Source organism: Pelophylax lessonae (genome assembly GCF_965119305.1).
Source record: "Pelophylax lessonae genome assembly, chromosome: 4".
NCBI lineage: Eukaryota > Metazoa > Chordata > Amphibia > Anura > Ranidae > Pelophylax > Pelophylax lessonae.
In genome coordinates, this window is record NC_138771.1 from 21,720,422 (window position 1) to 21,864,600 (window position 144,179).

The following is a 144,179-nucleotide window of genomic DNA, read 5'->3' on the forward strand; positions in this document are numbered from 1 at the left end:
CCTTTCCAAGTTTTTGGGGTTCATCTCATACTTCTGAAGATTTGAGGGTGCTTCCTGTTCCAAACTCCTCCTACTCCTCATCCAGCCTTTTAGGGGTACAAACAATAGTAATTGGGGCCTAGTGTGGTTTTGTACGTGTAAGATACATCCACTTTTTTTGATCATATTTCCTATTCCGCTATTCAATAAAAACTTTTGGGGATCAATTAAATTGCGGGATAGTTTGTGTTGGTACGTGTGAGATCCACCTTTCCAAGTTTTTGGGGTTCATCTCATACTTCTGAAGATTTGAGGGTGCTGCCTGTTCCATACTCCTCCTACTCCTCATTCAGCCTTTTAGGGGTACAAACAATAGTAATTGGGGCCTAGTGTGGTTTTGTACGTGTGAGATACATACACTTTTTTTGATCATATTTCCTATTCCGCTATTCAATAGAAACTTTTGGGGATCAATTAAATTGCGGGATAGTTTGTGTTGGTACGTGTAAGATCCACCTTTCCAAGTTTTTGGGGTTCATCTCATACTTCTGAAGATTTGAGGGTGCTGCCTGTTCCATACTCCTCCTACTCCTCATTCAGCCTTTTAGGGGTACAAACAATAGTAATTGGGGCCTAGTGTGCTTCTGTACGTGTGAGATACACCGTTTTGTAAAATTTGTCCTATTCCGCTATTCAATATACACCCTGTTTGAGTGTAAAAAATTAAATTGTGGGCTAGTCTGTATCGGTACATGTGAGATACACCTTTTTAAATTTGTTTGGCGCATCTCCTTCTACCGCCGAGGATTGCAGGGCGCTTCAGTTTGCCTCCTGTTCCCAACTCCTCCTACTCCTCTTCCTCATCCTGCCTTTAGGGTACCAAAAATTGTAATCGGGGCCTAGTTGGTGTTTGTACGTGTGAGATACACCGTTTTGTAAAATTTGTCCTATTCCGCTATTCAATATACACCCTGTTTGAGTGTAAAAAATTAAATTGCGGGATAGTCTGTATCGGTACATGTGAGATACACCTTTTTAAATTTGTTTGGCGCATCTCCTTCTACCGCCGAGGATTGCAGGGCACTTCAGTTTGCCTCCTGTTCCCAACTCCTCCTACTCCTCTTCCTCATCCTGCCTTTAGGGTACAAAAAATTGTAATCGGGGCCTAGTTGGTGTTTGTACGTGTGAGATACACCGTATTATAACATTTTTCCTATTCCGCTATTCAATATACACCCTTTTGGAGTGTAAGAAAATTAAATTACGGCATAGTCTGTATCGGTACGTGTGAGATACACCTTTTAAATTTGTTTGGCGCATCTCCTTCCACCGCCAAGGATTGCAGGGCGCTTCAGTTTGCCTCCTGTTCCCAACTCCTCCTACTCCTCTTCCTCATCCTCCCTTTAGGGTACAAAAAATTTTAATCGGGGCCTAGTCTGTGTTTGTACGTGTGAGATACACCGTTTTTTTTTATCCTTTTTCCTATTCCGCTATTCAATATACACCCTTTTGGGGTAAAAAACATTAAATTGCGGCATAGTTTGCATATTTGACTGTCAGATACACCCGTGCGATACTGTTGTTGTTTTGTTCCGCTATTCAATAAACACCTTTCTAGGGCAAGATCATAAATTACAGAAATATGAGGAGACCGTCAAATAGGGGCCGTGGCCTGGGTCGTGGTGCTGCTGGTAGAGCTCCTGTTGCAAGGAGAGGACGTGGTCGATCTCTGCCAGCTACACGCACAAGTGAAACACCTTCCTCAAGTGTTAGTAGGCGACAGAACCTGCATCAGTATTTGGTAGGGCATCATACGCCTCTAGAAGTGATGAGGCCAGAACACAGAGAGGCGATAGTAGATTGGTTTGCTGCTGACAGTGCCTCCAGTTCCTTCACATTGTCTCCCACCCAGTCTACTGCAGAAAGGTCAGAGTTGGCACCTGCAGCCGATGTCCAACCGTCTTTCACCTCACCCCCTTGCAAATCAGGCAAGCAGTCTGAGCCCCAAGCCATACAGCAGTCTCTTCTTCTTTTTGAGGACTCTGTCAGCAGGGTTTCCCAGGGCCATCCACCTAGCCCTGCCCCCGAAGTGGAAGAGATTGAGTGCAGCGATGCCCAACCACTCATTTCTCAAGATGAGTACATGCAAGGACCATCGCAGCACGTCTCCGATGATGACGAAACGCAGGTGCCAACTGCTGCGGCGTTCAGCATTGTGGAGACCGACAAGGAGGGCAGGGGTGAAGACTGGGTGGAAGATGATGTGGAGGACGATGAGGTCCTCGACCCCACATGGAATGAACATCATGCAGGTGACTGGAGTAGTTTGGAGGAAGAGGCGGTGGTCGCACAGAGCCACCAGCACAGCAGAAGAGGGAGCAGGGTGCAGAAGCGGAGCGCCCGTGCCCTAGACACTACGCCCGCTACTGCCCAACGCAGCAAGGGAACGAGCGCACCAAAGTCAGCTCAAAGGAGTTCTCTAGCGTGGAAGTTCTTTAGAAAATGTGCTGATGACAGGACACGAGTGGTTTGCACCCTGTGCAATCAGAGCCTGAAGCGAGGCATAAACCTTCTCAACCTGAGCACAACCTGCATGATCAGGCATCTAAGTGCAAAGCACGAGCTGCAGTGGAGTACACACCTTCAAAACCAAGAAACGTCTCTGGCTCATCCTGCTTCCTCTTCTGCTGCAGTCTCGGCCGCTCCAGCCACATCTGTAGTGTACCTGCCACCCCGCAAACAGAGGATCTGTCAGCAACACCACCACCTGGGTCACCAACCATCTCCACAATGTCCCGTGGAAGCGTTCAGCTTTCCATCTCCCAAACACTTGAGAGGAAGAGGAAGTACCCCCCTACCCACCCACGATCCCTGGCCCTGAATGCCAGCATTTCAAAATTCTTGGCCTTTGAAATGCTGTCATTCCGTCTGGTGGAGACGCACAGTTTTAAAAACCTTATGTCGGTGGCTGTCCCACAGTACGTCGTGCCCAGCCGCCACTACTTTTCCAGGCAAGCAATCCCTTCCCTGCACAACCAAGTGGGGGAAAAAAATCAGGTGTGCACTGCGCAACGCCATCTCTGGCAAGGTCCACCTAACTACCGATACGTGGACCAGTAAGCACGGTCAGGGGCATTATATATCTCCCTAACGGCACACTGGGTAAATGCAGTGGGGGATGGGCCTGAGGCGGATAGCAATTTGGCGCATGTCCTTCCACCACCAAGGATTGCAGGGCGCTTCAGTTTGCCTCCTGTTCCTAACTCCTCCTACTCCGCTTCCTCATCCTCTACCGCCTTCTCATCCGGACAACGTAACACCTTCACCACCAACTTCAGCACGGCCAGGGGTAAACGACAGCAGGCAGTTTTAAAACTTGCCTGTTTGGGGGACAAACCACACACCGCGCAGGAGTTGTGGAGGAGCATGGAACAGCAGACAAATGAGTGGTTGCTGCCAGCGAGCCTCAAGCCCGGCCTGGTGGTGTGCGATAACGGGCGAAATCTCATAGCAGCTCTGGGCCTAGCCGGTTTGACGCACATCCCTTGCCTGGCGCATGTGCTGAATTTGGTGGTGCAGAGGTTCCTTAAAAACTACCCCGATATGTCAGAGCTGCTGCAGAAAGTGCAGGCCGTCTGTGCGCACTTTCGGCGTTCTCACCCTGCTGCTCGCCTGTCAGCGCTGCAGCGTAACTTCGGCCTTCCCGCTCACCGCCTCATATGTGACGTGCCCACAAGGTGGAACTCCACCTTGCACATGCTGGAAAGACTATGCGAGCAGCAGCAGGCCATAGTGGAGTTTCAGCTGCAGCACGCACGCGTGAGTCGCTCTGCGGAACAGCACCACTTCACCACCAATAACTGGGCCTCCATGCGAGACCTGTGTGCCTTGTTGCGCTGTTTTGAGTACTCCACCAACATGGCCAGTGCCGATGACGCCGTTCTCAGCTTAACTATCCCACTTCTATGCCTCCTTGAAAAAAAAATTCATGCGATGATGGAAGAGGATGTGGCACAGGATGAGGAGGATGAAGAGGTAACATTTCCAAGGTTTTCAGGGCAGTCATTCGCAAGGGGCTCCGAGGGTGGGTTCCTGCACACACAAACGCCAGGGACACAATTGTCCAGCAGGGGCACAGTTCTGGAGGATGAGGAGGATGAGGAGGAGGAGCTGGAGGAGGAGATGGAACCATGTTCACAGCAGGGTGGCACCCAGGCCAGCTCATGGCCATCACTGGTGCGTGGCTGGGGGGATACAGAGGACACGGACGATACACCTCCCACAGTGGACAGCCTTTCGTTGCCTCTGGGCAGCCTGGCACACATGAGCGATTACATGCTGCAGTGTCTTCACAACAACCGCCGAGTTGCCCACATTCTAACTTGTGCTGATTACTGGGTGGCCACGCTGCTGGATCCCCGTTACAAGGACAACGTACCGTCCTTAATTCACTCACTGGAGCGCGATCGCAAGATGCACGAGTACAAGCGCACGCTGGTAGACGCCATGCTGCTGGCATTCCCACCTGACAGCGGGGCCACAGTGGAAGCACAAGGCAGAGGAGGAGGAGGAGGAAGAGGTCGCCAACGCAACCAGGGCACCGCCAGCACCTCAGAAGGCAGGGTAAGCATGGCCGAAATGTGGAAAAGCTTTGTCAGCACGCCACAACAAACAGCAGCACCAGCAGCTCATATGGAACGTCTTAGCAGGAGGCAGCATTTCACCAACATAGTGGAGCAGTATGTGTGCACACGCCTAGACGTACTGAATGAGGGGTCTGCCCCCTTCAACTTCTGGGTCTCCAAGTTGGGCACATGGCCTGAGCTTGCTCTTTACGCCTTGGAGGTGCTGGCGTGCCCTGCAGCCAGTGTATTATCTGAACGGGTATTTAGCACGGCTGGGGGCGTTATCACAGACAAGCGCAGCCGCCTGTCCAGAGACAATGTGGACAAGCTCACGTTCATTAAAATGAACCAGGCATGGATCCCACGGGACTTTTCCGTACCTTGTGCAGAATAGCGATGGATACCGACCTTACCCAGCCATTGTTCCATTTTTGCTCTTTCTCACTCTTTTGGGGTGTACCCTCATTTAAAATTTGTGAAAAGAAGCAGTGTTGGCTACCTCGTCCTCCTCCACCGCCGCTTCCACCTACACCGCCCATAGGTGTGCGCAGCCTATTGCATTAGGGTGTTCACCCCAAAGTTTAAATACACATGCATGTGTTTGCCTACATGTACATGGCCCCGATACATTACTCTCCCTGCTGGCAAAGTGAAATAGAGCAGAGCAGGTCCGAGGGAGATCTTTCCCATCTCCTCACTGGCAAACAGAGAGATAATGCTAATGCGCCCTAGGTGATTAGGGTGTGCCCAGGTACACCCGGCACACCCTGTGCGCACGCCTATGACACCGCCACATCCACCACCACCTCAACCTCCCTCCTACTCCATATGGGCCTCCTCCTTCAGAGATGAAGAACATTGTTTTATTTTTCTGTTTTTTTTTTTTTGTTGTTTTAAGTTATTTCCCTATCCACATTTGTTTGCAGAGCACTTGCCATGCTCTTAACAACGTTTTGCTGCCATTTGCAGCACTCTAGCCCTTTCCATTGGTGTTTAAGAGCCATTTTAGTGCCTGAAAGTTCGGGTCCCCATTGACTTCAATGGGGTTCGGTGTCCGGGAAAAGTTCGGCAAAAGTCCGAGACACGGACCCGGACTTTTTTTTAAAGTTCGGCCGAACCCGCCGAACACGGACATCCAGGTGTCCGCTCAACTCTAATCGCATGTAAATTTAGGAGCAGTGCGCTCCGAATTACATGCGATCTCTGTGATCGCACAAATGTGAACCGGCACTTACTCTTTAACTTCATCAGGTTATAGACTTAATTTTTTTAAGCAGAAAAAAGTTTCTGCAGAATAAAACACTTTCAAAGCCATTTGGGCTTCCCCTAATTGTCACTAATGGCTTTTATTTTGCAGATATTTGAACAAAGGAAGAATGCTGTTCCGTTTAATAATAATATGAGAACCGAATGTATCGGATAAAGATGAAGTGTCGGATTATTAAAACTGAAACACGAAAACACTTTTCTTGCACATTGTAATCTTAAAAAATAAAATGACCTTCCCTGACTGCTTTCTTCCTGTTAGATGAATATCTGGATTATTAGGTTATGTACACTATACATGTCTAGAGGACATATAATATTGTGAAAGAGTACAGAATGTCAGAATTTAGTATTTAATCTACGAATAATGTGTGATATTAGCAAGCCTTTTTAGGTTTCTCAGAGCCAGTGGGCAAAGTTCATCAGAGTAATTTATGATGATGATCACAAAGGAGATGGTGGTGCTAAGAATGAAGATGATTCCACTTGACAGTGCTAGACAAAATTATATTAAAGCTGAACTTTAATATAACAGCTAAACAAACTGTTGAAAAAAAAAGAAAAAAATATATAATATTATTAATAAAAATTAAACATACACTATATTACCAAAAGTATTGGGACGCCTGCCTTTACAGCCACGTGAACGTTAATTGCATCCCAGGCTTTTTTATTTTTTATTTTAAGATATATTTATTGAATTTTCTTTATTTGTTATACAAATAAAGTAGTGATCGATCGATATCGGTTTTTTATTGCCGATACCGATATTTTGGTCATCATGTATCGGTATCTGCCGATATTTTCGGATATTTAAAAAACATTTTTTTTTTTACACAGGTACTCTTGTGGAGGGATCTGGGGGTCTTAATGACTCCAAACCTCTTCTCTGCACTTAAAAGCATTCATGGAGACCCGATCAGAGCCGAATGCGGCTTTGATCGGGTCTCCGGCGGCTGTGCAGGCTGGTTCCTAGGTCTCCTGGTGGGACGGGAGACCCGGGCGAGCCGCGGAAGGCGGCGGGAGGGGGGGGGGGGCGTCCCCTTCCGCTCCTTGTAATGACAGCCGAGTGGCTTCTCAGCCGCATCGGTTGTCATTACAAGACAACCGACCGTCGGCTATGGACGCCGGTACCGGGGTGATGCCTCTAGCTGCAGGCATCACTCCGGTACAAGCACTTTCCCGAAATATCGGCAATATCGGTAACCTCAGGGGCCGATTCCGATATATCGGGGAAAGTGCATATCGGCCTTCCATATATATCGGCTTTGCCGATAATCGGTCAATCCCTAAAATAAACAGTAACAGCCTGATACAACATTTATTTTATTTATTTCAGGTTCTTATATAGCGCTGTCAATTTACACAGTGCTTTTACATATACATTGTACATTCACATCAGTCCCTGCCCCCAAGGAGCTTACAATCTAAGGTCCCTAACTCACATACATACACAGTAGGGCCATTTTTTTTTTATACAGGATCCAATTAACCTACCAGCATGTCTTTGGAGTGTGGGAGGAAACCGGAGTACCTGGAGGAAACCTACACAGGCACAGGGAGAACATGCAAACTCCAGGCAGGTAGTGTCATGGTTGGGATTTGAACCAGCGACCCTCTTGCTTGCTGCTAGGTGAAAGTGCTAACCACTACACCACTGTGCTGCCATAACCCAACTATGCCTCCCGTGTCTCAACAAAAAACATTAATAGCATAGAGAATGGTAGTGAATGTAAAACTACATTATACTGTATGTAGCAGAAGGCACCCCAGTCTATATTACCAAAAGTATTGGGACACCTGCCTTTACACCCACATGAACATTAATGGCACCCCAGTCTTTTTTTTTGAACCACTTGCCGTATCGGTACGTCACTCGCCTGTGAGCCAATAGGGGGCAAGCGCGTGCCGCTGGAGGCGCGCTCCTGCCCCCGCTCGTTCACTGCCATCCCCGCGTGAGTGACCGGCGGCTCCGATGTCCGCCGGCCACCTGCGATCTCCCGCTGGAGAGGGAGAAAGGCAGGCGGCTGATGTAAACACAGCCACCTGTCATTCTCCCTGGTGTAACTGCAGAGATCATACGATCCTGCTATGTAGGATCGTATGTCTCTGTGGTTGCATCAAAAGCCACGCCCCTTTACAGTTAGAAGCATGCCCCTAGGGACACACTTAACCCCTGGATGTCTAATAAAGTTAACCCCTTCCCTGCCAGTGTCATTTTTACAGTAACAGTGCATATGATTAATGTCACTGGTACCCCCAAAAGTGTCAAAAAATGTCAGTCAAGGGTCCGATCTGTCCGCCGCAAAGTCGTAGTCCCGCAAAAAAAATCGCAGATCGCCGCCATTACTAGTTAAAAAAAATAAAACAATTAAAATGATATAAATCTTTCCCGTAGTTAGTAAACGCAATAACTTTTGCGCAAATTAATCAAAATACACCTATTGTGATTTTTTTCACCAAAAATATGTAGCAGGAAAAAAATTGGCCTAAAATGTTAAAAAAATTTGATTTTTACATTTTGGGGGGGGGGGGGGGGGGGGATTTCATATAAAAAAATGTGAAAAACATTGTTATTTTTTCAAAATTGTGGCCATTTTTTTTTGTTTATAGCGCAAAATATAAAAATCGCACAGGTGATCAAATACCACCAAAAGAAAGCTCTGTTTGTGGGGAAAAAAGGACGTCAATTTTATTTGGGTACAGCATCGCACGACCGGGCAATTGTCAGTTAAAGTCACGCAGTGCCCAATCGCAAAATAGGGCCTGGTCCTTGAGCAGCCAAATCCTCCGGGGCTTAAGTGGTTAAAGATATATTTATTGACGTTTTTCATTTGATATACAAGTAAACAATACCAACCTGGATACAATATAACCCAACTATTCCTCCCGTTTCTCAATAAAAAACATTAATAGCATTGAGAATGGTAGTGAATGCAAAACTATGTTATATGTAGCAATAAGCATCTCAGTCTATATTACCAAAAGTATTGGGACACTCTTCTATTGTCCAATTTTGGTGAGCTTGTACGAATTGTAGCCTCAGTTTCCTGTTCTTAGCTGACAGGAGTGGCACCCGGTGTGGTCCTCTACTGCTGTAGTCCATCTGCTTCAAGATTCAATGTATTGTGCATTCAGAGATGGTATTCTGAATACCTTGGATGTAACGAGTGGTTATTTGAGTTACTGCTGCTTTTCTATCATCTGGAACCAATCTGCCCATTCTCCTCTGACCTCTGACATCAACAAGGCCTTTTCCTTCACACAACTGCCGCTCACTGGATATTTTCTCTTTTTCGCACCATTCTCTGTAAACCTGAGAGATGGTTGTGTGTGAAAATCCCAGAAATACTCAGACCAGCCCGTCTAGCAGCAACAACCATGCCACGTTCAAAGTCACTTAAAATCCCCTTTCTTTCCCATTCTGATGCTCAATTTGAACTCCAGCAAGTCGTCTTCACCACGTTTAGATGCCTAAATGAATTGAGTTGCTGCCATGTGATTGGCTGATTAGCAATTTGTGTTACGGAGCAATTAAATGGGTGTACCTAATAAAGTGGCCGGTGAGTGTACGTTCTCTGTACTTTTCTCTGTTTTATGTGTCTTTTTGTTTTCAAAAAACAAAGGAAAAAAATGTAATAAAAAATATCTAATTTAAAAAAAAAAAAAGAAATGTATAAACTAGATGGACGCTGGTTACATTTACTCACAAACACCCGAGCCCTCTCTAAAGAAAGTAGAATGATAGATGGGAAAATGTTTGAAAAGAACTAAGTAAAACTTTATTACTAAATGTGTTTTAATGAATAATATATCAGCAGCCAATCTGGCTCCCCCGGAGTGAACTCCATTATCAGTGCATGTTGTTTCTGTACAACAACATTAAAGGAAACCCTCCGGAGAGAAATAGAGGAGCTGCTATTGCTGACTTGTTTTTTTTTTTTTTTTTGAAGGTGCGGGCTTAGGGGCATATGTGGCCTTTCTGCACTCATTTGTGGGTCATTGACCTGGAACAAGTATATGCATATAAAGTGTTGGGACAACTGATATACATATGTTTGTTCCAGGTCAGTGACCCACTAAGTAATGAAGATTAAAGTGGTTGTAAAGGCTAAAGGTTTTTTTTTTCTTTTACCTATGTGTAGCACTGCCCCCTTGAGGACTGCTTGATATTACACTTTCGGGTCCCCCTGGGTTACCGTTAGCAACAATGGCATTCAAAATGTAACACTTTACTTCTTGGCTCAGTCAATGATTAGTCCAGGGGTTTGTAGTTGTTTTTTGTGTTTTATTTTAAATTATGGATGGGAGAAGGGAATAGTGGAATACTCCAGATTAACTATGCACAAGGTTTGGAGGACATCTATCTGTTGATACAGCCAGGCTGTTGATCCATCTTGCTAATTAGGTGGATTTAGAGTTAAGTCTCTTTCCAGATGACTTGATGAACTAAAGTTATCTTCAGGACACTCTCCTAGTATCCTCTTTCTTGACCACTGACATCCGTCCACTGACTGTCCTACTCCGGGGGTTGCCCCCCTCAGGTCAGGCCCCTAGACACGATCCTCTGTACTCACGATAATCTTTTTCTAGGGTCTTTAGTGTCTCCCCCTCAGTCAGCTTTCCTGAACCTCTGGGTTCAGCTCCGTTCCTCTGGCCCTCAGGACGACCTCCTGATGCCAATGCCACGTGCCACTGCTACAGAGGAGGAGGCAGCTCTTCTCCTCTGTAGCAGTGGCACGTGGCATCAGGAGGGATTAGGGATGGCAGAAGGGAATAGTGGAATACTCCAGATTAACTATGCACAAGGTTTGGAGGACATCTATCTGTTGGTACAGCCAGGCTGTTGATCCATCTTGCTAATTAGGTGGATTTAGAGTTAAGTTTCTTTCCAGATGACTTGATGAACTAAAGTTATCTTCAGGACACTCTCCTAGTATCCTCTTTCTTGACCACTGACACCCGTCCACTGACTGTCCTACTCCGGGTGGCCCCCCTCAGGTCAGGCCCCTAGACATGATCCCCTGTACTCACAATAATATTTTTCTAGGGTCTTTCGTGTCTCCCCCTCAGTCAGCTTTCCTGAACCTCTGGGTTCAGCTCCGTTCCTCTGGCCCTAAGGACGACCTCCTGATGCCACGTGCCACTGCTACAGAGGAGGAGGCAGCCGCCACCCTCCCTCCGGGACTCTGCTCACCAGCCAAAGACCCCGAAGCACATGTGCTCCTTGCTTTTATACAGTATCCCAAAATGCATTGAGACAGCGTTTCTCTACTAATCACCAGGACTGTATCAAGTATGTATCCATTGGTCAGGTTTCCTCCCACTGTCCAACATGCCTCCTTATTGGACCAGTATAAAACACTCCTCTAGACTCAATGAAGTGCATACTGAGCACACTGAGCAGACCTCACTCACAGATCCTGCTCTCTGCTAGACAGAAAGCAATATAGATTTGCCTGCTGCTCCTCTGATAGGCAGACAGAGCCAAAAACTATAGCACCTACCTAGGAGGGTTTTTCCTTATATAATGGCCCACCATAGGGAACAAAAACAATATATTTAGTGCTCTCTGTAAAAACTTATCACACAAAAAAAAGAACTCACTTACATAATCACTAAGCCGTGCCAGCTGTAATATGCTCCTAGTATACATCCACTGGCTTTCAGCCGTAAAAATTGGTAATAGTCGTGGGTATAGCCAAAATGTCAGCTCCTGCTTTCAGACGCGTTGCGTTCTCAAACAAACTTCTTCAGTAACTTCTTGGTACTGACCTTTGGCTTGTTTACTGGCTATGCTTCTGCTTGATCCCAACCTACTATATGTGCTACTGGATGCCGGCTTGCTCACCTCCTGGTGGGGCGATCCTGAGGACAGTGACCTGGTATCAACACACAGCAAACCCATCTCCACCATCAGGAGCTCTTGTGATAACCGGTTAGTGCTTAGACCCTGCACCTTGGGTGAGCCATCCTCCAGGATGACCTGCTTGTATGTTTCTCCTGCTGGCCGGTGGGAGCCTCTCTACTGCCTGACCCCTGACGGTGACAGAGTGTTTAGGCGAGAAAGCCCCCTCCTACCTTCTTCCTATGAAGACTCCATGGATATATAACTTTGTTTTGGCCTACGCCAGATACCAGAAAGCAATTGAAGAAACGTGAAAAAAGTATAAAACAGGTATAATATAATACATTCCTATCTATTATTTAATGCTCGGACCAGAAAGATTAAAAATAGTTTATGTTGATTGATAGAGTTTAGTTTTGCTTTAACCACTTAAGCCCCGGAAGATTTTACCCCCTTCCTGACCAGGGCCTATTTGCGATTCGGCACTGCGTGACTTTAACGGACAATTGCACGGTCATGCGACACTGTACCCAAATGAAATTGACGTCTTTTTTTTCCCCACAAACAGAGCTTTCTTTTGGTGGTATTTAATCACCTGTGCGATTTTTGATCATGCGCTATAAACAAAAAAAGAGCGACAATTTTGCAAAAATAACAATATTTTTCAAATTTTTTATATGAAATTCCCCCCCAAAAAAATGTAAAAATCTAAATTTTTTAACATTTTAGGCCAATTTGTTTTCTGCTACATATGTTTGGTGAAAAAAATCGCAAAAAGCGTATTTTGATTGGTTTGCGCAAAAGTTATTGCGTTTACTAACTACGGGAAAGATTTTTGTCATTTTTATTGTTTTTTTTTAACGAGTAATGGCGGCGATCTGCGATTTTTTTTGCGGTACTGCGACATTGCGGCGGACAGATCGGACCCTTGACTGACATTTTCGACACTTTTGGGGTTACCAGTGACATTACTACAGTAATCAGTGCTATACATATGCACTGTTACTGTAAAAATGACACTGGCAGGGAAGGGGTTAACTTTATTGGAGAGGGAGAGGTTAAGTGTGTCCCTAGGGGCGTGATTCTAACTGTGATTGGATGTGGCTGTGTGTGTAACAGCACAGATCTACGGTCCTACATAGCAGGATCGTATGATCTCTGCACTTACACAGGGGAGAATGACAGGCGGCTTTGTTTACATTAGCTGCCTGCCTTTCTCCCTCTGTAACCGACGATCGCGAGTGACCGGCGGACATTGGGTCCGCCGGTCACTCGCGCGCGGGGGGGGGGTTTTGTGAGCGAGCGGGAGCGCTCCTCCAGCGGCGCACGCTCACTCCCTAGACCCTCACAGGCTAGCGACGTAGTACTACATCGCTTTGCCTGTGAGGGGCTGACTGCCAACGTAAATCGTCGTTAGGCAGTTGGCAAGTGGTTAAGTTCCATTACGGCTGCTGTTTACAGACTGGTGCCAGGGCCCTTGCAGTGCTGTGGGAGGCTTGCAGATGCCTTGTTGCATATTGGCTCAGCATGTGTATTAATTATGTGTGCGAAGATTGGAGACTGGCCAGTGATATGAAACCTCCGACCATGGCGGTTAGAAGACAGCTGTCAAATAAAAGAAGAATGTGCTGAGATATGAAGGGGAAAGTAAAAAAACATTGCCTTCCTAGGAAAGAATACTTTCAGTCTTTAGCAATGCACATAATTAAATGATAACTTAACCCAAGAATAAAAATGTAATATTTTGCAGCTTACAGTCCTTAAATGTGCTGGCTGTGCTAGTTTTCTTTATTTTTCAAGAGCCAATACAGAAACTACCTGTTGGTCCTTCTAGACATGCTGTGTCCTACTCACTTCCCGTGAGCTGCATCAAAGAATATCTTCCTTCTTAGCTATCTTCTGTATACTACCAATTGCCCTGCCCTCCAGGTAATGTAGATAAAGAGATACGAACATGTAGGCAGGTGCCTACAAGGGGTAATATGTTTTCTGTGTAAGCACTTGTTTTCCCTGGCTGCATTAATTTCCTCATGTTAGTTGAGTCAGCCAGGTGCCAAAAGTTAAAATGTTTTGATATTTTCCTGTGTCCTCAGGTTGACCTTAGAGCTGGGGGTAACAAGGCTGTAAGGGTTAACATTTTTCCTGCCATTTTCGGCAAGGTTATTGCACCTCTGGGGGCCTCTGGGTCCAGCCTTGGGGAAATTCTGCCAAAATGTAGCTGGTCACTCTGCTGGATGGATCACCTCCTTTGGGGGGACATAGGAGCCTAGTCCAGGTTCCTGGAGGGGGTTTCAAGTTTGGGGACCCTATGGGCCTATAGATGCCAATAATGTACTTACTGCTTTTTTGGGATGCTGCCAATCAAGGAACTTATAGTGCCTCCTGTGGACTATTACCTAAATTTACTCTTGCCTTAAAAGGGATTGATTTATGGACTTGCCTTCTGTGCAAGGTATGTACACTTTGTGGGATGTTAGAAGAGCTTTGTACAGTAATTGTGTTGAAATTTCTTTTTGAGAACTGTACTGTATGTAGTAACTACCTCAGTAAAGGATCTTGTTTGTTGACTTGCTTTGCCTGGTCTGAAGTCTCCTAAAGGGGTGTGTGACAGACCCAACTGGGACAGGGGCTTTTGGAGGAGACTAGGGGCTAGCCTTCTACCCACTGATTATGGCCCATGAAGGAGACTGGGGATTTTGTTTGCTTCTCCCGGTGAGAGCATGGTAAAGAGCTCAGATCAGCCTATGATCCCACGGAGAGAGCAGATCATTCTCTAATGATGGACAACAACGCAATGAACGCTGAGAGAGAGGCTTGGATTAATTCTCTGTATAAAGACAATAAAGCTTCCCTTCTGGAGCGGAGGGAAAGGTATAATAATAATCTTGTACAGGTTAATGGTCAGAAGAAAATATGGTGGGCCTCCTGCAGACTGGGTTAGAGAAGCTCCTCCACTTGGGACAGATCTCCCTCAAGAAATCTATGAAGATAAATTAAATTTCACTTTTTCTTATGATGACTTTTCTAGTGGACAGGTTAAACAAGTACCTGTAATTTATTTTGTGTTCAGGGGTGGGCTTGTTACCTACTGTTAGGTAACAAGGAATGTATTATATTAGATCGCTGGTAGCTGTTCATTAGCTGTTCTGATTATATTACTGTTTACAGTTTGCAATGTTTAAGATAATGTGATCAAGTTCTTACCTCATTTCGTGTGGTATATATTCCGTATATATTCTGTGTGAACGTTAGTTCCAGTTTGCACCTAAGCTAGTGTCATCTAGTTCTTGAGTTCAATTCTTGGCTATACAGTAATACCTGGTTTCTGGTTCCAGAGTGGAGGAAGCTGTATCTTGGCAGAGGCACCCAGGCAGGGTGCTAGGCGGTCCGTCACATTTGGTGGCAGTGGTGGGATTTGCTTCCTGCCTTCACAGCAATTCAAACTACCACTGGGACTATTGATTAAAAAGGACAGGAAATGGCAGATTAATTTCAGTAGAGACTGCAAGAAGTTTGGTCCCTATTTGATGGCCCTGTTTTCACAGAAAGTGAGCTGGACTGGAAGGATGTGATTAGAAGAAAACCGTGGAATAAGGCCCTCCAGGAGGTTCAGGTTCTCCGGAGGGAATAATTTACAACCACATAACAGTGATTTTGTAATCAGCTTGCATTGCAGATACAATTGGAATGGCTGAAGGAGCTGGATAGGTTGGTCCAGACAGAAATGGTGCTGGACGATGGGTATCGGGTGCTGCAATGGTAAGCTACCCAAGTGTGTCTATGGCTGAAGAACAGCTATTAAATAGAAGGCTATGACTTTGGCTGCCTGGGATTGATATTTGAGATGCTTCTTTTGGTAGTGCAGAGGAGATGGGAGGACATCTGAGATTTTAGGGAGTTGGAACTTTCCAGTAAGCTCAGATTGAGTTGTGGCCTGTACTTTTTAGTTACACAAGAATGGGAGCTGGAGCAAGCATATAAAAGACTGTTCGATTAAGTTCAACATGCCCCAGGAGGAGGCTATGATTGCAAGTGGCACTGTAATATAAAGAGGACTCCACTGTAAAGGGGCACTGTAATAATTTCAGTGCCCCTTTACAGTACAGTCCCCTTTATATCACAGTGCCCCCTTTAGGCCCCTTTCACACCAGCGGACTGATCGGGTCCATCTGTCCTTTTTTCAGGCAGACCTTATCAGTCTAACCATTGTTCTCTATGGGTGCAGCAGATGTCAGAGGACATGTGTCCACTAACACCTGCCGCCATCTGATCTGGTCCCTAAAAACAGATGGATGGGGATACGTTCACCATCTGTCGGGCGGACAGATGGGATGACAATCAGATGTAAATGGATATGCAGTCTGTTTCCATCTGAACGCCCCATAGGGGAGAGCTAGCTGCGCCCAAGTCCCCTCTGCATAGCGGAACGGACACATACTTGTCATCCGCCAGAGAGATCCCCCGCTGAGCAGGCAGATCTGCTTGGACGGATCCGCTCCTTCTGAAAGGGGCCTTACAGTGCAGTGTAATTTACACTCACAGCCCCCCTTTACATTACAGTGTCCCCTTTACAGAGCTGTCCCTGGTACATGTAATGTAAAGGGGCACTGTGATGTAAAGGGGACTGCAGTGGAAAGGGGCGCTGTAATGTAAAAGGGGGGCTGTGATGTGAAGGGGAACTGAGGACACTGATTTAAAGGGGGGGCTGTGGGCTGGGCACAGAGTATGTGAATATCCCCTCCCCCAAACCCTCCCCCCCCCCTCCGGTCCCTGGAAAAATTGTCTGCCGTGAAACTGGTCCCTGGTGCCAAAAATGTTGGGAACGCTGGTTTACAAGGCAAGATAAAGTGGCAGACAAGGAAGAAATTTTACATTTAACAAAGAGTAGGCTTACTAATTTCACTCTCACATGGTCTTGCTGGTTACAGTGCACTATAGAATGACTATAGAATACAAAAATATAATGTCTATGTCCACTTAAGGAAGCTAAGCCCTTCCCACCAATGCCTCCAAGCTCTTTAAAAGAATATAAATGCGGGCATTCAGACCATGTGAACACTGTGTTTGGTTGTCACAGCAGTCACATGATCGAAAGCTCCCAATCACAAGCATGCATTAGGGGCTTTCCGTGACATTTTACTTACTCTGCTGTGAGCACACAATGAGCCTAAATGGGCACTCTGGACTGGAAGAGGAGGACATAAGTGGGCGTTCTGAAACAGGAAGACATAATGGGGCACACTGAAAGAGGAGGACTTAAGGGAGCACTAAGGGAGGCTCTCTCAATGAGGAGGACCTAAGGGGGCATTGTGGAAGAGCAGGACATAGGGGTGCACTCTGAGAGAGAAGAGGGCACTAAAAGGGCACCTTGGCAGTTCCCTAATAAGTTGTCTCGGGTACTGACATGCACAGTAAATGAAGCCAACAAGGATTTTTTTTAATAGTGTTTTACTGCCAACGCTGTCCGCCAGCCAGTTGTGAGTCAAGTGCCAGGCCAGGAAGGAACTTTCTATGTGAAAGGGGTCACTCTGAAAGAGAAGGACATAAGGGGGCACCCTGGACTGGAAGAAGAGGACATAAGGGGGCACTCTGAAAGAGAAGGACATAAGGGGGCACCCTGGACTGGAAGAAGAGGACATAAGGGGGCACTCTGGAAGAGAAGGACATAAGGGGGCACCCTGGACTGGAAGAAGAGGACATAAGGGGGCACTCTGGAAGAGAAGGACATAAGAGGGCACCCTGGATTGGAAGAAGAGGACATAAGGGGGCACTCTGGCAGAGGAGGACATAAGGGGGCACTCTTGAAGAGGAGGATAAAAGGGGGCACTCTGAAAGAGGGGGATGTCAGGGGGCACCCTGGACTGGAAGAGGAGGACATAAGGGGTACTAATTGGGGCACTTTGAAAGAGGAGGACATAAGGGGGCACTATGAAGAGAAGGATTTAAGGGGGCACTAAAGGAGCACTCTGAAAGAGGACATAAGGGGGCACTCTGGAAGAGGAGGATGTGAGGGGGCACCCTGGACTGGAAAAGGAGGACATAAGTGGGCACTAAGGGGGACACTTTGAAAGAGAAGGACATAAGGGGGCACCCTGGACTGGAAGAAGAGGACATAAGGGGGCACTCTGGAAGAGGAGGGCATAAGGGGGACCCTGGATTGGAAGAAGAGGACATAAGGAGGGACTATGGAAGAGGAGGACATAAGGGGGCACTCTAGAAGAGGAGGATATAAGGGGGCACTCTGAAAGAGGGGGACGTCAGGGGGCACCCTGGACTGGAAGAGGAGGACATAAGGGGGTACTAAGGGGGGCACTTTGAACGAGGAGGACATAAGGGGGCACTATGAAAAGAAGGATTTAAGGGGGAACTAAAGGAGCACTCTGGAAGAGGACATAGGGCGGCCAATTAAAATGGCCAAAGATAGGGACCTGGATGTCAGCAGCCAGCAGGGGGTTCTGGGACGCTGCACTGCTGGAGTAAAGGTAAGTTTAGTCCCACTGTAATATGCCTACAGATACAGTGAAGTATAAAGAAGTACATCCGCAAATACAAATAGTTTTGGTGATAAAAAGAAAATATTTATTCCGAAGTCTTTTTTTTTTTTCCTGCATAATATCTGTCAGTGATTCTATTACAGCCAATAAACAATAAAAAAGTAATTGCAATATATTGATACATCTTATGCAAAGTACATTAAAAACAGAATCTGATAAACCAAAGACATACACAGTATATAGCAAGAAGTGACACATATCTTACACCCCCTGAACGTGAGATGTAAGGAAAGCGTTTTGTAAACCTCTGATTGTGCTCAAACTTTTTAGCTTCTTAAAAAATAAGGCAAATAAATAAAGCAGCTTGAAAAAAAACATTTAATTGAAAAATTTAAATTTGTCACATCGTGAAAGCTCTAAAAATCAGTGACACCTTTAAATATAACCTAATTTATTGTGCAAGATAGTGTTGGGCTTGACATGGACCTTGTAATACTTAACGGTCCATGTATAAAATATTCATTGTGCGAATGTGACAAACATCTGCACATTTAGAACGAAAATCATCATATTTTCTTGAATATTTGTAGCTCTTAAATTGTCAGCGCCACCTAATGACCATAATGTGTTATTTTTTTGATTAAGGTATTAATGGGAAATAATACGCATTATGGTCACTTGGTGGCGCTGATGATATAGGAACTACATATATTTGAGGAAACACTTTGATTTGTGTTCTCAATGTGTGGATGTTTGTTATATTCACACAACGAACATTTTATACATAGACCCCTTCAACTCTATTTACCCCCCCCCCCCCCCCATTTTAGGATCAGTGTGCCTTTGGTGCAGCACTTTAGGAAAGTTTTCCATACTGTGGGAACCCTTAAAGTCCACCTATCTAACTATGTTTTTTGTTACACTCATGTTAATGGTGTGATATGCAACATGTTTACAGTCCTCCACCCTTACCCCTTACTGAATCCAGAGGTTCCCATCCCCGCAAGCTCCTGGTATTTTTTTTTTTTTAACTCATCATGGCTGCATGTGAGTTCATATGCACAACTGTATCATCCATTCATAGAAATCTGGGAATGGAATGGCAACAAGTCCCATTTTCCACCGTGGTAGTTCTCAATGGAGCACAGGTTCAGTACCGTCACCACACTTGTTTTCCATTCATCTTGTAGTCCATTCATTCATACTTGTAGTCTATTCATCTTGTGTTCCATTCATACTGTAGCCAATTAATTCATACTTCAATCCATTCATTCTGTAGTCAATCCAAACACTTGTAGTCCATGCATACTGTAGTCCATGCATTCATACTTGTAGTCCATTCAACTTGTAGTCCATTCATACTGTAGCCAATTAATTCATACTTTAGTCTATTCATACTGTAGTCATTTCAAACACTTGTAGTCCATGCATACTGTAGTTTATTCATTCATACTTGTAGTCTATTCATATTGTAGTTCATTCATTCATATGGTAGTCAACTCATACTATAGTTCAGGGGTCTTCAAACTATGGCCCTCCAGTTGTTCAGGAACTACAATTCCCATCATGCATTGTCATGTCAGTGAATGTCAGAGTTTTACAATGTCTCATGGGAAGTGTAGTTCTGCAACAGCTGGAGGGCCATAGTTTGAGGATCCCTGCTATAGTTTATTCATTCATACTTGTAGTCCATTTATACTGTAGTCCATTCTTTCATGTTTGTAGTCCATTTTTTTGGCACAATTTGGCACGATTGGGCTCCACCAGCACAACTTTATCATCTATTCACAAAGATCCGTGAATGGAATGACTACAAGTCCCATTTACTGCCATGGCAGAGGGATTCCAATCTCTCAATGAAGCACAAGTTAATTGACGTTGTCACACTTGTAGTCCATTCATACTGTAAACCATTTATACATACTTATAGTCCATTCATACTGTAATCTATTCATTCATACTTGTAGCCCATTCTTTCATACAGTAGTTAATTCATTTATACTTGTAATCTATTCATATTGTAGTCCATTCATTCATATTGTAGTCAATTCATTCATACTTGTAGTACATTTATACTGTAAATCATTCATACTTGTAGTCCATTCATACTGCAATAAATGCATTTATACTTGTAGTCCGTTCATTCATACTTGTAATCTATTCATATTGTAGTTAATTTGTACGTATTGTAGTCCATTCATACTGTAGTCAATTCATTTATACAGTAATCCATTCATTAATACTTGTAGTCCATTCATATTGTAGTTCATTCATATATATTGTAGTCCATTCATACTGTAGTCAACACATTCATACTGTAATCAAATCATTAATGCTTGTAGCCCATTCATACTTCCTCCAGTACAAACCTCGGGATGAATCTGCTCCTGGAAGAGTTCTGATCAGAGTTGCAATGCTTTGCAAGCTCAAATGCAAAAAGCAAATCAATGCACTTTTTTTTTTTTGTTTTAATTTGGCACGATTGGAGCGTAGCTCCACCAGCACAGCTGTATCATCTATTCACAGAGATCTGTGAATGGAAAGACTACAACCCTCATTTACTACCATGGCAGAGGGAATACTAGCTCTAAGTGATGTCACCACACTTGTAGTCCATTCATACTGTAGTCAATTCATTCCCACTGTAATCCATTCATTCATACTTGTAGTCCATTCATACTGTAATCAGATCATTCATTTGTTTTATTTTAGGTACTTATATAGCGCTGTCAATTTACATATAGATTGTACATTCACATCAGTCCCTGCCCTCAAGGAGCTTACAATCTAAGGTTCCTAACTCACATTCTGTGATTCACTGTCACTGGGAGTGAAAGACAGATACTTAATGGTTTGGATTGCTTCAAGTGGGACAGTAATATTTCTCAGCAATATCTCTCAAAAAATATGAAGAGTTAATCCCACCACTGCCACCAATGTAATGGAACCGCCAACCCACACTGTGTTTGTGGTCTTCTGTCAGTATACGGCTTCCTTGCAGTCATGAACACACATATATATATATATATATATATATATATATATATATATATATATATATACCAGATTTTCCCAACTGCCCTCATACAAAGCTAGCCAATGACTTAGCTTGTACTGGAATCACTCTTTATTGACAGTCACACAGAATTTATATACAGCATGGACCTCCCCCTCCTGATCATATTACCACACACAGGTACGGGTTTGCCTGATTACATTATCATATGCAAATAAAATTGTATACAGAAACAGAATTAACCTGAACTAATTAGCTAGCCATCTGGACAGAACAATGTGGGCTCATTAACATTTAACAATGGGACAGGCAGACTTAACACAATCCACATTCCACCTCAATAGATAGACAATAGGACAAGACTGCCAATGACAGTCTGTCCGTCTCCTACATTGAAGTACATGGAATACACATCTACGTATTGCTATGATTATTTAGGAGTCAGACTTCATGGCAACAGGCTATAGGTCTCACAGTGTAAAGTGGGATTAACTCTTCATATTTCTTGAGAGATATTGCTGACAAATATTACTCTCCCACTTGAAGCAATCCAAACCATTTAGTATCTGTCTTTCACTGCCAGTGATGGTGAGTATACTTCGGGATGAATCTGCACCTGGAGGAATTGTCTGATCAGAGTTGCAATGCTTTGCAAGCTCAAATACAAAAAAATAAATCAATTCACTTTTTCTTATTTTTTTTTATTAAATTGTTGCATTTGTGATTGGCTCCGCCAGCACAGCTTTATCATCTATTCACAGAGATCTGTGAATGGAAAGACTACAACCCTCATTTACTACCATGGCAGAGGGATTCGTAGCTCTCAATGGACCACAAGTTCAGTGACATCACCACACTTGTAGTCCATTCATACTGTAATCCATTCATATTGTAGTTTATTCATTAATTCTGTGGTCCATTCACACTGCCATATATACATTAAAACTTGGAGGAATTGTCTGATCACTGTTGCGAGCTACAAACCCAATTCCAGAAAAGTTGGGACACTACAAATTGTGAGTAAAAAAGGAATGGACTAATTTACAAATCTCATAAACGTATATTTTAGCCACAATATAATATAGATAAGTTACATATCAAATGTTGAAAGTGAGACATTTTGAAATGTCATGCCAAATATTGGTTCATTTTGGATTTCATGAGAGCTACACATTCCAAAAAAGTTGGGACAGTAAGCAATAAGAGGATGGAAAAGTTAAATGTACATATAAGGATTCGGAACAGCTGGAGGACCAATTTGCAACTTATTAGGTCAATTGGTAACATGATTGGGTATAAAAAGAGCCTCTCAGAGTGAAAGTCCTTCAGAAGTCAAGATGGGCAGAGGATCACCAACTCCCCCAATGCTGCGGCGAAAAATAGTGGCGCAATATCAGAAAGGAGTTTCTCAGAGAAAAACTGCAAAGAGTTTGAAGTTCTCATCATCTACAGTGCATAATATCATCCAAAGATTCAGAGAATCTGGAACAATCTCTGTGCGTAAGGGTCAAGGCTGGAAAACCATACTGGATGGCGGTGATCTTCGTACCCTTAGACGGCACTGCATCACATACAGGAATGCTACTGTAATGAAAATCACAACATGGGCTCAGGAATACTTCCAGAAAACATTGTTGGTGAACACAATCCACCGTGCCATTCACCGTTGCCGGCTAAAACTCTATAGGCCAAAAAAGAAGCCAAATCTAAACATGATCCAGAAGCGCAGGCGTTTTCTCTGGGCCGAGGCTCATTTAGAATGGACTGTGGCAAAGTGGAAAACTGTTCTGTGGTCAGACGAATCAAAATTTGAAGTTCTTTTTGGAAAAACTGGGACGCCATGTCATCCGGACTAAAGAGGAGAAGGAAAACCCAAGTTGTTCTCAGCGCTCAGTTCAGAAGCCTGCATCTCTGATGGTATGGGGTTGCATGAGTGCGTGTGGCATGGGCAGCTTACACATCTGGAAAGGCACCATCAATGCTGAAAGGTAAATCCAAGATCTAGAACAACATATGCTCCAATCCAGACGTCGTCACTTTCAGGGAAGACCTTGCATTTTCCAACATGACAATGCCAGACCACATACTGCATCAATTACAACATCATGGCTGCATAGAAGAAGGATCCGGGGACTGAAATGGCCAGCCTGCAGTACAGACCTTTCACCCATAGAAAACATTTGGTGCATCATAAAGAGGAAGATGCGACAAAGAAGACCTAAGACAGTTGAGCAACTAGAAGCCTGTATTAGACAAGAATGGGACAACATTCCTATTCTTAAACTTCAGCAACTTCTCCTCAGTCCCCAGACGTTTCCAGACTGTTATAAAAAGAAGAGGGGAGGCCACACAGTGGTAAACATGGATTTGTCACAACTTTTTTGAGATGTGTTGATGCCATGAAATTTAAAATCAACTTATTTTTCCCTTAAATTATACATTTTCTCAGTTTAAACATTTGATGTCATCTATGTTGTATTCTGAATAAAATATTGAAATTTGAAACTTCCACATCATTGCATTCTGTTTTTATTCACAATTTGTACAGTGTCCCAACTTTTTTGGAATCAGGTTTGTACTTTGCAAGCTGAAATGCGGGAAAAAAAAAAGGAATTAGTGCACATATTTTTTCAATGTGGGTGCATTTATTATTTATTTATTTTCAAAAGGTGAAATATGCCTGCCGGTTCACACTAGTGCGGTGCCAGACATCGCATGTGATTCGCACCGCATTACTGTGCAGATCACATGCGATGTCTGTGCGATGCGATTTCAGCCATACAAAATGTATGGCTGAAATCTCATCGCATTTACACCATAATGGTGCAGGATCCTTTTTTTTTTTTTTTTTTCGCACTGGAATTGTATTGCATGGGTGTTCACAGCTATGCGATCCGATTCCTGCACCATTTCAGTTTGCACGGCAATCTGCGAACCAATCTGGGGGTGTCATTAACTTTACATTTACACCCCCAGCGATTAACAGATCTCAGTATGAACCACTGTGCAATTCTGGTGCGATGCGGGAACCGGCACTGATTCGCAGGGCTTCCTGCATCGCACCAGTGTGAACCGGGACGTAAAGATGCAGCAAGTCTGAGTTTTTTCAACACACTGTACCTCCACCACACCAGAATGCATGGGTGACCATGTGACCAGAGCCTTATCTATAGTCCCAGAGATGGCTACAATCACCTAAATTTATCCAGCAGGTCAATGTTCGGCACACATACATTTTGAAGGACAGAGTATTATAAGAATATGACTTATTTCACACTGTGAAATCAAATAAGGATTGCTGAGATTGGGGAGCAAGCAACTACTAACTTTTTTTTTTCTCACAGAAGAGCACAAGTTGAAAACATCAGCAGGGCCATCTTTAATATTAATTGGACCCTGGGCAAATATTTCTTTGGGCCTGACCCCCTGAGAGAGAGGGGGGGGGTAAGAGAGAATGGGAGTGAGAGAGATTGGGGGTGAGAGAGAGAGTGGTGTGAGAGAGAAGAGTAAGAGAGGGGCAAGAGGGGATGAGAGAGAGGTGTGAGAGAGGGGTGGGTGAAAGAGAGAGGGGATAAGAGAGAGGGTAAGAGGGGGGTGGGTGAAAGAGAAGGGAGTGAGAGAGAGGGGGGTGGGTGAAAGAGAAGGGGTGAGAGTGTGGTGTGAGAGAGGGAGGTGAGATAGATAGAGAGGGGTGGAAGAGAGGAAGAGAGAGGGGGTGGGTGAAAGAGAGAGAGGGTAAGAGAGGGGGGGGGGTGAGAGGGAGTGAGAGAGAGGGGGTGGTTGAAAGAGAAGGGGTGAAAGTGTGGTGTGAGAGAGAGGGGTGAGAGAGATAGAGAGGGGTGGAAGAGAGAGGGGTGGGTGAAAGAGAGAGAGGGTGAGAGAGAGGGTAAGAGAGGGGGGGTGAGAGGGAGTGAGAGAGAGGGGGGTGGGTGAAAGAGAAGGGGTGAGAGTGTGGTGTGAGAGAGGGGGTGAGAGAGATAGAGAGGGGTGGAGGAGAGAGGGGGTGGGTGAAAGAGAGAGAGAGGGGTGAGAGGGAGGGGGGGGACTAGGGAAGAGAGAGAGAGAGGGTGGGATTGGAAATGAGAGACAGAGGGGGAATTGGGGGATGAGAGAGATATGGGAGATTGGTAATGAGAGAGAGAGAGAGAAGGGGGATTTGAGATGGGAGAATGGGGGGGGGGTGAGAGAGAGGGGGGATTGGGGAAGAGAGAGAGAGATGATGATTGGAGATGAGAGAGAGAGGGGGGTTTGGGGATGAGAGAGTGAGGAGATTGGGGATGAGAGAGAGGGGGGGATTGGGGATAAGAGAGGGGATGATAGATGAGAGAGGGGGATGAGAGAAAACACGGGATGAAAGGGGGGATTGGAGATGAGAGAGAGGAGGGGGGAGAGAGAAGAATTGGGGATGAGAGAGAAGGGATTGGGGATGAGAGAGAGAGCGGGGGGTGAGAGAGAGGGGGTTGGGGATGAGAGATAAAGGGAGGATTGGGGGATGAGAAAGGGGGTGATGATAGGGGATTGGGGATGAGAGAGAGGGGTTGGGGATGTGAGAGAGAGGGGGGGATTGGAGATGAGAGAGAGGGGGGGATTGAGGATGAGAGAGGGGTGATAGATGAGAGAGGGGGGGGATGAGAGAGAGCGGGGGTGAGAGGGGGAATTGGGGATGAGAGAGGGGGAGTGAGAGAGAGGAATTGGGGAGATAAAATAAAAATCTTTCCCCTAGTTTGTAGACACGATAACTTTTGCACAAACCAATCAAAATACGCTTAGGCCTCTTGCACTTGATACTCCTGTTTGAGCATCTCGCGGCTTGAAAAATGCTCAGTACAGCTTTTTGAGCTAAAATACAGCCCATTAATTGTAATCTACCTGTGCACACAGGCGCGTAAACAAGCGCTGTGCATTCTTCAGTAAGAACAAAATAGAAAAATCAGCATTTTTGGCCAGTAATTTAAGCCTCAATGCACGCGAATACTTACAAAAAAAAGGTCTGGAAAAAGTAGATGCTCAAACAGGAGTATCGTGTGCAAGAGGCCTTATTGTGATTTTTTTTTTACCAAAAATATGTAGTAGAAAACAAATTGGCCTGAAAGGATGAAAAATATTGATGTTTAAAGGTTGTTTTGGGAATGTTATATAGCAGAATGTGAGAAATATTGTTTTTTTTTTTTCAGCATTGTCGCTCTTTTTTTGTTTATAGTGCAAAAAATAAAAATCGCACAGGTGATCAAATACCACCAAAAGAAAGCTCTATTTGTGGGAAAAAGGACATTAATTTTATTTGGTTACAGCGTCGCACGACCGTGCAATTTTCCATCTAAAGACTAAAATATAACTAACACTAAAATGCCATTTTAATCAAACGACTATGACTACAACTAAATCGAAATTTGCTGCCAAAATTAACACTGCCTTTGAGACCAGGTCAAGTGGTTAATACATCATTGAATGTATTACTTAAATTCAAGCAGCGTAAGTACCTAAATTTGACCTGGTCTCAGCTTCTTGTAGTCCTTGTACCCAACGACTGGGGTGTGGGAGGAGGAAGCGGCACATCAATTTAATCAGTTCATGTATTGACAAGAAGCATGCTGATAGGAGGAGAAAGCAGAGAGACAGGGTGATGAGATCATCACCATGCTGCTTCTCCTTTCACTTTTCAGTCACAGGCCTGGGGCGACCTGGGCACAGAGGAAGTCAGTTGAATGATGCTGACCATCAGAATGAGGACATCTAGAGACAGGATAAAAGTACTGCAGGGTAAAACTCCTAAAGGTGAATATTGCAGCAAATGCTGTTTTTTTTTTTTTTCCAATAGTTTTTCATTTTACCCTTTCGCTTCCTCTTATCCATGGCTGGAGGGGGATGGAGGTTGGTCAAACACACTCACACTCACACACACTCACACTCACACACACTCACAGGGATTGGGTTACTAAAGCCCCGCACACACGAGTAGAAATTCGGCAGGGAATTTTCGTCCGACGACCGATCTGTCGATTTTCGGCTTGTTAGTATGATGCTTCCGACAACCGACTCCGACTTTTCGGCCGAAAAAATTCCTGGTGTGCAGGCTATAAAATTTTTGTCCGCCGTCAAAACACGTCCGATTTTCGTGCAGTCAGTACAGATTTCGACAGGGAAAAATCTAATGAGCAAGACTGGGCATGCTCAGAGAAGAAAGAACACAAAGAAAGCAAACCAACACATGACATCACTTCTGAAGTAGAATTTTGTTGGGCGAGAAAATTCGTGTGCAGTCTAGGCACATTCTAACCAACAAAACACCACTCTGGACAAAAGATGGACGATGTACTAGGCTTAAAACTGAAGAGTGCAAAATCTGGTGCAGCTGTGCACGGCAGCCAATCAGCAGCCAATCAGCTTCTAACTTCAGCTTGTTCAGTTAAGTTAAGCTTTGACAACAAAACCTGGAAGCTGATTGGTTTCTATGAGGAGCCGCACCAGATTTTGCACTCTCCAGTTTTAGTAATTCAACCCCAATGACTGCTACAGCAGTTTTTATTGCACATAAATCTGACAAGTTGGCTGTCAGGTAGAAGCAATCCATTGACTGTAAAGCCGACGGATCGCTTCTATGTACCCCTCCCCACTATACATTTGCACCCCCCCCCTTTCCCACCCCAATCCGTGTTCTGTTAGCTACAAAGGAGGGAAAATAACCTGTCACAACAAAGTTTATTGTGATATAAATAAAGTTTTAGTGAAAAAAATAGTATAAAAAAAAAAAGTTACACCCACAAAAAAGTTCAGCCTGCCCCGCCCCCATGTACACGCCCACACATTTGTAAACACAGGTGCGTAAGGTGCAACAATGTACAAAAACGCTGATTGTGCTACACAAATTACACGGCCCTGTGCATGCCAGGATGGTATTAATAATTTTAGGGCCAATATTTATAGTTAATTCTAAACTTATGATCTGTAGGGGGCTTTTTAGAGCCCATTCACACAGGGGCAACACGACTTGACCTGTGAAATAATTGAAGTCAATGCAAGTCGCCTCCAGGTCGCCCCAAAGTAGTACAGGACCCTTTTTCTAAGTCGGAGCGACTTGTGTCGCTCCTATTAGAACCGGTCCTCGCGCTAGTGTGAATGGACCCTTAAAGTTTGTTTTAAAGGGTAACTGCACTTTCGTGGGAAAAAAAATAGCAAATAAAAAAAAAAACAAAAAAAACTAAAATTTTGCATATATAATTGTGACACGAGTCATATTGTAATTAAATGTTATTGAAAAGTTTCCTTTAATTTTCAGCGTACAGCTGTTGTATTTTTCGGTAAGATGCAATATGGCGACCTGGAGGCGTTCTGTACACAGATGGTATACAGAGCGCCGCCCCCCAGAAAAGTAATTTACTGCTTCTGTGATTGGCTCACTGATTTTCTCAGAAGTCTGCACTAAGATACAAAAAAACCCTAGAAACTAAAGTGAAGGACTTTAACCACTTTAGGACCGGAAGGATTTGCAGCCCTAATGACCAGGCCCTATTTTGCAATTCAGCACTGCGTTACTTTAATGGACAATTGCGCAGTCGTGCGATGCTGTACCCAAAAAAAATTGACGTCCTTTTTTTCCCGCAAATAGAGCTTTCTTTTGGTGGTATTTGATCACCTGTGCGATTTTGATTTTTTGCGCTATAAACAAAAAAAGAGCAACAATTTTGAAAAAAAAAAAAAAAAAAAAACAATATTTTTCACATTCTGCTATATAACATTCCCCAAAAAAAATTTAAAATCTAAATTTTTTAACATTTTAGGCCAATTTGTTTTCTGCTACATATTTTTGGTAAATAAAAAATCGCAATAAGCGTATTTTGATTGGTTTGCGCAAAAGTTATCGCATCTACTAACTACGTTAAAGATTTGTCACTTTTATTGTTTTTTTTTTTACTATTAATGACGGCAATCTGCGATTTTTTTGCGGGACTGCGACATTGCGGTGGACAGATCGGACCCCTAACTGACATTTCTGACACTTTTGGGGGTATCAGTGACATAACTACAGTAATCAGTGCTAAAAATATGCACTGTTACTGTAATAATGACACTGGCAGGGAAGGGGTTAACACTGTGGGTAAACAAAGGGTTAAATGTAAGCCTAGGGGAGTGATTCTAACTGTCGGGGGCGTGGCTGTCAAAATGACCATAGAGACCTGTGATCCTATATAGAAGGATCACAGGAGCTCTGTGATCATCCCAGGGAGAAGAACGGTCAGCTGTGTTTACAACATCATACCGTCCTTCTCTCCCAGCGGGGAGCGATCGCGGGTGTCAGGCGGCAATCTGAACCACCTGCCCCGTGCATCGGAGTCCCCGCTGCTCGCCCCCTAGGTTCCTGCGTGCGACCGACGTAGGCCTACGTCGGTTTGCGCAGGAGAGCCACCCTGCCACAGTAAAAAGGCGGCGGGTGGTCGGGAAGTGGTTAAAGGTACCAGTTATATAAAATGCTGAAAGTTTATTAAAAGTTTAAGACTTTTCTATAATAAAGTTTTGCCATTTTTTATAATTGGTACCTTAAAAGTTCTTCATTGTAGTTTTTAGGGGATTTTTTTTTGTGGCAATTTCTATCAGAGGATGTGGTATCGGACAACAACTGTCCAAATTTAGAGGGTCCTTCATAGTGGCCCCTCCTCCCATCTATTGCTTTTTTCAAGTCAGATTTTGGGCATCCCCAGCAACAAAAATATAATTTTTGGTGAGACACTCCCAATAGGAACATGTCTAAAGGGATGCAGGCGCTGTCACTTTCCTCATTACAGCCCTGCAGATGCAGCAGCTGATTGATAATTATAAAATCACTCCCATTCACATTCGCTCAACACACGGACATAGACAAACAAACAATAATTTCTTCAGAGTAACAAAAGGAAGGAATCTGCAATAAAGTTTGTTAAAATCCTTGCAATGTACAGAGATCATCCAGAGGGGAATGTTTTTTTTCCCCAACAAAGGTGGAGTTACTCTTTAAGGCTTGATATGATTGATATCCGTTTACTCGACAAAACCTCATCTTTTTTATTTTACCAAAAATTCTGTAATATATTTTGTGTGCCCTAATATAAACTTTAGTGTATTTTTTGCTAAACATTTGTGCTTGAGATTAGTGAAAACATCCCTGACAAATGAACATCTCTCATTACCACTTACAAATGTAGCCTTGGGTCTTACTCCTTCCCGTCAAAAAAATAGGTATTTACCCCCCCCCCCATTTTTTTTCCTCCATTACCACCCCCCCCTCCCCAATATCTATTATTTTTAGTCTCTTTTTCTCCATCTCTTTTCCATCTTCTCTATCATTTCTCCATGTTTAGACATAGTCATGAGCATACGCAAAGATATCTCCTTATTCCACCTGGTAGCCAACCTTATCAACATGGAATCTGTTGTTAACAATGTTGAATACTCATGGATCTCTGCAGTCTCCTCCTATCTCCGCCCACATCCAGCCCCCTCCCACTCTGCAGCTTTCCTTGGCTCTCCTATAACTCCTCCCTCCTCACTTTGCATATTATGTTATACATACTGTGATTCTGTACTTGACAAATATGCTGCAGAAATCTCCAAATATGCTACAGAAATCTATATAGATATACATATATATTACATACACACACACACACACACACATATATATATATATATATATATATATATATATATATATAGATATATACACTGTATATATCTATATAGATACATACCTACCTACCTATCTACATGAGTGGCTAACAGCTGTTTGCACTTTCACCTAGCAGTAAAAGGGTCGCTGGTTCAAATCCCAACCATGACACTACCTGCCTGGAGTTTGCATGTTCTCCCTGTGCCTGTGTGGGTTTCCTCCGTGTACTCTGGTTTCCTCCCACACTCCAAAAATATGCTGGTTGGTTAATTAGATCCTGTATAAATCAGCCTTACTATGTGTATGTAAGAATGTGATTGAAGGATATTACTTATATAATATTACTTATTGAAGGATTATATACTATATAAGTAGCTAAAATAAATAAATATATATATTACATACAAACACACATTTATACTGTGTGTATATATATATATATATATAGATATACTGTATATCTATCTATATATATCGATTTCGATATCGATATATATATATATATATATATATATATATATATATACACAGACACACACACTGACATCACTGCTTGCCTGCACATTTCTCCTCTCTTGATGAATACTCATGGATCTCTACAGTCTCCTTCTATCTCTACCCTCATCCAGCCCCCTCCCACTCTGCAGCTCCTCTATGACTCATCCCTTCTCCCTTGCTGGCAAACTGTCACGAGAGTTAGAGAGAGAGCTATGCATGACGTCATTCACCTGGGGGCCCAGTGATGGCAAACCTTGGCACCCCAGATGTTTTGGAACTACATTTCCTATAATGCTCAACCCCACTGCAGAGTGCAAGAGCATTATGGGAAATGTAGTTCCAAAACATCTGGGGTGCCAAGGTTCGCCATCACTGGCGCCCTAGACCAGTGTTTCTCAACTCCGGTCACAGGACTCACTAACAGGCCAGATTTTAAGTATCACCTTGGGGAGATGCAGACTAGTATACTGCAATCACTGAGCAGCAAATGATATCACCTGGGATGTATTTCAGTTATCTTGCAAACCTGGCCTGTTAGTGGGCCCTGAGGACCGGAGTTGAGAAACACTGCCCTAGACTAATTACCAGACAAGAAAGAGGAAGTGGGCTGTATAAGGTATTTACTGGCAGAAAAAAAAAAAAATGTTTTACTATCCAAAGTTAAAACAACAAGGGCAGAGGATTTAATAGATGGAAATCTTTAATCCCTTTAACAAAAACGTTTGAAAAAAAAAAAATAGTTTTTCCCCCCACAGCCATGTTCTGAATACCTTCTCAAATTCTTAATATCTCAGAATGTCATATTAATAATTCTACCTTTTTCTTTTGTTCCTTCCTTTTGTGCAAACTTCACTATATACAGTATAACATTTATAATACTTCTGTAACAATAACAGTATTTCTACTTCTTTTTTTGTTTTGTAACTTGCTTTATGGCTGTTTTATAAAACTCAATAAAAGTATTGAACGAGAAAAAAAAATTGTGCTTGATAAGCTGTTGCTCTAATATTGTGTGACATAAAAAGAACTACCACCATTTTATTCTACAGGGTGTCTGCATTCAGAAAACATATTTTGATTGGGGGGTTTACCTAATCTTCAGGTCTAAAATAATTCTAAAACATAAGCAAAAAAGAAAATAATAAAATGCAGCTAAAAGGTTAATTGGCTGTTTATTTTCATCTAGTTTTATTTTGACTGAAGTTCCAATTTAAGAGGGTTGTCTGGGTCAGGATTGTTCCCATTAAGTGCTTCCTACCCATTACTGTAAATAATTTTCTGACATAAGTACCATAATTGTCACATTATTCTGTTGTGCACATCATCCAAGAAAACACTAGATTTAAGGTGGTTTAGTGAATACAAATATACTTTGCTTGTGTCAATTAGACCTCAGGGGTTTCTGAAATATGACGAAGTGACTTAAAATTGAATTTCATGCACCAAAGAGATAAAAAAAAGAAAATAAAAAAAACAATCATTCGTACATGCACAAATGTAATACACGTAATTCACAGAGAAGGCCAGAAAGGAAGGTCCTGGGTGTGTATATATAGAACAGTATCTAGAAAATGTTCTGTGGAGAACTGTGGTAAGGTTCCGGTAATTACTCTAATTGGACTCTCAGAGAAAAGTACGCATTTCCAGAGCCAGGCTCACCTATGAGAGCTACATAGAAAAGTAAAAAGCTTCTTTCCGGGTATCTTGTTATTATTAGTAGATTTTCCTCCTTTTACCTACATTAAGCCAGTACATATGTTTTCTTGCTCATGAAACGGCCAACTTACTTTATAAAAACAAACTAAATAAAATAAAAAACAAAGTAATAATTTTAGCTTTTATATTTGCCTGCTTATACCCCAATATACAGTAGGTAGACATGTGCAGTTTGTTTAGTTCCGAATAAATATTCGGACACATTTTTTGGTTATTCGGAGATTCAGATATTCTCGAATTACAGTACAAACTCATTTTACAGAATTCTCTGATTACTGAAACCAGATTTGTTCAATTTTTCGAAATTCAAATTTAAATTTGACTCAAATTGTACATCGAATTCCATTCGAATTCGAACTGTAAACATTTGTTGAAATCCAGGACTGTGTGTGTTATTAGAGTACCATTTGGAAATAATGCTGTTTTTGTTAAGCCAAAGGTGATTTAAAGAGTCATTGTAATCATTTGATGAAGATTTTTCTTTTGTTCGTTCACCTTGCAATTGTAAAATTGATAAAAAGAAACCAGTAAAATATAAATATTTAAAAGCATTTGTACCTGAATGTTTTCTTTTTTCTCTTAGCTGGCTAAAACTTCTGCACAGTATTGTACTGTACATAGTAAAGTGTTGAAAGTAAGGTACTACTACTTTTATTAATTAGAACACTTTTCATATTTTGAATAAACGTATTATTAAGACAAACAAGATCAATGTGTATAAATACCAATCAGATGTTTGGTTATTCAGCTGCCGCATTTGAACAGAAAAAATATCTAAAAGTTTAGATTCGAAAAGAGAAAAAAAATCAGTAAATTTGAAGAGAATTAGAAAAATACATAGAACAAATTCCGAACGCGAATTGAACAAATCAACCGAATTTAATAAAATATTAACGAATCTAAACTAAACTAAATAATTTTTTTTGCGTCATGCACATGTCTAACAGTAGGTGGGTTGTTTATGGTTGTTTAAGCTTTCTGGGCAGGGATTATCAATTTAAAGAAGTCTCACCAGAAGTTATCAAGGCTTGTTAAATACCCTAGGGGGCCTTGTCCATATAGCACTTGCCTCTGTTCAAATCAGTGCTGTGGTTTTAAAGCAGCATTGTTGGGTAGCTAGCCCCACCCACTTTTATCCATCAATGATGGACCTGACTGCACACGGAGGAGGAGAAGGAGGAGGAGGAGGAATGAATGCTAAAAAAAGAAATTCCCAGCTCAACTTACCGACCAGCCTGCAATTATCCTGTCTAACAGTATGCATTAAAAACTGGGGTTTTGTTTGCACACATTTGCAGGTACAGTGAGTGAAAAAGTATTTGATCCCCTGCTGATTTTGTATGTTTGTCCACTGACAAAGAAATGATCAGTCTATAATTTTAATGGTCGGTTTATTTTAACAGTGACAGACAGAATAACAACAAACATATCCAGAAAATGCATTTCAAAAGAGTTATAAATTGATTTGCATTTTAATAAGTGAAATAAGTATTTGATCCCTATTAATCAGCAATATTCAGGTGTCTCTTAAAGGGAGTACTCCTAATCTCAGCTTGTTACCTGTATAAAAGACACCTGTGCACAGAAGCAATCAATGAATAGGATGCCAATCTGTTCACCATGGCCAAGACCAAAAAGCTGTCCAAGGGTGTCAGGGACAAGATTGCAGACCTTCAAAAGGCTATAGTCCTACAGAGCTAACTCTATACATTTTGAACCGCCTTCAGAAGGAGGAAGATCGCACGGCCCGTGCCCATGCAGCTGCGCAATCCTGGTGTGCCTGTATCCCCCAGACACAGCGCAACACCGCTCGGCAGGAGGGCTCTGTGATTCACCTGCCTGATCACATGACATCTGTGTCCATTTCCAGCCATCATGTAATGTAAACACAGCCATTGTAATGGCAATCGGCTCGGATTCTCCTCACACAGAGCCTGTCAGTGAGGAGAAGGAGAGCAGATCTGTGCTGCCAGCCAGGGATCAGTGAGTTTACAGAACTTTTACTGCTTTTTACTCACTGATCACCCAGCTAGTGTCCCCAAAACAGTGTCCCCAACACAGTAAAAACTCCTGTCACACATCTGTCCCAGTAAAATAATCTGTCCCAGTAAACATCTGCCACATCTGTCTGTGATCATCTGCCACATCTATCCGTGATCATCTGCCACATCTGTCCATGATCATTTGCCACATCTGCCCATGATCATCTGGCACACATCATCTGCCATGCCTTTCTGTGATCGTCTGCCACATCTGTCAGTGATCATCTGGCACAACTGTCTGTGATCAACTGGCGCACATCATCTGCCACGTCTTTTTGTGATCATCTGGCACATCTGTCCATGATCATCTGGCACATCTGTCTGTGATCATCTGGCACATCTGTTCATGATCATCTGGTGAACATTTGGCGCATATTATTTTCCATGTCTGTCTGTGATCATCTGGCACATCTGTCCGTGATCATCTGGCACATCTGTTCGTGTTTATCTGGCACACATCATCTGCCACAACTGTCTGTAATCATCTGGTGCACATCATCTGCCACATCTGTAAGTAATCATCTGCCACATCTGTCTGTAATCATCTGCCATGTCTGTAATCATCTGCCACATCTTTCTGTAATTATCTGCCACATCTGTACGTGATCTGCCACATCTGTCCGTGATCAGCCACATCTGTCCCAGTGAACATCTGCCACATCTGTCCCAGTGAACATCTTCCCCAGTGAACATCTGTCACATCCCAGTGATCAACATCTGCCACACATCTATCCCAGGAATCATCTGTGCACATCTGACTGCATGGCTCAAGAAATCATCTAGAGCATTCAAAAATGTGATAGGTACTCAGGAAACGAAATGTGTAATTTATGCTGCTAGAACGCCTGAAAGTGCTACTTGCATGTTGGGCCTCTGTATGTGGCCAGGCTGTGGAAAAGTCTCACATATGTGGTATTGCCATACTCAGGAGGAGTGGCAGAATGTATTTTGGGGTGTCATTTATGCTATGTACATGCTATGTGTTAGAAATATCTTATAAATTGACAACTTTGTGTAAAAAAATAAGTTTTAATTTTCTTTCCACATTTTCCAGAAACTTGTGGAAAAAAAATGACATGTTCAAAAGACTCATTATGAGTCTTAGAATATACTTTGGGGTGTTTTCTTTCCAAAATGGGGTCATTTTGTGGGTAATTCTATTGTCCTAGTGCTCCAGGGCCTTCCAAAATGTGATCGGTACTCAGGAAATGAAATGTGTAATTTATGCCTTCAGAACGCCTGATGGTGCTACTTGGATGTTGGGCCTCTGTATGAGGCCAGGCTGTGGAAAAGTCTCACACATGTGGTATCGCCATACTCAAGAGAAGTAGCAGAATATATTTAGGGGTGTAATTGCGAGTTTATCTATGCCATGTGTAAGAAATACCTTGTTAACATGACAATTTTGTGTAAAAAAAAAAGAAAAATGTCTTATTACCCAAACTATTGTGGACTAAAATTGCAACTTCAAAAAACTCGCTATGCCTCTTACTAAATACATTGGACTGACATATTTACAAATGGGGTCATTTGGGGGGTATTTGTACTGTCCTAACATTTTAGGGCCTCAAGAAATGAGATAGGTAGTCAGTACATAAGGATTGATCAATTTTCAGTGATACGTAGCCTAGCTTGTAGACTCTATAACTTTCATATTAACCTATTATCATACACTTATCAGAATTTTTTTTTTTTTTACCAAAGACATTGCAGAATACATGATGGCCTAAATTGATGACAAAATTTGATTTTATTGGATTTCTTTTAAAACAGAAAGTAGAAAATATTGTTTTTTTTTTTTTTTTCAAAATGTTTGCTATTTTTTTCCCTTATATCGCAAAAAAATTAAAAAACAGTGATGAATAAATACCACCAAAAGAAAGCTCTATTTGTGTGAACAAAAGGATATAAATTTCATTTGGGTACAGTGTAGCATGACTGAGTAATTGCCATTCAAAGTGCGAGAGCACTGAAAGATGAAAATTGATCTGTGAAAGAAGGGGGTGAAAGTGCCCAGTATTGAGGTGGTTAAGGAGGGGTGGGCTCCCTCCAGGCTCATCTGCCTTCTGCCTATCTATTATAATGCATATGCTTCTACTATGTAGGCTCTCATAATTTATAGAGCTAGGAGTGCAGATACTACTGGGGTGCTGTGAAGTGGCTCTGCAGTTTACACATGTATTTGCAAATGTGTGCAACTAAACCCCTGTTTTTAACCCATACTGGATAATTTGGTTGGTTGCAGGCTTGTCGGTAAGTTAAGCTTGGTTTCTAAGTTCCTCTCTGGTTTCCGCCGTCACTGGGGCAGCCCTCTGGTTGGATGCTGATGGCCCATGTGACCACAGCAGCCATCTCAGATCAGAAAGGCTTTATTTAAGACCCTGGTTCCTGGGTTTGGCGTGCATTGAGCATGTGAATTGTGTAGGGACAGGTCACCCTTCTGTCAGGGACAATATTAGGGAAAGGTTCCAGAAGAGTAGGGAAAGCATAGGCATCCCCCACTCTTCCTGGAAACCTCTCTAATTGGGCTCAAACTGGCCAGGCCCCATTCCACCCCTCAAGTATTTGGTTTTGTTTGACATATGTCGCCTTTCCATGTTCTCCTTGCTACAAAGACCAGTTATAGGTGGGGGCAGTGGCCATTTGTTTGTTCAATTCAAACTAGTACCGTGCTAAGATATGGAAAGTGATTGAACAATAACCATTTCTTTTTTTTAATTAATAAACCACAGTGCTCAATACACGAAAATCAACATGGATTAAATCCAATAACAGTGCAACAAATGTAATTTAAATCTGTAAAAAGCAATAGTCCGTGCAATAAAAACAATAGGTAAAGTGATAATAGGCAGATGTAAATACAATTTCCCATTACCAGCTGCTGTATCCAACCAGTGCTTCTTGCTCCCAACTGGTGCTCAAAACGAGTGCTTCACTTTTCATTAGTGCCCAAAATCAATCACCATGTCCCCGCCAAGTGCTCTCCCTTCTAGGACTAATCTCACCTGTGGGAGTGCGATCTCTACACTTAAGGGAGATCAATGCACGCCTTTTAGCCTTCACCGGCTTAGAAATCCCTTGCTGCTGCTTCCTCACACATGGTGATCCATGATATCAATGCTTAGGTGCTTCCATGATAGGTCCCCTGGGCACTGGGTATTGGTAATAGGGGGCATGCATATTTTTCAACGGCAGGAAATGGTGACAAAGTGGGTGGTGCCTCAGCTTACCAAGGTAAGACATATGTGCTGACCGCTACCTAGGCCTGCTTTTACTTTAAGATTTTTCTTTCTCCCACAGGTTTCCTATATAGCAAGTTGAAGACATCTTCTGGCTCCCTCTCATTTCAACCTAACCTGGAGACCCAGAGCAGGCACTCTATAATTTTTAATTTTACCTTTGGGTATGGATTCAGGCATACTGTCCAATGTTGAACCTATCCTGAGATATGGTGTCCACTTTCTAGTGTCTTCTTTCCCTGTTGTGCTACAAATTACCAATAAATGAATAACTTGACTTGGCTTACCCCAATTACAAACAACTCATGCACTCCTTTAGATCCTTTTTTAAAGAGATACAGATAGGGGAATAGCTACGCCTTCCAAGATCGGCAGGTAGATTTAAGATGACCATACACAGCTCAACAATAGTCAATTTCAAATTCGAAGGAGCCAAGTGGAATATTGTTGGCCGAACAATGACTGCATCCAATCAGATGCAGTTGCTGCTTGGCTATTCAAGCATGTAGGCAGGTGAAGTCTACTTTCTCCACTGCAGGTGGCACTTAACCGCAGCGCCAGTGCAGAGGAAGAGAAAGTCAAGAGGTACAATGTTCCTCTATGGTTTCCTGGGTCACTGGGGGAGCCCCCTTGGTTGTATGCTGATGGCCCATGTGACCATAGCAGCCATCTCAGATCAGGAAGAGTCTATTTAAGTTAAGACCCTGGTTCTTGGGTTTGGTGTGCATTTACTGTAGCATGTGGATTGTGTAGGGACAGGTCACCCTTCTGTCAGGGACAATATTAGCAGCAGCAGGGGAGGACTGGGCCAGGGGGGCAATTGCCCCCTGGGCCACTCTGATGCCCTGTAAAGAGGCTGCACCACTTCTGCCACAGATGTGCCTAAAGGATTCTTGGTGAAGAGAAGTAAAAAGTCCCTGCCACTGACCTACTGAGTGAGGGATGAAGACAAGTACTTTCCCCACTGCAGGTGGCACTTAACCGCAGCGCCAGTGCAGAGGAAGAGAAAGTCAAGAGGAACAATGTTCCTCTAAGATTTCCTGGGTCACTGGGGCAGCCCCCTTGGTTGTATGCTGATGGCCCATGTGACCACAGCAGCTATCTCAGATCAGGAAGAGTCTATTTAAGTTAAGACCCTGGTTCTTGGGTTTGATGTGCATTTAGCATGTGGATTGTGTAGGGACAGGTCACCCTTCTGTCAGGGACAATATTAGCGGCAGCAGGGGAGGACTGGGCCAGGGGGCAATTGCTCTGATGCCCTGTAAAAAAGGCTGCACCACTTCTGCCAGACGTGCCTATAGGATTCCTGGTGAAGAGAAGTAAAAAGTCCCTGCCGCTGACCTACTGAGTGCGGTATGAAGACAAGGACAGAGCACAGACCCCCCCCCCCCCAGCATGGATGGTGTAAACTGTGTCAGAGCAGAAGCCAAGAAGAGGGAGAGTGGAAGGGGGGCTGAGTCGCTGCATCATGAGCCTCTGGTTTGTACTTGCTCCCTGGGCCGAAAGTTGCCAGTCATCCCCTGAGCGGCAGGGAAAGGTTCCAGAAGAGTAGGGAAAGCATAGACATCCACCACTCTTCCTGGAAACCTCCTCAATTGGGCTCAGACCGGCCATGCCCCATTCCACCCCCCAAGACAGATGTTGTGAACTCAGATGAGATCTGCTATGCTATATGCTGCTGTCATCCATGAGTGTTCCTAATCGGGCTGCCTTCCACCGGCTTGTTGTGAACAATTATACTTTGACTTCAATACAAGTTCTTTCTATTGCATCTGGACTGATTGTGCGTTACTGCTGCTGTACCACGCTGCACCCACCCACAAGCAGCTATGGGTGCTGCAGCTGTCTGAATGCAATGCCAGCAGTGTAAATTCCTGATGCTATTTAGCATGGATGGGGGAATTTGACTAATTTGTCTCTATGAGCATGTGGGGCAAAATATGAGAAATCCAAGCGTGTATGGCTAGCCTTAGATGCCAACAGTTTGAGACTGGAGAATTACGGAGATTAGCAACCTGAGAACTTTTCTTACCCAATAAAGGATGTAACAAGTCCTAATAAAATATATCTCAAAGACAGCCGCACAGTGAAAATGTAAAGTGGCCAAAACTGGTTTCAAAAGACAGACTGTACTGTGGTGCCCGTAGTTGTTGGCCCATCCATGGAGGTAAAGTCTTTGATGTTCATCTCAGAGTCTGCAAGTGGCTTGCTGTTCTTGGCTTTCCTTGTCAGCAGACCCCCGAGTCTCCTGAGCCATGTGCGTAAATCCTCTTTAAATGAAGGGGTGTATAATCCATAAACGAGAGGGTCAGTGCAGGTGTGAAGGAGGCCAAAGAGAAACAGGCTGTGGTGGACATACTCAGGAGTCAGGTGGATCATCTCTGGCTGGAACCAGTACCATATTCCCAACAGGTAATAAGGGGTCCAGCAAACCATGAAGGATACCACAATAACCAACGTCATCTTCAGTGTTTTTAGCCGTGCTTTGGAGATGAGGTCATTCTTACTCCTTGCAAGCTCTGGAAAATTTTAAAAAGACACATCAATTATAAAGTGTTTGCAGGTCACTGCCTAAATCATCCAGGGGGGACTAAGCTGCAGACAAATACATTCACCATTGCTCCAAACTGATAAAATCCCACCACGTGTTTAATATTTTACAGAACAGGAACTTTGCAACGTGATTGAAGACTACACTATAAAATGCTGGTATTCTCCTCTTGTTTAAAATGTATCTCAACCAGGGCTTTTTTTCTGCAAGAATAGGTGCAGGTACTCCCCTCTTCTGAGTCACCCCTTGAGTCCACCCCCTACCCACCTCCGAGCGCTGTCCTTTGGTTCCACCCTCTACCCACCTCCCAGTACCCCCATTTTAGAGAATACAGAACCAAGTATCATGTTGTGGTTCTAGGCAATTTGTATAGAATTTGTTGATGATAACTAGAAAAGCAGTAAAATAGATCCCCTGAAATCAGCAGCAATAGACCCCCCAACAATAGATCCCCCCAGCAACAATAAATCTTCCCCTGCAACAATAGAAAAAACAGTAAAATCGATCCCCTGCAATCAGCAACAATAGCCCCCCAACAACAGTAGCCCCCCAGCAAAAATAGACCCCCCCCAACAACAATAGCCACTTAGCAATAAAAGTTCCCCCAAGCAACAATACAACCTCCACTGCAACAGTAGCCTCTCCCCCCCCCCCCCAAAACAAAATGCCCTCCAGCAACAATAGATTCACCCCAGCAACAATAGATTCCCCAGCAGCCAGCATCAATAGACCATTTTTAGCTCACCCCACTGACCCCAGCACCCCTTTGCCATTGCATACATTCAGACTGGAGGTGCCGGAACTGCGTTCCCCCGCGTTCCCGCTGAAAAAAAGCCCTGATCTCAACCCAAGAATAAAAATGTAATAAACTGATGCCTACCCATCCTTGGATATTGTGGCTGCATTCGTTTTCTTTATTTAGTCTTTTTATCCTTCCACTGGCCGATTCTGCCAGTAAAGCATTTCCTGTCCAAGGGTGACAACGCTTACTTACCGTACTCCACCTATAGAGGTAGAATGTTATCATAGGACAAGACTAGAGAACACCTCCGGCAGGGAAGAAAAACAACAAACACAAATTCCCAGCTCACTTACTGGCCAGCCTGCAACAAACTGAATTGTCCTGTCTAACAGTTCATGTTAAAACCAAGGAGTTTAGTTAGCACACATTTGCAAATACATGCATAAGCTGCAGCAGCCACGTCACTGCACCCAAGTGTACTACAGTTCTAACTCTATAATTTTGAGAGTCTCCTGGGTTGGTGCATCTTAAAAAATTAGAATATCGTCAAAAAGTTAATTTATTTCAGTAATAAAATTCCAAAAGTGAAACTCATATATTTTATATAGATGTGTTACACACAGAGTGATATATTTCAAGCATTTTTTTCTTTTAATTTGGCTGATTATGGTTTATAGCTAGTGACAACCCAAAATTCAGTATCTCAGAAAAAAGACCAATAAAACTGATTTTTAATACAGAAATGTTGTGAAAAGTCTATCCATGTACAGTATAGTATGCACTCAGTACTTGGTCGGGGCTCCTTTTGAATGAATTATTGCATCAATGTGGCGAGGCATGGAGGCGATCAGCCTGTGGCACTGCTGAGATGTTATGGAAGCTCAGATTGCTTTGATAGCAGCTTTCAGCTCATCTGCATTGTTGGGTCTGGTGTCTCTCATCTTCCTCTTGACAATACCCCACAGATTCTGTATGGGGTTTAGGTCAGGCGAGTTTGCTGGCCATTGCCAATCAAGCACAGTGATGCCATTATCATGTGACCAGGTATTGGTAGTTTTGGCAGTGTGGGCAGGTGCCAAGTCCTGCTGGAAAATGAACTTGTAATGGAACCGCAACCCACACTGTACTTGTGGACTTCCCTTCCGTCAGTATATGGCTTCCTCCCAGTTGTGAACATAGATAGATATCAAATCCTAGCCGCCCCCATACAAAGCTAGCCGATAACTTAGCTTGTACAAGTTAAGGAACCTTCTCTTATATTGAACAGTTTCACACTCAATTTATACGCCCATGAGCACATCCCCCTTCTGATCAAATTACCCCATCAGGTCAGGGGTTGCCTGATTACATTATCATATGCAGATAAAATTGTATACAGAAATAGAATTAACATATCTAAAGAACAACAAACACAAACAGTATACTATTTCCACTCAGCAACTAACAGATGACAGTGATTCAATCAACATGAGCTAATTAACTAGCAGATGGCCTTGCTTGAGCTCTTGAAATACAATACGCAAACAATAGGGAGAGCCCGTCTCTGCCATTGAAGTTCATAACACATTATCATAAGTGTAAACAGAACCCATTTGAAGCAATCCAAACCATTAAGTATCTGTCTTTCACTCCCAGTGACGGTGAGTACCGTCACAGAACTCAACATCTCCATAAAGCTGGTCATCAGAGGGAAGCATGAAGTACTCTAGAATTTCCTGCTAGAGGGCTGCACTGACTTTGGACTTGATAAAACACAGAGGACCAACACCAGGAGATGACATGGCTCCCCAAATCATCACTGACTGGGGAAACTTCACACTGGACCTCATGAAACTTGGATTCTGTGCCTCTCCACTCTTCCTCCAGACTCTGAGACCTTGATTTCCAAAATGAAATGAAACATTTTCCACAGTCCGTGATGGTTTGTGGAGCCATGTTATCTGCTGGTGTTGGTCTACTGTGTTTTATCAAGTCCAAAGTCAGCGCAGCCCTCTAGAAGGAAATTCTAGAGCACTTCATGCTTCCCTCTGCTGACCAGCTTTATGGAAATGCTGATTTCATTTTCCAGCAGGACTTGGCACTGCCCACACTGCCAAAACTACCAATACCTGGTCACATGATCATGGTATCACTGTGCTTGATTGGCCAGCAAACGCGCCTGACCTAAACCCCATAGAGAATCTGTGGGGTATTGTCAAGAGGAAGATGAGAGACACCAGACCCAACAATGCAGATGAGCTGAAAGCCATTATCAAAGCAACCTGGGCTTCCATAACACTTCAGCAGTGCCACAGGCTGATCGCCTCCATGTCATGCTGCATCGATGCAGTAATTCATGCAAAAGGAGCCCCAATCAACTATTGAGTGCATACTATACATGGACTAAGCCAACATATTAAAAAATGCTTTTTTTTATTGGTCTTATGTAATATTCTAATTTCCTCAGATACTGATACTAGCTATAAGCCATAATCATCAAAATTAAAAGATAGAAATGCTGTGTGTAACATATCTATATAAAATATAGGAGTTTCACTTTTTGAATTTAATTACTGAAATAAAATAACTTTTTGATGATATTCAATTTTTTTCAGATGCACCTGTATATAATAATAGATAAATTAAGGGGAGATATGCTTGGAGGGAGCCCACCCTTCTTTAAAGGTATAGGGACCTACTAGACACCCCACAATAGCACAATGGCAGCGAAGGTATCCAGTGTGTCCCCTCCCCAATTCACCAACTATACAAATAAATGGCAACCACCCCAACTTATAACTGATTAGGTGAGGAGAGGAGAGGCACTGGATACCTTCATTGCCATTGTGCTATTGCTGAGTGTCTAATGGGTCCCTATACCTTTAAGGAGGGGTGGGCTGCCTCCAGGCATACCTGCCCTTAATCTATCCTTTATTATTAATGTGCTCCAACTCAGGAGACTGTGGGTTTTTTTTGTTGATTTTTTTTTTTTTTTTAGATATTCTTCACACTGCTTATTTTAACCCCTTGAACTCGGGAAGGTTTTACCCCCCTTCATGACCAGAGCATCTTTATTCAGCACTACTTTACCTGGCAGATGCTCTGCCATGCAACACTGTACCCAAATAAAATGTATATAATTTTTTTACACAAATAAAAAAAAAATTCTTGATGTTTGATCACTATTGGGTTTTTTATTTTTTGCTATATAACTAAAAAAAATGTCAAAATAAATATACAAACATGCTTTTCTTTGTTTCTGTTATCATATTTTTCAAATAAATAATGTTTCTTTATCAATTTAGGCCAAATTGTTTTCTGCTACATGTCTTTGGTAAAAAAGAAAAAAAAAACAAAAAAAAATCAGTGTATAATTTTTAGTCTGTGTGAAAGTCTGCAAACTATGGGATATATTTGAGAAGATTGATCAGTCGTGATGTAATGACGGTCTATCTAATTTCATGAGGCCCAAAAATGCCGGGACAGCACAAATATCCCCCAAAATGACCCATTTTTGGAAAGCGGGCAGTCCAAGGTATTTAGTAAGAGGCATTGCGGGTTTTTTTGAAGTTGTAATTTATTGTCATAATTTTTTTGGAAATTAAGATATTTGATCAATCCTGATGTACTGACGGCCTATCTCATTTCATGAGGCCCAAAAATGCCGGGACAGCACAAATATCCCCCCAAATTACCCTTTTTTGGAAAGTGGGCAATCCAAGGTATTTATTAAGAGGCATGGCGCGTTTTTTTTTAAGTTGTAATTTTTTTGTCATAATTTTTTTAGAAAATTAAGAAATTTGTTTTATTTTTCATAATTTTTTAAAATAATATCACCAGTGCAGTACACGTGTCATAGAGTAGTTCGGTGTCACCATCAAAACACTGTACTACTCTGTGGGGGGAGAATGTTTTTTTTTTTTTCTTACAATGTTACAGTGATGATCACTGTAACAGCAATTGTCTGTGCTGTCATGAATTGCTTTCATTCATGACTCATTGTTTACTATTGTGATGCTGTGATTGGCCTCAGCTGGTACAGGGTGCTGTGATTGGCCCAGGTACCATGTGATCACTAGTGACCAATCGCAGATCACACTCAATAGTAAACATGACATATATTTTTTATAGCAGAGAGTAAAAAATATGGTTTTTGTTTATAGTTTAAAAAATAAAAAACTCAGTTGTGATCAAATACCACCAAAAGAAAGCTCTATTTGTGGGAAAATATTTGTACAAATATTTGTGTACAGCGTTGCATGACAGCGTAATTGTCAGTTAAAGTAACTGGATGGACTGTTGTCTTTATTCAACCTCAACCACTATAACTACTATGTAAGTGCCGTATTGCAAAAAAAATGTCCTGGTCATGAAGGGGGGTAAATCTTCCAGAAGTCAAAGCAATGAGCTGGCAAACAAAGCCACCTGTATGTAAAGTAGACATGTGTGGTTTGTTTCATTCCGAATAAATATTCAAGAGCAAATTTTTCTATATGTGGAGATTTTGATATATCCGAATCAGGGCCGGTGCTACCTTTAAGGCGACCTAGGCAGGATGAGTCAGGATGAGGACCTCCAGCGTCACTGAAATCCCCATAGAAAAGCATTGAAAAATGCTTTCCTATGGGGAGGTCTAATGCGCGTGCGCGACCATTGCCGCGCATGCGCATTAGGTCTCCCCCCCCCGGCTGACGTTGGCGGGGGAGGCGAGTAAGCGGAGCCTGATTCAGCGCCGAGGTAAGTCACTGAAGGGGTTTTAACCCCTTCAGCAACTTGGGATGGGGGGTGGGAGGGAGAGGGGCACTACAGGGTCCTGCAGTGCCAGGAAAACTAAGATGTTTTCCAGGGGGCGGCAATTTTTATTTTGCATAGGTTGGCAAAAATCCTTGCACCGGCCCTGATCCGAATACCCAAATTACAGTATAAACGAAGTTTACCAAATGCTCCGAATAACTAAATGAAATTCGTCCTCCTTGTGGAAATTCTAATTAAAATTCTAATCGAATTTTACATCGAATATCAGTCGAATTCGAACTGTAAACATATTTCTGAAATAAAAGACGGTGTGTGTTATTAGTCTACCATTTCAAAATAATGCTGTTTTTGTTAAAGTGGAGTTCCACCCATTTTTGGAACTTTAGATCTATGTAATCCCCTTTAAAACGGCTTTTACCAATGGAAACTTTTTTTTTTTTTGCTAGTAAATACCTTAATTTCTGCTTTATTCCTCCTCTCCTCACTTCCGGGTCCGATCGGCGATGACGTCATTCGGCGATTTGCAGTGTGTGCTGGGATGTATTCCATTCCAGAAATCTCGCAGGAGCTGAGCTGTACTGAGCCGTGCCTGCCCCGCCTCCGCCCCGCCTCCTCTCATTGAGTTGTATTGTATGCAATGTATTCAGGCCGTTCTCTGCCCCGCCTCCGCCCCGCCTCCTCTCATTGAGTTGTATTGTATGCAATGTATTCAGGCCGTTCTCTGCCCCGCCTCCGCCCCACCTCCTCTCATTGAGTTGTATTGTATGCAATGTATTCAGGCCGTTCTCTGCCCCGCCTCCGCCCCGCCTCCTCTCATTGAGTTGTATTGTATGCAATGTATTCAGGCCGTTCTCTGCCCCGCCTCCGCCCCACCTCCTCTCATTGAGTTGTATTGTATGCAATGTATTCAGGCCGTTCTCTGCCCCGCCTCCGCCCGCCTCTTCTCATTGAGTTGTATTGTATGCAATGTATTCAGGCCGTTCTCTGTCCCGCCTCCGCCCCGCCTCCTTAATGACTGAAATCATTATATCCTTACTGAGCTCACTGAGAGGGGGCGGGGCGGAGGCGGGGCAGAGAACGGCCTGAATACAATGCATACAATACAACTCAATGAGAGGAGGCGGGGCGGAGGCGGGGCAGAGAACGGCCTGAATACATTGCATACAATACAACTCACAGAGGAGGCGGGGCGGAGGCGGGGCAGAGAACGGCCTGAATACATTACATACAATACAACTCAATGAGAGGAGGCGGGGCGGAGGCGGGGCAGAGAACGGCCTGAATACATTGCATACAATACAACTCAATGAGAGGAGGCGGGGCGGAGGCGGGGCAGGCACGGCTCAGTACAGCTCAGCTCCTGCGAGATTTCTGGAATGGAATACATCCCAGCACACACTGCGAATCGCCGAATGACGTCATCGCCGATCGGACCCGGGAGTGAGGAGAGGAGGAATAAAGCAGAAATTAAGGTATTTACTAGCAAAAAAAAAAAGTTTCCATTGGTAAAAGCCGTTTTAAAGGGGATTACATAGATCTATGTATTCCAACCTATTAAAAATGGGTGGAACTCCGCTTTAAGCTAAAGGTGATTTCGTGATCATTTGAGTAATAATCATTTGATGAAGATTTTTCTTTCGCTTGTTCACTTTGCCACATTCGAATCGAAAAATAAAATCTAAAATGTATCAATTCGAATGTCCTGAATAGAAAAATAAATTGGTAAATTTGAAGAATATTTGAAAAAGACATACAGTAAACCCCCCTCCATTGCGGGGGTTACGTTTCGGACCCACCCGCGAAAAGTGAAAATCTGCGAAATAGAAAAACCCTATTAAAATAAACTGTAGGCATGGTTTTTTTTTTTTTTTTTACTGTCACTGTACTTTTAAAAGCATTTTAAGGTCTTTAAACACACTTTTTTAAAACAATAGAAACTCATTTAAACACATAAAAGATACTGAGAGACAGAGCAAGAGCTATGGAAAACACAAAAATATTTCATTTTTCAATGATTTAATTAGTAAAATAACATTAAAGAAAAAAACGCAATATACCGGGACCGCAAAAACGGAACCGCGATGGAGCGGGGGTTTACTGTATAACGAATTCCGAATACGAATTGAACGAATCCACCGAATTTAACAAAACGAAATAACTAGATTAACGAATCTAAACAAAAACTAAACAAAACAATTTTTTTTACGTCATGCGCATGTCTAACGCAAAGTTTATTTTCAGCTTTATTAGAGTTTATATTTAGGTGGAGTAGATGCTGAGCAATGACTGATCCTCTTTTATATCCTCCAGAATATGTTGCAATTAGATTTGTAGCTCTTCATCAGATGGAGAGCCACAGTTTGCCTGAATCTGCTTTAAGGCATTTTAAAAGCTTTTTTTGCTGCACCTCCCGAGGAAAGACTCTCAGCAATAAGCCATTATCTCTTGTGTCGTTTGCTATAAAATAAATGAGATGTGCAAGCTTCCACTGAGAATGGCATTAAAGGGCTGTCATAAGCCCAATTAACAGACTTTCTTTACATGGAAAAGCCGCTGGGAGCGCGTGGACATTGGATGGCAGCAGGGAAGACCTAACAAGCCATACATTGTGCGGGATAATACGAGAAGATTTTCACATCCCCACTCCCAGACATTCACCTTTCATTCTTTTTTTTTAATTCTGTTTATTGAGTTTATATTAGACATTACAAACAAAGTTGCGACATACGACCATGAAAATGGCCACGCAGGTCTGTTAACATCCTAGAAAAAACAAAGACCTGCTATTCTAACAGTACTACAAGTAAAATCCTTCCTCCCCATCCCCAGAACTTGTCTCACTTCCAACTTCGAAGCCCCTAAGGCAGTGATGGCGAACCTATGGCACGCGAGCCACAGCTGGCACATAGAGCGTTCCTCCTTATGTATCAGTGCATAATGTCACACGATTTTCCCCTACACAGGGCCGTGGTTATTTTGCCTTTGCTTGGCTGGTTACCTGAGGATCAGGGAATGTCTCTGCTGTAGGTCCGGATTATCTCCACCCGGTGCACGGGGGGGCATGATTGACTCATGTGGGGCCCATCAGATGGCGTCATTGGTGCCGGATACAGCCTCCCTTCTGGGGAGTTCTGCTCATGGACTGGTGGAGCAATGCGCGTGCGTCGGTGGACTTGGAACGCATGGCGCCACCCTGCACTCCAGGCTTGGTTGGTCCCAGAGCTGCTTCCCCGCATGCGTAGTATTACCCCAAGCCACACACGTGCGCGGGCGTTCAACACCATATTTAGGTCCCCAGGCAGGCTGTATTCACAGGGCTTTGCCTTGGGGGACACCATTGTGACACCAGTAGAAACCAGTTCTATTTGCCAACAGGTAATTACCATCTCAATCTTGGAATTAGGGCCCCATGGTCCACAAACATAGTATATTGATTGCGTGATTCATGAAACGCAATGACGCTCATGATGAAGAACCCCATTACTGCAGACGCTGAGCAGTTGGCAAGGTGAATGACTCTGGCAGCAGAATTCAAGACAGACTGAGGGGGGGATAGCCTATATAACCACTTGCCACCAGTTGCCACTGCTACAGGGCAGTCATGCTGCGCAGGATCACGTATATATACTCCATCCTGCACTTCTGGGTATCTTTCCGGAGGACAAGTGGATAAAGGTAATCCAATGGAGGGAGTTCTAATCCGAGGGAGTTACAGTAGGGGAAGTGAGAGATGACCAGGGCGTGAACTAGAAGCTTAGTGGTATCATTGGTTAGGAGGGGCTGTATTTTGAAGATGTTGTGGAGGTTGAGGTGGCAAGCTTTGGACAGCGATTGGATGGGGGGCTGGAAGCATAGTTCGGAGTACAGGGTTACGCCTAGCAACCTGGCATGCCAGGACGGGCCAGGGGAAGGGGCACGTTGTTCTATTAACTTTCACATGTTGGTAAAGTAACTCTTCTTCTATAGCAGTGGTTCTCAACTCCGGTCCTCGGGACCCACCAACAGGTCAGGTTTGCAAGATAACTAAATTACATCACAGGTGATATAATTTGCTGCTCAGTGATTGCAGTATTCTAGTCTGCATCTCCCCAAGATAATACTTAAAATCTGGCCTGTTAGTGGGTCCCCAGGACCGGAGTTGAGAACCACTGCTCTATAGTAACTCTTCTTCATCTTCTTTTTCATTAAAGGTAAATAATGGATTCCAAGAACAATCAACGTGCCCTCGTTGAGGTCCTTGATTTCTTCTTGATGAAGTAAGGTTGCAGGCCATCCAACATCCACAGAAGGCTACAGAAAGTCTACAGAGATGACACCATCGACAAGACATTGCTCTTGTCTATGGTGTCATCACCGTAAACATTTTGTAGTCTTCTGTGAATGTTGGACAACTTGCACCCCCTCCTTCATTAAGAACTTAATGACAGCACGTTACCTCAGATTGGAATTCATTATTTACCTGCAGTGAAAAAGAAGAAGAGTTACTATAGAGAAGAAGAGTTACTCTACCAACATTTGGTAGAAATTTGAACAACTTTGCATTACTTTCAGTACAACCGGCATTCAATTAACCCGAAACAGGCAACCCCATCTGGTGAGATCTCATCTCTTTTAGGCCTTGTATAATATGCAGTATTTCCAAGAGATGGAGATCTCTCCCTGGAATTAGCAAAATTGAAGGATTTAGATTCCCATACATCTTGTTGAAAATTGGGGGATTTATGCAAAATGATACCATTTTGGTGAAATGCATTGAAGTCAATTAGGAAGGCAAACTTGAGGTGGTTTTGGTGGTTATAGAAAGATGCAGTTGGCTTTACTTGGCTCCTGGGGGTTATAGAAGCTTCTTTCAACTATCCTGAACTTGTTCTGTTGCCCAAACAGCTCCTGCTAAGCCTCATTATTTTCATTTACTTTGAAAAAAAAAAAGTAGAATAAAACTAAAGTGAAAGTACACAAATAACAAAAATAACGATTAAATATAATAAAAATGGAAAAAAATATAGATACAAAGAATACTAAATGAAACCTGTCTTCTTCATACTTTAGCCTCCTTTCATCACATGTACTGTATTCAGTTAGAGCTAGACAAACTACAATTATTTTTTACCTATCTTATGGTCATCTGCTGTGATCTGCACAAGTTTTTGGATTAAAGCTTTCTACAATCTGCAAAATGTCATTTGGATCGATTCACAATCTGCCAAGCTTCTGAGATTGTAAGTCAAGTTATTTTAATCAGTTATAGAGATCACACTTTCAATGCTTATATTCCAGAAGTAGAACAAGTAGGAAAACGACCTGTACATTCACACATTGCATTGTTGGTATTGTCCATCATTATGGTAATTTGCTGGCTGTTGTACACTTCTGTTTTTGTTTTGTTTATTTTAACTAAAGGAAAAAAAGGAGCAATTGTACAACATTTCTATGATCAGTTTAAATATAATTACAATTATAATTAGGATTTTTCTATGCAATGGGCAGAGTATCAGGAAAAAGCATTTTAGGCCATAGCCAGGTTAATCCAGTCCTAAACATTTTCATCATAACACACTGATGTTTGGGTCTGTGTACTTTGTGAAAAGCTGCAGAATATGTTGGCACTATATAAATTGAATCCAAACTAGAGAACAAGATACCGCTCAGGTGTAGTATGTAAAGTAAGGTGACCAGATTTTTAAAATGAAATCCGGGGACATATTTGTTATTTTTTTATTGGCAAATGGCACGGGACTGCATTATACACAGAGCGCTGGGCACAGGACTGCATTATACACAGAGTAAAGTGAATAACTGCCCTCACCTGTGGTTAGGGGGGTTGTGTATCCCCACTGCTATGGTGATCTACTACAATTTATGTTTTACCGTATGAATTATCTTATCTATTTAGCACCTATAAAGTGCATGTAGTGCTCAAAATATGTTACATGTAACCAACTGTTACCATAAATACTGTAAAAACTACTATATAAATAATACCATAAAATTTATACTGTGTGAAAAACCTTATACCAATATATTAAAAATGATTATAGTCCATACAGAGATACGATGGTTATATAAAGTTCATGATGATACTGTGCTGGAAGGAAGAAAGTGCAATAGTGCAAAAAAAGTCCTCTCAGTGCAATGTCGTGCTGAAGTAGTAGTGGTGTGACCCTCCACTATTCACCTCGAGTGCCGTATGGTAAGATGGCTCACTTACCAGATGTCGTGGATTCCTGTTGGCGTACGCCAGCAAGAATCAATCTACGCTTGATCTTTTATACTCCAGGTTCCTGTAGATATGTCAAGGATCCTCTGGATATGGCTTGTAGCCCACGGTATAAAAAGACGGGGAGCTCCTCCTCTGGATATGGCTTATAGCTCAGGATATAAAAAGCAGAGAGCTCCTCATCGTGCAGAGTGTTAAAAACTCCTTTATTTTAAAAATATTATCACACGAACATCAATAACGTCTGAAAGCACTCTAAATGATTGTTAAAACACTCCAAAAAACTCCAAGAAATGTGCACTCTTGTGTTTAAAAAGTCATTCCAATGTGTAGGCAAGCTAAAACTATATAAAAATAACCGCTCATGCCCTTTGTTGGACACCTACCAGCCTTGCGGCTACTATACCGTGTCCGTATGTGAAGTGTTCGCCGTACCCGGAAGTGGGATCTTGGCGTGCGGTTCACCCGCGGGCTCAGAGTGAGGCAGCGTGCGTACCAACTTGATGCGTTTCGTCAGAGATATGACGTCTTCGGAAGTTGTACGTGCGCTGCGTAAGTCGGGTTAAATAGGGACTGCGGAAGTCATATCCGCTGTTCGATCCTCCCCCTTGTTTACAATTGTTTTACCAAAACCGGATACATCTCACGATGTTCATTATCCTAATATGGTGTAGTTTGGTAATATTTTTATTATATAAGTATCAAATATCCAGGGTAATTTATTTTGGAACATTATGTTGGATATCACGGATATTTTAAATCACATTGCTTTTTATCCCCAAAAATACTTTATGAAGGCTGTGTCAATTAAAGAAACCAATTATTTATGTAGTAATTGTGCTCCAATGTGTATGGCGGTGTGCACCAATATATATTGTGATACCATAAAGTGCATAGTGCAAGAATTGTTCCACATGTGCTATGTGCAGTTATGTGCAAATATATTACATGAATATATTCATCTGAAAAAAATATTGAATAGTGATATTACAATAAAATATTAAAATATTGAATAGTGATATTACAATAAATATATATAGTGAAACATCCCTAAATTTGATTAATAAACTATAAAGTGATGTGATTTGTACAGGAATAAATCCAGTGTTTGTATAAATAAATATAAAATTATTATAATATACAATGTCAAATATATATATAGTGTGTTGCATAATGCTGTCTGTGACATACCTAAGTTGATTAGTGTGGGATGGGATCATCGTGAGATGTGTCCGTTCACAATATTATCAACAATAGCCAGTAACATCCTATCGATATTATATTAAAAATTCTAAAAATATAGATTAACAATTCCAATCTGTTTTATACTTTAAAAGTTAGAAATAAAACAATTTAGATCCAGGTCTATGTTCATACCCCCAGGCTGCAGAGTTCCTAGTTCATAGATCCAATATGTCTCATTTTTTGATACTGCTGTCCGCATGTCTCTACCTCGCCAGTGGGTGTCTATTTGGTCTATCCCACTGAATGTAAGCAATGTGGGGTCTCTGTTATGATGTATTCTAAAGTGCATAGAGACACTATGCTTTTTATATCCTTTCCTTATATTATTTAGGTGTTCCCCTACTCTTGTGGACAGTTTTCTTGTAGTCCGGCCTACATACTGTAGGCCGCACGGACAGGATAATAAATACATAACGTGCGTACTAGAACATGTTATCAGCTTTCTAATCTGGTATTCCTTACTGGTATTATTAGATTTGAATGTGGTCAACTTTCTCGTTCTATGTTTTACTGTTTTACAAGGTTTACATCTGCCACATGAGTAAAAACCTTTAAAATCTAGAAAGGAAGTCATCTTTTTGGGAGGGTCTGGAACATTATGTGCCAATCTGCCAACAGGAATCCACGACATCTGGTATGTGAGCCATCTTACCATTCGGCACTCGAGGTGAATAGTGGAGGGTCACACCACTACTACTTCAGCACGACATTGCACTGAGTGGACTTTTTTTGCACTATTGCACTTTCTTCCTTCCAGCACAGTATCATCATGAACTTTATATAACCATCGTATCTCTGTATGGACTATAATAATTTTTAATATATTGGTATAAGGTTTTTCACACAGTATGAATTTTATGGTATTATTTATATAGTAGTTTTTACAGTATTTATGGTAACAGTTGGTTACATGTAACATATTTTGAGCACTACATGCACTTTATAGGTGCTAAATAGATAAGATAATTCATGCAGTAAAACATAAATTGTAGTAGATCACCATAGCAGTGGGGATACACAACCCCCACTAACCACAGGTGAGGGCAGTTATTCACTTTACTCTTATGCACATAACTAAACCCACAGTTATTTAAACTTGCAGCTTACCAAATTAAGATAATTTATTCTAGTGGCGCCAGTGAATATCCATACACATTATTATACACAGAGCACTGGGCACAGGACTGCATAATACACAGAGCCCTGGGCACAGGACTAGATAATACACAGAGCTCTGGGCACACGACTGCATAATACACAGAGCGCTGGGCACAGGACTGCATAATACACAGAGCGCTGGGCACACGACTGCATAATACACAGAGCGCTGGACACAGGACAACATTATACACAGAGCGCTGGGCACAGGACTGCATAATACACAGAGCTCTGGGCACAGGACTACATAATACACAGAGCGTTGGGCACAGGACTGTATGATACACAGAGTGCTGGGCACAGGACTGCATAATACACAGTGCGCTCTGCACAGGACTGCATAATACACAGAGCTCTGGGCTCAGGACTACATAATACACAGAGCGCTGGGCACAGGACTGCATAATACACAGAGCGCTGGGCACAGGACTGCATAATACACAGAGCGCTGGGCACAGGACAACATAATACACAGAGCGCTGGGCACAGGGCTGCATAATACACAGAGCCCTGGGCACAGGACTACATAATATACAGGAGGGTGTTCGGCATAGAGTACAGGATTCAGACGTTTGCTATGCACAGAGGACACTTCCGCCCCCACATCCATAGCTCATCTCTGAACCCTTCTCTCACAGATTATCTCTGCAGTCACCTCTTAGCCCTTTCTCCACAACAGCTAAACTCTCCATCTGTCCATGCAGCTGTATCAGCTCTGACCCCTCCTCCCCCACTGCCCTCACCTGTGTACAAACAGACCCCCCCCCCCTATCTGCTCACCTCCCATTCTCAGCCCTCCACACAAGCAAATTTTTGGCTCTGCCTCTCCTCCACTGAACAGCAACAGGAGCGGCAGTGATATCGTTCAGCAGGGGGCGTCTGCATCTGAGCCACCAGGCTGTTTCCCAGCCAGCCTGGGATGCCCTGTCTACAGTAATCCGGCCCTTATACCTGGGGACAAAACTGGGGACAGACTTGGACCAGGGACAGTGGCCTCAATCCGGGGACTGTCCCTGGAAACTGGGGATGTCTGGTCACCCTAATGTAAAGGCTTACTCACAGGTGCTTGCGCCGGCTCGCTACCGCAGTGACATGCAAATGAGAAGAAATCTGGTCGCACACTGCAATTGTAATCCAATAAACTGTCCTTTACTCTTCAAGCATGGGACAACAGCGCAGGATAGGTTACAGTTGACATATTTCACATGTAGAAGTGCTTAGTCATATGACTAAGCACTTCTACATGTTAAACATGTCGACTGTAACCTATCCTGCTCTATTGTCCCATGCAGGGCTGCTGTTAGAAATCACAGGGCCCCATACAGCCTATCTGACAGGGCCCCCCCCTCCCCGGCCTGAGACTGAGGATATCGAAGCATAGTCAAAGGCCTTTGACAATGTCCTTATTGTGACGAAACGTGTCAGCCACGCCCGTACGTCGACACGCTTACTTTGGCTACCTTAACAATCCATGTACTGTCACATGGTTGGATATGTGGGTTGCCATTTTTTATCTACTTTTTATATTTATTAAAGAAGTTATACTATGCTATTGGAGTCTCCTCTTTGTTTTTGGAGGTTTATGGTGCACTTAAGGCTGATTACCTAGTGGAGTTCTGGAAACGCTACCTGCATTGATTTAAGTGATCGTTTTCTGGAGATTTGCCTGTTTCTGGGGGAAGTACTTGGATCCATGCTTATTTTGACCTACCCTAACCGGTGGTCAATTTTTTCCGGTAAGCGGACATCCTCCTTTTTTGATGCACGTGGTGATCTTCTTCTCCCACCTTAATCCCATCTCCTGGTGTTGGACTTCTTGGTTCCCTGCCTTTTTTTGGGGTGTATCTTCATCATCTGTGGGACTTTACATTGAATTGGATAATTCTCACCATTTGTGTTTGATACATGTTGGCGCTGTACTATTATTAACCAAGCTGACCTCAATGCACTGTTTCATTGGGCAACTATGTGGCAAATGAGGTTTAATGTTGATAAATGTAAAGTTATGCACTTGGGGGCTAATAATATGCATGCATCATACATACTAGATGGAGTAGAACTGGGGCAATCCATAGCAGAGAAGTATCTGGGAGTTCTGGTAGATCATAAGCTTAATAATAGCATGCAATGCCAAGCTGTTGTTTCCAAGGCAAACAAAGTCCTTTCTTGTATTAACAGAGGCATGGACTCCAGATAGAGAGATATAATTTTGCCCCTGTACAAATCATTAGTAAGACCTCATCTGGAATATGCAGTTCAGTTTTGGGCACCAGTTCTTAAAAAGGATATCGGGGAACTGGAGAAAGTGCAGAGAAGGGCAACCAAACTGATAAGAGGCATGGAGGACCTCAGCTATGAGAAAAGATTAGAGGAACTGAATTTATTCTCTCTTGAGAAGAGGAGATTAAGGGGGGATATGATCTCCATGTGTAATACATAAGGGGTCCATATAGTGAACTTGGTGTTGAGTTATTCATTTTAAGGTCAACACAGAGGACAAAGGGGCACTCTTTACATCTAGAGGAAAACAGATTTAGTTTCCAAATACGGAAAGGTTTCTTCACCGTAAGAGCTGGGAAAATGTGGAATAGACTCCCTCCAGAGGTGGTTCTGGCTAGCTCAGTAGATTGCTTTAAAAAAGGCCTGGATTCTTTCCTAGGTGTACATAATATAAATGGGTACTAACATTTTTTTTAGGTAAAGTTGATCCAGGGAATATCGGATTGCCTCTCAGGCCATCAGGAAGGAATTTTTTTCCCCTGCTGTAGCAAATTGGATCATGCTTTGCTGGGGTTTATTTTCGCCTTCCTCTGGATCAACAGCGGTTATAGGATTGTGTATATGGTATTGTATGGTTGGGTTTTCAATACTTTTTTTTTTTTTTTTTGGTTGAACCGGATGGACTTGTGTCTTTTTTCAACCTGACTAGCTATGTAACTATGTAACTCAACCACATGGTTTTATCCCCTCCTGGCTGCTAGGGTGAATGAGCCCTAAAAGCATTGAACAATTTTAAGACTTGGCTTGTTTGGTGTCTACTTACTCGATGAAACCCCATCTTGTAGTTCGCTAAATTCACTCAATGCTCTGAAAACAGAATAAAGATGCTCAGGGGTTGTTTGTTAGTCTCCAGAGTCTACCTTACATTATTGTCCCCATCAGAGCCCCTTCTTACATCAGGGTTCCCATCAGAGCCCCTCCTTACATCAGGGTTCCCATCAGAGCCCCCCTTACATCAGGGTTCCCATCGGACCCCCTCCTTACATCAGGGTTCCCATCAGAGCCCCCCTTACATCAGAGTTCCCATCAGAGCCACTCCTTACATCAGGGTTCCCATCAGAGGTCCTCCTTACATCAGGGTTCCCATCAGAGCCCCCCTTACATCAGGGTTCCCATCAGAGCCCCCCTTACATCAGGGTTCCCATCAGAGCCCCCCTTACATCAGGGTTCCCATCAGAGCCACTCCTTACATCAGGGTTCCCATCAGAGCCCCTCCTTACATCAGGGTTCCCATCAGAGCTCCTCCTTACATCAGGGTTCCCATCAGAGCCCCCCTTACATCAGGGTTCCCATCAGAGCCCCCCTTACATCAGGGTTCCCATCAGAGCCACTCCTTAAATCACGGTCCCCAATACCTGATAAAATCTCATCTTTTTTTTTTACCCATGTTGCTTAGAAGTTTAAATCAGTATTTTTTGCTAGAAAATTACTTAGAAACCCCAAACATTATAAATATTTTTTAGCAAAGACTCTGGAGAAAAAAATGGTGGTCATTGCAATATTTTATGTCACACTGTATTTGCGCAGCAGTCTTTCAAATGCAATTAAAAAAAAAAAAAAAAAAACGACACTTTACTGAATTAAAAAAAAACAAAACAGTAAAGTTAGCCCAATTTTTTTGTATATTGCGAAAGATGAGCTAATGCAGAGTAAATAAATACCTAACATGTTACAGTTTAAAATTGCGCACACACTTGTGGAATAGCGACAAATTACGGCACCTAAAAATCTCCATAGCCGAGACTTTAAAAAATTTGTAGCGGTTACCAGTTTAGAGTTACAGAGGAGGTCCTTTGTGAGAATTATTGCTCTTGCTCTGACAATCAAGGCAATACCTCACATGAGTGATTTTAACACTGTTTCCTTTTTCGGGTGGAACATACGTATGTGTTTTTGTGGTGCTCAAGCACACAGGGACAGGGGCACTTTAAAATTATTTTTTTTTTTCTTATTTATTTTATTTTTTATTTATTTTTTTACACTGTTCCTTTAAAAGAAAAAAAATAAATCTCATCACTTTAAGTGCCGGTTCACATATATACGATGCGGGAACCTTGCGAATCCACTGCGGGTTTCCGCATTGCACTCAACTCACAGGCAGTTTACACTGCCATATGCTAATCGCTGAGGGTGTCAATACAAAGGTGACGACACCCCCAGATCAGTTCGCATATCGCAGTGCCAACTGTCAGTTCGGACATGTATCAGATAGGTGTGATCCGATTCTGGTGCGGACCAAAAAAAGGGTCCTGTGCAACTTTGGTCTGAATGTGATGCAAATTCAGCCATACAATCTGTATGGCTGAATTTGCAACGCACAGACATCCCATGTGATTTGCAGAGCAGTGCGCTCTGAATCACATGCGATGTCTGATATCGTAAATGTGTGAACCGGCTCTTATTGCTGTCACAATTAATGTAAACATCCCTTGTGACAATAATATGCAGTGACAGGTACTCTTTATGGAGGGATCGGGGGTCTAAAAGACCGCAAACCCCTTCACTGCACTTCAATGTATTCAAAATGCCAAAATCTGCAGAGTAAACCGGAAGTGATGTTGTGACATTGCTTCCGGGTTACTACATTGGAGACCCAATTGAAGCCGATTCCGGCTTTGTACAGGATTTTGACCAGCCGACAGCCGTGCCGGCTGGTCGCTTGGGTCTCCTTGTGGGATGGGAGACCTGGATGGAGCGGCAGAAGGCAGTGTAAGGGGGGGGAGTGCCCTTCCGCTCCTTGTAATAATGACTGTGCCGGCTGGTCGCTCGGGTCTCCCAGGTGGGATGGGAGACCTGGGCGGAGCGGCCAAAGGCGGTGGGAGGGGGGGAATCCTCTTCCACTCCTTGTGATAATGGCCATGACGGCTGGTCGTTTGGGTCTCCTGGTGGGATGGGAGACCTGGGTGGAGCAGCAGAAGGCAGTGGAAAGGGGGGGGGAGTGCCCTTCCGCTCCTTGTAATAATGACTGTGCCGGCTGGTCGCTCGGGTCTCCCAGGTGGGATGGGAGACCTGGGCGGAGCTGCCAAAAGCGGTGGGAGGGGGGGAATCCTCTTCCACTCCTTGTGATAATGGCCATGACGGCTGGTCGTTTGGGTCTCCTGGTGGGATGGGAGACCTGGGTGGAGCAGCAGAAGGCAGTGGAAAGGGGGGGGGAGTGCCCTTCCGCTCCTTGTAATAATGACTGTGCCGGCTGGTCGCTCGGGTCTCCCAGGTGGGATGGGAGACCTGGGCGGAGCTGCCAAAAGCGGTGGGAGGGGGGGGAATCCTCTTCCGCTCCTTGTGATAATGGCCATGACGGCTGGTCGCTTAGGTCTCCCAGTGGGATGGGAGACCTGGGAGGAGCGGCAGAAGGCGGTGGGAGGGAGTGCCCTTCCGCTCCTTGTGATAATGGCCATGCCAGCTGGTCGCTTGGGTCTCCCGGTGGGATGGGAGAACCGGGCGGAGCGGCCGAATGCGGTGTGGGGGGGGGGTACCCTTCTGATCCTTGTGATAATGGCCATGCCGGCTGGTCACTTGGGTCTCCTGGTGGGATGGGAGTGGGCGGAGCGGCCGAAGGCAGTGGAAGGGGGAGGGGAGGATGTCCCCTTCCGCTCCTTGTGATAACGGCCAAGTGGCTGCTTAGCACCTGAAAGCCGACTGTCCGCTGTAAAAAAGGGTACGAGGTGAAGCCTGGAGCTGCATATCAATCCCATACAAGCACTTCAACAAAATGACGTACATGTACGCCGTTTTGTGGGAAGTGGTTAATGAAACATTTGGCAATATATTGTTTGCGTGCATTAAAAATTCATTTTAGTGTATTATTTTCCTGAAAACATCGATTTGAAATATAATTGTACAAATATTGCACGGCATAAAGAAAAACTTCAAACGCCACCATTTTATTCCACAGGGCCTCCTCTGCTTTCAGAAAATAAAATGCAGGTTTTTGACGTGTGCGAAAAATTAAAAAAAATTGCGCTGGGCGCAAAGTAGTTAAATAATTATTGACTAAAAGTTCATTGTAACACAATTCAAGACAAAGATTTTCAATGGAAAACGAAGAGCCGTGAGTGTTGGGTTAACGATGCTTCATAAAAGAACCAGCAGCAGAGCCAGCTGGGAAACCAGATGGTACAGCAGAAGCTTCAATGTCTATGGTTTATGGTTGGAAACATTTCTCACCATTCTTGTGCTTCATCTGCTTGCCGATTTCCCAGAGTATTCGTGTGTAGCACACAATCATGACGCCTAGCGGAGTGACAAACAGAGTGCAAAACGTGAACATGTTGTAGGTCGTCTCCTGCCAGCGCTCGGGAAAGCTCCCATGGGTTGCACACTGTGTGAAATTGGCTTCAGAGACCGTCCGCAAACGGAACAGGAAGAGCTAAAATAGAGAAAAATAATAATAAAGTATCAGAAAACTTGTACATGTAATGTCACTATATCAGATAAAACCCACATAGCTGTTTCCCAGGTTTAGCCCCGGTTCACACTGCTGCATGCACGACATCGCTGTGCTGTTACACCAATATGTAAGCTATAATATAATGCATAGTTATGGTGATGATTGTCTATATAATTGGTCATTATACTGCCATCTTGTGGTTATTTCGGTTGTTACACTTGCCTTCTCTTCTATGTTCCTTCCTGTCCCCTCCCATTTATATATTTCCTGTTCCTGCTCCTTTATGCTTGTGGGGATAGAGATGGCAAAGAAAAGAAATGGCCGCACTTCACGATACATCAAAATTCTGGTTTAATGGGCGAACATCCCAAGTGTTACAAACAGTGTACAGGTAGACGCGTTTCACACACTAACAGGTGCGCTTATTCATTAATAGATAGAGATAGAGATGGCCACATCTGTCTAGGCCTTTATACAATCTGCTCGCATCCGGGAACACATTACCATGTTTTGACCTGCAGATACCATCCTTCAATCATCTGCCACATTTTTTTGTCTGCTATACCTACTGCTTGCAATAACCTACGTGGATGGAAAGAAACGGTGTCTGGTGAGTTCAGCTATCTGATAACGATTGTCCTTGGCTATTGCACCTGCTTACACTTAGGGCTCTTTCACACGGGCGATCCGATCAGATCTGCCTGTCAGTTTTTTAGGCGGATCTGATCGGATCCTCCATGCAGCTCTATGGGGCAGCGGGTGTCAGCGGAGACACCTCCGCTGACACCCGCTGCCATCCGCATCCGATCCTGTGCGTGAAATCTGGACGGATGGAAACCCTATTTTTCCATCCGTTCAGTAATCGGATCGGGTGAGAGCGGACAGGCGGTCCGCTCTCATCCGATCCCCCATAGAGGGCAGCGGGGGCTGAGACACCTCCCTCTCCGCTCTGCAAGCGGAGACGGAGCTGTCATCCGCCGGCTCAGCGGGGATCGCGGATCGATCCCCGCTGAGCAACACGGATCTGCCTACGGAGGCGGACCGTGTGAAAGAGCCCTTACACAGGCCAGGACAAAGTCTCAGCAAGGGATAAGTCACTATTACAACAATTGGAGTCAGAATAATCAGCATGACTTGCATGCGACTTCTTTAACAGAAGTCAATGTAAGTCGTGCCAAAGTCAGACCAAAAAGTAGTGCAGGAACCTTTTTCTAAGCCGCAGCGACTCAAGTCACTCCTATTAGAATGATCCCATTGCACTAAATGGAGTGCGACCTCTGATGCGACATGTGCTTTCAAAGTCCACTCGCATGTCGCATCAGTGTGAACCGGGCCTTAAAGTGATTGTAATTCCTTCCATATACCCAGTGAAGTGACAGGCCTCAGGCGATACACAGAGATTAAACAAATCCCCCTACCTGTTTATCTGCAGCCCTCTCTCCTCTATAACCATTCAACGTTTGGATTTTTACAGCATTTCTGAGCTTCAGAAGGCAGGGGGCAGGCATCTGATGTCACACACTGCACAGCATACAGCAGGGAGCTGAGTGTAATCTGAGACCCGAGTGGAGGGAATGGACACACCCATCTCTAAACTCATAGGAAAACATGCACAGCTGAGGCTCAATCACCTGCTGTGTGCTGTGGGGGGCTGTCTCCCGGGATTGTCTGGTGTCAGCATAGACTGTTAAAAAGTGCAGATAGCCGAGGAAGGAGACAGCAGACAGAAATCACACTAGGTGCTTTGTATGGAGGCAAGTACACACTATAAAAGGATATGCTTTGTTCATTTGAGGTTTACAACCACTTGAATCAGTTTATGAAAGCAGTGGGATAACTGTTCACTAAAGAAGTCTTACCTTTTAACCATATGTGTACCTAGGACTGCCGATGGATGGTGGAGGCGGCCCAACTGTACCAGGCCCATCAGTTCGGCAGGGGGCATGACGATAGAACAGGGGACTCTTGAAATACCTTAGTGTGCATGCCGTGGTTTCCAGCAATTAAAGTAAAGTTCTCTGGGCCTAACAGTCCATGTCTTTTTATACTTTATTGAACTTGCAGATTAATCACACCTACCGCAGGCCCTAGCAATTAATTAAAACTTACTCGGGCCCCAGTGGTGGCTGGTGCTCGGTAATTTTGGGGGGATGGGGGGGTGGCATCACCACCCCCCCTCCCCTTCCCTTCCCCTTCCCCTGACGGATGGAATGACGGCAGGCAGGCAAAACAACACACCATATCCCCCCCCCCCCCCGCCCCAAACGGCCGGCCTCCTTACCTCCTCCTTCCTCCTGTCTGAGCCTGGGAGTGCTGGATGGCTAAGCCACTGTGTTTCTCCTCCAGCCGTGTGTCTCCTCCCTCTTCCTGGGCAGTGGGCAGTAATATCGCTTCTCCTTTTGGCCAATCCGGAAAGGGGTCTCACAACCCTCTTCCTGATTGGCTGGGAGGAGAATCAGTGTGACAATAGCAAATATCTATTCGCTATTGCCATACAACTGGGTGGGCTCAGGGCGCAGTGCTCTGTGCCCTGAGCCCACCCTTTTTTTGAAGCCTATTAGAGCCTCTGGCTCTAACTACGTGCTTAAAAAAAAAAATCCCCTATTGGAATTCATGCGTCCGGTGCTCTGCATGTAGATTAGGGGGCCGGATGCATGGATGAGGCGGTGGCTCCCCTGGGCCTCTGATGGACGGGCCGCCACTGCCAGGCCTCATCAATTCAACAGGGGCCAGGGATAGGAGCAGGGGTGGTCTTTACTGGCAAGGTATCCCTCCATGCTGAGGGCTTGTGGACTGGTATGGTTCAGGAGGACAAGCGCATATTTGTCTTTCCTCCTTTCCTGGCCAGCCAGGCTGCATGCTTAAATAACTAACGCAGTCCCCTGTATATGTCACTGATCACCGCCATTAGTAGTATAAAAAAATAAAGAAAAATTCCAATATATTTACCATAGTTTGTAGATGCTATAACTTTCACACAAACCAATCAATAAACATTTATTGGGATTTTCTTTTTACCAAAGAAATGTAGCAAAATATATTTTGGCAAACATTTATGAAGAATTATTTTTTTTTATTTCGATATGTTTAATACAGAATTTAAAAAAGGTTAATTTTTTTTTTTTTTTTTTTTAATTTTCAGTCTTTTTTTTGTTTATATTGCAAAAAAAAAAAAAAAAAAAAACAGTGGTGATCAAATACCATCAAAAGAGAGGAAGAAATAAAAGAAACCCCTAAGGGTAATAGGACTTTGAAGACAGTCACTGGTAATCTCATAAAGAAATATTCGATACTCAGATGTAAAAAAACATAAAAAATTTATTTAGACAGCATACTAGAAAAATTCATAAAAACCATAACATGGATACATGTACACAAAAGTGCTATACAGCATGCTCCTAAAGCAAGAGAACCCGTGAATTGCCCAACATGTGCCAGGGTCTGGTGTCTGTGAGTCACAAAGACGAACGACCTCCTGTGTTCGGGCCAATGGGGTTCTAATGTGGAGATACCAATGGATCACTACACGTTTCACTATGCAGCTTCCTCAGGAGATCCTATTGATGTTTGGATGATAGACACAGGGCGCCCAATATCCTCTCAGTTTTAATATATAAGGTGATAATGATAGCAGGATTGTTGCTGATTGGAAATATCCACTATTATAACTATAATAATAATATAACTATAATATTAAAACTGATTGGAAATATCCATTATAAAGATGTATCCTTCCTGTTTAGGAGCAGCAGCTCCTCCAACAAGGCAGACGGCTGTTCTGCCAGACAGGAACGGAGAGATCGTGTGTTCCTAGTAATCAGGAACACCAATCTCTCTCTTACTGCAGTCAGTCCATCCCCCACACAGTTAGAAAGCACTCCCTAGGAGAACATTTAACCCCTTGATAGCCCCTGATGGTAATTCCTTCACTGAGAAAAAGACAAAAGAAAAGGGGCGCACCGACCTAGTGCATTACCACTAAAACCATTTATTAAAATTTTAAAAAGTATGCAATATACTCACAAAGCAGGTGTGAAAGTACACACATCAACATTGTACATAAAATCTCCAAGGTAGCCAAGGTCCCACACGAAGCTGAATGGCATGCAGTGTGCCGTATGGGGCTGCTGTGGCTGGGCTGACGCGTTTCAGGGGCGAACCCCCTTCCTCAGAGCCAGAAAAGTTCTTCTTTACTTACCTTGTTAATGAAGAAAATATACTTGCCTTCCTTCTGCTTCCTCCCTCTTCGGCCGTGGCCCGCGCCGTCACTTCCTGCTTGCAATGACTCCTGGGAGCTGAAGGTCATCGCTCCCAGGAGTCAATGCGCCTGCACCGGCCAAGCTCGTCACTTCCGGTGCAGGCGCGTCATTCCCTGCTAAACAGCTGTGCGCCTGCAACGGAACTGACGAGCGTGGCCGGTGCAGGGCATTCTGGGAGAAGAGGACACGGAAGAGGACACCGAATAGGACGCTCTGGCTTCAGCTGCCCACACCTGAGATGGCAGCGCTGGACAAGAAATTTTCAAGGTATTTCTTCTAAAAGGTAAGTGCGACCTGGAACAGTACAGAGGCTAGCCATTATGAAATGTACTAGCCCTGACTGTCCCGGGGGTATTTTTATTGAAAAAAACATTCCGAGGCCAGAACTCCGCTTTAATTGAGCAAGCTGAGGTTAGAATTTGATTGGCTACCATGCACCAGATTTTGCACTCTGCAGTTTTAGTAAATCAACCCCTTAGTGTCAGATTTGTCAGCCGCAATGTCACAGTCCTGCAAAAAATCGCTGATCGCCGCCATTACTAATAAAAACAAAACAAAAATTAAAAGTCCAAAATCTATCCCATAGTTTGTAAACGCTATAACTTTTGCGCAAACCAATTAAAATACACTTAAGGGCTCTTTCACACGGGCGATCCGATCAGATCCGCCTGTCAGTTTTTTAGGCGGATCTAATAGGATCCTCCATGCAGCTCTATGGGGCAGCGGGTGTCAGCGGAGACACCTCCGCTGACACCCGCTGCCATCCGCATCCGATCCTGTGCGTGAAATCTGGACGGATGGAAACCCTATTTTTCCATCCGTTCATTAATCGGATCGGATCGGGTGAGAGCGGACAGGCGGTCCGCTCTCATCCGATCCCCCATAGAGGGCAGCGGGGGCTGAGACACCTCCCTCTCCGCTCTGCAAGCGGAGACGGAGCTGTCACCCTACGGAGGCGGACCGTGTGAAAGAGCCCTTATGGGATTTTTTTTTTTTTACCAAAAATATGTAGCAAAATACAAATTGGCCTAAACTGATAAAAAAAATGTGATTCTTTATATTTTTTTTTTTATTGGGAATGTTATATAGCAGAAAGTAAAAAGTATTGTTTTTTTTTTTCATAATTGTCGCTCTTTTTTTGTTTATAGCGCAAAATGTAAAAACCGCAGAGGTCATCACATACCACCAAAAGAAAGCTCTATTTGTGGGAAAAAAAGGACATCAATTGTATTTGGGTACAGCGTCGCATGACTGCGCTATTCTTTGTTAAAGTAAAGCAGTGCCGAATCGCAAAAAATGGCCTGGTCATTAATGGGGTAAAAACTTCCGGAGCTGAAGTAGTTAAAATACATTTAGGTTTTTGGTTGTAACATGACAAAATGTGGAACATACTTTTTCAAGGCACTGTAAATATAACCACTACAAATCCTGTGAAAAATGTTTTCTTTTATTCAATACACCTACTGTATATTCTATTACCTTTCCTGAATATTTAAAGGCTAATGCCTCGTACACACGCACCGATTGTTGGCCGACCGATCGGCCGACTTTTGTCCAGTGTTGTTGTGTTGGTTGAAATGTGCTCTAGACTGCACACAATTTTTTTCTGCCAACAACAACCAACTTCAGAAGTGATGTCATGTGCTGGTTTACTTTCCGTGTGTTTTTTCTTCTCTGAGCATGCCCAGTCTTGTTCATCTGATTTTTGTCGGCTGAAATCTGTACTGACTGACGAACAATCGGCCGTTCTGTTGACGGCCAACAAAAATTTTATAGCATGCACACCAGATTTCGTTCGGCCGAAAAGTCGCAGTCGGTTGTCGGAAGCATCATACTAACAAGCCGATAATCGGGCGATCGGACGTTGGCCGAAAATTTACGGCCAACAATCGGTGCGTGTGTACGGGGCTTTGCATTTGTGTGGGTCATGCGGCGTGCGTTTGTGCGGGCCCAGCGGCCCATTCATTTGAATGGACTGCTACCCCTGTCAGAAAGGTGGGGAAAAAGTCACCGACCCTTTTTTAAAATGCAGCTGCACAGAGCTGCATCATGCTGCAGCACCATGCGGTTTTGTGCAGCCAAAAACCCACTGCGTTTTATGATGCGTGGAGGTGCCATTAGGAATTACTGAGCAGTGCGTTTTGTCTGCGGGTCGGGAACGTGCACGATTAAGCACACGTTCTCGAGCCGCACAGATGTTAACCTAGCCTAAAGCATAGTTTTTTTTTTGTTTTGTATCTTTTTATTTTATATCTTTAAACTTAGGTGTATAAAAGCTCCAGTTTGGTAAATAATATTGATTTTATATCTTGTCATCTTTATGCTCATCGAGGCTCATGAATTATCCACTATGTCCAGTCACCCATGATTAAATTTTGCTTGAGGGAAGTGAAGGCTCATATAATGCTGTGAATGCTCCCATGGCAACTGCTGCTAATTTTATACAGCCATAAACAGACACTCGGGGGGAAATAGTAAAATCTATACATTTCTGGGCACAGTGAATGCTTAAAGTGTATGTTCTACATTTTTATTTTTTTTATATGTGTGTCTTCACATATGTGTATTTTATAAATCATAGTCTCTGTCATTGTCACGTACTTCTTCCATCTGAAGTACCTGGTTGATCCTGCCACTCATCAGTCTTCCTTATTCTAAACTGACCGCACAAAAGCAGAGAAGCGGATCTGTGTTAGTGTGGTCAGATTTTATCCTTTGGTTCACCATTCAGAGGTACAGGACACTGTGCAGACCCCCAGCATGCCTGTATTGGGTAGTTTGTTTAGGCACCACGCCCCTCCCAATCACAGCCTGCCTCTTGCACACACCCTCTCCCAATCACAGCCTGCCTCTTGCACACACCCTCTCCCAATCACAGCCTGTATCTTGGACACACCCTCTACCAATCACAGCCTGCCTCTGGCACACACCCTCTCCCAATCACAGCCTGCCTCTTGCACACACCCCCTCCCAATCACAGCCTGCCTCTTGCACACACCCGCTCCCAATCACAGCCTGCCTCTTGCACACACCCTCTCCCAATCACAGCCTGTATCTTGGACACACCCTCTCCCAATCACAGCCTGCCTCTGGCACAGACCCTCTCCCAATCACAGCCTGCCTCTGGCACACACCCTCTCCCAATCACAGCCTGCCTCTTACACACACCCTCTCCCAATCACAGCCTGCCTCTTACATACACCCTCTCAATTGCAGCCTGCCTCTGGCACAGACCCTCTCCCAATCACAGCCTACCTCTTGCACACACCTTCTCCTAATTACAGCCTGCCTCTGGCACAGACCCTCTCCCAATCACAGCCTGCCTCTTGCACACACCCGCTCCCAATCACAGCCTGCCTCTTGCACACACCCCCTCCCAATCACAGCCTGCCTCTTGCACACACCCGCTCCCAATCACAGCCTGCCTCTTGCACACACCCTCTCCCAATCACAGCCTGTATCTTGGACACACCCTCTCCCAATCACAGCCTGCCTCTGGCACAGACCCTCTCCCAATTACAGCCTGCCTCTGGCACACACCCTCTCCCAATCACAGTCTGCCTCTGGCACACACCCTCTCCCAATCACAGTCTGCCTCTTGCACACACCCTCTCCCAATCACAGTCTGCCTCTTGCACACACCCCCTCCCAATCACAGCCTGCCTCTTGCACACACCCCCTCCCAATCACAGCCTGCTTCTTGCACACACCCTCTCCCAATCACAGCCTTTGAGGCTGATACTGCTGAGTCTGTATTGGCTCCACCAAATCAGCAGTTCATGTCCCCAGTGACACATTCTGTGGTTGCTATGGGATACAGACACACTCTCTCTCTCCTTCTCTAACCTCCATGCTTGCTCTCTTCTCCCAGGGCTCCTCTACATCTCTCTCTCCCATGACTCATGGCCGGGTCTCTAGGCACTTTGTGCTGTGGGTTCAGTCCCAGAAAGTGGGGGTATCAGCCGTTAGTGGAGGTGCCAAGCAGGGCCGTCTTTAACACAGGGCAATAGGGGCAGCTGCCCCGAGCCCAGTCATTGTTGTGAGGCCCAAAGCAGCTGCCCCTTGAGCCGGCACTGCCCGCAAATAGTTGATGAGTGGATTCAGGAGGGAACAAGAAAATGTTTGCCCAGGGTCCAATCAATATTAAAGACGACCCTGGTGCCAAGTACTTAACCCCCTCGACTACCAGAGAAATTGTCACCCCTGCTAGCCACCCGACTCCTAGCTGATTGGTTGCCTTAAGCAATGACACATATTGTAGTCGTCAGTAATGACATATTACCGTCCAATGGGCAGTACTCGGTGCTATGTATTGCATTTTCCTCTAGCTCACCTTTGAGAGACTGCAGACCAGGAAAATAACAGTTAACGTTACTGAAGAAAGGCAAACATACAGTAACAATACTTATAAAGCAACTTCTCACACACATTCCATCCCTGTGTCTAGCATCTGATCAGCACTGCCGAGGGGCAGTCGCCAATGGCGAGGGGCAGTCCCCCTGTCAGAACACAATAGCTCAGTGGGGAGATAACTAACTATGCAACTTTACTACAGTGAGCTCCTCTCAAGCCCCTCCGTTTTTTTCCAGTCAGCCCAGCAGTTCCAGGCTTTAGAGTCAATGATTGGCAGAAAGTCCCTAAAGTCAATAAGTCCACAGCTGGCAGTTAAAGCGGAGTTCCACCTAAAAAAAAAAAAAAAATACATAAAAATACCCCCGAGACAGTCAGGGCTAGTGCATTCCACAATGGATAGCCTCTGATATGTCCCGGGTTGCACTTACCTGCAAGAAGAACTACTTACCTTAAAAATGTATTATCCAGCGCTGCCATCTCAGGTGTGGGCAGCTTGAAGCCAGCGCGTCCTCTTCTGTGTCCTCTTCCGTCCTCTTCGGTCCCACGATGCACTGCACCGGCCCCGCCGTCACTTCCGGGGCTGCAGCGTCATCCCTGCACAGGTTCTGGGCATGCCCAGAAGCTGTTTAGCAAGGTATGACGGCGCCTGCACCGGAACTGACGTCGGGGCCGGTGCAGGCGCATTGATTCCTGGGAGCGATGACGTTCAGCTCCCAGTAATCATTGCAAACCAGGAAGTGACGGCGGGCCGTGGCCGCAGAGGGAGGAAGAGGAAGTAAGGTGAGTATATTTTCTTCTAAAACAAGGTAAGTGAAAAACAAAAAAAATTGCGAGTATCCATTTGTTTTACAGGTGACCCGGGGCAAGAAGATGGACCAAAGTAAAATTTTAGGGTGGAACTCCACTTTAAGAGTCCATAGAGTCCTCATGTTCCCAGCCCCTAAGGGAACCCCGACTGGTACGACCAGATGGGGGCACACACCAACAGAGTAACGTCCTACATCTTGGCAGTGTTTCCCAGTGGCTCTCTCGGGGCATTTCAGAGAACCCTTTTTATGTAGATCTCTAGAAAATTGGCAGGAAAATCTAGAAAAATAATTCCTCAGATCCACCGCACATCTACATTGTAACAATTTGCACCTGGCTGGCTCAGTTAATTTGAGGACATGAGCACAGACAGGAAAAATCAGCCAGCATGACCCAGATAGCTGTAGATAGAACATGAGTCAGCACAACGTTTTTGGATGATGATCTTTGTGCAATGTGTGTTTTACGAAAATTGCCGTGTGATTCTTTTGTGTGACAATCGTTGCAAAATCGCACTGCATTTAGGGTGCCATTATTCTTAATGGGTCACCAAACGCGAAGCTATTAAGAATAATTGCACCCAAACATGAGTCACGTGTTTTGCCGTAATTAGTATTCGCATCTATTCTGCCGGCAATTCCAAATCGGCAAGTGTGAATGCAGCCTTACTGAGCAAACTACATAATGCCCCTTTCACACATATGGTCCTTTCAGTTCATTAGTTCAGTCACGTCAAAATGTATCAGTTTTGCATTCCTTTTTCATCCGTTTTTCATCCATTTTTCATCCGTTTTTCATCCATTTTTCATCCGTTTTTTTTACATCTACTCCAATGCAAAAACGGATGAAAAACGGACCGTTTGTCCGTTTACATCCATTTTTCGTCCGATCCGTTTTTTTGATGGATGAAAAATAGGGCATTCATATGTTCCAAAAAACGGACATTGACGGAAGCAGATGAAAACGGATGTTAACGGATGATCATCCGTTGTCATCAGTTTTTACATAGAGCTGCATTGATGTCCATTTTTCATCCATCAATGAATGGATGAAAAACGGACAAACAGACGGTATGTGTGAAAGGGGCCTAAAAGAAAAACGTCACCATGTAAACAGAATCAAAAAGAATTTTCATCCTCTACATTTATTTATTTTTATTTTTTTGCATATATAGCGCCATCAATTTACGCAGCGCTTTACCATACCTCACAACTTTTTGAGATGGGAATGAGGGACAGCTATTAGCAAAAGTATGTTGGCATAGGACACGCACCCTGCCATGCCCCCTTAAAGAAGAATTACACAAAAAAAAAAAGATTAGTTAAACCCCCCAAGTGCTTTTTTTTAATCACTACTATTTCTTTATACTGGCTTTTGAAATTTACAAATGCAGCAATTTAGAATTAGGATGAAAGGTTTCGCACTGGGAAACATTCATGTCTTTATGGACCTTGCTTTGTGCACTGGTGCGCAGTCATGTTGGAACAGGAAGGGGCCATCCCCAAACTCTTCCCACAAGTTGGGAGCATGAAATTGTCCAAAATGTCTTGGTATGCTGATGCCTTAAGAGTTCCCTTCACTGGAAATAGGGGGCCAAGCCCAACCCCTAAAAAACAACCCACACCATAATCCCCCTCCACCAAAAGATTTGGACCAGTGCACAAAGCAAGGTCCATAATGATATAGATGAGTGAGTTTGGCATGGAGGAACTTGACTGGCCTGCACAGAGTCTTGACCTCAACCCGATAGAACACCTTTGGGATGAATTAGACCCGAGACAGCGAGCTAGGCCTTCTTTTCCAACATCAGTGCCTAACCTCACAAATGCTCTTCTGGATAAATGGTAAAATATTCCCATAGACACACTCCTAAACCTTGTGGACAGCCTCCCAGAAGAGTTGAAGCTGTTATAGCTGCAAAGGGTGGGACAACTCAATATTGAACCCTACGGTCTAAGACTGGGATGCCATTAAAGTTCATGTGCGTGTAAAGGTAGGGTCCCAATGTTTTTGGCAATATACTGTGTTTCCCTGAAAATAGGACCTATCCTGTTTTCTAGGATGGCTGCAATTTAAGCTCTACCCGCGAAAATAAGCCCTAGTTAAAGTCCTTGTAAAATCATGTAATCCACGCTGAAAAAAGGATTATTTAATGTCCAGCGCGTGTCTTTATGTAACATTATTGCAGAAAATATCTTATTTACAACGCCGCTGGGTGCTCATGTGACCCATCGGAGCTCTCCTCCTCTCCTCCCGACTGATGTCAATGGCCCCTCCCTCTGTAGTGCTCAAAGCAGGCTGATGTTAGCGGGGATCTCGGCATCTCCCTCTGCAGTGCTCGGAGCATGCTAACGTCAGCGGAGATCTCGGCATCTCTCTCCGAAGTGCTCAGAGTGGGCTGACATCAGCAGGGATCACGGTATCTCCCTCTCCAGTGCTCGGAGCCTGCTAACGTCAGCGGAGATTTCGGCATCTCCCTCTCCAGTGCTTGGAGCGGGCGGACGTCAGCGGAGATCTCGGCATCTCCCTCCACCGTGCTCGGAGCGGGCTGACAACAGGGGAGGTCTCGGCATTTCCCTTCGCAGTGCTTGGAGCGGGCTGACGTCAGCGGAGATCTCGGCATCTCCCTCCGCAGTGCTCGGAGCGGGCTGACAACAGGGGAGGTCTCGGCATTTCCCTTCGCAGTGCTCGGAGTGGGCTGACGTCAGCGGAGATCTCGGCATCTCCCTCCGCAGTGCTCGGAGCGGGCTGACAACAGGGGAGGTCTCGGCATTTCCCTTCGCAGTGCTCGGAGTGTTCTGACATCAGCGGAGATCGCGGCATCTCCCTCTGCAGTGCTCAGAGTGGGCTGACAACAGCAGAGGTCTTGGCATCTCCCTTTGCAGTGCTCGGAGTGGGCTGACATCAGCAGGGATCCCAGCATCTCCCTCCACAGTGCTCGGAGTGGGCTGACATCAGCAGGGATCCCAGCATCTCCCTCTACAGTGCTCGGAGTGGCCTGACGTCAGTGGAGATCTCAGCATCTCCCTCCACAGTGCTCGGAGTGGGCTGACATCAGCAGGGATCCCAGCATCTCCCTCCACAGTGCTCGGAGTGGGCTGACATCAGCAGGGATCCCAGCATCTCCCTCCACAGTGCTCGGAGCGGGCTGACATCAGCAGGGATCCCAGCATCTCCCTCCACAGTGCTCGGAGCGTGCTGACGTCAGTGGAGATCTCAGCATCTCCCTCCACAGTGCTCGGAGTGGGCTGACGTCAGCGGAGATCTCAGCATCTCCCTCCACAGTGCAGTGCCATCTTAAGAGCATTATAGGCCCCTGGGCAATGCAGTGCACTGGGGCCCCGCCTACACAATCACCAACGAGAATAAAAATGCAAATTATCGATAAGGTGATATTTATTGGTACAGCAGTGCCAGGCTAATGACAGCTTCCAAGTTGGGCGCCTGGGTCCGGTGAACACATGGACGGGAGTCGGACTCGACTGTCCTGTGTGCGCCTGTTCCCGTGGAGGCAGACAGGCATTCCTGCAGTTGTGGGTTCCCCCTCCACGGCCCAAGTGACCTGACAGCACTTCAGGGCCGACAGGCACTTGCCACCTGCTAAGATGAGCAGGTGGGATGCACATTGGAATCAGGACTAAAGCTTGGCTGGGGCGCTGGACAGGTGGGGCCCCCCAGTCAAGTGGGGCCCCTGGGCAACTTCCCAGCATGCCCATTTGGTAAGATGGCCCTGCCACAGTGCTTATAGCAGGCTGACGTCAGAGGAGATCTCGGCATCTTCCTCTGCAGCGCTCGGAGTGGGCTAACGTCAGCGGAGATCTCCGCATCTCCCTCGGCACTGCTTGGACCTCTGGCGGGTCATGTGAGCGCCCAGCGGCGCTGTAAATAAGGTATTTTCTACAATGTTAGATAAAGACAAACACTGGACATATTATAAACCATTTACAGAGCGGTTTAAATGATTTAACAAGGACTTTAACTAGAGTTTATTTTAGGGATTATAGAGTTGGTAACTCCTGAGCTGACAGGGAGGGAGAGGGGGAGTGAAGACAGGGGACAAATAAGACATCCCCTGAAAATAAGCCCTAATGCATCTTTTGTAGCCAAAATGAAATTAAGACCCAGTCTTATTTTCAGGGAAACACAGTAGTGCATATTGTACATTCACTTCAGTCCCTGCCCTCAAGGAGCTTACAATCTAAGGTCCCCAGCTCACATTCATACATACACATACTAGAGCCAGTTTAGACAGGAGCCAATGAACCTACCAACATGTCTTTGGAGTGTTTGAATTATAAAAAAAACAAAAAAACTTACTGGTGCTCTTTATCTTTTTTATAAAGCTAATATCATGCCATATCCCCCAGGATTACATACAGCAATCTCAAATATAGAAAATAAATATTTTATTCACACTATAATATTCATAAAATGTACCACTAACGATTCATTAAAGGTCCATCATATAGTACACAACTGCAGAACATACATAATGCAGAGCCCTGCATGAGCAAAGAATCACAGCAAGGCAGCTAAATGGTCATCCCAGAAATATCCAGATATGTCTGAATAAAAAACTGCATAAAAGAGCAAGCAAGACAACCAAGTGCTATCCCCGGTAACACAAAATGAACAAAATAATACAATGATTTACAAAAAGTTTTGTTTGTTGCAGGATTAATCAAGAGACTAGGAATTAGAAAACAAAGACTGAAGCTGCACAACAATTGTACAATATCTGAGTGATTATTTCAATACTGATTGTGATGGCACGGCATTCTCATCCTCGCCCTGCCTGAAACTTCTCCAGCTTGATGGATAACATTCTAAGTGTCAGCAGACTGAGAGTGATATTTACTAAGGGTCGGTTAGCCCCGCAGTTAACGCTTTACATTCAGAACAATAGCTGCCACCAGGTGTTTTATCTGAAACATGCACCATTCATAGTATCTGCTGTAGCAATTCTGACCTTACGCCTTTGATACAAGCTGTCACGCCAGACAGGAATTTGACAGAGATTACAATATAGTAACTGTTTTAGATTCTGTATATATTCCTACAGAACAAACAGTGCGCAGTCCACATGGGCTTTGCTGCTTAACTGTAGAAAGGAAACAAGAAAATGTATTCAAGGAAAAGACATAAAGCATACCATAGATGCAGCTACAATCTTATAAACACTGCCATCTACTGGTTGAAGAATATATCTCTACTAAATACTGATGTACATTCGATCTCTATCCACTCATCTGTAGAGAGTTCTGGTCCGACTTAATTTATACATTTTCATGTACCTTCTCTTATTAGCAGCATTTTCATCTTGAATTTCCAGGACTGGTAGTTCTGGTTTGTACGATTTGCAAATGAAAGCTTTGTTGCACCTGTGTTAATGGCCATTTTCTGTTATTCTTTTGTAATCTTTTTTCTGTTCCTGTATCTTGGACTTATCTGCTGTAACTGGCTATGACTGGGTTCTCATTTTTTTCTCTGGGTGGGTGTCAGGGCCTATAACCTGTTAGAAATTCTTTATATAGCCCTACAGAACAAACAGTGCAACGTCTACATGGGCTTTGCTGCCAAACTGCAGACAGGAAACTTTATTCAAGGAAAAGATATAGAGCAACCCATTCATGCAGCTAAAAACCTATAAACACTGCCATCTACTGGAAGAATATATTGCTACTAAATACTGATGTACATTAGTTGTTGCGCAAAATACAATTCTGTGTTCCAACACCCACTCAACAACAACTCCTTATATTAGTCCCATTTTGTATCTCAGTTCCAAAAATCTGTTTCTTGTATGGGGTTTTATAAAATGCGGTGCTTCACTTATGTTTCTCATGATTTGGAAGTCTTTGCATCTCATCCCATGAATCTGGCTCTGGTTTTAATGCTACGGGAGCAACATCAGACAGACGTTTGGTTGGGATGCCTTTATTGCTTCTGCTGGATTTGCAGATTGAAGCCTCTTGTAGCCTAATTTCTTCTTTTACAGTATTTGGATTGTCTGCATTATTTTTTTTTTTGTTCTGTGTCACTTTGTTGCTTATCTTCATGTGGCACCAATGTGGAATTTCTCTCAGTTTGAAGTGTTTGTGTTAGTTCATGCAATTCTGAACACACTGAAGTTTCAACCGACAATTACACTTCTACTAATGGTTACCTTGTTTGTGTCTTGGTGTAGAATTCTGTATCCCTTTTGAGATTCACTGTATTCCACAAGTACACCTTCCTTTGCACAAGCATCCCATTTAGTATTTTTTTTTTTTGGGATGTGCACATAGACTTTGCCTCCAAAATGTTTTAGATGGTTCAAATTCAGGGCCCTTCCATTCCACAGTGCATATGAAGATTTCTTAGTTGATTTTTCCGGTAGTCGATTTTGGAGATAGCACGCAGTCATAATTGCCTTCCCCCAGTATGTGGTTGGCATATCTGCATCAAGCAGCATGGTTCCTCCACTCTCACATAGAAAACGGTTCATCCTTTTTGCAACCCCCGTGTTGTTCTGGGTTGTATGGTACAGTAGTTGAAATATTATGCCATGCTTTCTGAGAATTGCCTGTGTGTTATCACCTGTATATTCAGTTCCAAGTAAATTGTTGCTTACTTGAGCTAATCACTATTCAAGTTTCTCTGGTACTTAACTTTTTTTTTAATCAGAAAAAAATAAATCTTTATTGAACAACGTTTCATTACATGACATATGGGCAAATAGCTATAGCTGTATAGGCATGACATTACCAAAAATGACAAACATTGACCTTTAAGTGCACATTCACAGTAGACAGAGTTGAATAGTAGCATAATCCATATAAACAATGCACATAAATCAACCAATCACATGGGTCAGGTACCTTTTATAATAGCCAGATACATGTAGTCATTACATAACATATCCGTATATTAAGACTGAGCCATTTCCTCAGAACTCTGAGGACAGACCAAGAAACTATAGAGATTAAAAGAAAAACCTGTTTTTGATATAGGACATATCTCCACTAGATACCTGGAAGGTTCTAATATCCCCACCAGGCCGATCCCGGCCCCCCTCCCTCACCCCTGACATCAGTGTTGTGGTTAGAAGGGTCTAACCCTGTAAAAATCTGTCTTTGATTAGTTGATGTGGAGCTAGGCCTGGAACCTCCAACCATGGATGCCACAGAAAGTAAAAAAATTTTGCAGCACCCCTATGTATGTAGGTAAGTGTCTCGTGTATTAGCACATTATTTACACGTTCCTCCCATAAACGCCTTGTGGGCACCCGCGAGGACAGCCAGAATTGAGAAATCAGTTTGCAGGCAATATATAGCAACCTTAGAATTGATACATGTGATTGTGGCGTTAAGGAATCTACTGTCAAAGCGCCTAGTAGGCACACAGAGGGTTCAAGATTTTAAAGTTAAACACCTTCGAGATTGTGTTGAGCACCTCATTCCAGTAGCGTGTTAGTTTTGGGCATCTCCAAACCATATGAATAAGGTCAACATGATCCCTCTCACACTTTGGGCATAAGTGTGTGTCTCGCCTGCCCCATTTATACAACTGGACTGGTGTTCTGTATGCCCTATGCAGTAGGAACATATGGGAGAGCTTATGTGAAGTCAAGACGGAAATCAGTTGGGGGGAAGAAAGGCACATCTCCCATGTCTCATTATCAATGGGACCTATATCCCCTTCCCAGCCCTTCCTACATGGCAAAGAGTTGGGGTCCTGGTTGACTTAAGCAAGGAGGCCATAAATACTAGAAATCATCCCTTTTTTATCTTTCTCTAGAAATACATCTCTTACTATGGCATGATCAGTCAAAAAAATGTGAGTGCTTCATGATTGTATCTGGAGGGCGTGCCTTAATTGTAAATATCTGTAAATTTGGGTGTGTGGTAATTTAAATTCTGCCTGCAGTTCCTGAAAGGATTTAGGAATCACACCTCTACATAATTGGGATATAAGTCGGATACCCATGGCTTCCCATCCTATGAAGCCTTTCAATTTTAACACCTCATTGTAATTAGGATTACACCATAACGGAGTAGAAGGAAGGAATCCACTAATTCTCAACAGTTTTTTAACTTACTTCCATAATGTTTTGAATAGGATTATGGTGGGGGCCTTAGGATCTAGATGACTGAACCCCGCTTCTAAGCATGTTAGTGTGGATCCCACACTTCCAAGGGGGGGGTGAGAAGAAAATGAATGGGATCATGAGGGACTGGAACATCCCAGCCACCCATTAACTGAATCTGAGATGCTAGGCAGTAGGCTCTAGGGTGAGGAACTGACATTCCTCCTTGTTCTTTCCCGTATTGGAGGGTCGAAAGACTTATACGGGCGGCTTTTTTATGCCATATTAATTCTCGAAATTGTGAATCAATACGGATAAACCATCTCCTCTGTATCCACTCCGGTGAGTTGTGAATAACGTAAAAGAGTTGAGGTGCCCATATCATTTTCTATAAGGTTAATTCTGCTGACCTTTGATAACGGCAATTTGGACCACGTGGTACATTTGTCACGAAATTTACGACGGAGCGGAGTTAGGTTTAATTCCAAATATTGGGATGGATCTGAGGTTATTTGTATTTCCAGATAGTTAAGGGATGCGGCTACTTGGATAGATTGAGCGCATAGGGGTAAAGGGTTGGTAAGGGCATCCAGCGGCATAAGAACAGATTTGTTCCAGTTAATCGAAAATACAGATAAGGTACCAAGCTTTCCGATAAGTGACATAACGGCCTCCAGAGTATTCTGTGTGTCCCCTAGATATAGGAGAGCATCATACGCATACAACGAAACAATATATGTACCGGTTTTCCTTCTAAATCCCATAATATTCTCTGAGGAACGCAATTTTGCAGCCAGTGGTTCCAATGCTAGGGCAAACAACAGAGGTGACAATGTGCACCCCTGCCGCGTACCCCTAAACAAAGGAAAGGGGTCCAATTAGGCTCTGTTTGTCATGTACCTGGGTGTCCTTGAACCGGGAGATTCCCTGTTCCATAGCTTGCTGTCTTATCTGTTGTGCCACAAAGAAGCTCTGGAGTTTTTGCAGTGATTTTCCAGCCTGATGCTTTACTTTTGGACTCACAAGCTCCACCTGCTGCCAGCTGCAAACAATGTACAATTTAACCAGCTGTGAACAATGTACAATTTACTCAGCCTTCAAAAAGTAGCACTTCCTGTTCTTCATTGCCTGTTTGTTTGGAATATCTTCCTGGGTGTGCTGCTTGCTCTTTGATAGACTTTCGTGTATGAACTTTTGCTTGTATTCTTGACCCCTCTTCAGCCTGCCGAATCTGTACTTCACCGCCAGCTTGTGTATGACTTCTGCCTGCCTGACCATTCTTTGGATTACGTTTGGATACCGATTTGCCCGATCTGTTGCCGGCCTGATCCCTGACTACGTTTTCGCCTGAATCCTCAGCACTCAAACTCCACTTTGGACTTTACCTAACAGGTACCTAACACCGTTCACCCTAATTCTAGCTGTAGGTTTAGAATAAAGCACTTTAAGTCATCTGATGAAGTTAGCCCCCCGACCCATACGCTCCAGCAATGCCCATAAATACGGCCACTCAAGGCTATCAAAGGCCTTGGCCGCATCCAAGGACAGGATGGCCCTGTTGCTGGGGTTGTCCACTGGGGGCTGTAGGTTTAGAAAAAGTCTCCTGAGATTCTGCGCAGTAGATCTAGTTGGGATGAAGCTAGATTGGTCTCTGTGCACTAATTGCTGTACTACTTTAGCCAATCCGGTTGCCAGGACTCTGGCTAGAAGATTAATATCAGTTGGGAGAAGGGATATCGGTCTGTATGAGTCTGGGAGCACAGCCTCCTTTCCAGGTTTCAGAAGGACAATGATTATCGCCTCATTCATGGATGCTGGTAACACCCCTGACTGAAAGGCATCATTATAAACTTTTAACAAAATAGGCATTAATGTGTCAGAGTAACTCTTGTATACCTCAGTAAGAAGGCCATCTGCTCCCGGGGATTTGTTATTATGTGATTGCGATAGAGCCAATGAAAGTTCTTCCACTGTTGTTAACGGGGCGTTTAAATGTTGAGCTTCAGCATTGGGCAAACAAGGTAATGTGCAGCCATCAAGAAACTCACTTATCTCTAAATCAGAGGGCTGCACTTTGGAGGAGTAAAGATCTGCATAGAATGCATGAAAACCATATTCGTGGTTTGTGTGTGCCTTACCCTCTTATGATCAATAATATATGTTATAAACGAAGAGGCCTGCTGAGTTTTGGCAAGCACCTAGCAAATGGCCAGTGTTCTCCCCTCCTCAAAGTGTTTCTGTTGGAGTAAGAAACGCTTATTTTTGGCCAACTGAATGGCTACCTGCCTGGACAAGGCCTGGGCTTCTAGCCAGGCTCTCTTTGTGGTGTCATTGGGGTTAGCAATATAAATATTCTCCATTCGTTGGGCTTCCCTATAAACCGTTTTTTCCCAAGTTTTGGTTTCTGACTTAGTATTGGATATGATTTTAATGAACTGCCCTCTCATATAGGCCTCAGCTGTATCCCAAACCACCCCCAACTCAGCAGTATCTAAATTATTCAAGAAATAACCAGCCAGTAAGTTAGGAATAGGGTCCGGAGCAGGAAGCAGGGAGAGCCAGAAGGGGTTCAGCTTCCACAACGCCCTCTTCGATACACTGGGGACCGATAGTTTCACCCATAGTGGAGAGTGGTCTGAATGTGTCTATTTTCATTGTTAGAGGAGTGTAGCATTGGCAGGAGTGCCACGTTCCCCAGTCCCATGTCCATTCTAGACAATCCACCATGTGCTGCTGAATAACATGAAAACATTTTGGTTTCCAGGTTGCCTAAGCCTCCAAACGTCTGTCAAACCGAGCTCTCTGATAAGACAAGTGTAGCACTGCCCCCTAGGGAGATACTGAGTGTGGATTCCCCTGGGTTACCCATAGCAACAGTCTGTAAAACTTATCACTTTAAGACTTGGCTCAGACAATGAACAGTACAGTGGATTTGATTTTTGTGTTTTATTTTAGAACTTGGTTGGGAGAAGGGATGAGTGGGATACAGCAGGGCTAGGCCGCTGCTTCACCTTGCCACTGAACTGAAGTAGAAAATAGCTTCCTGACTGAATAACTCTTCAGCGTCCTGACTTGGCACCCCCTTTCTCACTTCCCATGCATGCTAGCCCCTTGTCCACTGACTCTCCACTGGAGTGGTCCCCTTCCTGTGCAGACCCCTGGCAAGCTTCCCGGTACTCACGGACACTATTTTTCCCCGGGTTGCTCTGCCTTCAGCTCCACTTGTCAGTATCCTGGACCTCCTGGATCCGCATCACACACCTGGTCCACTAGGCCAACTGCCTGTGACCACCTTCCTTGCTGACAGGAGGAGAGGCAAACCGTCACCCTCCTCCTGGGACCTGGCAAAGATGCCCTGTCACATGTGCCCCTGGCTTTTATGACCCATCCCAGGATGCACCACTGTTGTGCCCTCCCACTGGGACAGTCACAAAAGCCTGTGTGTCACTGGCTGAGTTTCCTCCACTGGTCAACAGTCTCCCCTATTGGATACAGTGGGGACACTCCCTCAGACCAAGTGAATCACACATGGACACATATAACAGGCAAAACTACTGATCAGGCTCCCCTGATAAGCAGATGGAGCAAACAATGCTTTTCCCTAGCACCTACCTCGGAGGGTGCTACACAAGCAAAAGGGGTAGGTCCAGTGCTGTATTTTGGCCTAGGCCGACAAGGCCCAGGCCTAGGGCGGCACTTTGCAGGGGGGCAGCAAAAAAGCTGCACACCGCATTGAAAAAAACAGCCTCCTCCCGGCGCCTGCAAGGAAAGGGTCCCTGCCGGCTTGCGCTACACTTTTAGTTTAGTGACAGTATTATGGGGCGAATTGGGCCAGAGGGCAGGGTCCAGGAGGCAAATCAATCTGGCATCCCCATAAAGCAGTCACACTGCTAGGCTGCACTAATGGGCACTGATAGGCTACACTGGTGGCCACTGATGAGGCTACACTGATATGTTGCACTGATGAGGCTGCACTGATGGGCAAAAATGAGGCGGCACTGATGGGCACTGATGAGACTGAACTTATGGGAACTGATAAGGCTATGCTGATGGGCACAGATAGACTGTGGTGTTTAGATGACAGGGCGGGTCATAAACCGGAAGGGGTGTGGTCTTTACAGGAAGGGGTTGGCCATATTTAAATTAGGGGATGCACAAACTTAGTCAGGCATAGGGCAGCACAAAACCTAAATACACCACTGGGTAGGTCTTCCCTTAACCCTAGAAATCTGATGTGAGGATGACAATTTATCCCGTTGGGAGTCCAAGTAATTGCTGAAGTCTCTCACTGCCAATAGTGGCAAATCAGGAAAGCGGGCCATCAAATTAGCTAGGGTCATAAGAACCTCGGATGAGAACGGCGGAGGAACATAGATACCCACAACTAAGCAAGTTTGTCCACATAGATTAGGAGAAGAGGAGGACCCAAGGTGGTCGCTCGTCCAAAGCGGACATCAAAACGTTCAAGTGCATGTAGCTCAGAGCCCACCACACGGGGTAAAATGTCAAAGAAGAACCATAGATGGATTCCAGGTGAACTTGACCAGCATACGTATTGAATACAACAGGTGTAACATCGGAAAAGTGAAACCAAAGTAAAAAATGGAAAAAACAGTGCAGTACGGCCAACCGAAACACAAACCAACCTATGAGGTATACTTGTAATCCAAGTGGAATTTCCATCCAGGGGCAAACAGTGGAAACTCTAGGGTAGAATATAGAGCATCTCCGCAGCGGTATGGTAATTCGAAGTGCACTTAGTTGATGAAGACGAGATCCCATTTGGAAGTGCAGAGGGATGGTATTAGAAGAGATTAAAAAAAATTCAAGGCAAGGTGTTGTACCCCCTTGGGGGGGAATCAGGGGGCTGATGGGCGATATACTTCACTTTAGTTGTGTAACCGACACAGTGCCTTGAAAAAGTATTCATACCCCTTGACATTTTCCACGTTTTGTCACGTTACAACCAAAAATGTAAATGTATTTTATTGGGATTTTATGTGATAGACCGACACAAAGAGGAACATAATTGTGAAGTGGAAGGAAAAAAGATAAATAATTTTCAAAATGTTTTACAAACAAATATGTGAAAAGTGTGGCGTGCATTTGTATTCAGCTCCCTTTACTCTGATACCCCTAAGGCTCCGTTCACATGTAGGCGTTTTGGGGCATTTTGGGGGAGTTTTTCTGCTCTAGGATCAGCTCTCAAAACGCCCAACAAGACAAATCCTATTCATTTCAATGGCCCCTGTTCACATCTGAGCGTTTTGACGCTGTGAGCAAAACGCCCAACGCTCAAAAAAGCACTTGAGCTTCTTTTTGGGCAGATTACCGGCGTTTTCCATTGGTCTCTATTCAATCTAAAAACGCCTGCACAAAAAACACCTGTAAAAACACGGTAAAAATCGCGGTAAAAATCGATGTAAAATCGCTGTAAAAAACGCGTGAAAACGCTACGCTCAGGTGTGAATGTAGCCTAACTAGAATCTAGTGGAACCAATTGCCTTCAGAAGTCACCTAATTAGTAAATAGAGTCCACCTGTGTGTAATTTAATCTCAGTATAAATACAGCTGTTCTGTGAAGCCCTCAGAGGTTTGTTAGAGAACCTTAGTAAACAAACAGGCCAATTAACACACCAGACAGGTCAGGGATAAAGTTGTAGAGATGTTCAAAGCAAGGTTAGGTTATAAACAAATATCCCAAGCTTTGAACATCTCACCGAGCACTGTTCAATCCATCATCCAAAAAATGGGAAGAGTATGGCACAACTGCAAACCTACCAAGACATGGCCGTCCACCTAAACTGACCGGCCGGGCAAGGAGAGCATTCATCAGAGAAGCAGCCAAGAGGCCCATGGTAACTCTGGATGAACTGTAGAGATCCACAGCTCAGGTGGGAGAATCTGTCCACAGGACAACTATTACCTGAGCACTCCACAAATCTGCCCTTTATGGAAGCATGGCAAGAAGAAAGCCATTGTTAAAATTAAGTCCTGTTTGCAGCTTGTGAGAAGCCATGTGGGGGACACACAGGGGCAGACTGGCAACTTTCAGCCCAGGGGGCAAGTACAAACCAGAGGCCCATGGTGCAGTGACTCGGCCGCCCTCCCACTCTCCCTCTTCCTGTGTTCCCTTTGACCCCCATTCCAGACTGAAGCTTGCTCCAGGTACTCTCTACTCACTGGCTGAATCTGGCCAGGGGGTGGTTGGGGGGAGCTGGGACAGCTCGGTTGGGGCTGGCAGAGTCTCCAGTGGGGCATGAAACCGGCCTCTGCACAGACAGAGTGTACACCATCCATGCTGGGGGGGGAGAGGGCTGCGCTTTGTCCTTGTCTTCATCTCACACTCAGTAGGTCAGTGGTTGGGACTTTTTACTTTTATTCACCAGGAATCCTTTAGGCATGTCTGTGGCAGAAGCAGTGCAGCCTTTTTATGGGGGCATCAGAGCGGCCCAGGGGGCAATTGCCCCCCTGCCACCTGGCCCAGTCCTCCCCTGGGGACACAGCAAACATGTGGAAGAAGGTGCTCTGGTTAGACAAGACCAAAATTGAACTTTTGGCCTAAAAGCAAAACGCTATGTGTGGCAGAAAACTAACACTGCACATCACCCTGAACACACCATCCCCACCGTGAAACATGGTGGTGGCAGCATCATTTTGTGGGGATGTTTTTCTTCAGCAGGGACAGGGAAGCTGGTCAGAGTTGATGGGAAGATGGATGGAGCCAAATACAGGGAAATCTTAGAAGAAAACCTGTTAGAGTCTGCAAAAGACTTGAGACTCTGGTTAAGGCGAATAAATAAATTTCTGTCATTTGTCACATGACTCGTAGCTCCTGATTCAACTGGTGTGTTGATTCAGAATTGGGTTGCTTAACCACTTCTGGAACGGAAGATTTTCCCCCTTAACCACTTTACCACTAGAGCATTTTGCTGTCTTACGTCTGGGCCACTTTTTGCGATTCGGCGCTGTGCAACTTTAACTGACAATTGCGCGGTCATGCGATGCCGTACCCAAACAAAATTTACGTCCTTTTTTTCCCCACAAACAGAGCTTTCTTTTGGTGGTATTTGATCACCTGTGCGATTTTTACTTTTTGCGCTATAAACAAAAAAAGAGCGTTTATTTTGAAAAAATAACAATATTTTTTTATATGAAATTCCCCCCAAAAAAGATGTAAAAAACTATTTTTTTTAAAATTTTTGGTCAATTTGTTTTTTGCTACCTATGTTTGGTAAAAAAAATCGCAATAAGCGTATTTTGATTGGTTTGCGCAAAAGTTATTGCATTTACTAACAAAGGGAAAGATTTATGTCATTTTTGGTGTTTTTTTTTTTTAACGAGTAATGGCGGCGATCTGCGATTTTTTTTGCGGGACTGCGACATTGCGGCGGACAGATCGGACCCTTGACTGACATTTTTGACACTTTTGGGGGTACCAGTGACATTACTGCAGTAATCAGTGCTATAAATATGCACTGTTACTGTAAAAATTACACTGGCAGGGAAGGGGTTAACTTTATTGGAGAGGGAGGGGTTAATGTATGCCTGGTGCTTACTGACATGTGGGGGGGGGGAGGTGACTGTGTGAGACAGGGACAGATCGGATATCCAGCTATGCTGAACACTCCGATCTGTCACTCCCTGTCACTTAGGAGATCCGCCCGCTCTGTTTACACAAGCGGGCGGATCTCCAAACTGGATTCCCCGACGATCGTGGCAGAGCAGCGGCGATCGCCGCCGCTCCTCCCCTGGCCCGACTCCCGCTGTGAATGAAAACAGCGGCAGCGCGCCTCCGGCGGCGCGTGAGCGCCGCCTACAGGGGGAGGAGTCTGGCGACGTAGGTCTACGTCGTCAGACGGGATCGTGCCACTTTGCCGCAGTAGTACTCCGGTACATAGCGGTAAAGTGGTTAATGACCATGCCATTTTTTGCGATTCAGCACTGCGTTACTTTTAACAGACAATTGCGCGGTCGTGCAAAGCTGTACCCAAATAAAATTGACGTCCTTTTTTCCCACAAATAGAGTTTTCTTTTGGTGGTATTTGATCACTTCTGCGATTTTATTTTTTGTGCTATAAACAAAAAAAGAGCGATAATTCTGGAAAAAAAACAATATTTTTCACATTCTGCTATATAACATTCCCAATACAAAAAAAAAAAATAAAAACCAAAACTTTTTAACATTGTAGGCCAATTTGTATTCTGCTACATATTTTTGGTGAAAAAAAATCCTAATAAGCGTATTTTGATTGGTTTGCGCAAAAGTTATCGAGTCTACAAACTAGTGGAGAGATGTATGTAATTTTTATGCTAATGGAGACGGGGCGCTTTAATAATTTTTTTTTCATATTTATTTTATCTATTTTTTATTTTTACACATTTTTTTTTTTTTTTTAAATGTTGGAAAATTGTATTCCTATTACAAGGAATGTAAACATCCCTTGTAATAGAAATAGGCATGACAGGTCCTCTTTATTGTGAGATTTGGGGTCAAAAAGACACAAAAAAAAAGTAATTTTTTTTCCATGATGAAAAAAAATTGGCTCTTTAAATATGTTGCTAGGAGACTACGTTTTGACTTTGCACCGGTCCCCCAAGACCATAGAGTCGAGTGGGGGCCATCTTGCCCTCACTCGACTTCCTGCCTGTGAGGAGCGTGAACCGGATCGTTCTCCCTGCTGCCGGCGGGTCTGGTAAGCGGGGAAAACGACTGGGAAGCGGCGCCGCATCGTAAGGGTGATCCCGCGGCGAATCTGCCGCTGGGACCACCCTTATGTGAAAGAGGACCGCCTGCAGATTAAAAAAATACTGGGGTTATGACAGCTATCTGCTGCCATAACCCCGGTATTTAACGTCAAAGTACCAACGTAAATCTGCGGTGGATGGTCCGGAAGTGGTTAAAGAAAAAAAAATAGGTTCAAAATCACTTTAACCACTTAAGCCCCGGAGGATTTTCCTGCTAAACGACCAGGGGGTATTTTGCGATTCGGCACTGCGTGACTTTAACGGACAATTGCGCGGTCGTGCGACACTGTACCTAAACGAATTTGACGTCCTTTTTTTCCCACAAACAGAGCTTTCTTTTGGTGGTATTTGGTCACCTGTGCGATTTTTTGATCACGCGCTATAAACAAAAAAAGAGTGTCAATTTTGCAAAAATAACAATATTTTTCACATTTTTTTATATGAAATTTCCCCCCAAAAAAATGTAAAAATCTAAATGTTTTAACATTTTCGGCCAATTTGTTTTATGCTACCTATGTTTGGTAAAAAAAATCGCAAAAAGCGTATTTTGATTGGTTTGCGCAAAAGTTATTGTGTTTACTAACAAAGGGAAAGATTTTTGTCATTTTTGTTGTTTTTTTTTTTTAACGAGTAATGGCGGCGATCTGCGATTTTTTTTTTGCGGTACTGCGACATTGCGGCGGACAGATCGGACCCTTGACTGAAATTTTTGACACTTTTGGGGTTACCAGTGACATTTCTACAGTAATCAGTGCTATATATATGCACTGTTACTGTAAAAAAAACACTGGTAGTGAAGGGGTTAACTTTATTTGGGAGGGAGGGGCTGTGTGTGTCCCTAGGGGCGTGCTTTCTACTGTGATTGGCTGTGTTTACACAAGCTGCCTGACTTTCTCCCTCTCCCCCGACGATCGCCGAGTGAGCGGCGGACATCGGGTCCGCCGGTCACACGCGCGGGGGGGTCTCCGGCGGCGCGCGCTCGCTCCCCAGACCCTCCCAGGCTAGTGACGTTAATTAACGTCACTCTGCCTGGCAGGGGCTGACCGCCGCAGTAAATTTACTTGCGGCGGTCGGCAAGCGGTTAATTTATATGTATAAAATACAGTAGTATAAATGATACTTTAGTAGCTGTATTTAAAACAAGCCGTGCAGTTTTTAGTCTGTAATCTATGGAGAATTTCCTTTTACACTGGCATATTGCTGAATATTAGTGGTGTTGAGGGATTTTTAAATTATAACATATGGCTGTACACAGACTTGGAACATAAAAAAAAAACAAAAAAAAAAACCTTACTACTACGTAATCCATAGTATCTATTTTTAAAAGGTTTGTCTTGTTAGGTATCTATTGCAGAATTAAACTAAAAATCATAGGAGCAAGTCTAGGCATGATCGGAAACGAAAGAACAGATACAAAACAATTCAACACATGACATCACGGAATTTTCCTATGAAAGTAACCTCTTCACTTTCCACATGAGACTAGCATTCAACAAAATACGGACGAAAGATCGTCCGATAATCTGATCGTGTGTACGAGGCATTAGGGTGTCTCCACTCCAGGTGGAGGAATAATAGAAACATCCTTGGACAGCAGCATTGTCCGTCTGGGAGGAGGGGAATGTTAGATAAAATAGCAGATTTAGATTAACTTTTTATTATTTATTTATTATTTATTAATGTAGCACCCTCCCAGTTAGGTAGGTGCTAGGTAAAATCATCTATTGCTCCTTCTGCTTATCAGGGGAGCCTGATCTGTTAGGTGGCCTGTTACATGTTTCGAGGTGTGGTTCACTGGGTCTAAGGGAGTATCCCCACTGTATCCAATAAGAGAGCTTGTTGGACAGTGGAGGAAACCTAGCCAGTGACACATTAGCTTTTGTGGGAGTCCCAGTGGGAGGGCATTCTTGCAATGCATCCTGGGATTGCTCATAAAACTAGTAACAACAGGGACTTGCTCACCCGGGACTGCTGCCATTAAGAGAAAGCCTTGTATTTTTTTTTTTCAATAAATACAAGGCATGCTCTGATTAGTTGAGGTGTGGATTGTGATGTCACCACCCCATCTCTCCATCTCGTCCAATAAAAGAACGCTTTGCATTCATTGAAAAAATGCAAAGTGATCTCGGAATAGAACCTGACCTCCAAGCAGGTTCCGCTTTTGGTACTGAAAGTTAACCCCGAGGCACACTCGGGAATACCGCCAGGAAGGTTAAACAAAACCCAGGCTTCCGTGAATAAAATATGCTTTGATGGCTTTGTCTGAGCCTACCTTAAAGCGGAGTTCCGGGCACAAAAAAGATTTTTTTTTTTTGTGCCCCTCCGCTAGGTATGCCGAACCTGAAAAGGAATTGGATAGTTATTTTTTTTTTTTTTGTTTACTCACCTTTTTATTGAAGATCGTAAATACTCACCTATGACAGCTTCCTCCTCCAGCACCGAGGCTCTCCCCGTCACTTCCTGCCTCGCGATGATTCCTGGGAGCTAAACGTCATAGCTCCCAGGAATCAATGCGCCGCACCGGCCCCGCTCGTCATTTCCGGGCGACGCCGCATTCCCCTGCTAAACAGCTTCTGGGCATGCCCAGAAGCTGTTTAGGAATGCGGCGCCACACCGGAAGTGACGAGAGGGGCCAGTGCAGTGCATTCTGGGACACGAAGACGCGGAAGAAGACAGAGAAGAGGACCGCGCCGGCTTCAGCTGCCCACAACCGAGATGGAAACGCTGTGGAAGAAAATTTCTAAGTAAGTATTTCTTCTAAAAGGTAAGTGCGAACCGGGACAGATCAGAGGCTAGCCATTGTGGAATGTGCTAGCCCTGACTGTCCCGGGGGTATGTTCAGAAATAAATAGTTTCTCTGCCCGGGACTCCGCTTTAAAGAAGAACTTCCTAAAAATAGTCACGGACTGCATAGCAACCAGTAACTGTTGAGACAATGAAGACTTGAGAAGTATATAATGTACAGTATTGTGTATATAGTGCAGGAGTCTGTATGGTAGAGCACAGGGGTTGGGGAGTGTTGCAGTCAGTGTCTGGTTTAGGATACATAACGCAGGGAGAGGGGGAGAGAGAGAGCGGGGGGGGGGTGAGAGAGAGGGGGGAGAGAGAGAGAGGGGGTGAGAGACAATGAGGGGGAACAGAGGGAGAGAAAGGTGGTGATAAAGAGAGAAGTGGGATGAGAGAGAGCGAGAGAGGGGGGGGGGGTAGATAGAGAGGGGGGTTGAGAAAGAGGGGAGGGTGAGAAAAAAAAAAGAGTGAGAGATGAGATAGAGGGGTTGAGCGAGAGAGGGGAGGGTGATGGGGGGGGGGGTGAGAGAGAGGGGGGTGAGAGAGTTTGTAGTCATATGGTGAAGGTAAGGAAGGTGGAAAACTCCCAATCAACCGATGACCTATGGAGATAAGCCAAATCATACAAACATATTGTAAATCCGCTAAAACAATTTATTAAAAGAAAGGGAGTACACTTACAGACATCCAGAGGTACAAGCACATATAATGTACAATCGATGCCAAAGACAGCCTGAATCGATTGTACATTATATGTGCTTGTACCTCTGGATGCCTGTAATTGTATTCCCTTTCTTTTAATAAATTGTTTTAGCGGATTTTTCCACCTTCCTTACCTTCACCATATGACTACACACTGGATTATCCGAGGAAGTTGGTATTGGTTGGGTTGTATCTTCCTCCTCAAGTTGATATAAGTATACTACATGATGTGATGCAGATTGTGCTGGGGTATGATACTCCCGAGGTTCTACTGTTTGGTTATTTCAATATGGTGCCATATGGTGCCATATTGACCCATCACAGGACCTGGACAGACTTCACCCAACTTCCCGCACCTCTTCCATCCTGTCACAGTGGGCAGACACTTTCCTATTAAAAGAAGTGTGGGGAATTTTCACCCACATTCCAGGGAGTACACCTGCCTCTCCTCCACCTACAAAACCCTATGCTGCATTGATCTGGCCTTTGCCTCCTTGGCGGCTCTGAACTGGGTAAGGGAGGCCAGTCACCTCTCTAGAGGGGTTTATGATCATGCCCCCCTGTGTGTCACCCTATTACTCACTAGACCGCATGGTCTGAGGTTGTGGCATCTCTCCAGGTTCTGGGCACTTAATACTAAACTGAAGGAGCCTTTGGAGGAGGCCATTTGCAATTTTTTGGGTATTAAACCAGGATTCTGCGGCTCCGGGTGTGCGGTGGGGTGTCTTTAATGCATGAATCAGGGGGCAATATATTTCTCAAATCTCAGCTCTGTAGAGAGAGGCAGCTTGGTCCCTTGTTGAACTGGAGGAGATGTCTGAGAGGCTAGAGTCGTCATATGTGAGTTCCCCAACTGATGATAACTATCTATTGTGGCAAAGGGCTCTAAGAGATTTGTCTTTGTTTCATACTAACCAAACCAAGAAATATATGCTGCATTCCGCCCAGTGGGTGTTTGAGCATGGGGATAAAAATGGTAGGTTGTTAGATTGGCTAGCCAAGGGGAGGGTGTATTCCACTTATATCACAGGTGTCCGGGGCGGGAAGGGATGTTTGGTTACGTCCCCGCCTCCCCAGGGATATTAACACTTGTTTTCAGGCATATTTTCAGGCTGTTTACTCATCTAGGGCCCACTTCTCCACTTCAGATCTGGAACGTTACTTGGATTTGGTCCTGTTTCCTGAACTGGGGGCTGTGGCTAGGGATAGCCTGGAGGCAAATATCACACTGCAGGAGGTCCAGGTTGCCATAGGTCAGTTACAGGGTGAGAAGACCCCAGGAGAAGACAGGTTGCCCACTGAATTTTATTCTCAATAAGCTGAGTTGCTTGCCCCTAAACTGCAGGCCACTATCTCTGAAGCGTTGGAGATGGGGTATCTCCCGGAGTCCATGGAGGAGGCTATAGTTGTGTTGGTGCCCAAGCCCGGTAAAGACCTGCAGGTGTGTGCATCTTACAGGCTGATTTCCCTGCTCAATGTTGATGCTAAGGTGCTTGCTAAGATACTTGCAACTAGGCTGTCCTCTGTAATTGCTGACCTGATCCATATTGATCAAACTGGGTTCATGCTGGGTAAGGGCACAGACATCAATATTCGCTACCTCTTTCTGAACCTCTCGATTCCCCATGACAATGTTGGCTCCCGAGTTGTGGCCTCACTTGATACCGAAAAGGCGTTTGACTCCGTGGAATGGGAATACCTATGGGAGACTCTCCGTTGCTTCGGATTCGGCCCCAAATTTATACACCTGATACAACTTATTATACCGGGCACCTCGGGCTAGGGTAAGGACAAATTCCTGCATCTCTGATTCGTTCACTGTACAGGGGTACCCGTCAAGGATGCCCCCTCGCTCCCACCCTTTTCGCCCTGGCCTTGGAGCCGTTGGCGATTCTTATTAGGGAGTTCCCGGGGTTCGTGGCTTACGTGTGGGGGTGGGGGGGGGGTTGGAGTAGAAGCTGTCCCTGTATGCTGATGATGCACTCTTTAATCTAAATGATGCAGGAGCTTCACTCATGGCAGCCCTGAATATATTTGATGAGTTTGGATCCTTCTCAGGGATTAACATAAATTGGTCCAAATCTGTCCTATTCCCTCTGGATGATGGCACATCTTCCCTGGCGGGCCCGTCTCCTCTGCGATGGGTCACTCAGTTTCGTTATTTGGGGGTACAGGTCACGAGGGATGTCCGACTATACTATGATTACAATATTTAACCGCTGCTATCCCTGCTCAAAGACAAATGTAATTTGTGGGCAGGGCTCCCTCTCAACCTGTTGGGTAGGATCAGTATCCTGAAGATGATGCTCCTGCCCAGGTTTACTTACCTGTGAAGGGTGATACCTTCACCCTTCTTCCGGGAGTTGGACAGGAATGCTTACTGCCCCAGATGCCACTCTCAATTGGAGACTTACATCCATATGTTCTGGGAATGCCCAGTGATACAAAGGTTCTGGTCCTCAATTTTTGACACACTTAACATAAAACTGGATTTGTGCCTCCACGCATCCCTGGAGCTGGCCCTGCTGGGCATACATGATGATGCCCAGAGACCCCACCATACGAAAATCCTGGTATCAACCCTGTTTTACTATGCCAAGAAGGCTATAATCTGTAAGTGGTCCTCTTCTGCTCCACTTTCCGTTTCGAGCCTGGGGGGCTATGGTTAATGCTGTATTGCCACTGTATAAGTTGACTTATAAAAGTCAGGGGGTGCCCCTGGAAATTTGAGAAGGTGTGGCGGCCCTGGATGCTGGCGTAACTTGTGCCGATCTATTATTGTGTGCCCCCGCCCCATCCTATTTCTTTCTCTCCCCCTTTGTCACATTCTCTATTGAATAGCTCTGTTATTGCCTTATTTTTTTGGTTATGGGGTAACGGCAATCAGGAGTTTTAGACCTGGTGTACTTCCTGTTGTGTACGTCCCCCATGGATTTCTCTCATGCTAGCCCTGGGGTTACTCTGCTCCCAGACAATCACTGGAACCATGTTGTATGATTCTATTATTGTACTTATATACTTATGTATATCCATGTCATAACCATGTTTATTCAGGTTGCATTCTGTTTTGTACTTTGTCAGTAACCTTCAATAAAGCAAACTGATTGTAAAAAAAAAAAAAAATACAAGGTGTTCTCTGATTGGAAGAGATGTAGAGGCAGGTCAGTGACAGCGAAGGACCCAGAAGATCTCGGCAATAACTATAGTAGTGGCGACAAGTATGCAATATGTATATCTATATTCCTCCAAGCTGGACCAATTTAACAATGCAGCTAAAACCATACCTGGAGTTCAACTTTACGTGTAATTCCAAGCAAAATTTTTTTTTGGTGTTTTGAAAAGAGTAGGTTAGATCTCCAGTCCTGGTGACCACAAGTGAGGGGCAAACTCCACAATGGGGACACAGAATTCCACTTTAAATTATAATAGTGAACTTGAATGTATTGAAAAATCATTGACCTCTACCTGGGGTGATGCCAGTAGCAGACTACCGATCCAAGCTGTCCACAGCATTATGCGGTTGCGTTGTCCAGCACTGGTGAAGCTGAGGGGGTACAGGATTGCCCAATGGCGGTCCAGACTGATTACCACCAGAACTAATGCAGCAGAATACATGGCAAATAGCTTTCCAAAATTAAGGATCTTGCAGGAAAGTTCATCTGCATACCACTGAATCATTATATTCCACATGGCATCCAGCGGCATGACCAAGAGAGTCACCAGCAAGTCAGCAATGGAGAGACTGAGGATGAGAATCCGGAGGTGAGACTTACATCTTTTACCACTGATGCTGCACAGAACAGCCACGTTGCTGCATGATGCTATCAGGAAAAAGCAGCAGGTGACACCTACACGAACTTTAGCAGCTGCCGTGAATGTAGGTTCTCTCCAGGGGCCCGGGAATCCCAAAGCTGAGACGTTGGCATCAGGCACTACCAGATGGCTTTGATTTACGATTGCTAGCTGCATGGCCATGTTTAGTCTAAAAAACATATACAGAAAAAAGAAACATTTAGATTAATATGACTTGTAGTAAGGTCAGACTTCATTATTTATTTTCTTTTATAAAATTATTTGTGATCCTCAAACACTTTTAGTGACATCTTAGCTGGCTGAATCAATCAACTTTTTTGAGGACTATAAAACAATAAGTACACCCAACAATTTTTTTTTTAATGTGATGTGAGTAACGTGAGTTAAAACATTTACTCAATGATCAGAGACAGAAGGAGAATGGGCCACCATGAGTCACACCATGACCCAGTGGTTTTGATATTGTAGTCATATATCAGTTAACTCTAAATTCCCCAGAGGCTGATGATGCTGGTGGCAGCACAGTCGCTTAGTGGCTAGCTCTTGGTTGTGATTTTTGTTGGTAGCCCTTGGATGGAATTTTGGTGGTTAGCCCTTGGTTGGGATTAGGTGGTTAGCCCTTGGTTGAGATCTTGGTGGTTAGCCTTTGGTTGGGATCTTGGTGGTTAGCCCTTGGTTGAAATTTTGTTTTTTTACCCTTGGTTGAGATTTTGGATGTTAGCCCTTGTTTGGGATTCTGGTGGTTAGCCCTTGGTTGGGAATTGGTGGTTAGCCCTTGGTTGGGATTTTGTTGGTTAGCCTTGGTTGGAATTTGGTGGTTAGCCCTTGGTTGGGATTTGGTGGTTAGCCCTTGGTTGGGATTTTGTTGGTTAGCCCTTGGTTGAGATTTTGGATGTTAGCCTTGGTTGGGATTGGGTGGTTAGCCCTTGGTTGGGATTGGGTGGTTAGCCCTTGGTTGGGATTTTAGTTGTTAATCCTTGTATGGGATTTGAGTGGTTAGCCCTTGGTTTGGATTTGGTGGTTAGGTCTTGGTTAGGATTTGGTGGTTAGCCCTTGGCTGGGATTTTGCTGGTTAGGCCATGGCTGCTACTTTTGTGGTTAGCCCTTGATTGGGATTTTAGTACTTAGCCCTTGATTGAGAGTGTGGTTCAAGTCTCAACCAGGTCACTATCTGCAAAGGTTTTCTCCCACATTCCAAAGACATGGTAGGTTAATTTTCTCCTGTCTTATATTATATGTATGTATGTGAGATATGTACCATAGATTGTAGACTACTTGGGGGCAGGGATTGATGTGAATTTACAATATGTAAATTGCTGGTGTTAAAGAAATATCTGTAATGATAAAAAAAAATGAACACGATGCCAGCAAGCCATTAACAAGTAAAATACATTTACGATAATGTATGTTTTTGTGTGCATTTCTAATATTTCTTATGTGGGTTTACCTATCAAAACTTAAAGCCTATGGGCAGTGTTACCAACCCATCACATTAAAAACCACTGACACGACACACAAAATTTACTGGCACAGCCAAGTTTTTACTGGCATTTCCAAAACTTACAAAAATAACATTTTTAAGTGCACATTTGAGTATTTATGCTACAAACAAATACAATATGCAATTAACAGTGTGATTTGGGGGAGATTTCAAGGTAAAATAATATTTATGTTATTTTTGATCCAGTAAGAGCGAGTTAATATAACCCATCATTTTTGTCACCTGCAGTGGTTATAGAAAAGAATCACACGCGTCACATCACACCCCTTCTAAAATAATCCCATTTTGATGCGTTGCAACCTGAAATTGAGACAGATGCAAGGCCCCCTTTACATTAAAGTTTCCTCTTACATCAGAATCTTCCCCGGTTGCATTAGAATTCCATACACTGGTTGTTAGTGGAGAGCCCCAGTAACATCCCCTCTTAGAAAGAGGGGATGTTACTGGGGCTCCCCACTGACAACCAGTGTAAGAGGGGATGTTACTGGGGCACCCCCACTAACAACCAGCGTAAGAGGGGATGTTACTGGGGCTCCCCACTGACAACCAGTGTAAGAGGGGATGTTACTGGGGCACCCCCACTAACAACCAGTGTAAGAGGGGATGTTACTGGGACTCCCCACTGACAACCAGTGTAAGAGGGGATGTTACTGGGGCTCCCCACTGACAACCAGTGTAAGAGGGGATGTTACTGGGGCACCCCCCACTAACAACCAGTGTAAGAGGGGATGTTACTGGGGCTCCCCCACTAGCAACCAGTGTAAGAGGGGATGTTACTGGGGCTCCCCACTGACAACCAGTGTAAGAGGGGATGTTACTGGGGCACCCCCACTGACAACCAGTGTGAGAGGGGATGTTACTGGGGCACCCCCACTAACAACCAGTGTAAGAGGGGATGTTACTGGGGCTCCCCACTGACAACCAGTGTAAGAGGGGATGTTACTGGGGCACCCCCACTGTCAACCAGTGTGAGAGGGGATGTTACTGGGGCACCCCCACTAACAACCAGTGTAAGAGGGGATGTTACTGGGGCTCCCCCACTGACCAGTGTAAGAGGGGATGTTACTGGGGCTCCCCACTGACAACCAGTGTAAGAGGGGATGTTACTGGGGCGCCCCCACTAACAACCAGTGTAAGAGGGGATGTTACTGGGGCTCCCCACTGACAACCAGTGTAAGAGGGGATGTTACTGGGGCACCCCCACTGACAACCAGTGTGAGAGGGGATGTTACTGGGGCACCCCCACTAACAACCAGTGTAAGAGGGGATGTTACTGGGGCACCCCCACTAACAACCAGTGTAAGAAGGGATGTTACTGGGGCACCCCCACTGACAACCAGTGTGAGAGGGGATGTTACTGGGGCACCCCCACTAGCAACCAGTGTAAGAGGGGATGTTACTGGGGCTCCCCCACTAACAACCAGTGTAAGAGGGAATGTTACTGGGGCTCCCCCAATGACCAGTGTAAGAGGGGATGTTACAGTGAGCCCCTGTAACATCCCCTCTTACACTGGTTGTCAATAGGGAGCCCCAGTAACATTCCTTCTTACACTGGTTGTCAATAGGGAGCACCAGTAACATTCCCTCTTGGCTCCTACGCCACAGAGAGATCAGTAGAGAGGCCTACAGTAATCATAACTCAAAACATATGCTTGCTGAAAATACTTTCCCTTAAAAGCATATTAATAATTTTTTTCTCTCTTAGTATTCTAAATTGATGGTAGGTAGGTATTGTTGCTGGGAAATGTAAGTGCTGCCTGCCAACCAAGTTGCTGTTGCCAACAACACCTATGTCTTCTATTGCTGACTAAACCAAGACAATTTGATTTTTAGGACCAAAAAAGCACATACAAGTTTTTTTTCACAGTGCACAATTGCAAAGTGAGTGATTCAGTCTATATAACAGGCAAAACTGCGATCCTAAAGTAAGTATTATTTAAATGTAGGTACCTACTAGTAGCCGAGACAGAGTAGTAGTAATTCACATTTAAATAAAACTTACTTTAGGATTGAAGTTTTGCCTCCCTGTTATATATGACTGAGTCTGACTTTGCATTTTTGTCTGTGGCTGCTGTGCACTGTGAAAAAAACTTGTGTGTGCTTTTGTTGGTCCTAAAAATCAAATTGTTGTCTTGGTTTAGTCAGCAATAGAAGAGATAGGTGTAACACCAATCTCTTCTAATAATTGCTGACTAAACCAAGACAACAATTTGATTTTTAGGACCAACAAAAGCACTGCACTGTCTGCCTCTGTCTGAGTGACTCTCCAGGACTGGTGACTGGTGGTGAGGAAGGTAGAAGTCAGAGATGTATAGTAACTAAGTAGAACTACTTCACTACTGTACTTAAGTACCGAAAGGCGGTATCTGTACTTTCCTAGAGTAGAATTTTTTTTCTCCTACTTCCACTTTTACTTCACTACATTTTTTCAATGATTTCAATACTTCTACTCCAATATTTTTTTTTTGTGCTGCATAGTTACTCGTTACAATTATAAAAATTACCACTGCCAGAACAGTAGATGGCAGGTTTCATGAAGCTCAAAACATGTGTATTATCAGCGCATACGAAAATAAATACTACTGTATGTATAAATAAAAGCTGCATTTGAAATAATAAAAAACAATATGATGTTCAAACTTTTGACTTCTTTCTTTAATAACTACATAACACAGTACTTGTACTTTTACTTTCAGTACTTGAGTAGCAATTTTTTTTTCAAAACTACTGATACTTTTACTTTCAGTACTCGAGTAGCAAAATTAAAAAAAAAAACTACTTGCAATACTTAAGTACAAAAAATGTTGAATACTTTAGTACTTCTACTCAAGTCACTTTTTGATCGAGCACTTCACCTTCTACTCAAGTCACTTTTTGATCGAGCACTTGTACTTTTACTCAAGTATGGGTTTCGAGTACTTTATACAACTCTGGTAGAATTTAAAGGTTAAAGTAACTCTGTGCTGGCCTGGGTTAAAAAAAGTGACTGTTCACTGGGGTTCCTCTCTTGCTAAGTCTCCAGTCCTCTCCTCTATCCTAGTGTCTCCTCTCTCCTCCACTCAGTCACAGTCCACTCCACACCACACACCTGATGACATGACAGTCTCTCTCCCCTGTCTCCTCCAGTCTCCCCCCCTCTCCGGCTCCCAGTCCACTGTCCTCCTGCACTAACACTAGTCCACCCACGTCTGACTCTGTCTGACCTCCACCACAATGACAGTCTCTCGAGTCCAGTCAGTCAGTGACAGTCTCTCTCTGTCACTCAGACTCAGTCCGGCTCCGTCCAGCCACAGCCACCGACTGACGTGATGATGATGGTGGTGATGGACCTGGCCCTCTGAGCCCCCTCCTGCCACTCAGTCCCCCTGTGCCAGCCGAGCCGACTCCTCCAGGCAGAGTCTCCTCTCCTCGTGGTCCGTCCCGCCTAGCATCCACCCACTCGGCTCCTGGCTATTTATAGGCTGGGGCGGGGGGGGGGCAGTGTGGCGGCACTGGCGGGAAAATTCAAGGCGGGAGCAGGTGGCATTTATTGCCCGAGACTGTCTGGCAGATTCTGAGGTGCGCCGCGCATGCGCAGTTCTGATTACTGCCACTTTTTTTCTGCTACAGGCATTTACGAGCAGGAGAAAAGTGCCCTGTTTTTTACGGGCTGCCCATAAATCTACGGGCGGTTGGCAACACTGCCTATGGGGTTGATATACAAAAACTGGAAAGTACAAAATCTGGTGTAGCTGTGCATGGTAGCCAATCAGCTTCTAATTTCAGCTTGTTCAATTAAGCTTTGACAAAAAAATGTTGCTAACCTCATACTCCTTATGATTGCCCACAGAAATGGGACGAGGGTGAGGAAGTGAAGAACTATAGCGATTGCAAACCAGTGGCTTCAAAAGTGACACGTGAAAGACATTGGAGATACGCATGCCAGGAGGAAGATCAAGGGCATAGGCCACCAGGTTCACCTTACGGAGCATGCGAAAAGGGCCAACAAAACGAGGTGCCAGTTTTGGAGTGGGCACCTTGAGGTTGAGATTATGGGCCGACAACCACACCCTCTCCCCGACCTGGTACGAAGGAGCAGATAAATGTCTCCGGTCTGCCTGGAGCTTCTGATGCTGTGCAGAGACCCGTACAGACTCTTGAATTTGCACCCAAGAGGAACGGAGGGCATGAAGGTGATCCTCCACAGCTGGAATGTCCTGTGGCGAGAACGACTCGGGCAACACAGCTGGTTGGAACCCATGATTGGCCATGAATGGAGATATTCCCGGAGGATGAGTTGACGGCAAAGTTCCTGGCAAACTCTGCCCAAGGTAGCAGATCAACCCAATTGTCCTGATGGTCAGAGATAAAGCAGCGGAGAAATTGCTCCAGAGCTTGGTTGGAACGTTCAGCGGCACCATTGGACTGGGGATGGTAGGCCCAGGAGAAGGAGAGTCGAATACCCAACTGAGAGCAAAAGGCGGGCCAGAACCTAGAGACAAACTGACTCCCACGGTCAGAGACAATCTCCTTAGGCAACCCGTGTAAGCAAAAAACCTCCCTGGTAAACACAGAGGCAAGCTCCTGAGCGGTAGGCAGCCGCTTAAAAATATCACAGTGGCACATTTTGGAAAACCGGTCAACAACCATGAAGATAACCGTGTAACCTTGAGAAGCGGGAAGTTCCACAATAAAATTCATGGCCAGGTTACACCAGGGACGCTACCCATTGGGAATGGAATTCAGTAGGCCCAAGGGAAGGTGCCGCTGAGATTTCTTTTGGGCACAGACCGAACAAGCAGCCACGTACGCAGCCACATCAGTGCAGACAGATGGCCACCAGAACTGACGGGAAATAGCCCAGGACATCTGGTTCTTACCAGGATGACCGGCAGTCTTGGAATTGTGGTACGTGTGCAACAGTCTGATGCGCAAACACTCAGGTAGAAAACATTTGCCAGCAGGTCTCTCAGTGGGAGCAACAGGTTGGGTAGAAAAGATCTGTTCCCCTAGAGGAGAGGTTAAGTTGGTGCGGATGGCAGCCAGGATATGATCTGAAGGTATGACCGGTGTTGGCACGGAGTCCTCCCTAGACAACTCAGAATACTGGTGAGACAAGGCATCAGCTTTAACATTTTTGGAGTGGGGCAAATAGGAGACCACATAGTTAAAATGAGACAAGAATAAGGCCCATCTGGCCTGGCGGGGTGTGAGCCTCTTGAGAGATACGTCAGGTTATTTTAATCGGTGAGAATGAGAACTGGAACCACAGAACCTTCTAGTAAGTGTCTCCACTACTTGAGAGCCAGGATAATGGCCAAGAGCTCTCTGTCTCCAATCTTGTAGTTGCATTCAGCTGGAGACAGCTTCCTGGAGTAGAACCCACAAGGAAGTAAGGGTCCATCAGGGGTCTGACGCTGAGACAGGAGGGCGCCTACTCCCATCTCAGATGCATCCACCTCTAGGACAAAGGGAAAACCAGGATTGGAATGAGACAGAATGGGAGCCAAAGCGAAAGCAGACTTGAGGGCCTCGAAAGCTTGGATAGCAGCAGGCGTCCAATTGTGGGGACTGCTGCTCCTCTTGGTCAGATCTGAGATAGTTTTGGCCAAAAGTTCCTGATAAATTTCTGATAGTAGTTGGCAAACCCAAGGAAACACTGAATGGAATGGGGATCACTAGGGAGAGGCCACTGTAGAACAGCCAAAACCTTCTGAGGGTCCATAGAGAACATGATGTAGCCCAAGAAGGCAAACTGAGACAGGTGGAATTCACTTTTCTCAAGCTTACAGAAAAGCCTATTCTCTCATAACCGTTGCAGCACCCGTCTGACATCCAGGTAGTGTGATTCAATGGAGTCCGAGTAAATCAAGATGTGGTCCAACTTGATTACCATGCATTGCTGCAACATAACTTGAAAGACATCATTGATGAACTCCTCTAAGACAGCGAGCGAATTGCACAAGCCAAAGGGCATTACTAAATATTCGTAATGACCAGTTCTGATATTAAACGCGGTCTTCCACTCATCGCTCTCCTTGATCCTTACAAGGTTATACGCGGCCCTTAGGTCAAGCTTGGTAAAGACCGTTGCTCCCTTGAGGCAGTTGAACAATTCAGTAATCAACGGAATCGGGTATGCATTCTTGACCTTGATGTGATTGAGACCCCTATAATCAATGCAAGGTCTCAACTCACCCCCCTTCTTCTTTACGAAGAAATATCAGGTACTCGCTGGAGAAGTGGACTTGCAAATGTGCCCTCGGGCAAGCGCATCCACCATGTACTCCTCCATGACCTTATTCTCAGCAACCGAGAGAGGATAAACCCTCCCACGATTGGGAATGGCACCAGGTTGCAAGTCTATGGCACAATCGTACGGACGATGAGGAGTATCAGTGAGCACCTTGTCAAATATATCTTGATACTCATGATTTTCAGAAGGCAATACTGAATCTGAGGAGGTACAGAGTACCTTAACAGGCTCATGGATACAAGCAGCGCCACACTGAGGAGACCAAGAGAGGATCTCAACCGACTGCCAATCTGAAGTCAAGAGTACCCTAAAACAACAGAGTAGTGCGGTGACGATGTAACCTGGAAACAGGCTTACTCTCTGTGAACAGCCCCTATAGCCATGTCAACTGGAACAGTCTCATGGGTAACCTATGCCGGTTGCAGGGGTCTACCATCAATCGCCTTGATGACCAGTGGAGCAACATGGGGCTGCAAGGGTATGGAATTCGCAGCAGAAAACATACTGTCAATAAAGTAACCGCCAGCACCGAAGTCTACCAATGCCTGGGTAAGCACCAAGCCTGCTGCCCAGGAGAGGACAACTGTGATTAGCGGTTTATCTTTACGGGAAACTGGGGACGAGGAAATTCCACCTAAGATCTGCCCCGACATGATCTTAGGTGTGAACATTTTTCGGACGGGTAGGACACGATTTCAGAAATGTCCACCAAGGCCGCAATACAGACACCGGCCCTCCCTCATCCTAAAGGCCCACTCAGCCTCAGAAAGGCGAGTGAACCCTAGCTGCATGGGTTCACAGCCAGACACATTATACCCAGGAGGGGTGGGAAGTGAGGGAGGAATGGGTGGGAAAGAAAAAGTAGGAGCCAATCTGGTAGGAGGCCTCCACAGGCGCTCCTTAAACGATGGTCTCTGCCTGAGCCTGGTATCAATCAAAATCAGGAAGGAAATGAGAGCCTCGAGCTCATAAGGGAGATCCTTGGCCGCGACCTCATCCTTCAATGCATCAGAGAGACCATAAGAGAAGGCCTCATTATTCCAGCCCACCTCTGCTGCCAGGGTACGAAATTCGATGGCACACTTGTCAATGGTTTGTTTACCCTGTTGAATGGACAGTAGCAGCAGAAGCAGAGCAAGCAGGCACATCGAATACCCTACGAAAGGAGGCAACAAAACTCAGGTAATCGAGAATCACGGAATTATCGTTCTCCCATTAGGGATTCGCCCAGGCCAAGGCCTTGTCCGAGAGCAACGAGATTAGGAAGCCCACCTTGGACCTGTCAGAGGGAAACGCCTGAGTAACCATCTCAATATAAATGCTCAGTTGGTTCAGGAAGCCACGGCACTGACTCGATTCACCCCATAGCACTGCGGGAGGGGTGCTGAACCAGTCATCCCTCTGGCAACAGCAACTTCAGCTGCAGGAGCAGCAACAGGAGCAGCAGCGGGTGCAACAAGAGGGACCACCGGCCTAGCAGCGCCAGGAGCAAGGTATGCTGTGTGTGCAAGCAACGTCTGCAACGCCTGAGCGAACTGACCCAAAAGGTGATCTTGTTGATCGAGCCTGGTAACCAGCATGGAAGCGTAGGAGCACCCGCATCATCATGATTCATGGCCCTTGCTTACTGTCAGGGTGCCAGGAAACCAAACCACACGAAGATGCAAGTAAAATAAAGCGATTTTATTTATGCAACAATAATAATCACGCACCAAGAGAGAGGAGCAAAATCAAGAACAGCCGGAGTCAAGTTCGGAAGTGGGTAGTTATCCAAGCCGGGATAGAGTCCAGGAACAGGTAGTCATCCAAGCCTAGATAGAGTCCCGGAGCAGGTAACACAGTTTATAAGAACCAGCAGTCTGCACATGTGCAGGATGGCTGCCAAAAGGAAGGCAAGGTAAGACCTTGACACTCAGGTAAGTTAAACTGGGGGTGAGGGGGGACACTGATGCCTAAACATTTTTTACCTTAATGCAAGGAATGCGTTAAGGTAAAAATGTTTAGGTAACTACTATATGACAGGGTGATAACACATGAGGAAAAACAACCTGAACGAGGATCTTGTATTAATGCTTCATAGGGTTTTTTTTGCCTTACTCTGGATCAAATGTGGGTATAGGATCCAGTGAGGCCCGGAGCGAAAGAAAAGAGCCCGAAACAGTGTTCTGCACTTTTTTTGTTACCTCAATGCCATCGGCGAGGCATACAGGGTCTATGGTGGCTCAGCATGGTTGAAGTACGATGAGCAGTTCAGGCAAAGGAGGGCGATCCGCCCATCCTTGCGGTGGGACCACAAGGACACTCCAGTGAGGGTGGAAAGGATGCAACCTTTCCTAGATAGATACTCAGATCAGGATGCTGCTTAGCTGTTAGGGGGTGGGTTTCTCTGAGGGTTTTCACATACCTTGTTCCTTGGACACTGTTCCGCCGATGGCGCAGAATTTGCGTTCTACTTTACAACATCCCGAGGTGGTTTTGGAGAAATTGCGGAAGGATGTGCCACCCGTATGGGTGGCCCTTTCCATTCGCAGCCTTTGTCGGATTATGTCATCTCACTGCTAGGGGTTATGCCTAAGAAGGAGCCCAACAAATTTGGCCTTATTCACCACCTTTCCTTCCCCAAGGGTGGGTCGGTCAATGATGCAATTGATTCAGAGGCATATACCGTGTCGTACACTTCCTTCGACTTGGCATTTTTTTGGGTTTGACACTATGGGCAAGAGGCTCTCATGGCAAAATCCGACATTAAATCGGCATTTTGGCTGCTTCTGGTTCCTCCTGTTAGTTTTCGCTTGCTTGGCTGTTTGTGCCAAGAGGTGTACTACGTGGATCATTGCCTTCCCATGGGCTGTTCCATTTCTTGTGCATTGTTTGAGACATTCAGCTCCTTTATAGAATGGGTGGTATGGGATGTCTCCGGAGTAAACTCTGTCATCCATTATTTGACTGATTTCCTTGGCATGGGACCACCCTCCTCCACGGTGTGTGCAGTTCCCCTCGCCACATTGCAGCACATCACTGTACACATTGAGATTCCCTCTGGCCTCAGATACGAAGGAGGGCCCAACCACCACTCTTAGTTTCCTTGGCATAGTTCTGGATTCATGGAGTGTCGCCTGCCGGAGGATAAACTTGTGGCCCTCGAAGTTGAGATTTGTGGGATCCTTGGTCTACGTAAGATTCAGCTTCGAAAACTGCAGTCATTGCTGGGTAAGTTGAATTTTATGTGTCGCATAATGCCCATGGGTAAGGTTTTTTGTCGACGGCTGTCGGCAGCTACGGCGGGGGTGAAGTTGCCATCTCATTTTGTGTGGCTTACTAGCGACCTTTGGGAGGAATTACGTGTTTGGCATGGGTTTCAATGGGCGGTCTTTGTAGCTATCTGGGCCAGTGAGCAACTTTGACCTGGAACTTTACACGGACACCGCCGGTTCGACTGGTTACGATACATTTTTTCGGGTTGTTGGAGTGCAGAGCCTTGGACGTGTTCATGGAAAGAAATGGGTTTTCTCCGGAATCTGGTGCTCCTGGGGTTCTTGCCAGTGGTGCTGGCTGTGAAAGTTTGGGGAGAGTCTTTTCGCAATTTGAAGGTGAGTTTTAACTGTGACAATCTGGGGGTGGTGCAGGTCATTACCCATATCACGGCTTTGTTGCAACCCGTAGTCCGGCTTCTGCAGCACCTGTTGAATGTTTTTCTGTATGCTGTACACCTCCCGGGGGTCGATAATTGTTTAGCTGATGGGTTGTCTCAATTTCCGTGGAACAGATTCCGGGAGTTGGCGCCGGCAGCAGAGCAACGCGGGGTCCCTTGTCCAGGCTGGCTGTGGGAGATTGCCATGGGGTCATCTTCTCTTTCAGGTGGCGAGCGATGCCTCGTCGGGGGGGAAGACGTTAGTCCTAATGGTAGGCAACTGGGCATTTCACGGCAGGAGGCGTGTATCTGGTGGTTAGGGGTGCCAGGCATGATGTGGAGCAGGACAGTGCCAGAAGAGCATCGTTTTGCTCGCTGGGATAGACCACCTGATATTCTCGTCCTTCATGTTGGCGGCAATGATTTGGGAGTCGGGTCTATGTGAGAGCTAATCCAGGATGTCTAGTTTGACTTTCTACATCTTTGTACAGCCTTTCCTGGCACGGTTGTTTTGTGGTCCAACATTGTTGCTCGGACAACTTGGCGCTTGGCTAGGTCGGTGGAGCGACTTAACAAATTATCCAGCCTTTCCCTGATTTCCCTGAGCGGGTCCCCCAAGGCTCAGTCCTGGGACCAACCTTGTTCAATTTATTCATAAACAGCATCGAGGATGGGATCAGTAGTTCTATATCAGTTTTTGCAGATGACACAAAATTGGGCAGGGCAATAACTGCACAGCATGAAGCAGATATCCTACAAAATGACCTGGACAAAATAACGGAGTGGGCAACGACGTGGCAAATGAGGTTTAATGTGGAGAAGTGTAAGGTTTTGCACTTGGGGACTAAAAACATAAAAGCACAATACACGCTAGGGGGGAACCCTTGGGGGAATCAAAAATAGAGAAATATCTGGGAGTCTTGGTTGATGATAGATTAGGCAACAGCATGCAATGTCAAGCGGCAGCTGCCAAAGCCAGCAGAATATTAGCATGCATAAAGAAAGGGATGTATTCCAGAGATAAGACTATAATCCTTCCACGTTATAAAACTCTGGTCCGACCGCATCTGGAGTATTCTGTCCAGTTCTGGTCGCCAGTCCTCAGGAGGGATGTGTTGGAGCTGGAGAGGATCCAGAGAAGGGCAACTAAACTAATTAGGGAATTGGAGGACCTTAATTATGAAGAGCGTCTGCAATCGCTTGATTTATTCTCCCTGGAGAAGAGAGGCCTGAGAGGGGACATGATAGCAATTTATAAATATCCCAGTGGTGATCTCGACATAGAAAAAAAGCTATTCAGTCGTAGAGAGTGCATGAGGACTCAAGGGTATACATTGCAATTAGAGGAAAAGCGTTTTAACCTCAGGCAACGTGGGGGGTTCTTTACTGTTAGAGCTACAAAATTGTGGAATTCTCTACCACAAGAGGTGGTTTCTGCGGGACGTATGGTGGCTTTCAAAAGACTCTTAGACGTACATCTCAAGGATCAGAACATTCAGGGATATGTGAGATGATTACGGCCACACACACCTACACAGGTTGAACTGGATGGACTATTGTCTTTATTCAACCTCAACTACTATGTAACTATGTAACAAAAGCAAATAGAGAAGTGGGCAGGTTTTCCGTTTCCCAATGGGGGCCTGGTCATTTGCCACCGGGCATTGGAGACAGAGACCTGGCGTTACCTGAGGGGTGACGGTGTACACCTCAACGCTGTGGGGATTGATTTTTGGACCCTTGGGTTGCAGGACGGCATTCAGAGGGATTTGAGGCTGTGGAGGTTAATTCAAGGGCAAGAGCTCACCCTTGTGTGCTGTGGCATTTGTGGGTCTTTGCTGGTGGAAGAAAAAGCTAGGACAAGGAAGGTTTCGGTGGCATGTGTCCCTCTGGTGTATTCCAGTTAACGTTGGTTTAGCTGGAATATGGTACTGAGTGAACTGCAGTGTGTTGTCTCTGAACTGGTGTGTTGCGGCTGGAGGCCTATTGCGGTAAAAGGTCACGCAGTGTATGGTTGGTACATACTGTAGTGGGGTGCCTTCAAAGACCAACAGGCTTGGTGACTGATATGTTTCTGTTATAAGGAATGTTTTACTCGTTTTATGTTTATTTGTTAATATAGAGGCTGCTACGGCAATTTGTTACTCCATATTTGGTGTGGTCTCCATTAATTGTAGATAACGGTAGGTGACAGGGGTGGAGTGTTGGATATGGTCTGGCAGCCATTGGCTAAGGTTGGGGACATCTGTCCTACACTGGTCATGTATTTGGAGGTTTTCTATTTATTTATTTATTTGTATTGGTTGTACTGAAATGGACTTGGGTCTGTTTTCATCCCAACTATATCACTATGGCAAGATTATCAAATATCCTTTTACTGCTGATTACAAAGATTTAAAAAAACTTGAAAACGTTAAAGATACATTAATACGTCAAAGCCTACATACATCTTCTTTAAGTATTTTTGTCTAATAATGCAGCTATCAATTACCAAGCACTTTGAGAATAATGATGTCGCTGTATTTGAGCCTTTTAAAAGCAAAGCTGAAAGATGGATTATTCATCCACTGAATGTAATGGAAAGGAATAGTTTGCTTAAAATGATCTACTTATCCTCGCTTTTTTTCTTATTCATACCTTAGGCTCCATTCACACAAATGTGTTTTTTCATGCTTTTTGCAGCAATGCATTTCATTTTTTTAACATGGGTTCCTATGGAACACGTTCACATCAATGTATTTTTGTGTGTCTGCATTTTTGGAAAGTGCTGGGGACTTTTTTTTCCTGCAAAATGCAGCATTTTACATGTAATAGACTTCAATGGACCTGCATCCAAAATGCAGGTATTGCATTTTTAACCGCAATTTTTCCGCGATTTGCATTTTTAAATCTCCCCAACAACAAATTTTCCAAAAAAACTCCCAAACATATAAAACGCAAATCGCTGCAAAATCGCGGTAAAAAACCTGTATAAAGTACAGCAAAAAGCACTACAGAAATGCTCAAAAGCCGCATGCGTAGGTGTGAATTGAGCCTAAAACAGCCCTAAGGTCCTGTTCACACTTGAGTGTTTTTCAACTTGTAAAACGCTCACCTCTGAAGTCTCAAAACGCTCAACAAGCAAAATCCCATTCATTTAAATGGCCCCTTTCACAGTACAAGAATTTCCTTTGGGCGACAGGCGTCCCGCGATTCTGTTTGCGCGATTTTACCGTGATTCGTCAGGCAACAATCGCGACACGTTTGTCACGCACGCATTGCAAGTCACCGGAATCACATGGATGTCCCTCAATTTGCAATGATTCGGGATCGAGGGCAGAATCATTGGTACCAGCTGAGTGGAAAAAAGCCAATGTGGTTCCAATATTTAAAAAAGGGGCGAGATGTATACCTGGGAACTACAGGCTGGTTAGCCTAACATCAGTAGTCTGCAAGATATTGGAGGGGAAGATAAGGTATTATATACAAGACTTTAGTAATAAAAACGGCATCATTAGTAATAAGTAGGGAGGATCGAACGGTTTGGGTCGACCATCGGTTCGACCCGAACATTGGGTGTTCAAAATTCGGGCCGAATTCCGAACTTTTTGCAGTAAAAGTTCGGAATTCGGTCACCAGAACCGCCCAAAATGCAATGGGACAGGAATTGGGCTTTAAAAGCCCGTGATTGGCCCAGAAACGTCAGTAAAAGCCAATGAGGGGGGCAGGAGTCTGCTAGGAATGTGATTGGAGTGACTACGGGGACCAGAGGCCAATTATGAGTAAATACGACCCCCAGTATATAACATATCCCCGCCTAACCTCTAGCACTGTAATACAGAGGCTTTTGAAGAGAGTGGAAGCATTTGTCTTTCTCCTGCTGCTTGTAAAGCTCCAGTATCATTTTGCTATTATCTTCTGCTGTATGGAGCTGTACTTTTAGTTGAGGAAAGGGATATGCAGTGTAGTTAGGGTAGTATATACCACTATAGTTAGATTCAATAATTTCGTTTTTGTAGTTTAGCTGACTCTGCCATACCAGGGTGACCGAACTCTGCCATGTCAGGGTGACCGTAGTATAGTTTAGGGTGACCTTTACTCTGCCATGTCAGGGTGACCGTAGTGTAGTTTAGGGCGACCTGACTCTGCCATGCCAGGGTGACCCCACTATGCAGATTTTGGGTTAGGGGTATACATATATATATATATATATATATATATATATACAGTGGGTACGGAAAGTATTCAGACCCCCTTAAATTTTTCACTCTTTGTTATATTGCAGCCATTTGCTAAAATCATTTAGGTTCATTCTTCTTCCTCATGAATGTACACATAGCACCCCATACTGACAGAAAAACACAGAATTGTTGACATTGTTGCAGATTTATTAAAAAAGAAAAACTGAAATATCACATGGTCCTAAGTATTCAGACCCTTTGCTCGGTATTTAGTAGAAGCCCCCTTTTGATCTAATACAGCCAGGAGTCTTTTTGGGAAAGATGCAACAAGTCTTTCACACCTGGATTTGGGGATCCTCTGCCTTTCCTCCTTGCAGATCCTCTCCAGTTCTGTCAGGTTGGATGGTAAACGTTGGTGGACAGCCATTTTTAGGTCTCTCCAGAGATGCTCAATTGGGTTTAAGTCAGGGCTCTGGCTGGGCCATTCAAGAACAGTCACGGAGTTGTTGTGAAGCCACTCCTTTGTTATTTTAGCTGTGTGCTTAGGGTCATTGTCTTGTTGGAAGGTAAACCTTCGGCCCAGTCTGAGGTCCAGAGCACTCTGGAGAAGGTTTTTGTCAAGGATATCCCTGTATTTGGCCGCATTCATCTTTCCCTCGATTGCAACCAGTCGTCCTGTCCCTGCAGCTGAAAAACACCCCCACAGCATGATGCTGCCACCACCATGCTTCACTGTTGGGACTGTATTGGACAGGTGATGAGCAGTGCCTGGTTTTCTCCACACATACCGCTTAGAATTAAGGCCAAAAAGTTCTTTTTTGGTCTCATCAGACCAGAGAATCTTATTTCTCACCATCTTGGAGTCCTTCAGGTGTTTTTTAGCAAACTCCATGCGGGCTTTCATGTGTCTTACACTGAGGAGAGGCTTCCGTCGGGCCACTCTGCCATAAAGCCCCGACTGGTGGAGGGCTGCAGTGATGGTTGACTTTCTACAACTTTCTCCCATCTCCTGACTGCATCTCTGGAGCTCAGCCACAGTGATCTTTGGGTTCTTCTTTACCTTTCTCACCAAGGCTCTTCTCCCCCGATAGCTCAGTTTGGCTGGACGGCCAGCTCTAGGAAGGGTTCTGGTCGTCCCAAACATCTTCCATTTGAGGATTATGGAGGCCACTGTACTCTTAGGAACCTTAAGTGCAGCAGAAATCTTTTTGTAACCTTAGCCAGATCTGTGCCTTGCCACAATTCTGTCTCTGAGCTCTTCAGGCAGTTCCTTTGACCTCATGATTCTCATTTGCTCTGACATGCATTGTGATCTGGAAGGTCTTATATAGACAGGTGTGTGGCTTTCCTAATCAAGTCCAATCAGTATAATCAAACACAGCTGGACTCAAATGAAGGTGTAGAACCATCTCAAGGATGATCAGAAGAAATGGAAAGCACCTGAGTTAAATATATGAGTGTCACAGCAAAGGGTCTGAATACTTAGGACCATGTGATATTTCAGTTTTTCTTTTTTAATAAATCTGCAACAATGTCAACAATTCTGTGTTTTTCTGTCAGTATGGGGTGCTATGTGTACATTCATGAGGAAGAAGAATGAACTCAAATGATTTTAGCAAATGGCTGCAATATAACAAAGAGTGAAAAATTTAAGGGGGTCTGAATACTTTCCGTACCCACTGTATATATGTGTGTATATATATGTATATATACACACACACACACATATATATATATATATGTATATTTATATATATATATACACACACACACACACACATATATATATATATATATATATATATATATATATATATATATATATACCCCTATACAGAAGTTCAGATGTCATGCCTGCCTCCAAACGCCTGAAAAATGCCTGAAACAAAAACGCCCAGGTGTGAAAGGAGGGTAACACCATCCCTGCGCTACTGAAATTCTAAGAAAAATAATCTGTTTTTTTCTGGTTCTGGACATGCTACAGAGATGAAACTTCACAGGTACACTTTTTAGATCCCCCCAGACACTAAATCCAAAGAAATCTAATTTTTTTTCGATAATTTTTTCAATAATTGGCTCTCTATCAAAAACGACAATTTTTAAGAACTTTTTTTTGCCTGATTCATAGTCCCTGGGGCATGACCCAGAACCCTAGGCACTTTTTAGGGGTATTTATTAGGTTTTAGGGCTTCAAAATGTTGTTTTTTGATTCCCAAAGTTCGGGTCCCATTGATTTCAATGGGGTTCTGGAATCCGAACCAAACTTTCGGGAAATTCGGGTGTTCTGGTCGAACCGAACTTTTCAAAAGTTCGATCATCCCTAGTAATAAGCAGCATGGATTCATGAAAAATCGCCCCTGCTAGACCAATCTATTAACCTTTTATGAAGAAGTGAGCTGCCATCTAGATAAAGGAAAGCCTGTGGATGTGGTGTATCTGGATTTTGCAAAGGCATTTGATACAGTTCCCCACAAACGCTTACTGTACAAACTAAGGTATGTAGGTATGGACCATAGGGTGAGTACCTGGATTAAAAACTGGCTTCAGGGGGGATTTCGAAGGGTAGTGATAAATGGGGAGTACTCAGAATGGTTTGGTGTGGAAAGTGGGGACTCCAAGGTTCTGTCCTGGGACCAATCCTATTTAATTTACTCATAAACAAGCTAGAGGATGGGATAAACAGCTCAATCTCCGTATTTGTGAACGATACTAAATTATGCAGGGCAATAAATTCTATGCAGGATATGTTAATTTTGGGATGGGTAGCTACATGGCACATGAGGTTTAATTTTGAAAAATGTTTAGGTAATGCCAAAAATACGAACAATAGTTACTCAAAAGGGGAGAGCCTTTGGGGAAATCAAAGATGGAAAAGGAACTGGGGGTCCTCGTAGATGACAAGCTCAGCAATGGCATGCAATGTCAAGCTGCTGCAAGCAAAGCCAACAGAATATTGGCATGTATTAACCACTTCCGGACTGCTTACGGTATATTTACTGCAGCAGGCTGGCTCCTACAGGCAAAACGACGTAGGTCTACGTTGCTCGGCTGGGGCAGCTAGGGGGCGAGCGCACGCCGCCGGGGGCACGCTTCCGCCCCCCCCCCCCCCTCCCCACCTGAGATCGTTCCCCGCTGAGAGAGAAGGACGGTTGATATAGGAACACAGGTCTCTGTGATAATTTCACAAGCCACGCTCCCCCCCCCACAGTTAGAATCACTCCCCTCGGCCCACTTAATCCCTTGAGCACCCACAGGGTTAACCCCTTCCCTGGCAATGGCTTTATTACAGTAATAGTGCATATTTTTAGCACTCATTACTGTAGTAATGTCACTGGTCCCCCCAAAAATGTCAGTTAGGGGTCCGATCTGTCCGCCGCAATGTTGCAGTCCTGCAAAAAATCGCAGATCGCCGCCATTACTAGTAAAAAAAAAGAAAGAACAATAAAAATGACATAAATCCTTCCCTTAGTTAGTAGACGCGATACCTTTTGCGCAAACCAATCAAAATACGCTTATTGCAATTTTTTTTTTTTACCAAAAATATGTAGCTGAAAACAAATTGGCCTAAAATGTTAAAAAATTTTGATTTTTAATTTTTTTTTTTTGAGAATGTCATATAGCAGAATGTGTGTGAAAAATGTGGGGTTTTTTTTTCAGAATTTTCGCTCTTTTTTTGTTTATAGCGCAAAAAATAAAAAATCGCACAGGTGATCAAATACTACCAAAAGAAAGCTCTGTTTGTGGGGAAAAAAGAACATAAATTGTGTTTGGGTACAGCATTGCATGACAGCGCAATTGTCCATTAAAGTAACGCAGTGCCAAATCGCAAAATAGGGCCTGGTCATTAAGGGGGCAAATCATTCTGTTCCTAAAGTGGTTAAAAAGGGGATTCACTCCAGAAATAAAGAGATTATTCTCCCTCTCTACAAGACTCTGGTCCGGCCACATCTGGAGTATGCTGTCCAGTTCTGGGCACCGGTCCTAAGGAAGGATGTGCTGGAACTGGAGAGAGTCCAGAGAAGGGCAACAAAGCTAATCAAGGAACTGGAGGATCTCAGCTATGAGGAAAGACTACAAGCACTGGACTTATTCTCTCTTGAGAAGAGACGCTTGAGAGGGGATATGATATCAATGTACAAATACTGCACTGGTGACCCGAGCATAGGAATCAAACTATTCAGCGAAAGGGAATATAAAAGGACTCATGGCCATTCGCTAAAATTAGAAGAGAAGTGGTTAACCTTAAACTGCATAAAGGGTTCTTTACTGTCAGAGCGGTAAGGATGTGGAATTCTCTTCCACAAGCAGTGGTATCAGCAAAGAGCATTGATAGTTTCAAAAAACTATTAAATGGGCACCTTAACGACCACAACATACAGGGGTATACAATGTATTATTGACATAAACAGCTATACACACACTCATCATAGGTTGAACTGGATGGACTGGTGTCGTTTTTTTTAACACCGTCTGGTAAGAGTCCACCTTTTTTTCCACGTGATGTTTTGGCGATTGTTTCCTTCATCTAATCCACTGGCGTATGGACAGGCTTTATCTGTGCACCCTTTCTATCATGGACTTTTAATTGGACTATGATCACTTTTATTGTATGTAGCACTACTCCCTTGGGAGCTGCTGTTTACGGATTCCCCTGGGTTACCCATAGCAACAACTTGACAATATAGCATATTCAAAGTGCTTGGCTCAGTCAGAAAACAGTCCAGGGTTTTTTTTTTTTTTTTGTTTTATTTGAAAACTTGGATAGGAGAAGGGATGAGTGGGATACTCCAACTGTATAAACTATGCACAATTGCTGGAACTTCTATATAACGCTGAGTGCGACAAGGCTGCTGCTTCACCTTGCCACTTTTAGTGAAGAAGAATTAATGAACTGTACTGGACTGTGAATCACTCTTCAGGGTCCTACTTGGCACCCCCTTTGTCCCTACTCTTCATGGTTCTGAAACTGGCACCCCCTTTACTCTGACACTCTGTGTGAGCTGGCCCCTTGATCCTCTGACTTCACTGGAGTAGTCTCCCTCCCTGGGCAGACCCTTTGGCAAGTCCCCTGGTACTCACAGGCACTGTTTTTCCCAGAAGACTCTACCAACAGCTCCACTGTCAGCTGTACTGGATCCTCTGCGACTCAGCTTCACACCTGGTTCACTAGGCCGACTGCCTAAGACCACTTTCCTCATGCAGCAGCAGGAGGAGAGACAATCCTTCAGCCTCCTCCTGGGACTCTGCTTCCCGCCGAAGACGCCCCGTCACATGTCCCCCTGGCTTTTTATGAGCAATCCCAGGATGCATTGCAAGAGTGCCCTCCCACTGGGACTCCCACAAAAGCCAATGTGTCACTGGTCAGGTTTCCTCCACTGTCCAACAGGCTCCCCTATTGGATGCAGTGGGGAACCTCCCTTAGACTCAGTGAATCACACCTGGCAACATGCAACAGGCAACCTACAAGATCAAGCCCCCCTGATAGGCAGATGGAGCATGTAGCAGAATGGACACTAAGAGTGTGGTTTGTGTTGGAAGAGTGAGGGAGCAGTGTCCCTCAGGAGATGTGTGGGGGTTTGTTATTGTTAAACACCTGCATTCTATTGTTCTATTGTTCCTATCTGGCTAGAGTAGGTTATTATGGGATGTTCAGCTTTGTGTGTGGGATGGCTCGAAGAGGGAGGGGTTTTCCTAGATTGTAGTTCCCTTGTGTGTGTGTTTTCAATAAATAAACTTAGTCTAGTTTGACTCCCAGAACTGTGTGTCGTCCAGTTACTGGGGGGGGGGGGGGGGGGTTTGCCTTGGATATTTTAGCACTTCCTCAGCTTCAAGGATTATACAGCGGAGATACCTAGGCTGGGTATTGGAGCTCCATTACATTGGTGGCAAGCGTTGGGATGCAAGCCTTGCAGCAAGAGGAAGCAGTTTGTACAAATTCGGTTACACAAATGGAAGTGTAAATGGAGACGAACTATGCTGGATTAAAACAAGCCACGTTAAAGGATTTGCTGGAAGCGAGAGGGAAGATAGCCAGCAATAAAACCAAAGCCACACTGATTGCAGAGCTGACCGAGGAGGATTGGGCACGCAGTATGGCTACGGAAGCCATGGATACAGAATTTAACAAAGAAGTGAAACGCAGGCTAGCGTTTTATGGAGAAAACCCCTCAATAGAGCTGGTACAGGCAACGTTAGCCCAAGTGGATGCCTTTATCACAGCAAGAGAGGACCAGGAGAACCAACTCCGGCTGGCAGAGCAGCGTGCCTTGGAGAGTCGGCCAACTACTACACAGGCACCAGAGACAAGAATAAAGGTACCACATGATGCCTTTAAAAAGTTTGTGGAAGCAGAGGAAGAAATTGATGGCTTCCTGCAAGATTTTGAACGGCAATGCAGGTTGTACCAAGTACCACTAACAGAATGGGTACGGATCCTAGCTGGTAAACTGTCAGGCGCTGCAGCAGAAGCCTACAGAGCCGTGCCAGAGGAGGAAATCTCAAGCTATAGCCGGGTAAAGGAAGTGATTTTGGCAAGATATGCCATCACCCAAGAAGCGTACAGGAGACGCTTCAGGTAAACCAACAAACAGGAGAAGGACTCCCACACCGAATGGGCTTGCCATATGCAGAGGGCAGCCCAAGCCTGGCTACAAGCCTGTCAGGCAACCACAGCAGAAGCGATCACCCAGCTGATTTTACTGGAACAATTCTATAATGGACTAAACCCAGGGGTACAGGAGTGGGTAAGGGACCGCAAACCTACCACTCTCCCTGAAGCGGCCAGGCATGAATATCAGGATGCCCGCAGGCAATCACAGATTAGCTTCAGACCAAACCCCAGACCGCTGAACAATAACCCAGGGTCACCAGCACCACAAAGATCAGGACTAATCCCTAAGCGCCCAGAAAATCGATAGCACGGGCACAACGGAGTGCAGTGCCATTTGTGCAAGAAATTTGGGCACTATCAGAGAGACTGCACTCAGAATCGGAACCACGCTTTATGGATTCGAACAGGTCCTCCACTACCACAGAGGGGGCGAATCTCCTCCAAACACCAGACACCCAGATACCCGTCTCGCAGTGGGGTACAGTGCCACAGATGCAAGCAGTTTGGGCACTATCGACGAAACTGTACCCAGAGCAGGAACCAAGCTGCAGGGATCCGACCAGGGTCACCCCCTTCAGCACGGACAACGGTCCCCTACTATGCCGCAGAGGTTCCCCCAGTCGTACCCAGGTTCAAACCCAGCGAGGAGCAATTGGGTACCCTTCACGAAGCTAACCTGGTGCAAGCCACTAAGTAGAACAGACAGCACCATCTACAATCCGTCCAGTTAAATGGAAAGTCCGCACAAGGTCTCCGAGACACGGGAGCCACTCTCACCTTGGTCAAGCAACACCTGGTTCCAGATGCCGCCCGAACCGGAGGCTCAGTAGTGGTATGGATGGCAGGGGGAGCAGTACACCGGCTACCCACTGCGAGGGTCCACTTGAATTGGGGTGACGGGTCAGGTCTGATTGATGTGGGGTTGATACGAGAGCTCCCCACCGACATCTTACTGGGGAACGACCTAGGCCAGTTGCCCTCAGCGTTCCTGCCAGTCCAGATCCCAGGCCCACATCACGGAGACCTACTGGCCTTCTGAGGTCCAGACACTTTAATGTTTGGATTGGGAGCAGTATTGAGCCAGGTTGGAGAAGATGGCAGAGAACAACCCGTAACCTACTTGAGCAGAAAGCTTCTGCCCAGGGAAAAGAAGCTTCAGCCCAACTTGTATGGACAACAGAATGGCAATGCTTGACGGGTTATCGCGACAAACTGAACTGGAAAAATGATCTGTGAGTACTCCCCGGACATCCCCAAGCCGATCCGTTATGGATCAGACTGTGTATGCTGGCTTGTGGTTAAGGGGGAGCATTGTGGCAGAATGGACACTAAGAGTGTGGTTTGTGTTGGAAGAGTGAGGGAGCAGTGTCCCTCAGGAGATGTGTGGGGGTTTGTTATTGTTAAACACCTGCATTCTATTGTTCTATTGTTCCTATCTGGCTAGAGTAGGTTATTATGGGATGTTCAGCTTTGTGTGTGGGATGGCTCGAAGAGGGAGGGGTTTTCCTAGATTGTAGTTCCCTTGTGTGTGTGTTTTCAATAAATAAACTTAGTCTAGTTTGACTCCCAGAACTGTGTGTCGTCCAGTTACTGGGGGGGGTTTGCCTTGGATATTTTAGCACTTCCTCAGCTTCAAGGATTATACAGCGGAGATACCTAGGCTGGGTATTGGAGCTCCGTTACAGAGCATACAATGCTTTGAACCTAGCACCTAACTAGGTGGGTGCTACATGTAATTTACCCATTTGCATTTTCTATATATGTTACTTATGGTGTGTAATCTTGCCATTTTGTGTTGGCTACCTTTGCTTTTTGCTATTTTTTGTTCTGGGCGCAGATAGATTGATTTTTACAATTGTGTAACTTTATCACAAAGAACAACCTCCACTTTGGCATGGACCATAGCCAGCGTTACTCTATTTTTAACCTCAACCAGGTTCAGTTGGGGAGATTTCCATGAGCGGGTTATGGTCTGTTAAGCAGCCGTTGTTAGACACTGCTGTTCTTGAAAATGGACCACATAGGTCTACGGACAAATGGTTTTTGCCTAATTCCTAATGGACGCAGACTGTCTCAACAACCCATTATGTGACCCATGTTATTTCCCCTGGAGTCAGCCATTCACCTAAAACAATTTCATCTAAATTGTTGCACTTCCTTAAAATGATGAAGCGTGGACACAGCTGTGTAATGATCGATGCTTCATAGGGTTCAAAGAAAGTGCAGAATGCCAGAATACGGCGTTGTACTGTATGAGGACGGCGGCTCTGGGCATCAATTACAGGATTTATTGAATGGAATTTTTCACGTTGCAAGACAACAATCCCTAGCCCTGTATAGCTGTGATTCTGGGGATTATTTCTAATGGCTTTATACTCCTTACAGCATTAGGAAGAATTGCACATCTTTGTTTTGTACGGTGAGAATAAACCTATAGATTTAACCGGTTCTGGACCGCCCACCGCATACAGTATATACTGCGGCAGGCTGGCCCTCCTGCGCAAACAGGGTCATCTTACCCTGCATGCTTGGCAGTTGCCCCGGGCCCCACTTGCCCGGGGGGCCCCACCTGCCCAGCGACCCAGCCCCAGCCAAGCATTAGTCCCGATTCCTGTGTGCATCCCGCTGCCGAACTTAGCAGATGGCAAGGGCCTGTTGGCCCTGCGCTGCTGTCAGGCCAGTTGGGCCGTAGAGGGGGAGCCCACAACTGCAGAAATGCCTGTCCGCCTCCACGGGAACAGGAACACACAGGATAGTTGAGTCTGATTCCTGTCCGTGTGTGTGTTCACCAGACCCAGCTGCCGAACTTGGAAGCCGTCAGTAGCCTGGCACTACTGTGCCAATAAATATCGCCTTATCGATAATTTGTATTTTTATTCTCGTGGGTGATTATGTAGGCGGGGCCCCAGTGCACTGCATTGCCCGGGGCCCTTTAATGCTCTTAAGATGGCACTGTGGGGGAACCGACGTAGGTATACGTCAGTCACGCGCCTGCAGCTAGGGGGCGCTCCCACCCCCAATCAGCAGCGGGGACTCTGATGCAAGGGTCAGGCGGCTCCAATTGCTGCCTGACACCCGCGATCGCTGAAAGAGAAGGAAGGTCAGCTGTTGTAAACCCAGCTGACCGTTCTTCTCTCTGGAATGATCACAGAGCGCCTGTGATCCTTCTATGTAGGATCACAGGTCTCTATGATCATTTCACAAGCCCCACCCCCACACAGTTAGAAACACTCCCCTAGGCTCACATTTAGCCCCTTGATCACCCACAGTGTTAACCCCTTCCCTGCCAGTGTCATTAGTACAGTAAAAGTGCATATTTTTAGCACTGATTACTGTAGTAATGTCACTTTTCCCTCCAAAAATGTCAGTTAGGGGTCCTCTCTTTCCGTTGCAATGTTGCAGTCCCGCTAAAAAATCGCTGATTGACGGCATTACTAGTAAAAAGTAAATAAATAAATAAAAATGACAAATCTTTCCCCTAGTTTGTAGATGCGATAACTTTTGCGCAAACCAATCAATATACACTTATTGCCCCTTTTTTTGACCAAAAACATGTAGCAGAATACATATTGGCCCAATTTGATGAAAAAATAAGATTTTTTTTAAAAAAAAAACTTTTATTAGGAATGTTATATGGCATATATTTGGGTGGAACTCCGCTTTAAGGGAAAGGTGCTTTTCTAGTATCATCAAAGCCCTTTACAGTGTAGCATTCCTTCTCCTGTGTCTGGTCTGCGGCATTTAACACCAGCAGAACACGATGACTTGGTCCTCTCGGGGACCGTCCTGTCACAATATCATCCTCAATATTTATGACATTCTCGCAGAATAGAACGCTGAGCAGAACTGTTTTTATAAACTGATGCTGAGATAATGAAAAGCAGTCGGGAGCTATCTGCTTCTAGTACTCTGTAGGTTGTCTCAGCCAATCACAGATCTGGCTTTCCCAGGCGTGTAATCCGTGCTGGCTTACTTGTCATCAGCATGGTCGCTCACGTGCGTTCTGAAAGGAAAAGAGGCAAGCAGACGTTAGAAGTGACACCAAGAAAAAAAAGAAGTCTCCGCTCATCGTCCGTCTCCACCTGAACCCCCTCCACTGCATGCTATCAGGTGCTGGCCCCGTCCATTTCATATGTGGTAATAGACATAGGAATTACATCTGTCTAATAACCACCTGACCCCCACAAGATTTACCCTAATTCATGACCAGGCCATTTTTTGCGATTCGTCACTGCGTTACTTTAACGGACAATTGCGCGGTCATGCGACGCTGTACCTAAATAAAATTGATGTCCTTTTTTTCCCACAGAGCTTTCTTTTGGTGGTATTTAATCACCTCTGCGGTTTTTATTTTTTGCGCTATAAACAAAAAAAGACTACCTGTTTAATTTATTCATAAATGATCTAGAGGAGGGGATATCTAGTAACATCTCGATACTAAACTAAGCATGCCAATATCTTCTATGCAGGATGTGTAAACCTTACAAGCGGACCTGAACAAAATAATGGGGTGGGCAACTACATGGCAGATGAGATTTAATGTTGAAAAATGTAAAGTAATGCACTTGGGTGCCAGAAACCAGAAAGCAAGCTACTCATTGGGGGGGAACCTCTGGGTGAGTCTAGGATGGAAAAGGACCTGGGGGTACTGGTAGACAACAGGCTTGGCAGTGGCATGCAATGCCAAGCCGCTGCAAGCAAAGCCAACAGAATACTGGGATGTATAAAAAAGGGGATTCACTCCAGAAATAAAGAGATTATTCTCCCACTCTACAAAACTCTGGTCCGGCCACATCTGGAGTATGCTGTCCAGTTCTCGGCACCGGTCCTCAGGAAGGATGTGCTGGAACTGGAGAGAGTCCAGAGAAGGGCAACAAAAATAATTAGGGGAATGGAGGACATCAGCTATGAGGAAAGACTACAAGCACTGAACTTATTCTCTCTGGAGAAGAGACGATTGAGGGGGGATATGATATCAATGTACAAATACTGTACTGGCAACCCTGGCATATGGAAAAACCTATTCAGAGAAAGGGAATACAATAAGACACGTGGCCACTCACTAAAACTAGAGGAAAGGCGGTTTAACCTTAAAATACGTAAGGGGATTCTTCACTGTAAGAGCGGTAAGGATGTGGAATTCTCTTCCACAAGCAGTGGTATCAACAGGGAGCATTGATAGTTTCAAAAAACTATTAGATGGGCACCTTAAAGACCACAACATACAGGGGTATACAATGTACAACATACAGGGGTATACAATGTACAACATACAGGGGTATACAATGTACGGTTAAAAGCAAACACACACACACATCATAGGTTGAACTGGATGGACTGATGTCTTTTTTCAACCTCCCTAATTATGTAACTATATGTAACCAATTTTGAAAAAAAAAAATATATATATATTTTTTACTTTCTGCTATTAACCACTTCTGGACCGGAGGGTTTTACCCCCTTAATGACCAGCCCATTTTATGCGATTCGGTAATACGTTATTTTAATGGACAATTGCACGGTCGTGCAACGCTGTACCCAAATAAAATTGATGTCCTTTTTTTCCCACAAACAGAGCTTTCTTTTGGTGGTATTTGATCACCTGTGCGATTTTTATGTTTTGCGCGATAAACAAAAAAAGAGCGACAATTCTGAAAAAAAAAAAAAAACGATATTCTTTACTTTCTGCTATTAACCACTTTTGGACCAGAAGGTTTTACCCCCTTAATGACCAGGCTATTTTTTGCGATACGGCACTGCTATACTTTAACTGATAATCGAGCCGTCGTGTGACGCTGTACACATATAAAGTTGACGTTTTTTTTTTTCCCCACAAACAGAGCTTTCTTTTGGTGGTATTTGATCACCTCTGCGATTTTTATGTTTTGCGCTATAAACAAAAAAAGAGCGACAATTCTGAAAAAAAAAAAAACGATATTCTTTACATTCTGCTATTAACCACTTCTGGACCAGAAAGGATTTACCCCCTTAATGACCAGGCCACTTTTTGAGATTCAGCACTGCGTTACTTTATCGGACAATTGTGCAGTTGTGGAACGCTAACGTTATAAAGCAGATTGTGAAAAATATTGTTTTTTTTTTCAGAATTGTCGCTCTTTTTTTTTTTTTTGTAGCGCCATTTTTTGCGATACCGCACTGCTATCACTGCACACTATCAGGTGCTGGCCCAGTTAATTTCAGATGTGGTAATAGACATAAGAATTACTTCTGTCTATTAACCACCTGACCCCCGCAAGATTTACCCCCCCTTCATGACCAGGCCATTTCTCGCGATACGGCACTGCGTTAGTTTAACTGACAATTGCGCGGTCATGCGACGCTGTACCGAAATAAAATTGACATCTTTTTTTCCCCACAAACAGAGCTTTCTTTTGGTGGTATTCGATCATCTCTGCGATTTTTATTTTTTGCGCTATAAACAAAAAAATGCGACAATTGTAAAAACGTTATTTTTACTTTCTGCTATTAACTACTTCTGGACCGGAAGGATTTTCTCCCTTACTGACCAGGCCATTTCTTTGCGATGCAGCACTGCGTTACTTTAATGGACAATTGCACGGTCGTGCGACACTGTACTTAAAGCGGAGTTCCAGCCATTTACTCACCTGTCCAACGGTCCAGCGATGCGGCCGCCCGAAGCCTCGATCCTCTCCCTCGGCGCCGGCATCACTGCTGTGGGCACCCGGCTGTTACAGTTTGCAGCTTCACAGCTGGGTACCCACTGCGCATGCGCGAGTCGCGCTACGCGCCGTGATTGGCCGGCAATCTTCTGGGACCTCTGACATGTCCCAGAAGATTGCAGGGAGGGAGGGGGAGAGGAGAACTTCCGCTCAGGGCGCCGCGGCGCTCCGAGCGGAAGTGGGAGCGGGCACCTGTCAAAACTAGGTACCCGCTCCCCCCCCCCAAAAATGACATGCCAAAGGTGGCATGTCGGGGGGTCAGGACTCCCTAAAGCGGAAGTTCCACTTTTGGGTGGAACTCCGCTTTAAGTATAATTGATGTCCTTTTTTCTCCACAAACAGAGCTTTCTTTTGGTGGTATTTGATCACCTGTGCGATTTTTTTTTTTTATTATTGTGCTATAAACAAAAAAAGAGCGCCAATTGTGAAAAAAAAACAAAAACAAAAAACAATATTTTTTTACTTTCTGCTATTAACCACTTTTGGACCGGAAGGTTTTACCCCCTTAATGGCCAGTCCATTTTTTGCGATACGGCACTGCGTTACTTTAACTGACAATCGCGCCATCTTGTAACACTGTACACATATAAAACTAATGTCCTTTTTTGCCCCCACAAATAGAACTTTCTTTTGGTGGTATTTGATCACCTCTGCGATTTTTTTTTTTTTGCGCTATAAACAAAAAAGAGTGACAATTCTGAAAAAAAAAAAAAACAATATTTTCCACTTTCTGCTAGATAACAATCCCAATAAAAAAAATTCAAAATTAAATTTTTTCATCATTTTAGGCCAATTTGTATTCTGCTACGTATTTTTGGTAAAAAAAAAAAAAAATCCCAATAAGCGTATTTTGATTGGTTTGCACAAAAGCTATCACGTCTACAAACTAGGGGAAATATTTATGTAATTTTTATTTCTTATTTTATTTACTAGTAATGGCGGCGATCAGCAATATTTAGCAGGACTGCGACATTGCGGAGGACAGATCGGACCCCTAACTGAAATTTTTTACACTTTTGGGGGGACCACCTTAAACTCCACTCCCCGCATGTTACACTCCTTCAAGAGATGCAAGCAAATTACTGGCACTCAGGAAGCCGTGGATCCATAAGGACTTTCATGCCTCCTACTCTACCTTTGCCCCGGGAGTGTCTGTGTTGATCAGCAAATGGTTCTCCTGCGTGGTTGAACATGGACCCCCACGGCAAATATGCTGTGATGGTGTTTACTTTATGGAGCCAACAGTATATTATTGCCAGGGTGTTTATTCATCCTCCCTTTTCCCTGGCAGTACTGTATGCTATTTTGGAGAGGATTATTATTATTATACAGGATTTATATAGCGCCAACAGTTTGCGCAGCGCTTAACCACGCTAGCGGTATCCCCGAGCGTGACTCGGGGTAGGAATTTCCTGCTATTATTGGTATCCCCGAGTCACGCTCGGGGTGAATGGGTAGAGCTGTGCAGACAGCGAGTGTCTTACCTTATCCTGGCGATCCAGCGATGAGCTCTCATTGCTGTGACCGCCAGCCGAGATCTCCGCCACTCGTCTGTCCGTAGGAGGACTTCCTGGTTCCGTTCCCTGCAGCAGCAATGCTGCATGGGAGCGGAACTGGGAGGAAAAATCAAAGTAACACCAAACACTAACATATAAAAAGGAGGTGATACAGTGTAATCTGAGAGGATTACACTGTATCACTTTGGTAAAAGTCACAGTGCCCTCTCAGTGCCCCCTTGCCATTGTCATTTGCGTGAAATAAAATAATTAGAAAATGGTATCAAAAAAGCGCTGTCCCGCATATGCGCTTTTGGATGAGATGACCGACTGCGACAGCGGCAGCGACACGGAGCTGCTCGCAGAACAGAGCGACAGTGAGTCGTGCGGAGATTTATCATCTGACTCTGACACCGACACTGATCCAGAAAGTGACGCCGATGATCCCGCACCTGACCTAAGTGATGTGCGCACTTGGTGCCCTTTGGACAGCGATGCGGACCAGGCAGCGCCCCCGAGATTCCGTTTCACTGGATCTCCTGGGATGAAGGTTGATGTGGAGAGTGACAACCCCCTGGCGTACCTCAAGTTATTTCTAATGGAGGAGGTAATTCTAAAAATAGTCGCTGAAACCAACCTCTACCATGAGCAGCAGCCCGCTACGCTGCGCGCCAAATTTTCCCGTTCCAGAAAATGGGAACCGGTCAGTAGAGAGGACATCTGGAAGTTTCTAGGACTCATCATCCTTCAGGGGGTGGTGGGGAAACCGCTCCAGAAATGGTATCGGACCACGAATAAGATGCTGGCCACTCCATTTTTTGGCACAGTGATGTCCGAGTACTGTTTTTCTCTGATCATGAAAAATTAGCATTTTGCCAACAACGAGGAGTTTGATGAGGCCACGCATCCTGCGCCCAAACTCAAACAAATCTGGGAGGTGTGCCAAATGATTGTCACCAACCTCCAGCGGACCTATGTGCCAGACAGGGATGTTTGTGTGGACGAAAGTCTCATGGCCTACAAGGGACGCCTGAGCTGGATCCAATATATTGCATCCAAAAGAGCGCGGTTCGGGATCAAATTTTACATGCTCTGTGAGTCATCCACAGGATTTATATGGAATGCTGTAATTTACACCGGGAAAGGTACAAAGTTCAATCCCAAGAACAGCGGCTATGGGATGGCCACATCCTCTGTCCTTTCACTGCTGGACCCCCTTTTGAACCAGGGATATTGCGTGACAACGGATAACTTTTACACCTCTCCGGAACTTTATGAAGTTTTGCTCCGAAACAAAACAGATGGGTATGGTACTGTTAGGCCAAACCGGCGGGACATGCCATCAATGTTTAGCAGGAAAAAGCTAAAAAAAGGAGAGATGGTTGCCTTTCAAAAGGGTAAAATGATGGCAATGCGGTGGCGAGACAAAAAGGACGTGTGTCTCATGAGCACCGTGCACAGCACCTCCACTGCCATGGTCCGCACAAAACACGGAACAGATTTGCTGAAGCCGCAAGTCGTGATCGACTATAATCACACAATGGGAGGTGTTGACCGAGCCGATCAGGCAATGACCTTTTACCCGGCGATGCGGAAGCAACAAAAAAATACTACAAAAAGATTTTTAGGCATCTCCTTGAACAGTGCCTCTGGAACGCCTATATTCTTTACAAAGCCAACACTGCCATACCCCTTGTTCATTCGGACTTTATCTGGAAGGTGGCTGAGCAGATTTTCGTCAACCACCCGACGCCATCAGTATCTGCTCACAGACCCGGACGACGTGCTGTTGACGTTGGCAATCCAGAGCGCCTGACAGGCCGTCATTTTGTGGACTTTGTACCGCCAACCCCAAAAAAGTTGGCGCCTACCAGGATGTGCGTCGTCTGCTGTTCTAAAAAGGATGGCAATGGAAGAAAAGTCCGAAAGGAAACAAGGTACTATTGTCCAGATTGCAATGTCGGACTTTGTCTAGTGCCATGCTTCAAACTTTTTCACACTTAGGATGTGTATTGAATTTCTTTGACAAATTTCATTATTTTTCATTGCCTTATTGAATAAAATTCTATTATTGATTTGATTATAATTCATGTGTTTGTGTTTCAAATTCATTACATCTGGGATGTCTACTAGAGTCTTGTTTTGGTAAGTTTTAAGTCAGTAATTACTAAGAATTGTAGGCCTTCAATACATAACGCCAAATTTCCATGGAAAGAATTGTACCGCTTTTGGTACAGAATTCTTGACAGAATCATACCGCTAGGGAGGTTAACAAAATGAAGGCAGACATTACAGTTACAATACAATTTGGAACAAAAGGAATCAGAGGGCCCTGCTCGTTAGAGCTTACAATCTAAAAGGGAGGGTCAATTGATACAAAAGGCAATAGCTGTGGGGGATGGGCTGGTGGAGCAAGTGAAACAGTTTATTAGTTAGTAGCCGGGTAGGCTTCTTTAAAGAGAAGGGTTTTCAGGGATCGTCTAAAGACGGATAGATTAGGGGACAGTCTGACAGATTGGGGTAGAGAGTTCCAAAGAATGGGAGAAGCTCTGGAGAAATCCTGGAGGCGAGCATGGGAAGAGGTGACAAGGGAGCTAGAGAGCAGGAGGTCTTGGGAGGACCGAAGAGAGCGGCTTGGTTGATATTTTGAGATCAGGTTAGTGATGTAGCTGGGGGCAGAGTTGTGGATGGCTTTGTAAACTATTGTTAGCACTTTGAATTTTATTCGTTGGGTGAGTGGAAGCCAATGAAGGGATTGGCAGAGAGGGTTGGAGGACACTGAATGGTTGGTAAGATGGATAAGTCTTGCAGCAGCATTCATTATGGATTGAGGGGGGGATAATCTATGTAAGGGTAATCCAATGAGGAGGGAGTTGCAATAGTCGAGACGAGAGATAACCAGGGCGTGAATTAGAAGCTTGGTGGTGTCGTTGGTTAAAAAGGGGCGTATTCTAGCGATGTTGCAGAGGTTAAGGCGGCATGATTTGGACAGGGATTGAATGTGAGCCTGAAAGGACAGTGCAGAGTCCAGGGTTACCCCTAGCACCCTGACATGTGTGGAAGGACTGATAGTTGTTCCATTGATCTTAGCAGAGAATTCCGGGGAAGGGGCACGTGGAGGAGGAAATATTATGAGCTCGGTATTAGATAGATTCAGTTTGAGGAAGTGGTGAGACATCCAGGCTGATATGTCTGTTAGTAGATCAGTGATGCGGGAGGAGACTGATGGGGTGAGCTGAGGGGTAGAGAGGTAGATTTGGGTGTCATCAGCATAGAAATGGCAGTGGAAGCCATGGGAGGCTATTAGCTGACCCAGGGAGGAGGTATAGATTGAGAATAGTAGCGGTCCAAGGACAGAACCTTGGGGGACCCCAACAGTAAGAGGAGTTGCAGGGGAGTAAGTGGAATTGTAAGTGACACTGAAGGTGCGGTGAGATAGGTAAGATTCGAACCAATGGAGAGCACAGCCATGGAGACCGAGCAAACTGCGTTTTTTGAGAAGAAGGGGGTGGTCAACAGTATCAAAGGCAGCAGAAAGGTCCAAGAGTAAGAGTATTGAGTAGTGACCATTGGTTTTAGCTGTTAGTAATCATTTGTAAGTTCACCCCGTATTGCCCTGCTAAATTGCTGCTTATGGGAGATTTTAACGCCATATTGGCTCCCGACCTGGATAGGGCCAATCCTCCCTAGCATTTCTCTACTGATCTAGTGGCATGGGCTCAGGCGATGGGAGTTGAGGAGGTTTGGAGATGGAAGCATCCTACCACCAGATCCTACTGATGCTTCTCATCAACATACAAAACGGCCTCTCGTATTGATCTGGCCTTTGCAAATCCGACCATGATTTCTGACGTGTTGGACGTTTCTTATCTCCCCAGTGGACTCTCGGACCATTGTCTGTTGGCCCTGTCCCTCCGTTCTCCCTGCACCCGTAACTCTGCCTTATGGTGCCTGAAATCTCACTGAGTGACCCATCCTGATATATAAGGTACCATTGCCCCACTCCTTGCAGAATACTGGAAACTTAACTCGGGGTCATCCTCTCCTGAGGTTACCTGGGATGCCTTCAAGGCATTTACCTGGGGGCATTACATCTTCTCTATAGCTGCGGTTCGTAAGGACCAGGCTGCCGCCAACTTTGCCCTTCAAGATGCAGTTAAAAATTGTACTTTGAATCATATAACACTGACCTGACTGAAATCCATTTTGACATGCTTCCAGTGTTGGGGTAGTTACTCAAAAAATGTAACTAGTTACTAGTTACTTCTTTAAAATGTAACAAGATTACTTTACTAGTTACTGCATTTGAAAAGTAACTTCACTACTTATTACTTTACTTTCCTCTTTCTTAAGGCTACGTTCACATCTTGGCGTTGCTAATTACAGGCGTTTTTTCTGCGTTTTTTCAGGCATTTTTATGGGCATTTTTGCAGGCGTTTTACAGGCATTTTTTGTGAAGGCGTTTTTAGATTGAATAGAGACCAATGGAAAACGCCTGTAATCTGCCCAAAAAGAAGCTCATGTACTTTTTTGAGTATTGGGCGTTTTGCTAACAGCGACAAAACGCTCAGATGTGAACAGGGGCCATTGAAATGAATAGGATTTGTCTTGTTGGGCGTTTTGAGAGCTGATCCTAGAGCAGAAAAACTCCCCAAAAACGCCCCAAAACGCCTACATGTGAACGGAGCCTTATTGACCGTGTAGAAGAAGATACATGACACTCTTTCTGCATAGAGTTTATTGTATAAACACAGGCTTTGGGAAACATGAGAACAAAACCTGAAAAACAGAATAAGGGCCCTTTCACACGGGCGCTCCGTATGTCCGCAAATCATCCTATTTTTTTGAGGATGATTTACGGACATAATGTAAGTCTATGGCATTGCGGATGTCTGCGGATGACCATCCACTGACATCCGATTTTCTTCCTTTCAGTTCTGTTCTGTTTTTTGGAACCGAACACCTCCGTTCAAAAAACGGAAAGGAAGCAAAATCGGATGTCAGCGGTGTAATCCGCTGACATCCGCAATGCCCATAGACATACATTATGTCCGTATATCATCCGCAAACGGATGGGATGATATGCGGACATACGGAGCGGATGACACAAGTGTCATCCGCTCCGTGGAAAAAAAAAAAAAAAGTCCCGCAGCGGAGCAAAAAACCGGAGCGGCCGTCTGAAAGAGGCCTTAAACATAAAGTGCAACAAGAAGTCATAAACTTCATCCCTCTCTATTCTTCGAAATAACGGTTGTATCGCACGGCTTTGGTAACGCAGGAAAGCGCGTTCCAATAGCCTAGTAAAGTAGTGTAGTTACCAATATTAGTAACTTGTAACTAGTTACGTTACTTCATTACCAAAAAAAGTAATGTAGTTACTGTAATCCGTTACTTTGTGACTAGTTACCCCCAACACTGCCTGCTTCATGCAAAAAAATGCAACCTTTGGTTTCTTTTTTGTTGGAAGGGGGGATGGTTGAAGAGGTATTGTGCTAAAATTGGGAATTTGGGGGGTTTGTGCTATAAAAGTAATATGGTAGAGGAGACATTTTTTTTTTTTTGGGAAGAAGGGATGTGTCGGTGGGGAATTTGAAGCCCATGGCCAGCAGATACACAATATTACCAAAAGTATTGGGGCACATGAACTTTAATGGCATCCCAGTCTTAGTCCATAGGGTTCAATATTGAGTTAGTCCAGCCTTTGCAGCTATAACAGCTTCAACTCTTCTGGGAAGACTGTCCACAGGGTTTAGGAGTGTCTATGGGAATGTTTGACCATTCTTCCAGAACAGCATTTGTGAGGTCAGGCACTGAGGTTGGAGAGAAGGCCTGGCTCGCAGTCTCTGTTCTAATTCATCCCAAAGGTGTTCTATCAGGTTGAGGTGAGGACTCTGTGCAAGCCAGTCAAGTTTCTCCACCCCAAACTCGCTCATCCATGTCTTTATGGACCTTGCTTTGTACACCGTTCCAAATCATTTGGTGGAGGGGGGATTATGGTGTGGGGTTGTTTTTCAGGGGTTGGGCTTGGCCCCTTAGTTCTAGTGAAGGGAACTCTTAAGGCGTCAGCTTACCAAGACATTTTGTACAATGTCATGCTCCAAATTTTGTGGGAACAGTTTGGGGATTGCTCCTTCCTGTTCCAACATGACTGCGCTCCCCGCAAGAGAAATGGACTGACAATGGCTACTTGCACTGGTGACCATGGACATCCAAAACGCCAAAGGTTTGATGTCCAGTGTGTGCTAATCATAATCTATCACTGATAACCAGTATGAATTGATTTGTTCTTCGATCCTTCTTAAATTTGTACTAATATTTTTTTCTATCTATAGACTTTTTTTCTTCTTCTGTAATCCACATAAGGCTGCGAGAACAGACAATGTGCAGCCAGAAATCAGTTCATATCCCCTCTAAGTCGTCTCGTTTTCCCGGGAGTCTCAGCAGGAACAAGACTTTTAGTCTTCTTGTACCAGCTGCTCATGTCATTACCAGTCACACTTTGCAAAATATTCTCCAGCTGTGAATTGTCAATGGGACTCGGAATGCTGGTCTCTCATTAAATCCTAAGCATCCATTCCCTTGCAGAGGAGGCTGTGTATCTCCGAGCGTTGCCTCCTATTTCATTTAAAGTGGAACTTTAATCAGAAAATGAAGTCCTGCTAGATTACTTCAGGCCCATTTGCAGGTACATTGATGTTAAAGATTAAAAATAAGTGTCTATACTGTTTAAAATCCAGTAATACACTGTCGCATTCTGCTCTGCACATGCTCAGTTGCTTTCCCATTTTAGGCATTTTAGGCACTGCTGAGTTTGTAGAGGCCGAGCTGCTGACTTAACCACTTCTCGACCGGAAAGTTTTATCCCCTTAATAACCAGGCCATTTTTTGCGATTTGGCACTGCGTTATTTTATCGGACAATTGCGCGGTCGTGCAAAGATGTACCCAAATAAAATTGATGTCCTTTTTTTCCCACCAATAGAGCTTTCTTTTGGTGGTATTTGATCACCTCTGCGATTTTTATTTTTTGGGCTATTAACAAAAAAATAATAAAATCACAATATTGCTGCACTAAAACCTCAAATTGTAATAACAAATATAAAATATGGAAGCAGCCACACAAATCCGGAATAGCACAGATTAAAACAAATATGGCAATATCTGTGGCGCTAAATCCAAACAAATGTCCCAAATCAATTGAACAAAAACAGTCCTTAAAGTGTTCACTCCAAACTGAAGAGAAAGTGAAAGATCTCAGAACCGGAGAACCGCCACCCAGCACTCTGTTATCACCACTGCTTACCAGCGTTGATCCCCATTACAGAGATCAAAAGAGACAAAGGTACAAGTTTAAGAAGCGATCCTCCACTCACAGGTCCAGTACTGATGAACTCAAGCGTTTGTGTGATATAAAACAAAAAAGCAGGGACACCTTCATAGCGCAAACTGCATATACTATTTATTGCCACACAAAACTTAAAAACACTTACAATGTTGCAGTGGAAACAGGCATCACGGATCGGTAGATTTGCACCACTGGATAATGATGCCATAGAGCCGGAACGCTATATGACTTCTCATCCTTGTGAGATGGATGGGCCTCCTACCCGACAGGTCAATCCTCACCCTGAACATTATCGAGCACCCCCACCCCAACAATATGATCATCAATATGGAGGGGGGGAGGGGCAGTATCAGAATCAACAATATTGGACACCTAACCAGCGTTTTTTTCCCGGGGTCACCCCCAAAACAAAGAGACAAAAAAAAAACTAAAAGGGGGACCAGAGGGGGGAGGAGACTCCGCTACAAAAAAGAGGCGTCTTTGAAAGATGGGGGGCTTTTTAATCCAAGCTCGGCTACCATCTCAAATGACGAAAAACATGTTCTCAATAGGGGTCTGAAATATGCTCCCCCTAAACAACTTAACAAGTTCGAGACATTTATCGACCTCCAAAAGTACATTAGAAAAGTTAATATCAAGAGATACTTGATCACCAATCCTATTGTTTCAAAACAAGAGTATAATATGGGTATTAAAAGTACCAACTTTTCAAATGCTTGTACATTTAATCCTCCAGTCCCGGTGGCACCAGCAGTGGCAGTTTTTAGGGACCTTGTGGCTAAGGACATTGATCAGCTCCAGATTAGGAAATGTGGTATGGATTCTGCCTTCAATAGAGGTCTAAAATCACTCAAAGAGCGGAAAGACATTGTGGTGAGACCTGCGGACAAAGGCGGTGGAATCGTCATTATGGATTCCACCGACTATGATGCTGATATGCATAGATTATTGGCGGATAGAGAAACCTATCTCCCCTTGAGAGGGGATCCAACAGTGACCTTTAAAAAGGAACGTGTTACTCTGGTCAATGATGGATACAATAGGAAACTATTGACGAAAAAAGAGAAGGCTTTTTTGGTGCCTTCCACACCAAGAATCCCTGTAATGTACTTTTTACCTAAAGTGCATAAAGATCCAGTTTGCCCACCCGGGAGGCCTATTATCAGTGGCATTGATTCTGTCACCTCCCGGGTGGGCATATACATTGATCATTTTCTACAGCCCCTGGTGGCTAGGATGCCATCTTATCTCCGTGACTCCATGCAGAGGATTAATGAGCTCAAGAACATCACTTGGCGGGATAATTTCATCTTAGTTACAGCGGATGTTTCCTCATTGTACGCGATTATATCCCATCAGCATGGACGTGAGGCGGTATCCCATTTTTTGTGGTCCGAAAGCTTGTTAAGCTTCCAAAGAGAGTTTATACTTTCTCTTCTAGATTTTGCTATGTCTCGGAATTATTTCTGGTTTGATGGTATCTTCTACTTGCAGAACAGGGGTGTGGCCATGGGTGCCAAATTTGTACCCAGTATGGCCAACCTGTTCATGGCCAAGTGGGAGGAGGATGTCGTCTTGAATGTGCCTAGGCCGGAGCTTGTGCTCTGGCGTAGGTACATAGACGACATCCTCTCCCTATGGGATGGCACTTCTGATTCTCTTCAGGAATTCATGGTGACCCTCAATAACAACCAGAGAGGCATTAGCTTACAATATGAATCCAGCAACACGGAGATTCATTTCTTAGATTTAAAAATCCATGTGGAAGAGGGTCAGATTGTGACCTCTACCTTCTTTAAGGCTACTGACAGGAACAGATTCATTGATACCACTAGTTGCCATCATAAAGCGTGGTTGGAGTCCGTTCCTGTCAGTCAGTTTTTACGTTTAAAGCGTAATTGCTCACGCAGGGAGGATTTCCTGCGTGAGGTTTCTATTCTGAAACTAAAGTTCTTGGAGAAGGGTTATAGAGAAACATTGCTTAATGAAGCAATAGCTCGTGCAGATTCACGTGCTAGAGAAGATCTTCTACAACCCAAGGTGAGGGATACTCAAGAATCCTTCGGTTATGCCTTTTTTTCCTCTTATTCCACACAGTATTTTTCTGTCAAGAAGATACTGCGCCATCACTGGCATATATTACAAAATGACGGGGTTTTGGGCCCTCTCCTTCCACAGCAACCCCAGGTTGTATATAGGGAAGTTCCCCCCCTTAGGTTGCAAGTGGCTCCCAACATTAGGGATCCCCCTAAAAAAGTCTCCTTCTTCCAGCAGAAGGGAGGCTTTTGTAAGTGTAGGAGATGTGCAATTTGCAAGTTGAATGTGGAGAAGGGCAGATGTGTGGAAACCTTCAAATCAGGTTCCACAGGACAGGATTTTACAATCAAGCCTTTTGTATCCTGCACTACTAAATTTGTGGTATACCTGATTAGATGTCCATGCGGCCTTGACTATGTTGGCCGCACTATCCGAGAGCTTCATGTGAGGCTCAAGGAGCATGTGGCCAACATAGTTAAGGGATACCCGAAACATAGTGTCTCACGCCACTATGATGAGTGCCATCAAAGAGATCCTAAGGGCACATTGTTTTTGGGTATCGATAGATTTTCAGGTAATTGGAGGGGCAGTAATCTGACCAGGGGTGTATCGAGACTTGAGACAAGTTGGATTTATACAGTGCCTTGCGAAAGTATTCGGCCCCCTTGAACTTTGTGACCTTTTGCCACATTTCAGGCTTCAAACATAAAACTGTAATTTTTTGTGAAGAATCAACAACAAGTGGGACACAATCATGAAGTGGAATGAAATTTATTGGATATTTCAAACTTTTTTAACAAATAAAAAACTGAAAAATTGGGCGTGCAAAATTATTCAGCCCCTTTACTTTCAGTGCAGCAAACTCTCTCCAGAAGTTCAGTGAGGATCTCTGAATGATCCAATGTTGACCTAAATGACTAATGATGATAAATAGAATCCAAATGTGTGTAATCAAGTCTCCGTATAAATGCACCTGCACTGTGATAGGCTCAGAGGTCAGTTTAAAGCGTAGAGAGCATCGTGAAGAACAAGGATCACACCAGGGGTATATTGATTGGTTTGCGCAAAAGTTTTCGACTTTCAGGTCGCACAAGTGTGATAGGGGCCTAAAGGGATATTTTGCTTTTAAAAAAAAAAATTACTATAGTGCCCCCCAATTGATGGAGGTCTTGGCCAATAACTCCCAGCCAGGGGCCTACAATTGGAGAGTTCATGCATGTGTAAGACAACAACACTGGGCCAGGTGGTAATCCAATTCCCAGGCTAGTTGCCCCGATTAGCTTGGAGGTAAACAGCAGAGCCCATCCTATCCCATCCCATTCCAGTGACTCTGTAACTTTACAGGTTCTGTAGCATGTTGTCACTCTCAGGCATGGTCAGGAGCCATGACACTGTAGTACACATAAGCGAGGCCTTCCATTAATATACTGTTATTGTCTGTCTGTACTTACTGTGCTAAAAAAAAAAACCTTCATCTACAAAGATAAATAGCTCAAGCAGAAATTTTTATATGCAACTTAAAGCAGAACTTCACCAAAAAGTTGAAGTCCTGCTTTCCATCCTACTATCCCCCTCCTCTCCAATATTTGCGATTTTCTTTTTTTTTTCTTGGAAAGGGGGGGGGGGTGGGTACCTGATTTCGATAGGTACCTGCTACAACTTCTGAGCAGATCACTACAGCGATCTGAGCGGACGTTCGACCTCCCCCCCTTTCCCCGCAGCCTCTTGAGACATGTCACGGGTCACAGGAGACTGCGGGACCAATCACGGGGCACAGCGTAGCTCGCGCATGCGCAGCCTGCTGTGAAGCCTCAAGGAGTCACAATCGGCTGCCCATAGTTAGAATGCCAGTGCCTGCACCCGAAGACCAGCAAAGAGCTGGGTCAGGTGAGGACATCACTGGATCCCGGGACAGGTGAGTGTGTGTTTTTTAAAAGTCAGTAGCTACATTTTTTCTAGCTGCTGACTTTTACATTTTTGTTTCAAGGGTGAAGATCCTCTTTAATGAATAAGAGAAATGGCTTACCCAACTTAACCCCCATTTCCGTCTGACCACAGAGGATCTACAGAATTTAAATTGTTGCTGTGCCCCCTGGCAACCTAATGTCATGAGTGCATTCTTTAGAAAATTTTGTAAAACAAGCCCTTCAAACGCACACCCTGGTTAGACTTATACTAGTACCCCTTGTCATACCAATACCCCTGGTCATGCCAATACCCCTGGTCATGCCAATACCCCTGGTCATACCAATACCCCTGATCATACCAATAACCCTGGTCATGCCAATACCCCTGGTCATGCCAATACCCCTGGTCATGCCAATACCCCTGGTTATAACAATACCCCTGGTCATACCAATACCCCTAATCATAGCAGTACCCCTGGTCATGCCATTACCCCTGGCCACACCAATACCCCTGGCCACACCAATACCCCTGGTCACACCAATACCCCTGGTCATACCAATACCCCTGGTCATACCAATACCCCTGGTCATACCAATAACCCTGGTCATGCCAACATCCCTGTTGATAACAATACCCGTGGTCGTACCAATACCCCTGGTCATACCAATACCCCTGTGTAATGATATCCTATATTAGACACATGAAAAGCTGTAGCAAGCGGCCATGTTGTTCATTCACTATAGGTCAGCCGTAACAGTCTTGCAGAACAGTTACACATTGCCGCAGTGATTACCCACACCCTCCTCCTCTAATTCATGGAATGCATAGGTTTTACACTTCACAATAGCCGTTATCTCAACTCAGAGACATCAGAAACCAGCGCTTAGGCCTGTGCAGAGCTGTAAACCACTAATTGAGTCCTGGCAGGATATCTGTTTCTGCTGTCCAAGCCTATCGTAAAACTATGACCAAATCCATTAAGGATACCCAGAACTAATGGGGATCGTAAAAGGCAATCAGAGAGCTCTGCCCAATTCAAATCTTAACAAATCCAGACACTATTCAGAAAAACTCAGACAGGAACATGCCACTTTAATAATAAGTATATATTTGAATGAGAAATGTTGTACTGAACGAAATAAGGTAATACATGACCACACTAACACATATAGAAGGGAAGATAGCTGTCAAATATACTCTGAGTGACAAGTTTATCTGAGCTACCTTGTGTTTAGTATCCCTGGATGCAAAATTCAATGCTGAACAATATTCTATCAATTTAAAGAATGCAACCGGAACATAATGGAAGATATGAATAGTGGTATAAAATTGTCCTAAGGGGGAGGAAGAACCTGATATTGTTACAAACTCAGGACAGCCCATGGACACTTTGTTTTATTGATAAGGGGCATCTGTCAACACTCCTTTGATCCCAGAGAAAAAGAGAGACCTAACCAGTTGAGACAGTTCTCATGATACCATCAAAGCAGGAATATCTGTCAAGTTTGAGAACCGATAACACCTGACTCATCGAATGAACTCTGATAACACCCAGGACATTGACATATTCTTCCTCCTCATTTCTACCTTATTTTTGGTAAATATTTCATTTGCACCAACTTTGACCTTTTTATTCATAAAACCTTATTTTGAAAAGTGTTAACCTTGTCTCTAAGCTCTTAATGCAAGCTAACAAAGAACCTGTCTCTTGAAGAGTGCTACTGTATAGAATAAATCCTATGAACATTCCTGTCTGTGGTGACAGTGTGTTTTACAGACGATTTTTCTAAAAACATAATTTATATTACTAGAATTACGAGTTTCTTCCTGCTCAGACCAAACAGAGGTGGGGGCATTTAAAGGGTTAATTGCTTAAGTAACCCAGTGACAATTTCTCTCAGACTGCTGGCACCTAGATTGTGGTCCCACGAGCTGAAAATCTTTGTGCAGCTAAGAGTGGCATTGTTACGTAAGTGACAGCGTGGTGTGAGATTGGCCGGTCCTTTGTCATGAGCTAGTGAGGAGGGCAAGGATTTGATACCCGCATATGTCACACCCTGGTTATACCAATATCCCTGGTCATACCAATAATCCTGGTCATACCAATACCCCTGGTCATAACAATACCCCTGGTCATAACAATATCCCTGGTCATACCAATACTCCTGGTCATACCAATATCTCTGGTCATAACAATACCCCTCATCATAACAATACCCCTGGTCATAACAGTACCCCTGGTCATAACAGTACCCCTGGTCATACCAATATCCCTGGTCATAACAATACCCCTGGTCATGTGGTGGGAGTATGCAGCCAGTTCCTGAGTACCATTCTGAGTTGCTGCAATGCAATTTCAGCAAAATGGACTAGCCTGCTGCATCATTTTTGACTTTGATTTTCGGGGGGGCCTTTGAATTCAGCCCTCTGTAGGGTGATCATTTTCATTTCCATCAAACGATGTTTCATTATTTTCTTCCTAACACATTACCCAGTCCGTACCAGTATAGATATCCAGCATGATATTTTTCCCCATTGAGATCTGATGTGTTTTCAAAGCGTTCCTTTCATTTTTTTTGAGCAGTGTATATTCATACTTACCTAGCTGGATGCTGCATCTGTCCTCTGCCACCTCTAACACGGAGAATCAAGCAATCGAATAATGCTGATTGCTCGGTTCTCTAAGCTCTCCGAGCAGAGAGCTGCTGATTGTCAGTCCCCGCTCTCTGCTCTGCCCCCTCCTTGCTCACTGGAGTGCTGAGCTGTGGAGGGGGGAGGAGCATCTGGCTCAGGCTCTCAGCGGCTCGCTGAGAGCCTGAGCAAGGTACCGGTCCAGGCATGTGGGCGAATCTCGACTTCATGGTCATGATGACGCCAAAGCTTGACCGGCTCTGTGACATCAGCAGAGACCGGACTGCAACCCGCTGTCTGCTGAAAACGGGTCACAGCAGTGACACAGGAGAAGTACAGCCAAACGAGCTTTGGCTGTACTTCTCCATTAAAGAAGAATTACCGCTTTTTTATGTTATCAAGTATCCAATGCGACAAAGTATATGTACTACTTTGTCCCATCCTCCTAGGTGCCCTGTAACATCAGCTGCAGTGTCAAACACGGTACCCCCCTTGGCGGATGGCCGTTCAACACCACAGCTAGCAAGGTGTGCGCCAGTTTTCAGCTCCCAGCACTTGACCGAGGCTGACACGTCCCACCTCCTTCTGCATTCCTCGCGCAGGCGCTTGCCAGATGCTGAATGCCGAGGCGCTAGCTAGCAAAGATTCCATCTCTAAACTAGCAGCGGTGTTGGATGGCCTTGCAACCTAAGGGGAGCGTCCGACTGACATTGCAGCTATAGCTACAGGGCCCCTAGGGTGGTGCAGTGTCTTTATTCACTTTTTACACTCTTTTTGTTGAATGTGTAGGGGTACTATGTACCCCATACTCATTCACATGGGGGGGGGGGGTGGGATCTCGGGGCCCCCTTCTTATAGGGGGCTTCCAGATTTTGATAAGCCCCCTGCCCGCACACCCCAAAAACCACAGCCCAGGGTTGTGGGGAAGATGCCCTTGCCTCCATCAACATGAGGACAAGGTGCTTTGGGGTGGGGGTGCAGAGCCCGCCCCAAAGCACCTCCCATGTTGAGGGCATGTGGCCTGGTATGGTTCAGGAGGGGGGAGCACTCATTCAGCCCCCCCCTTTCCTGACCTGCCAGGCTGCATGCTCGGAAAAAGGGTCTAGTATGGATTTTGGGGGAAACGTTCAGAAAATTTGGAATTCGCTAGAAAACGAAGAAAAGAAGAAAAATTAAACTAATTTCAATTAAATTCATTACCACTTCATTTGGAGATTTGGATATATCAGAGACTCCAAAAAAACAAACATTAGTCCGAATTAACATTCGGACTGAAATGAATTGCACATGTCTACTCCTGCCCTCTGCCATGCTGCTGGAGCAAGGTAGGGCTTCTGATGTAATGAGATGATTCTATGATGGGGGATGCTGCTGTTGTGATGGAGGGGGGCTCTGATGTAATGGGGAGGGACACTGACTTGATGAGGGAGGACTCCCATGTGAATGGGGGCTTCTGATCCCCCACTACTCTCTGTACCTCCATTACAACTCACTCTATACCCCTTGAACCCCTCCTTATTCTGTTACTGCTTGCACTCTGTATTCCACATTACTCTTCAATTTGCACCCCCATTACACCTCAAAAACCATACCCTGCATGCCCGTGACACAGAGTGCCCCCTGATGGTCATATATGGGCTGAGATTGGGGTGAAGACCAGGCAACTTTCGGCCCAGGGGGCAAATACAATCCAGGGGCCAATGGTGTAGTGACTCAGCCCCCTACCACTCTCCCTCTTACTGGCCTAATTCTGAACACCATTCCAGGCTGAAGCTCCGCTCCAGGTACTCTCCACCCACCGGCCGAATTCGGGTTCCCAACCTGGCCAGCATGGGGCGGTTGGGGGGAGCTGGGACAGCTTGATTGGGGCTGGCTGGGGGAGAGTCTCCAGTGGGGCACTGTACTGGCTTCTGCTCAGACACAGTTTACACCATCCATGCTGGGGGTGGGGGGCTGCGCTCTGTCCTTGTCTTCATCCCGCACTCAGTAGGTCAGCAGCGGGAACTTTTTACTTCTCTTCACCAGGAGTCATTTAGGCATGTCTGTGGCAGAAGCAGTGCAGCTTTCTTACAGGGCATCAGAGTGGCCCAGGGGGCAATTGCCCCCCTTCCCCCTTTCCTCCCCTGGTGAAGACTCATCTGAAGGCGGATGCATCCTCCAGACATCTTTTGGTGTCCTGTGCTGCTGGGCATGGCGCACAGCTTTAAACTTTTTGGGATGTGGACCTAGCCTAGAAATGTGGGGGATTCTGGGAGTTGTAGTCAAAGAGAGATGAGGGGTAGAAAGAGGGATGTCTAGCGGATATGAGGATGGAGGACTCTGAGCTCCCTGCAGATAATGGGCCCCATCAGATCAGCTACTCAGCCCGTGCCCAGTATAGAAGGTCTGCCAGTTCTCACCTTTCAGCCGCCCTGGTAAAACATGTTTTAGGCCTCTGACTGTAATTAAACCATTAGGTCAGAATAAAGGCCAAGCAACTAGAATTTTCAGAAGAAGGTCAGCAATGGCTGTCTTTCTCTTAAAGCAGGACAAAGCTCTATCTGAGCACCACAAACTGAAAACGCTGTTTCGTTAATTTATAACCACTTCTGGACCGGAAGGTTTTAGCCCCTTATTGACCAGGCCATTTTTTTGCGATTCAGCACTGCGTTACTTTAACTGACAATTGCACGTGCGATGCTGTACCCAAATAAAATGGATGTCCTTATTTCCCCACAAATAGAGCTTTCTTTTGGTGGTATTTGATCACCTCTGCCACTTTTTTATTTTTTGCGCTATAAACAAAAAAAGAGTGACAATTCTGGAAAAAAAAAAACATTATCTTTTACTTTCTGCTATATAACATTATTAAAAATTAAAATATATAAATATAAAATTAAAATATAAATATAAAATTAAAAATCTAATTTTTTTCATCATTTTAGGCCAATTTGTATTCTGCTACATATTTTGGTACAAAAAAATCCCAATAAGTGTATATTGATTGGTTTGCGTGAAAGTTATTGCGTCTATAAACTTTGGGATAGATTTATGTCATTTTTATTTTATATTTTTACTAGTAATGGCGGCGATCTGCGATTTTTAGTGGGACTGCGACATTGCGGCAGACAGATTGGTCCCCTAACTGACATTTTTGACACTTTTGGGGGGACCAATGACATTACAGTGCAAAAAATATGCACTGTTACTGTAATAATGACACTGGCTGGGAAGGGGTTAACACCAGAGGTGATCAAAGGGTCACATGTATCCTTAGGGGGTGTTTTCTAACTGTGTGGGGGTGGGCTTGCTGAATGAACACAGAGACCTGTGTTCTTAAATAGGAGGATCCCTGTGTTCATTACTGACAGAACAGCGGTCTGCTGTGTTTATATCTGCAGACCGCTGTTCTGTCTCCACGGGGAGCGATTGTGGGTGGTCGGTGGACATTGCAGCCGCCGGACCCACTGATTGGCTCCCCCTGTAATCAACCTACTAGCGGTCCCGTGAAGCAATGTGCATGTATGTTGTTTTGCAGGACAGAGCTGACCTGCCGCAGTAAATATACAGCGGCTGGTCGGCAAACAGTTAATATTCCAAGCAAACTCCCCCATCCATTCATGTCTCTCCATGCTTTTGTTTTGTTGAGAAATCACTTTGAAAATCACCCCCCTAGCATTTCTAGCTGCAGCCATCTTGAATAAGGGCAAATGATTCCTGTAGCATTTACTGCCAGGGATCCATTTGTCCTTAGCTCGGGCATGCAGACAGGAGTGCTTGCTTAGCTGAGAAAGCTCCGCCTCCTGGGATGTATGACATCATTTTGGCCTAGGGAAGCAACTGAAAAAATTAAAAAAAAGTTTAAAACAAGTAAATATAATAAATCTTCCTGTCTTTTTACTACTGCTAGCAGCACAAGGATTTAAAATAGTTCATGTTGATAGAAAGAGTTTAGTTCCACTTTAGGGCCTTTAAGAAAGGTTTTCTTGCAAAGTGAATGACTTCCCATTGTTTCCTATTAAAAACGATACCGCCACTTATGAGGGGTAATTACCATGGTATTATATAAGGAGCCATAAACAGTGAAATGATGCTTATCTCATTATATTATCATTAGATCTCTGTAAATAAAGGACATACTTTTCCAATGCAGGATTGCCGTGACACAAAATGATTCCATCCAGTATTCAGTATTCTATCTGTGTCCAAGGAGTATGATAAGATAAGGAATATTCATGAGCTCTACTGAATAATTAGAATCATGTTCAACAATTTATTTCCAAGGACACAAAGATCTATATATTTATTTATTTTTTTTACCTTCCAAATGGAATTCTTTGAAAGAAATTGGCTCGTGTTCTATGTCAGCTGGAGGTGATAATCATCAGAGATATGCGATGTAAAGTCAGGTCTAGTGCAGAATACAATGCGGATGTCACTAATGGTCTCCTGACTCCAGGCAAGGCATTTCAAAGTATTGTTACAGTAAATAATAGACAACATTGTGTGCGATACATCGTCCCCATCATTGCAGGCAGGCCTTCTCCTTCAATTATGGTGTATTACTATAGAAATGCCTCCTGACCCTGACCCCACGGTGATCAGCACTCAACCTGTCCTGGTCCTTCTACAACCTTATTGGAATAAACAAGTATGGAACGGCTGCGGATACACCTCAAGTTTTTAAATTGCTTATTAGTAAGAATTGTAACACCTTGCTGACAATTTGCTTC

General features: G+C 44.5%; 1 protein-coding gene across 1 annotated transcript; it reads right to left on the reverse strand.

Moving 5' to 3' along the window:
• Positions 1–40,103: 40,103 nt before the first annotated feature.
• On the reverse strand, positions 40,104–95,376 carry LOC309554371 (gonadotropin-releasing hormone II receptor-like; the record flags this gene model as incomplete). The annotated part of the gene is made up of 3 exons (XM_082256036.1): positions 40,104–40,882; positions 61,455–61,656; positions 94,867–95,376. 3 exons carry the CDS (start codon positions 95,374–95,376, stop codon positions 40,479–40,481), a joined length of 1,116 nt encoding a protein of 371 aa, XP_082112162.1. The 3' UTR covers positions 40,104–40,478.
• Positions 95,377–144,179: the final 48,803 nt, after the last annotated feature.